At 42.3% G+C, this 144,179-nt stretch overlaps 3 protein-coding genes across 8 annotated transcripts; 1 reads left to right on the top strand and 2 right to left on the bottom strand.

Moving 5' to 3' along the window:
* Window positions 1-915: 915 nt before the first annotated feature.
* ucmaa (upper zone of growth plate and cartilage matrix associated a) lies at window positions 916-11,148 on the top strand. Its single transcript, XM_073066994.1, has 5 exons — window positions 916-1,070; window positions 1,990-2,055; window positions 3,162-3,251; window positions 5,427-5,525; window positions 9,811-11,148. Exons 1-5 carry the CDS (start codon window positions 1,013-1,015, stop codon window positions 9,906-9,908), a joined length of 411 nt encoding a protein of 136 aa, XP_072923095.1. The 5' UTR covers window positions 916-1,012; the 3' UTR covers window positions 9,909-11,148.
* A 16,754-nt stretch (window positions 11,149-27,902) lies between these two features.
* On the bottom strand, window positions 27,903-99,341 carry mcm10 (minichromosome maintenance 10 replication initiation factor). 3 transcript variants are annotated; one of them, XM_073066571.1, is made up of 20 exons: window positions 98,962-99,341; window positions 95,357-95,406; window positions 94,886-95,206; window positions 90,115-90,258; window positions 88,113-88,253; window positions 85,327-85,498; window positions 83,745-83,910; window positions 81,255-81,419; window positions 79,754-79,870; window positions 75,967-76,163; window positions 69,962-70,059; window positions 66,463-66,579; window positions 62,452-62,578; window positions 60,540-60,768; window positions 54,641-54,776; window positions 42,506-42,618; window positions 37,546-37,659; window positions 31,164-31,309; window positions 30,061-30,103; window positions 27,903-28,499 (listed from the first exon to the last, which is right to left on the bottom strand). In XM_073066571.1, exons 2-20 carry the CDS (start codon window positions 95,361-95,363, stop codon window positions 28,416-28,418), a joined length of 2,637 nt encoding a protein of 878 aa, XP_072922672.1. In that variant the 5' UTR covers window positions 95,364-95,406; window positions 98,962-99,341; the 3' UTR covers window positions 27,903-28,415. The 3 variants fall into 3 exon arrangements, with proteins under 3 accessions (XP_072922672.1, XP_072922671.1, XP_072922673.1); XM_073066570.1 differs by lacking the exon at window positions 98,962-99,341 and adding an exon at window positions 97,871-97,906; XM_073066572.1 differs by lacking the exons at window positions 27,903-28,499; window positions 30,061-30,103; window positions 31,164-31,309; ... (1 more) ...; window positions 42,506-42,618; window positions 98,962-99,341 and adding exons at window positions 50,620-52,158; window positions 97,871-97,906.
* A 1,620-nt stretch (window positions 99,342-100,961) lies between these two features.
* Window positions 100,962-143,455, bottom strand: optn (optineurin). Of its 4 annotated transcripts, none has more exons than XM_073066566.1 (15): window positions 143,342-143,455; window positions 142,600-142,758; window positions 139,932-140,122; window positions 132,943-133,134; window positions 127,873-127,943; window positions 124,059-124,190; window positions 120,404-120,587; window positions 119,282-119,397; window positions 118,711-118,881; window positions 116,772-116,865; window positions 114,732-114,866; window positions 111,718-111,870; window positions 107,295-107,437; window positions 105,993-106,084; window positions 100,962-102,494 (listed from the first exon to the last, which is right to left on the bottom strand). In XM_073066566.1, exons 2-15 carry the CDS (start codon window positions 142,739-142,741, stop codon window positions 102,373-102,375), a joined length of 1,938 nt encoding a protein of 645 aa, XP_072922667.1. In that variant the 5' UTR covers window positions 142,742-142,758; window positions 143,342-143,455; the 3' UTR covers window positions 100,962-102,372. The 4 variants fall into 4 exon arrangements, with proteins under 4 accessions (XP_072922667.1, XP_072922670.1, XP_072922669.1 ...); XM_073066569.1 differs by having other exon boundaries at window positions 105,993-106,081; XM_073066568.1 differs by lacking the exon at window positions 143,342-143,455 and adding an exon at window positions 143,221-143,239.
* Between the last annotated feature and the right edge of the window lie 724 nt (window positions 143,456-144,179).

Raw genomic sequence — 144,179 nt, 5'->3', positions numbered from 1 at the left:
GAACCCAACAGACCCAGAGACCCCAAACCGAACAGACACAGAGACCCCGAACCCAACAGACCCAGAGATCCCGAACCCAACAGACCCAGAGACCCCGAACCCAACAGACCCACAGAGACCCCGAACCCAACAGACCCACAGAGACCCCGAACAGAACAGACCCACAGAGACCCCGAACAGAACAGACCCACAGAGACCCTGAACCCAACAGACCCACAGAGACCCCGAACAGAACAGACCCACAGAGACCCTGAACCCAACAGACCCAGAGACCCCGAACCCAACAGACACAGAGACCCCGAACCCAACAGACCCACAGAGACCCCGAACCCAACAGACACAGAGAGACCCCGATCCCAACAGACCCAGAGACCCCGAACCCAACAGACCCAGAGACCCCGAACCCAACAGACCCACAGAGACCCCGAACCCAACAGACCCAGAGACCCCGAACCCAACAGACCCACAGAGACCCCGAACCCAACAGACCCAGTGACCCCGAACCCAACAGACCCACAGAGACCCCGAACCCAACAGACCCACAGAGACCCCGAACCCAACAGACCCAGCACACCGGACTCCGCCGAACACATACTGTTGATTTGCCGAACCCCATCTTCTCCAACCACCAGCGGCATCTTCTTCCCCTCACCTCCTTGAGGGGAAAAAAATCACTAAAACTTCCCAGGGCGCAAAGTGCCCGCTGCCAGCGAAAGCCTTTCGCCTCCAAGTTCCGCTAAAGGATAGTGTCGTGCACCCAGGGTCCTGGGAGCCGATTGCCCCTGTGCTAAACCCCTTGTTTAGTTTCACCGGGAGTACTGGGTGCGGGGCGAAGGTCCCGTCACTGCCCCCCTGGACGGCGGCGGGGCGGTTCTGGGTCAACCGCGGTCCCGCCCCTCTCGGAGTCAGCAAGCCGCCAGTCCCAGTCCGTCTCAGACAGCCGAGGTGCGAAGAGCATCTGAAGAAACCTGTCCGCTCCGCCACTGTGCCAGAAACGGAGAACCCCGCCGCCATGGAGTGGAAACGACTGGCGTTGCTGTGCTGTGCCGCCACCGGCGTCCTGTTGGCGGGTAGGTGGACACTCTTACCCCTTCCTGCCCTTCAGTGGGGTATCAGAGCTCCCTCTGCAATGTTCTTCCAAATGAGTAACCCTCCAACCTAACTCTCCCAACTCCCTCTGGGAGTATCTCACTCCTCAACCCGAGATGGTGCCGACTCGCTGAGTTTATCCGGCACCTACAGGCTCTTGTGTCTCCGTCCACCCTCCACTTCAACCCCTCAACTTCCCTCTTTCTATCTTGCTCCGTTAACGATCAATCCTCTCCCCATTCCTTCATCTGTCTCAGCTGACCTCTCCATCCACCTCTCCCTTTTCCTCCACACACCTTCTCCCTGCCTCCCTACTTCCCTACCCATCTCCCTCTCTCTGCTTCCCTCCCCACTTCCCCTTCCCTCTTTTGCTCCCCTCCTCTCTTTTCCTCTTCCCCTTCCCTCCTCCCTTCTTCCCTCTTCCCCTCCTTCCTTCCCCTCTCACTTTCCCTCCTTCTTCCCTTTCTCCCACTTCCCCTTCCACACCCTCCAGCCATCCCCCTTCCTCCCTCTTTCCCATCCCCTCTCCCACCCCCTCTCACTTCCCCTTCCCCTCCCTTCCTCCCCATCCTATCCCTCCCTTGTGTTTCTCTGCCTCAGGACAGGACAACAGATTTTTAACCCAAAACCTCAACAATCCCTCTTCCATCCCCCCCCCCCCCCCACCCAATCACCACTGCTCCAACACACTGGAGCACATAATCTGCATTGTCTGCAATCTCTTGTTTTATTGTAGTTGGGATATTCCGTGGAGAAACACCCCTCCTCTCCCCTGTTTCCAATCTGTGAGCTGACGGTCATTTCAGTGGGAAAGGGAGAGGAAGATCTACACCCCAGTGATTCACACTGTGCTCTCGCCCACCCCGCTCTCTGTTTCACTCTGCCTTGTTTCTCTCGCAGTTCTGAGCCAGGCGGAGGGAGCCACGGTCCGGGTGGAGAAAGATGGCGAGCCCCATGATACAGAAAGTAAGGAGTGTCCCAGTGTAATCTACCATTCATCCCATATTTGCCAGCAAATAGACATCTCTCCCACTCTGTCTCTCTCCCTCTCTGTCTCACTCTCTCTGTCTTGCACCTTTCTCCCCCCGTACTCTTCTCTACCTGTACCTCTCCCCCTCTAACTTTCCCCATGTCTCCCCATCTCTCCCTCATATGTCTCTCTTTCTCTCTCCCCATCTGTCTCTCCCCCTCCCCCGTCTGTCTGTCTCTCTCTTTCTCTCTCACCCCCACCTTCCCGTCCACCTGTCTCTCTCTCCCTGTCTGTCTTTCTCTCTCTCCTCATCCATCTGTCTGTCTCTTCCCCGTCTGTCTCTCTCTCCCACATCTGTCTGTGTCTCTCTCCCCCCCCGTATATCTGTCTGTCTCTCTCTCTCCCCATCTGTCTCTCTCTCTCCCCCCATCTGTCTCTGTCTCACTCTCTCTCCCCATCTGTCTGTCTCACTCTCTCTCCCCATCTGTCTGTATCTCTCCCCCATCTGTCTGTCTCTCTCCCCGTCTCTCTCTCTCTCTCCCCGTCTCTGTCTCTCTCTCCCCATCTCTCTCTCTCTCCCCATCTCTCTCTCTCCCCGTCTCTCTCTCTCCCTTCCCTGTCTCTCTCTCCCCGTCTGTCTCTCTCTCTCTCCCCGTCTGTCTCTCTCTCCCCTCCCCGTCTGTCTCTTTCTCCCTCCCCGTCTGTCTCTCTCTCTCTCCCCGTCTGTCTCTCTCTCCCCTCCCCGTCTGTCTCTTTCTCCCTCCCCGTCTGTCTCTCTCTCTCTCCCTGTCTGTCTTTCCCTCTGTCTATCTCTCCCACTTTGCCCTTCTCTCCCTCCCTCCCTCTGTCTCTCCTTCTGATTCTCTCTCTCTCCCTCTCCCTCTGTTCCCCTCTCTCTCTCAGTCTCCCGTGTCTTCCTCTGCCCATCTCTCTTGCTCTGACTGTCACGCTGTCTAATTTTACACCTGTCTCTCTGTTTGATCTATCTGTTTCTCTCAGTCTGTGTCTCTTTTTTTTCTGTCTGTCAGTCTTGCATTCTCACTCACTCTCTCTCTGCATGTCTGTCCCTCTCTCTCACGCTCTGTCTTCCTTAACCTCACAGGCAGCAAGAAGCGTGTTTTCATGTCCGAGCCAGCTGCTTCGACCTTTCTGAAACGGCGAACCAGGCGATCGACCATGGCTGAGTTGGCGGGTGAGCAGCCGGGGGGAGAGGGAGCGAATGAGGGGGAGGAGGGAGAAACCAGGGGCGGTGTACAGGTGATCCTTTACCTCTGAGTGTTAGTAGGTGGAGGGAGGGAGAACAAATTAAAAAGATCGAGGCAGAGACGGGGATAAAGGAGGTGGAGGGAGAAAAGGAGTGGAAGGGAGAGAGGCAGGCAGTAGAAAATATAAAAGACTGGGAGGGAAAATGAGGGAGACATAGAGGAAGGAATTGAGAATAGTGGGAACAGATAAATAAGGAGAGGAAGAGATAGATAGATCGAGGTAGAGAGGGAAAGGTAGATGGGGACACAAGAGTCTGCAGTTGTGGAGAATCCCACTGGGGCTGGCTGCATCAGTGGGGTGAGAGAGAAATTGTTGATGTTTTGGGTCGAGTAGTGAGGTACTCCCAGCGAGGGAGATAGGAGAGTTACACTAAGAGAAGGGGATACTTGGCCTGTTCTCTGCACACGTCACATCTTTTAAAACCTGTTAGCCATCGAGTTTCCAGGAATTTGTGTCGCTTACAAGGCTGAAGGTGTTATATTTGAATGTACATTGAAAAAAGTAGATAATTTTGTAACGCAACTAGAGATTAGTAGGTCTGATATGAGGGCATCATAGAGTTGTGGCTGAAAGCAGGTCATAGTTGGGAGCTTTACATCCAAGGGTACCCATTGTATCGAAAGGTCAGGCAGGTAGGCAGAGGGGATAGGGTGGCTCTGTGGTAAAAAATGAAATCAAATCCTTAGAAAGAGATGACATAGAATCAGAAGATGTAGAATCCCTGTGATTAGGCTCAATAAGGATGATGGAGAAAGCCTCTTCACATCAACTACTGATGGATGGGGATTTAAATATTGGACCAAGAGACAATGTGAGGAAAATCTTCACTCAGATTAGTTCTGATCTGGAATTCACTGCTGTAACTGGAGGGAAAAAGTTGACGTTTTTGATAATCGTAGTTTTTTTACTAGAGGGCATAGTTTTAAGGTGAGATGGGTGAAAGTTTGAAGGAGATACACTGGGTAATTTTGTTTTAGACAGAGTGTATTAAGTACTTGGAATCTGCTGCTGATGGGAGATGGTGGAAGGAGACACTGCAGTGGCAGTTAGAAGTTAGTTCGACAGATCCATGGTCATATAGGGAATGGAGGGATGTGGATACGGTACAGTGAGATGGGATTGGTTTAATCTGGCATCATCGTTGGCACAGACATTGTGGGCCACAGGGCCTGTTCCTGCGCTGTACTAGGGGAGCTTACGAGAAATAACTTGCAAGCTGTGGGGATGCAACAGGATTGCTGTACTAGACACAGTGGGCCAAATGGCCTCTTTCTGTGTCCTTACAGTCCAGCAATTCCGTATGTTTTGCCATCCACTTTCAGCATTAGCTGGAAGTGCAAAGTGCAGGTCTCTTGGCATCCACATTGCCAGGATCGATCAGCGAGGCTGGGAACTTGTTTTGGGGGACTTTGAGGTTCATGTTGCGTGTGTTCCTGGAATCTGGTTACCCTGTCTCTATGCTGTTTTTGACCGGTTTGATTGGGACGATCAATGTGGACTGGGGCACTTCAGTGAAGAATGGCCCTGATTGGCTAGTGATGCTGAACTGAACTGAAGTGAATACTTCTGGACTGCTGGTTTGATGTCTGATAGTCTACGTGCTGTTCACTTTGCTTTTTGCCATTTGCTCAATTTGTTCTTTATTTCTTGCACGTTAAGTGTTTTATGTTTTCTTGAACGTGTTTCCTTGTGGCTGCCTACAGGAGGATGAATCTGTATTCTGTACACATACTTTGATAAGAAATATACTTTGGATCTATGAACACAATAGGATCAATGAAAAACCACACACAACAAAGACACACAAAAACCAATGAGCAAACGACATCAAACTTTGCAAATGCAAAAAGCAAAAGAAATAAAATAATAACAATAAATAAGCAATAAGCACAGAGAACAGGAGTTGAAAAGTCCTTGAAAGTGGCCACAGGTCTATGGTTTGTGGGATCATTGTTGGGGTGATTGAAGTTGAGTTGAGGCATTTCTGATGATGGGTGTTTGAATTGTCGCTCTTATTCTCCGCAGATGCTGCCTAACTTGATGAGCAGTTCCGTTTTCAAATCATATTTTGTATTTATTGTTAAAATAATCTTTCCCGCAGCGGAAAACCAACAGAGGCTCGCTGCTGATGAGCGAAGGAAGGAATACCATGAGGAACAGTTGAACGAATGGGAGAATTATGTGGAGGAGGTGCAGGATGGTAAGAAGTCAAAGTCTCTGCAGGTGATACGTGAAGCTGGAAAACAGTCTAGAAGACAGAACGTTACAACACACTACAGGCACTTTGATCCATGATGCTGTGCTGACCTTTTAACCTACTTTACAAGCAATCTGACCCTTCCCTCTCATTATAGCCCTCAATTTTTCTATCATCTTTGTGTTTATCTAAGAGCATCTTAAATGTCCCTAATGTATTTGCCTCTACCACCACCCCTGGCAATGCGTTGAGAGCATAAATTGGGAGCAGATGTTCTCAGGTAATGTACAGTGAAAATATGAGGGTTGTTTAGGAGCACTTACATGGGGTTCTGGATAGGTTTGTCCCATTGAGGCAGGGAAAAAATGTAAGGGTGAAGGAACCATGGTTGACAAGAGAAGTGGAGCATTTGGTCAAGAGGAAGGAGGAAACTTACTTAAGGTTTAGGAAGCAAGAATCAGACAGAGATCTCGAGAGTTATAAGGTAGTCATGAAGGAGTTTAAGGGACTTAGGAGAGCCTGAAGGGGATCATGAGAAGGCCTTGGTGAGTAGGATTATGGAAAACCTCAAGGCGAAGAACAGAGGGATGACTAGAGTGAGGGTAGGACAAATCAGGGATAAAAGAAGAACAAGCATGGAGTCGGAGGAGAAAGGGGAATGTTCTTAACAAATACTTTACTTAAGCATTCATTAGTGAGAGGGACCTTGACAAATGTGAAAACAGCGTAGAACAGGCTAATTGCTGAAACGTCATTATTATGAAAGAGGATGTGCTGCAACTTTTGACAAACTTTAGAATTGCTATGTTCCTGGAACATATTGGATAACCCTGGGAATTATAGCCCAATGACTCTTGCATCAGCAGTGAGCAAACTATTGGAGCAAGTTCACAGAGACAGGATTTATGAGCATTTGGAGAAGCATAGTCTCATTAGAGATAGTGAACATGGCTTTGTCAGGGGGAAGTCATACCTCACGAGAGGTGTTTGTGGATTTTTAGTAAGATGTTCGATTATGTTTCCCATGGTAGACTCACTCGGAAACTCAGGAGGCACGTGAACCAAGCTTGCCCACAAAAGGAAAAGAATGGTAGTAGATGAAGTATATTCTGCCTGGAGGTCAGTGACAAGTAGGTTTCCATTTGGTTCTGTTCTGAGATCCTCCTCTTCTGATTTTTAAAATGACTTGGATAAGGAAGTGGATGGTGGAGATGACACGAAGGTTGGTGGTATTGTGGGTTGAATAGGTTATTGTAGGTTACAATGGGACTTTAACAGAATGTAGAGTTGGGTTAAGAAGTGGAAGATGGAGTTCGATCCGGAAAAGCATGAAGTGCACATTTTGGTAGGTCGAACTCAAAGGCAGAGTTCCAAAGTTAATGTCAGGATTCTTAGTGGGATATTGAAGTCCAGATCCAAAAATTCCTCGAAGCTTCTGCATAAGTTGTTAAGGTAATTACGAAGGTGTATGGTGAGTTGGTCTTCATTAATCCAGAGACTGAGTTCAAGAGCCTCGAGGTAATGTTGCAACTTTAAGTCAGGTTAGCCACATTTGGAGTATTGTGTTCAGTTCTGGTTGCCTCATTATAGGAAGGATGTGAAAGTTTTAGAGAGGGTGCAGAGGAGATTTACTAGAATGCTGCACGGATCAGAGAGCAGGTCGTATGAGGAGAGGTTGGGTGAGTTAGGGCTTTTCTCTTTGGAGCGAAGGAGGATGAGAGGTGACTTGTTAGAGGTGTACCAGATAAGAGGCATAGATAGAGTGGACAGCCTGCACCCTTTTTCCAGGATGTAAATGGCTAATGTGACAGGGCATAATTTTAAGGTGTTTGGTTGAAAGCGTGGGAGGGTGGTGGATGTCAGAGGCAGTTTTTTCACTCAATGACTGGTAAGTGCATGGGATGCTGGGCCAGGGGTGGCGGTAGAAGCTTACAGGGACATTTAAGAGGCAGTACTGTACTGTATTGTTCTATGTTCTGGAGTGCTTAGAATTAAGGTGAGAGACATTAATTGGTAAAATAAAAACTGGTGTATTCTTGTCACAGGTACCAAGTGAAAAACTTGTGTTGCATACCATGTATACAGATTAATTCACTACAGCAGTCCATCGAGGTTGAGCAAGTCAGTGCAGGCAGACAATAAGGTGACCACGGGGTAGGAGCTGTCCTGGAGCCTGGTGATACGTGCTTTCAGAGCTCGTTGGGAGGGGTGGCTGGAGATTATCTGGGTCGGGTGGAGTCTTTGATTTTGCTGGTGCTTACTAAGGCAGTGAGAAGTGTAGACAGGGTTCACAGAGGGTAGGCTGGTTCCACAGTGTGTTGAGCAGTGTCCACAACTCTGCAGTTTCTTGTGGTCATGGTCAGAGCAGTCGCCATACCAATTTGCGATGCATCCAGATAGGACGCTTCCTTGGTGCAGCAATAAAAATTTGTAAGATCAAAGGGGACATGCTAAATTTCTTTATCCTCCTGGGGAAGTTTTCTGGCCGTGACATCAACGTGGTTGGATCAGGACCGGCTGCTGGTGATGTTCATTCATAGGTACTTGGAGCTCTCAGTCCTGACGACCTGAGCATCGACGATGTAAGACAGGATCCGGCGCACCGCTCCCTTCCTGGAGTCAGTGACCAGCTCTTTTGCTTTACTAACATTACGGGAAAGGTTGTTGTCATTACACCATGTTGCTTCTCCTTCCTCAGACTCATTGTTATTTGAGATATGGCCCACTACGGTTCATGGCCGACAAAAGGAGCAGGATCAGGCCATTCGGCCCATCGAGACTGCTCCACCATTCCATCAGGCCTGATTTATTATCCCTCTCAATCCCATTCTCCTGATTTCTCCCTGTAGCCTTTGACACCCTGATTAATCAAGAACCTATCGACCTCTGCTTTAAATATACCCAGTCACTTGGCCTCCACAGATTCACCACCCTCTGGCTTAAGAAATTCCTTCATCTCTGTCTTAAATGTGAAATTTCTTAGGAACACATCTATCATGTTACAGCAGAACTACCTGTAGTTCCAATTTCCAGGCAACCAGCAATGCAAAAATACACCTGAGTTCAAAGAATTATACCAAACAGAAACAGGCCCTTTGGCCCAACTGGCCTGTGCTGACCAAGATGCCCCATCCAAGTTAGGCCCATTTGCCAGTCTTTGGTACAGTACATATCTCTCTAAACATATCTATGTACGTGTCCAAATGTCTTTTAAAAGTTGCTATTTTGTACCTGCCTCAACCACTTCCTTTGGCAGCACATCCTTTGTGGTCAAGGAATACCCCACAAGTTCCTATTAAATCTTTCCCTTCTCGCCTTAAACCTTTTCCCTCTAGTTCTTGATTCCCCGGTCTTGGGAAGAAGACTGAGTGCTTTCAACCTATCTATGCCCTAATGATTTTAAACATCTGTGACACAGACATCCCACCCTGCAAAAATTCATTTCAGGGAGGTAGCGCCATCAATTTGGGGGAGACTCCCAGGAGAGGTGGGATGTCTGTAATAGAGTGGCTCCTTTGCAGCTAGACAGCTAGTTTAAATAACATTAGCTATGCTAATGAATGAATGACACCTGTTAAACTCACCTCTCCTTCCCCTCCCTCTCCCAAAAATCGATTTCCGGGATGTTGTATATCATTTACGGGTGTCAGGGAGCCGCTATCAGTTTGCGGGAGACTCCCGGAACTTCCAGGAGAGGAGGGATGTCCGCCTGTGGGACCTACGCTTTAAGTTAAAAAGTTCTAGTCCGTCCAACCTCTCACCGTGACTGAGTCCCTCAAACCTTAAAAACGTTCTTGTAAATCTTTTCACACTCCTTCCAGTTTAATATAGTTTCTTATAGCAAGGTGACCAAAACTGAACGCAATATTTCCAGCATCTGCAGATTTTCTGGTGTTTGCAATATTTCAGGTGAGGTCTCACCAGTGTCTTGCACGTCTGCACATGACCTCCCAATCTGTACACTCAGTGCCCTGGCTGATAAAGGCCAAAGTTTCAAAAGCCTCCGTCACCACTCTGTCTACCTGTGACCCCACCTTCGGTGAGCCATGTAGTCGTACTGCAATCACTCTGTCCTGCAGTGCTTCTCAGGGCCCTGCCAGTTACTGAGGAAATCCCATGTGGATTTGACTTTCCAGAATGCAACATCTCAGACTCCATTTGCCATTCCTCGGCCCACCTACCCAGCTGACCATTATATCATTTGTGTAAAGTTAGTCTCAGTCATCCTCACGGGGACCTAGCTAACAATTTCTATTTGACTTATTTTCTTTTCTCAATCATTCCACAGAGCAATACGAAAGGAATCGTGAAAGGGTTGAATCATGGCGTCAGTGGCATTATGATGGTGTTTATCCTCCCTATCAATACAACCATTACTATTATTAAAAGAAAGTCACAACCTAGCTCCTTGGAGTGAAGGTGTGTGTTACGGTTTAAGCAAAGTGATGTCGAACTAACGGATGTGTTTTACAGTAAAGTAGGAGAACAACCAAAAATTATATTTCAGTTTTAATGCAATTGCTTTTAGAAGATAAACAAAGCTTTGGTAAACACAGTATCTTTACATTTTCAATAAGTTCAGAAATATTAAATATTTTATTAAGAAAGTCAATGTTTTATGAAAAAACATGATATATGATAAATAGCGATATTTGTAGAGTCATAGAACATTACAGAACAGAAACAGGTTCTTCGGCCCATCTACTCCATGCCGAACTATTGTGCTTCCTAGTTCCATGCATCTGCACCTGTACCATAGCCCCCCCATATCCCTCCCATCCATCTAAACTTCTCTTAAATGTTGAAATCAAACCTCTTCCACTGGCAGCTCATTCCACACTCTCACCACCCTCTGAGTGAAGAAGGTTCCCCTTATGTTCCTCTTAAACATTTCACCTTTCACATTTAACCCATGACCTCCAGTTCTAGTCCCACCCAACCTTATGGGTAAAAGCCGGTTTGCATTTACCCTATCTATACCCCTCATAATTTTGTATTCCTCTATCAAATCTCCCCTCATTCTCCTATGATCCAGGGAATAAATTCCTAACCAATTCAACCTTTCCCTACAACTCAGCTCCTCAAGTCCTGGCATCAGCCTTGTAAATTTTATCTGTACTCTTCAAATCCTATTGATACCTTTCCTGTAGGTAGATGATCGAAACTGTTCACAATACTTCAAATTAGGCCTTGCCAATGTCTTATTCCATGAATAATACGAGTTTACAAGGGAACTATCAATATCATCCTGTTGAAATATTTTCTCTTGGGTTAGATTTAAACCAAATCCATTTTAAAGGCCGTATCAAGCTTGAAACACTGCCAATTTGTCTTGAAATATTTGAGCTGTTTATTTTCCTTTTTATAGTATTTTTTTTTGTGTGTTTAACCTGTACCACAATTGCATGTAAAATAGAATAATGTAGCAGAATAAGTATTAACCCCATTGTTTTTGTTGGTTTTGACTTTATCATAAGTTTAACATGAATTATTATGGTGGGTTCAGTGTGCTGTAGTGATAATTAAAAATAATGTTGGTCATTCTGTTAATCTATGGAACTTAAAACATTTTGTAGTCAGGTCTACACAGACAAAAGTGCAATAAATTGTAATGATGTCAATGTCTCATGGTGGTACTCTGTTGTCATTCAGTTGTGCTCTCTCACTATTAAAGACAAGGTTAACATTCATTTCGAGAGGTCTAGAATACAAAAGCAAGAATGTAATGCTGAAGCTTTAGACCGCACTTGGGATCTGGTGAACACTTATCAGCCGCTTCTCTAAGAAAGGATGTGCTGGCATTGGAGAGGGTCCAGAGGAGGTTCACAACAATGATTCTGGGAATGAAAGGGTTAACATATGAAGTGCATTTGACTCTGGGCCTGTACTCACTGGAGTTTAGGAGGCTGAGAGGGGTATCTCATTGAAACCTATCAAATATTAAAAATATCTGGATAGAGTGGATGTGGAGAGGATATTTCCTATAGTGGGCAGTCTAGCAACAGAGGGCACAGACTCAGAATGGAGGAACGTCCATTTAAAACAGAGACAAGGAAGAATTTCTTTAGCCAGATGGTAGTGAACCTGTGGAATTCACTGCCGTAGACTTCTGTGGAGGCCAAGTCATTGGGTGTATTTAAAGCGGAGGTTGATAGATTCTTGATTAGTAAAGGTGTCAAAGGTTACAGGGAGAAGGCAAGAAAATGGGGTTGAGAAGGATACTAAATCAGCTGTGATGGGATAGCAGAGCAGACTCTATGGGCTGACCAGCCCAATTCTGCTCTTCTATCTTATGGTCTTAAGCATGGACATTCAATCTAGGCTGCTCGCCCTCCACTTACCTCCAGTTCTGTCCCATGGGTGCCATGCTGGTTCATGGGGAACAACAACTCTTCCACAAATGGGACTGGTAATCTATGATGTGGTCTGCTCCTACTATTGATAATGCTAGGTCTCTGTCCAATCCTGATCAGAATTCACAATGCCACATTGAATGCTCCCTCTTCAGTTGGATCAGTCATGGTCCAGAGATTACTGGAGCCACAGGAAGGAATCGTGCATTTCTTCCAAGAAAGCTTTGTGAACATCCTTGGATTTTTTCTTCTATGCACATGGTAACCTCTTCCCATGACAGAGCTGGTAGTAGTGCTTGATGTTGGATATGAGAGCGGATTGCACACACAGGTCACCCCAGGCCTTCACAGCCAATTTTGGTTCTACCTGCCATTCCCTCTTTCCTAATGGCCCCATTCTCACTTCCTTTACTTATCAGTGTCCAGCACTGGTAACATTTTGTGTTCCTGCTCATCTCCCTCCTGTCTCCACCCTCACTCTCACCTCCTCCCTGCTGATGGAGGGTCTCAGCCTGCGACCTTGGCTCAGGTCCAATCGCACACCTTGTCTTCTCTCTACCCTGACTCTGTCAAATGTGCCGATGGAAGACAGATGGCATCGAGAGGGCAATGGGCTGTAGACTGGTGGGCACATCTACACCAATGGGATGGCTGTGGGATTGTGAAATCTCACCGTGACGCCAAACTCGAGCTGACAGGAAGACTGTGCTCTTGTGCTCTGGCATTCCCTCAGGAGAGAAAACACGCCTTTTGCTCTTCTCCAATTTTCACCCTCTGCACAGAGATGCTCAAGTTTCACAGAGCTGGGGAACAATATAGTGTTTTTACCATTTGAACTTCCTCTGTTGCACATTCCAATTACATTTTCTGCAGAAAATATTTGCTAAAACAACTAACTCAAAAGAACTTATTGAATATTGATATAGATACAGAGCCAACACCTGCATGAGTCGAGCAAAGCTGCTGGAGATACAGCCACAATAATGCTGGATCTGATACTTAGCTCTTCCGTTTATTCCCAGGAGTTGTCCGCAGCTCCTCAGTGGTTCAGATCTGACTGAAAAGAGCATTATTATGACACTAAAATGATGAATCCGTTACCAGATGTTCTGAGTATGTGTCTTATCCACAAACAAAACATCTTGAGTTCATCTAAGGAGATCAGCCTGTAGGAAACACTAACTCAGTCTATCTTGGACTAAATCATTAATGATATTCCAGCCAAATTAAATATTCTGCACTTGCATCAATACTCTAACTGGAAATCTCTAAGGGACAACATTATGAGGACATGGCTGATAAATACTTAAAAGACTATTTCTAAAATTATTTTTTTCTTAGAAATGAAAATCTTTCCATCTAGGATAATGATGCACTATCAATAACTCACTCTGAGACGTAAGAAGCGAGATATCGGCTTTTATTGACTGGAAGAATGAATAACACTACATCCTGGAGAATGAGGCCGGGCATCAGGCCTCAGTCGCCTTTATACAGGGGTCTGTGGGAGGAGCCACAGGAGCAGTCCAGACAGGTATATGTAGTTCACCACAGATACCCACCATTTGAGGCAAACAACTGGAGGTGAAAGGTCATTCTAAAACCCCAGTTTTCTACCACAACTTTAGTCTGAGATTATAACCAATTGATATTTTAAGAACATAGAACAGTACAGAGCATTTGGCCCACAATTTTGTGCCGACCTTTTAATGTGCTCCAAAATCATTCTAACATTTCCCTCCCACGTAGCCCTACATCCACGTGCCTATCTAAGAGTCTCTTAAACGTCCCTAATGTATCTGTCTCTACCATCACCCCTGGTAATGTGCTTCATGCATCCACCACTCTGTGTAAAAAATCTACCTCTGACATCCCCCTATACTGTCCTCCAATCACCTTAAAAGTATGTAATCTTGTAGTAGCCATAGCAGCATTGGCAAAAGGCACTGACTGTCCACACTGTCTATGCCTCTTATCATCTTACACACCACCATCAAGTCACTTCACATCTCCCTAGCTTGCTCAGCCCTTCCTCATAAGACATGCTCTCTAATCCGGGTAAATACTCTTTGCATCCTCCTTAGACCTTCTGCATCCTTCCTGTGATGAGGCAACCAGAACTGAACATCATACCCCAAGTGTAGACTATCCATCGTTCTATAGAGCTGCAGCACTACCCTGTGACTCTTGAACTCAATCCCTTAACTAATGAAGGCCAGCACACCATATATCTCTTAACCACCAAATCAACTTATCTGTCAACTTTGAGGGATCTATGGACTTGGATTCCAAGATCTCTCTGTTCTTCCACACTGCTAAGAACCCTACCATTAATCTTGCACTCTGCCTCCAAGTTTGACCTTTTGAAGTGCATCACTTCACTTCACTTTTAACGGATTGAACTTGATACGCCATTTCTTAGCCCAGCTCTACATTCTGTAACTGTCCTGTTGTAACCTACGGCAACCTTCTACACTACGCACACCACCACCAACATTCATGTCATCTGCAAACTTACTAACCCACCCATCCACTTCCTCATCTGTCATTAATAAAAATAACTAAGACGAGGGGATCCAGAACAGAACGCTGGAGACACAGCACTAGTCACTGATCTCCAGACGGAATATGCTCCATCTCAGAATCAGGTTTAATATCACTGGCATAGGTCATGAAATTTATTGTTTTGCGGTAGCAGTACTTTGCAATGCAAATAAATGCATAATAAAAAAACTATAAATTAAGTAGGTAGTGCAAAAAAGGAAAATAAAATATACTGAGCTAGTGTTCATTGGTTCATTGTCCATTCAGAAATCTAATGGTGGAGGGGAAGAAACTGTTCCTAAAAAATTGAGTGTGTGTCTTCAGGCTCCTGTACTACCTACTTGATGGTAGCAATGAGAAGAAGGCATGTCCTGGGTGATGGATGCCACCTTTTTGAGGCATCTCCTTCTGAAGGTGTCCTGGATGCTGGGGAGGCCAGTGCTCATGATGGAGCTGGCAGTGCTTTTGACTTGTGCAGCGGCCCCTCCATACCAGACGGTGATGGAACCAGTTAGAATGCCTCCCATGGTATATCTGTAGAAATTTGCAAGTGGTAGACCCTCCATTGATGAGGATGCTATGCAAGCCGGGGCACTTCAACATGGAGAGCAAGCTGTTGCCCAAGCAGTAGCCTTCCCCCCTCCACTCAACTGATGAATCCAAAGGAATGGCAAAGACCAGCGGAATCGCAGGAGTTGCCAGTCAGCTGAGAACTCAATGCCGGTTTGCCTTAGGGACTCCAGCTCCAGATTTTTCCTCAAGGTTTACTCACAAGGCCTTTCCCATGAGTCGATATAGCCTCAAAGCAGAGGAGGTTAAAATCAGAGCTTTCCTTCTCCTAGGTGAGCTGCCAACCACAGCTGATGGGCCCCATCTGCCCAAGGCAACTGGTTTTAAGGTGTCAGTAACCTGCATTTGCCCTTTCTCTGGTCAGTCGAAATGGTTCCATCGGGCTTACTGGCTAAGGCACACGTGAAGGCCAGGAGCTGGACTCGGTTGTCAGAAGCTATTTGAGACAGACCCATGCCATTGGCAGCATTTAATAGGTTATAGCTTATCCCTACTACCCCTCCCCCCCAGTTATGACAACCTTAAGGAACTGGTAACATACCAATTCTCCTCAATCTCATAATGAAATATAGCCATTGTTGTGCCTTCTTTGTAATTGCATCAATATGTTGGGCCCAGGGTAAATCCGCAGAGATGTTGACATCCAAGAACTTGAAGCTACTCAACCTTTCCACTTCTGATCCCTTATTGAAGACTGGTGTGTGTTCCCTTGACTTCCCCTTCTTGAAGTCCACAATCGATTCCCTGATCTTACTGACGTTGACTGCAAGCTTGTCAGTGCGACACCACTCAACCAGCTGATCTATCTTGCTCCTGTACACCTACTCTTCCCCATCTGAAATTCTGCCAACAATAGCTGCGTTGTCAGCAAAGTTATAGATGGTGTTTGAGCTGTGCCTAGCCACATAATTGTGGGCGTAGGGAGAGTAGATAAGCATGCATCCCTGAGGTGCGTCAGTGTTGATCGTTAGTGAGGAGATATTATTACCAATCCACACAGACTGTGATCTCCAGATGAGGAAGTCAAGGATCCAGTTGCAGAGGGAGGTACGGAGGCCCAGGGTTTGGAGCTTGTTGATTGGACTTGAGGGTATGATTGTGTTGAACACTGTGCCTGACATAAGCATTGCCATTGTCCAGGTGATCCAAGGCCAAGTGGAGAGTCATTGAGATTGCATCCACTGTCGACCTATTGTGGCAATAGGCAAATTGTAGCCGGTCCAACCCCTTGCTCAGACAGCAGTTGGTTCTAGCCATGGCCAGCCTCTCAAAGCACTTCATTGGAGTAGATGTGAGCGTCACTGGGCAATAGTAATTGAGGCAGCTCACCCTGCTCTTCTTGGGCACTGGTATGATTGTCGTCCTTTTGAAACAGGTAGGAACCTCTGATTACAACAGTGAGAGACTGAAGACGTCCTTGAACACTCCTGCCAGTTGGTTGGCGGGGGGTTTTCAGAGCCCCACCAGGTACACTACCTTGCGAGGGTTCACCCTCTTGAAAGATGTTCTAGCGTCGGCCTTCGAGACGGAGATCACAGGATTACCAGATGCTGCAGGGATTTGCACAGGTGTAGCTTTATCCTCCCTTTCAAAGCGTGCATTAAAGACATTGGTCTCATCTGAGAGTGAAGAATCACAGACATTCATGGTGTTAGGCTTTGCTTTGTAGGAAGTGATAACTCACAAAACCGGCCAGAGTTTATGTGCATTTGATTCTGTCCCTAAACTCAAATGGAATTGATTTTTTGCCCTATCTATTACCGTCCTCTACCTTCTGCATGAAAGTCGATTCGGAATCCATGCAGCCAATTTTCCCTGGATCCCATGCCTCCTGACTTTTTCAAAGACCCTACCATGGGGGAACTTTGTCAGACTACTAAAATCCATATAAACCACATCCAACACTCTACCTTCATCAATTTATTTTGCCACATCCTCAAAATAAATCAGGTTCGTGAGGCATGACCTGCTCCTCACAAAGCCATGCTGACTAGTCCTAATCAGTCTATGATTCTCAACTGTTTGAAACTGCAGGTTGGGATAAAATGATGTAAAATCACCAACAGCACACACATCTTGCCAGCATGTGATGGAGGATACAGTGAGATTGCCACATACATTTCCAGCACCCAATTTTTCTCCATCACTTCACTCTTGCATGCAGTGACATCCTTTTCCTTATTTAATTTCTCCCATCTTCCACCTCCCAGCATGGTAACACAATGGTTAGCGTAATGCTTTGCAGTGCGAACTGTAAGATCGGGGTTCAATTCCTGCCGCTGTATGTAAGCAGTTTGTATGTTCTCCCTGTGAGCGCATAGGTTTCCTCTCTGTGCTCCAATTTGCTCCCACATTCCAAAGATGTATGGTTAAGGTTAGTGAGTTGTGGGCATGCTATGTTGGTTCCAGAAGTGTGGCGACACTTGTGGGCTGCTTCACTGATTTAATTTGACGCAAATGACACATTTTGCTGTGTGTTTCGACCTACGTGTGACAAATAAATCTAATCCTTAGGTCTTCCTTTTGGAACTTATCTCAGCTAACTCTGCACCCGGTTGGAAGCTGACAGATCTAAGATTTTTCATTTCTAATCAAAGGTGTTGAACCAAATCAACCAGGTTTCTCCCTCCACAGACGCTGAACAAATTGTTGCATAGCCATCTCCTTTCATTATAGCTTTAGAAATTTGACACGTACTATAACATGGGAAGAAACTTGCAGAAGGATGGAGGTCTCATTGTCAGTAGACAAAGAAGATATTAAACTGTTAATATCGCTAATATCATTTTGTAATTGTATGTGCTGGATGGTACCTGGATGTGTTGTGTGTGACTATATGTACTGTGTTTTGCACCTTGGCCCCAGAACAATGTTTTGGTTAGCTGGAAACACCAATGCCCTTGAATAGGAAAGCTTAAAAAAGGTAGTAAATGCAGCCCAGTCCAGCGCAGGTAAAGCCTTACCCCATTGAGCACATCGACAAGGAGCACTGTCACAGGAAAGCAGCATCCATTATCAAGGATACCCACCATATGGGCCGTGCTCTCTTCTCGCTGCTGCCATCAGGAAGGAGGTACAGGAGCCTTAGGTCCCACACCACCAGGTTCAGGAACAGCTATTACCCCTCAACCATCAGGCTCCTGATCCAGAGTGGATTAACTGCACTCACTTTCAATAACTCTACAGCTCCCATTCCCAATATTACTTATTACTTATTTATCTATTATTAATATTCTTATTATGCTGTTTTTATTTTTGTATTGGTGCAATTTGTTGTCTTTTGCATATTGGTTGTTTGTCCATCTTTGTGTGTAGTTTTTCATTGATTCTGTCATCTTTCTTTATATTTATTGTGAATGCCCACAAGAAAATTAATCTCAGGGTAGTATATGGTGACATGTACTTTGATAATAAATTTACTTGGAACTTTATATACATATGTATACTTGAATGACAATAAAATTGAATTTGAATTTGAAGACATTTTAGATTCTGGGAAGTAGATTAAAACACATCTGGTGGAACCATAGCACTAAAGTTAAATACATATTTTGCCAAGTTTGTAGAACAGGAATGAGAAGACACTGTCATTTTCCCTTAATCTGCAGCCAGCCAAAATTTAACTTTTATTTCATGCCATTGCGGTAGCGCAGATGGTTCTCCCACTTGGGCAGTGAATGTTCTGGCAATGGACAGACATATCTCCATTTGGGTTGGAAGAATTGTTGTTACTCCCTCTCACAAAAGTATTCAAGCAATTTTGCGAGGAACATTGCAGGCTACTGAGTAAAAGTGTACTTGTTTTTAAGCAATAATTGCACATGTGACAGTGCAGCACAGGAACAGGATGATCAGTCCACGATGTCTGTGCTAAACATGATATGCTAAATTAAGCCAAATCACTTCAGCCTACACCTGATCTTTATCCTTCCATTCACTACATATTCATATGCCTGTCTAAAGTCTCTTAAACACCACCAAATCTGCTTATACCACTAGCCCTGGCAGTATGTTTCAGAAAAACATGTCCAGCACACCTTTAAACTCCCCCCCCCCATTCACTTAATTGCATGCCCTCTAGTATTTAATATTTCTGCCCTAGGGAAAAACATTTTCTCTATGTCTGTCATAATTTTATAAACTTCCATTATGTCACCTCCTCAGCCTCCAAAGCTCCAGAGAGGAAAAAAAAGACAAGTTCGTCCAACCTCTCCTTATAGTTCATGCTTTTTAATCCAGACAACATCCTGGTAAACTTATTCTGAAATATATAAGTCCTTTATTGACCCCGAGTGGGAAATTCTTTTGTTCAGCAGCAACACTTAAAAACACACTTAGCAGTGTGTAAACTTAACTAATAAAGTACAGAATAATAACAAATACAATAATAATTTACCAATATTTAATAATAATGTACAAAATAATAAAGCGGAGACTACTGTACTATGATGTGTATTCTGTTGCAAGAGATGAACTGTTGTACATGCTCATTGCACTTGGTAGGAAAGATTTTCTGTAGCAATCCTTGTGACAGCAGAGCTGAATGAGTCTGTTCGAAAGGGTTCTCTGCTGCTTATTCAGTAGGTCATGTAGAGGATGTGCCTGATGGTCCATAATGGTTAACAGTTTGTTTAGTGACTTCCTCTCCACCACTAACCCAAAAGAGTCAGGGTTGTAGCCAAGGACAGATCCAGCTCTTCTGATGAGTTTATTTAGTCTTTTTGCATCACCAGCTCCAATGCTGCTCCGCCAACTTAAAGCCGCAAAGAAGACTGCACTCACTACAAAAGATCTCCAACATCCTGCTGCACACATTGAAGGATCTCAGCTTCCTTAGAAAATAGAGTCTGCTCATCCCCTTCTTGTAAACAGCCTTGGTGTTGGTTTTTCAGTCAAGTCTGTTGTTGAGGTGAACACACAAGTATTTGTATTCCTCCTCCACCGCAACCTTTTCTCTCAGAATGTATACAGAACTCATCACAGTCCTCTTCCTCCTAAAATCACCAGCTTCCTGGTTTTGGCCACATTCAGAAGCAGGAAATTCCTCCCGCACCACTCCACCAGTCCTCTGTACCCTGACTCCTGCCCATCTCCAATACACCCAACCACTACAGTTATCAAAGCCTTATGAAGAAAAGCAGGTAAAAGTGCCCATATCATTTAAGAAGCACTTTGATAGGCAGATGGAGGAGCAGGGCAAAGAGGGATATGGGCCGACCACAGTAAACTGGTATTAGCTGGGAAGGGCACTGTGGTCATCATGAATCGATTGGGCTGAGGGGCCTGTATCCATACTCTTTGGCTCTATGACTCCATGATTCTAATAATTCCTGTGTACACAATGCCACATTGAGGATTTTTATAGTCTTGCTTCAATTAAAATGAGGACAAAGAGGAACTGGCGAGGAAGATCCACCAGAATGGGGTAGTGGGGCTTCAGACTGAGTTCCGATGTGGGTGGAGGGACTCCCACCTAATTGTAATGAGGTAATTATATGCATGAGGAGAACGTTGATGAGAAAATGGGCCCAGGAGATGTACATAGCAACAATATCACAGTCTTATCACCTGCTGGTAAAATATAGGAATTGTGTATGGGTGTTATCATTTCAGAGAATCTGTCCTGGGTCCCACACTTAAGAGCCATTACCAAAAAAGCACTGCCATGCCTCTATTTTCTTAGAAGTTTGTGAAGATTTGCCATGTCATCTAAAACTCAAACTTCTATAGATGTGCAGTGGAGAGCACATTGACTGATTGCATCATGGTGTGGTATGGAAATACCGATGCCCTTGAATGGAAAAGCCTATAAGTAGATGGCTAGTAGTTTGTACAGCCCAGTCCATCACAGGTAAAGCCCTCTTCATCACTGAGCACATCTACATGGAAATGAATCTCAAGGTTGTGGTGACATATATCCACTTTGATAATAAACACACATTTTAACTTTGAACATCATTTTATGCAGTTTCAAACTTTGGAATGGGTTAATATATCATGGGCATAAAATCTCACTGAAACATTTCCAAACTTGGGGCAAAGATTGGAGCTTTACGCCTTCAGTGATTTGTCACAGATGGTACGTATCCCACATGGAAAGTTTCATTCCCAGACCAAAAGTTGTTTTAAAATAATATTTTAAGTATTAATCAGCCATGTCCTTAAATTGTTGCCTCGAAGAGATTTTCAGTTAGTTTATTGATGTAAGTGCAGAATATTGAATTTGGCTGGAAAACCATTAATGATTTAGTCCAAGATGGGCTGTTGGTATTTCATCTCTCCTTAGGTGAACTCGAGATTTTTTGTTTGTAAACAAGCCCGTTGCAATACACAGGTCAGCAATATGCTGGTGGTAAAATAACATGGTATGTGAAGATTTGCTCTGTTTTAGATTTGGCATTGAATCCACCAACAGAACAGGAAAAGTCGACAGAAACAGATGGATGCCGGTCCAATCCATCGCCGGTGAACCCCTCCCCACTATTAAGTACTTTTACAAGGAGTGCTGCCACAAGACAACAGCATTCATCATCAAAGACCCTCCATCATCCGGGCCATGCTCTCTTGCTACCACCATCGGGCAGGAGTAACAAGAGTCTTAAGTCCCACACCATCAAGTTCAGGAACAGTTATTACCCTACAACCTGAACCAGCGTGGATAAATTCACTTCGCTGAACGGATTCTACAATATAACAGACTTGCTTTTAAGTAAGGACTCCTTACAACTCATGTTCTCAGTATTTTCATTTGCAGACTGGTGTTTGTCAGTCTTCATCCGTTTACATATAATTTCTCATAAAATTCTATTGTACAAACCCCATTTCCAGAAAAGTTGGGATATTTTCCAAAATGCAATAAAAACAAAAAACTGTGATATGTTAATTCACGTGAACCCTTATTTAACTGACAAAAGTACAAAGAAAAGATTTTCAATAGTTTTACTGACCAAATTAATTGTATTTTGTAAATATACACAAATTTAGAATTTGATGGCTGCAACATACTCAACAAAAGTTGGGACAGAGTTAAAATAAGATTGAAAAGTGCACAGAATATTCAAGTAACACCGGTTTGGAAGACTCCACATTAAGCAGGCTAATTGGTAGCAGGTGAGGTATCATGACTGGGTATAAAAGTAGCGTCCATCAAAGGCTCAGTCTTTGCAAGCAAGGATGGGTCGTGGCTCACCCCTTTGTGCCAAAATTCGTGAGAGAATTGTTAGTCAGTTCAAAAGGAACATTTCCCAATGCAAGATTGCAGAGAATTTAGGTCTTTCAATATCTACAGTACATAATATTGTGAAAAGATTCAGAGAATTCAGAGACATCTCAGTGCGTAAAGGGCAAGGTTGGAAACCACTGTTGAATGCGCGTGATCTTTGAGCCCTCAGGCAGCGCTGCCTAAGAAACCGTCATGCTACTGTGACAATTATAGCCACCTGGGCTCAGGAGTACTTCGGAAAACCATTGTCACTTAACACAGTCCGTCGCTGCATCCAGAAATGCAACTTGAAACTGTATTACGCAAGGAGAAAGCCATATATCAACTCTATGAAGAAACGCCGGCGAGTTCTCTGGGCCCGAGCTCATCTCAGATGGACTGAAAGACTGTGGAACTGTGTGCTGTGGTCAGATGAGTCCACATTTCAGCTAGTTTTCGGAAAAAATGGGCGTCAAGTTCTCAGATGAAAACGATGAAATGCTTTCAAAGATGAAAACGACCATCCTGATTGTTAACAGCGAAAGGTGCAAAAGCAAGCATCTGTGATGGTATGGGGGTGCATCAGTGCCCATGGCATGGGTGAGTTGCATGTATGTGAAGGTACCATTGACTCTGAGGCGTCTATTAGGATTTCAGAGAGACATATGTTGCCATCAAGGCGACGTCTCTTCCCGGGACGTCCATGCTTATTTCAGCAGGACAATGCCAGACCACATTCTGCACGGGCTACAACAGCGTGGCTTTGTAGACACAGAGTGCGTGTGCTTGACTGGCCTGCTGCCAGTCCAGATCTATCTCCTATTGAAAATGTATGGCGCATCATGAAGAGGAGAATCAGACAATGGAGACCATGGACTGTTGAGCAGCTGAAGTCTTATATCAAGAAAGAATGGACAAAATTTCCAATTGCAAATCTACTACAATTAGTATCCTCAGTTCCAAAACGATTAAAAAGTGTTATTAAAAGTTAAGGTGATGTAACACAATGGTAAACATGCCTCTGTCCTAACTTTTGTTGAGTGTGTTGCAGCCATCAAATTGTAAATTTGTGTATATTTACAAAATACAATTAAGTTGGTCAGTAAAACTATTGAAAATCTTTTCTTTGTACTTTTGTCAGTTAAATAAAGGTTCATGTGAATTAACATATCACAGATTTTTGTTTTTATTGAATTTTGGAAAATATCCCAACTTTTCTGGAAATGGGGTTTGTAGTTTTTCCTGTAAATGCCTGAAAGAAAATGAACCTCAAGGTAGTATAGGGTGACATATGTAATTTGATAATAAATCTATTTTGAACTTTGAAATATTCTGAATCAGGAGGCTGGAAATTGGGGTGGAAAGTCATTCATTTGGGATTCCGGACCTTCACTAAAATGTAAACTTTCAATAAACTTGTTCCATTTTAAAATTCAAATACATAAATTGACAAGGAGTTTCTAAATGCCTCTGATGGAACATTAGTTTCCAGGGTCTCAGGTTCCATCTCCCAGGACCTAATCACCACTCACCCCCAGCACTGGTTCACAGGACAGGTGTGGAGTGGAGTTCTTCAGTACACTGGATCTTGCGAGTCCTACAGCAATATGTGCTGATGATGAGGTGGACTGAGTATGATCCAGCCCGACCTTTTTCAGATGTGGGGGAGATTAATATCTGGGGCCAGAAGTTTGCAATAAATCTAACAAGACTCCAGGAGTGAGGAACTCCTTCATATAGGAATAGGTAAAGTGTGTAGAATGGATAGTTTTAAGGGTAAGGTAGATACATATTAATTCAAAACACTCACAAAATGCTGGAGTAACTCAGCAAGCCAGGCAGAAAGCATCTATGGAAAAGAGTAGTTAACGTTTCAGGCTGCCTGGCCTGCTGAGTTCCTCCAGCATTTTATGTGTGTTGCTTGAATTTCCAGCATCTGCAGATTTTCTCGTTACTAATTCAAAGTAATTTTATTACCAGAGTACATAAATGACACCATATGCTATCATTTTCTTGCAGGCATTCACAGTAAATACAATAAACACAATTGAATCAGTGAAAAACTGCACACACCAATTGCAAAAGGCACTAAACCGAGCAAATAAAAAAAATATATATTGAGAACATGAGTTGTAGAGTCATTAAAATAAGTCCATTTGTTGTGGAATCAGTTCAGAGGTAATGGGTGCAGGAGCTTGGTTGTGGGGGTAACAATTGTTCCGGAACCTGGTGGTGTTGGATCTAAGGCTCCTGTACATCGTACCTCAATGGCAGGGAGCACAAGAAAAAGGGAACGTTATATTGTTAAGAGATAGATGCACAGGGTGGCTGCAGGTTCCAATGGCCTAAACTATGTGAACAAGTCACTGGTGTCAGTGATGGAACTACATCAGGCTGCCAGGCAGTACTTCCTCTGCCCATCAGTTCCTACATCTTCCTGATCGCTGCTGTTTACATCTCCTGCCAGACTCCTCGCTCTAGAGCCAATTCACTCGCCTTTTTTACCTCACCTGCTAGACTGGTTTGTTCTCTAAGTCAATGGCAGAGTCACAGAGTACTACAGCACAGAAACAGCCCATCTAGTCTGTGCCAACCTGGTCTGCCCAGTCCCATCTACCTGCAACTGGACCAATACCCCTCTCATCTACGTACTGTACCTATCCAAACTTGTCTTAAGTGTCACAAATCGACTACTTCCACACTGCACATTCCAGAGTGAAAATGTTCCTTCTCAGATTTCCCTTAAAAATTTCACCTTTCATCCTATATCTGACCCATAGTTCTAGTCTCACCCAACATGACAGGAAAAAACCCCTGCTTCTATAACCTATTCCCTTATAATATACCTCATATTTTTGTATACATTTTTAAGAACTCCCCTCATTCTCCTATGCTCCACAAAAGAACGTCCTAACGTATTCAACCTTTCCTTATTACTCAGGTACTGACATCTTTGTAACCTTTCCCTGCTTAATCTCATTGACCTGACCATAGTCCTTTATAGCCCTCTCATCCAAGTACTTATCCAAACTTCTCTTAAATGCTATGATCGAGCATACATCCACCACTTCTGCTGGCAGTGCATCCACATGTGCACCACCCTCTGAGTGAAGAAACTTCCCCCCACGTTCCCCTTAAATATTTCACCCTTAACCTATGACCTCTTAAGTTCTAGGCCCACCCAGCCACAGTGGAAAAAGCCTGCTTGCATTTACCTTATCTACATATGATCCTAACTTTGTATACCTCTATCAAATCTCCCCCCATTCTCCTACACTCCAGGAAATAAAGTCCCGACCTATTCAACATTTCCCTTTTACTCAGGTCCTGTAACATTAATCAAGATGCAATGAAAAGCTTTTGCTTACATTCCATCCAGACAGATTATAATTCTAAAAACTTATTACTGTTTAATCTGATTGATATAACTGCATGTAAATTTAACTCTTAAAATAAATGAAAATAATCTAATTTTTAATTTATTAGCATTTACCTCTGAGAAACAGGACAATTACAATCCCATTTCTTCATTTATACAATAATTCTGAGTTATAAAGTACATTTTCAATTTACAATTTTTCACAATAATGCCAATCATTAAGTTATGTTGCTATATCTGATGGAATGTTTTGCAGTCTTTTCAGTTTATTAAATCTTGCTCAACATTTTCCAGAAATGTATCCCTTTAGTAAGTTGTGGAGTGGTTGTACTTGGGATCTGGCTGTTGCTGGCAAGTCTAGTATAAACTGCTCATTTCTAATCATCCTTGGAAGGTTGTATTGAGCATCATCTTGGACTGCTGCAGTGAGATGTGGAAATATTCCTCCAGAGCTGTTTATCTAGGAAGTTGACACCACGGGAAGACAGGAACAGTAATATACTCTCAGTGGCCACTTTATTAGGTACAACTGCTCATTAATGCAAATATCCAATCAGCCAATCATTGGATAAAAGCATGCAGAGGTTCATTTTTTTTTTATTCAGTCCAAATATCAGGATGGGAAAGAAATGTGACCTAAGTGACTTTGACCATGGAATAGTTGCTGTTGCCAGGCTGGGTGGTTTGGGTATCTCAGAAACTGTTCATTTCCTGGGATTTTCTTGCACAACAGTCTCTAAAGTTTCTATAAAATGGTGCAAAAAAACAACCAGCAGTTCTATAGGCGAAAGCACCTTGCTAATGAGAGGTCAGATGAAAATGGCCAGACTGGTTCAAGCTAAGAGGAAGGTGACAGTAACTCAAATAACCACACGTTACACCAGTACAGGAGGTACCTAAAGAAGTGGCCACTGAGTGTATTTCCCAGTCAGGATGGTGTCCAGCCCAGAGGTGGAATTGGAAAATAATATTCCTTTCAGAGTCATTCTGCTACTGCAAATGCTAGTAATATGCTCATGGAACAAGTTTCACATATTAGATGGTCCAGGTTCGTCCAATGAAACAATGACGAAGGGTCTCGGCCCAAAACGTCGACTGTGCTTCTTCCTATAGATGCTGCCTGGCCTGCTGCGTTCCACCAGCATTTTGTGTGTGTTGCAACATTTAAAAGACATTTCAATAATTACATTTGGATAGGAATCATTTAGAGTGATACAGCCAAACACGGTCAGCATGGATGAGTTGCTCTATTACTCTAAGATGCTAATCAGCCTTTCAATACTTAGCTCATAATGGCTACTTGTTAGAAACATTTAATGTACAATTCTTACTTGCTGTGTTCATCTAGTAAATGTGATATAATTTAAAAAATATTCTTTTTAACCTTACTAACGCCAAGTTCACCCAACACTGGTCCTACCATTAATAAATCTGGAGAGACTGCCAGTTTAATGATCCTCCCCACCCTCATTACCTGTGGAAATTACTGGAAAAGCTAGTGTTTATTGCCCACTCCAAAAGCACCCTTAAACTGAGAAGCTTGCCATTTCAAACATTTTTCTGTGGGTCTGGATGAACAAACAAATCAGGAAAAGATGAGACTTCACATCCTAATATCAATGGTGAAGCAAATGGCTTCAACCACAATCAGGAAAGTTCATTGTCATTATTACAAATATCCCACTATCCTTTATTACAGAGTTAATTAATTACCAGAATTTAAATTTCCCAAAGTGAGATTTACACTCGTCTTAGATTACAATTAAGACCCTAAGACATTGGAGTAGAATTTAACCATTTGGCTCATCAAAACTGCTGTAGCATTCCATCATGGCTGATTTATAATTCCTCTTAACCCCATTCTCCCCATAACTTTTGACACCTTTATTAATCAAAACTCTATCAATCTCCACTTTAAACATACTCAATGACACGGCCTCCACAGCTGCCTGTTGCAATGAATTCCATAGATTCATCACCATCTGGGTTGTCCTTCTATTTTGAGGCTGCGCCCCCGGTCTAGACTCTCCCACTATAGGAAACATTCTCTCCATGTCCACTCTAGGCATTTCACCATTCAATAGATTTTAATGAGATATCCCGCCCTCATTTTCCTAAGCTCCAGTGAATACAGGCCCAGAGCTATCAAATGCTCCTCATACGTTAACCCCTTTATTCCTGGGATCACTCTCACAAACCTCCTCTGCACCTAGTAAGAAAACCATCAATTAGGTACCTATACTGGAGTGAGTGGCAGCTGCAAGACAAATTAAGATGAAGCAAAAGGCTCCTGCAAATTTAGTAACAGGCAAGAAATATATTTAAAAATACATAAGAACTTCTGGAAAAATATTTACTCAGAAATAACAAGCCGCCTCTGTAAAGCTGAACAGAACCAGTGGCAGATTTGAGGTGCAAACCAGTTACCACCTGAATCTGAGGTTAACTGCAACTTCTTCACACCAACACATTCCCCTTATTTATTTGCCAAGTAATCCCCCCATTGTGGGTTCACTGGGTTAGTTTCACCGAATTGGAAGAGAACCCACAGGTCCAGTTACATTTTGGTAATTTTAAAAAAAAGTTCAGCCACAATGCATCACTTATTAATGTCTGATATGGGATTAAAAATGTGTGCCTGTGTCTACACACAACTCCCACCATATATATTGTTGATCAAATGAAGAAATTAGGAAAACTGACATTTATTTTTAGTTTAAAAATGACACTGGGTTGAAATCTTTAGCACCAGAAAATAACATATCTCCTGTACTGCCACTGATGAACCTCAGATAGAGTCTATATAAAAATGTGATGTTTTACATCACGCTTCCTACAGATAGGATTCATTTTGAAGTACTTAAAAATCTGCCATGTTCTTCTCCTCTTGGTAGCAGCAGTTCTCCTCCAATTTTTGGACCTTTCCTCTCCTACAGAAATAGAAAGACAAGATCAAAATGTCAGTGGTTAGCTAAATATTTCAACAAGTTAATCCAACAACTTCCATTTATTATGCCCTATTAATGGATCAGCATACTTCAAAGCAATTCATGAGTGTGATTATCATATAAGGACATATTTGAGATAAAATCTTATGGATTTTAAAAGAGCTTCTTAAACGAGTATAGGGAGGACAAGAAAGGGAATTCTGGAGCTTAAGACCCCAGCAATCATTGGTTTAGGTCCTAATTTGGGGACTGCAAAGATCCCAAGGCTAGATAAGACTACAGCAATAAGGAGATAAGAGGCAATGAGTGAGAGAGCCCGTGTGAGAATTTTAGAACTCAAAGATATGGGTGCAGGTCTATGGGACTAGGCAGAAGAACAGTTCAGCACAGACTAGATAGACCAAAGAGTCCACTTAATGTGCTTTAGTGCTCTTTGTCTTTATGACAACAGTTTAAGTTTCTGATGGATAGTCATTGACCTGAAATGTTAACTCTACTTCTCTCCTTCCCAAACGGGGTTTCCAATATCTGCATAGTTTTTGGTTTTGCAAGGTTTTTCAACCTAAAATCCAAAACCACAAACACTGGCAAATTTTTGTTTTCTTCCCCGCAGTTAGAAAAATATAGTTACAAGCAAAAACTCATTAGAAGCTACCCTGTTAGATCTGTCAGGACCCTGTAAAATCCCTAGATCTTGTTAGATTTGGTCCAAGAAGTACCCTCACCAAAGAACACTAGAAAGATCTCAGCCTGTGAGCAGATATTAGTCAATAGTCTGATAGGTTCAATGTCACATAAAACCACAGCTTCAAATGGGTCAAACATAGGTCCGTGATGGAAAGTGACCAAGGTCCATAGTGGGCGTTCTAAGACAAACACGTGGCTTAAGATTCCAGACATCATTCACAAACCTAGATACCACTGGACATTTTCTAATAGAGTTTCCTACCAATGGTGACCGAGGTATCAATCTTGAATAAACGAATGGATGGAACTTTGAAAGAGGAGTATTTGTTAATAAAGCTGGTTTTGAAACCTGAAATCATATCCAAACACAGCTGAGTCAGTTATTTCCCACAAAGGAAAATGGCTTTCATCCACAGGAGGAAATGGTGCCTGGAAGCTCACATTTGTTTGAACAGTGATGTAAACATTTTTCATCATAGATTAATATGTTTGACACATCCAAAACTAGTTTTATGGTATTAATATTTCAAGGTCTGTATTTGGTATTTACACACTGAGCAACTTATTTATTACAGAACACATGACCTTCACTTAACTGAAGAGACATGATCTCTACACATCACAATCTCTCCATGAGATGATTTATTAATTTATCTTACTACCCCAAGGTTGAGATTGATCGAAAGGGGACAGTAATACCCATCTAATTATTGACCTTTACTCTGAAATTAATTCTTTAATTTTTGATTCCTGTAATAGATGAATGAATGAGTACGTATATTGTCAAATATTAGTTTTAGTTAAAAGACATTAGAGGTCCATACACTGAATACACCATAACCTTAGGAAAACCCACCTTCAACATTCCATCTCTCTCCCACTTATACAAGCCACAGTTGCTGAAAAGAAACACAAATAGTTACTACTGTGTTACATAAGAGATGGTGCGCGTTGCTCTCGATGTTAGAAAAATTTTTCATGCTATTGTAATTCATGAGAATATATTTATAAATACAGTAGATTCTGGTTAATTGGGACACATTGGGACTAGTACATTTTGGTCCAATTAAGCAGCTGCCCCAGTTGGCCAAAGTTTCATGGACATAGTAAAAAAAAAAGACAAATTACCATTTAACTGGGTAAAAAATTATGTATTTTAATGAAATACAGAACATGTTAGAACACTACCAATATTACTACAGTGCTATAAAACTGTGTATTAGCTCCTAATAGTTATCAATGGATGAATACATCCAATGTATATTGACGTGTTTTTTGATTGACTGTAAATGAAAAAATCAGTGCAGACAGCTAGTGCAGATAATGGACAGCCTTCAAACAATGTTTTTGATGAATGTATCTCCAAAGTCATCATTTTTATTGCAACATTCATGATGATTGTTGATGCCTTCAAATTCTTCATAGTTTCTAACTTGCTGAAGCAGTGAAATGATTTCATTTTTACTCTTGGCTGTTTCTGGCATCTCCAAGCCTGAATGCTTAAAACCACAGTGAGCTTCTAAATTGTCTTACTGCTTAATAGAAATGAGCTAACTGTCAGTGATAAAAATATCACTGCTTTTTGAACACACACGCAACAGACACTACATATTTAAACACTGTTTGCTCTAAGCACAGTGTTGCGTCAAACGGCCACACAAGTACACGTGACTGACACTGATTAGAAACTGCACGGCAACAGTCACCTGTCCCTATTAAGTGGCAGAGTGTCCCCAAATAAACAAAGAGAATCCTGGCCATTTTCTTGATTAGTTTTTGTTCTTTTAAGAATTGTCCCAAATAAGCGGCTGCCCCATTAACCGATGTCCCAATTAACCGGAATCCACTGTACTGAACTTGAAGGACAGGCTAATAATATCTGCATACTGAGAACATTTTAAAATAACTGAGTATTTCCACGTTTGGCCTTTCCCCATCAATAGCCCATCCCAGACATACTTGCAGCTCTTCTTTGGCAATCTTGTTAATGCTATTGCTCTGCTACCACAGGGGCACTTGAAGAAGCGCTTGACTGCATCATGCCAGTGATAGTCATGGTTTTCACTCACACACATCTCTAGTGGCTTGAAATATGTATATTTACACTGTTAAGAAAGTGAGAAAAATGTTAGGTATTATCACTACATAAACACAGAAACTATCACACAGTCTATTGCTCTGTAGATCATAAATCCATAAGACATAGGAGCAGAATTAGGCCATTTGGCCCATGTACTGTGGAAACAATTCAATTGAAGTGTGACAAGGCTGCATGATTGATGAAGATAATTTTACCAAAGTAAAATGCTTAATGATGTTATAATCATCTGTAAGGTTCATACTTGCATGTGTTATTTCAATAGTTCATAATTTTCGGTTTAAGTATGTTTGCCTTTATTAGTCGAGGCATTGAGTTGGAAGATGTTCCAGCTTTATAAAAGACTATTTAGGCTGTATCTGGAGTGCTGTGTTTAATTCTGGCCCCCCTTTACAGGGAAGATGTGAAGGCCTTGGAGAGGATGCAGATGATATTCACCAGGATGTTGCCAGGGCATACACTATAAGAGAGGCTGGACAAACTTGGGGTGTTTTCTCTGGAGTGGTGGAGGGTGAGGTTTATAAAATTATGAGAGGCATAGATAGACAGGTGGCATCTTTCTCCCAGGGTTGAAATGTCTTAACACCAGAGGGCATGCATTTAAGTTAAGAGGGGGAAGTTCAAAGAAAATGGCCAGGTCAAGTTTTTTTAAAACACAGAGGGTGGTCAAGGGTGGTGGTGGAGGCAAATATGATTGAAATGTTCAAGCAGTTCTTAGGCACATAAACGTACAAAGAATAGAAGGATATGGGCAAAAGGGATTAGCTGGCACTTAGTTACTGGTTTAATTAGTTCCACAGAAGATTGTGGGCCAAAATGTCTGTATTTGTATTCTACTGTTCTATGGAATATAAATTTCGATCAATAGTTCACCATTTAAAATAAAATCATTCTTGGGATGAAAGCAAGCCTAATGTTTATTGGCTTTCTCTTGCTATTCTGAAGTGGTATGTTTTTCCCTTGAAATACCTCTGCCCTTACTTTGAAAGTGCTCAAATTCTCCAGGTAGAGTTTCAGATTACCTCTGTGCATCTGCATGCTACACTATTTCGTTGCTAAAGGCCCAGTGCATGTAATGGCATCAAACTCCATCTATAATTGGTTATTCTGAAATATAGACCAACTTCAGGATATCTTCACTGTGGAAATCTTTACATTTTTGTAGGGGTGCTGTATGCTGCCTTTTCCTTTGCTATCATACGAAGTCTCTCAGATGGAGGTGAATTTAAACTATCCGCAACCCAGCCTCTCTACACAAATACACTGAAAACACTAGAAATTCTGCAGCTGCTAGAAATCCAAAGAAACACACAGCAAATGTGTCAAAAGTGGAATTTCCCAGAAGCCAACCATTTTAATTCCTATTCCCATTCTGACATGTCAGTCCATGGCCTCCTCTTGTACCATGATGAGGCCACTCTCAGGGTGAAGGAGCAACACCTCATATTACAGCTGGCTAGCCTCCAACCTAATGGCATGAACATTGATTTCTCCTCCCAGTAAAAAAATCTCCCCCCTTCCCTCTTCTTCTATTTCCCACTCTGGCCTCTTACCACCTGCCTATCACCTTCCCCTGGTGCCCCTCCTGATATCCTTTCTCCCATGGTCCACTCTCCTCCCCTATCAGATTCCTGCCTCTCCAGCCCTTTACCTTTCCCACCTACCTGGCTTCACCCATCACCTTCCAGCTATCCTCCTTACCTCCCCAACCTTTGCATTCTCCCTTCATTTCCAGTCCTGAAGAAGGGTCTCAGCTCGAAATGTCAACAGTATATTCATTTCCATAAATGATGCCTGACCTGCTGAGTTCCTCCAGCACTTTGTGTGTTACCCTGAAAACCTTAAGCTTTGATATAAAAAGTTTTGGAGTTTTAATTGTAATACTAAATTGACACTTGGAAACTACTGTTAAAAACATCAAAAATGCAAGCGATTCTTCAGAAGCTGGAAATTTAGAGCAACACACATAAAATGTTGGAGGAACTTAGCAGGCCCAAAACACCGACTCTTTATTCCTCTTCATATATTCTGCCTGACCTACAGAGTTCCCCCAGAAAAGCCATGTTAAAAGCCTCAACTTTATGTTTGTAGATTGTGCTTCTTTCACGTAACAACGTCAGAAATTATTAAAATTCTTATGATATTTGCCTTTCTACCTTTTCCTAATTCGCTGTGTGTGAATGTACTGTATGGTTGGTGCTCAGCCTGCTGTCAGGTTGGCTGCGGGAAGTCTGTTGAACTGATTGATAACTGATCAGAGCTAGTGCAATTTACAGGTATGCTGGAGGAGATTTGGAATTGCATATCAACGAGATGAGGTAACGCAAATTGTCTTCCTTCCAAATGAATCAATAAACTTTGAAGCCAACAGTCACTTTTGTATAATTCAGTCGGGATTGTACGATTTGTTCGGTTACTGAGGTAACCACTGCAGATCTCCTGGAATATTTCAATGGGCGTTTGAAACGACCACACTGTCAAGTTCCTTCTTCTACATCTCCAAAATTTAATATAAAAGCAAAGATGTAACGTTGAGACTTTATGAAGCACAGGTGAGTCCTCACTTCCAGTATTGTGAGCAATTTTGGGCCCCTTGTCTTAGAAAGGTTATGCTGAAACTGGAGAGGGTTCAGAGGAGGCTCATGAAAATGATTGCAGGATTAAACGGCTTGTCATATGAAGAGTGCTTGATGGCTCTGGTACTGTAATTACTGGAATTTAGAAGAATGAGGGGTGACCTAATTAAAATCTATCGAATGGCGAAAGGTCTTGATAGAGTATATGTGGAGGGGATGTTTCCTTTGGTGGGAGGACACAGCCTCAAAGTAGAGGGGTGCCCTTTTAGAACTGCAATGAAGAGGAATTTATTTAGCCAGTGGTAGACCTGTGGAATTTGTTGCCGGAGGCAACCAAGTCTTAATGTATATTTATGGCAGAGATGGATAGATTCTTGATTGGTCAGGGCATGAAGGGATATGGAGGGAAGGTAGGAGATAGAAGCTGAGAGGAAAAATGGATCAACCATGATGAGATGGTAGAGCAGACTCGATAGGCCAAATGGCCTAATTCTGCTGTTGCATCTTATGGTCTTATATGTCAGCAATATTAAGCCTGATTCTGATTGATACTTAAAACAAGCCATGGGACCAAATGCAAAGGCACCAAAACATTCGTTCATCATCCATGCCCTCATAAAGCAGAACAAAATCTGTCCAAATTCCATGAAACATTATTTACTGCACCAACAATTAAAGTGAACATGTACTACTTCTGCATAAAACACTTTGCAAAAAACAACTGCAGTGTGATTGCCTTAACATACAATACAATATGTTGCTTTTCCTGCCATCAGCATTCACAGTTCTGGCAATAATTTCCAGAAAATTAAGGCTAAACGCAAAACAGTCATTTTTTTTTAGACAAAAATAAACTTTCAGGTAAAAAATAGTTGTCAATGTCAAGTTAACTGTTGTTAAACCAAGCTTGATCAAAATCCCAAGTTTCAAATTGGTATGTTAAGTTTGGAGTTCCTATTTTGGCGTCCAGTGTGAAGGTGAATGGACATAGGATGTTACAGCACAGTAAGGCCCTTCGGCCCACATATGTGGAGGGGATGTTTCCTTTGGTGGGAGGACACAGCCTCAAAGTAGAGGGGTGCCCTTTTAGAACTGCAATGAAGAGGAATTTATTTAGCCAGTGGTAAACCTGTGGACTTCAGCTTCTATCTCCTACCTTCCCTCCATATCCCTTCATGCCCTGACCAATCAAGAATCTATCCATCTCTGCCATAAATATACATTAAGACTTGGTTGCCTCCGGCAACAAATTCCACAGGTTTACCACTGGCTAAATAAATTCCTCTTCATTGCAGTTCTAAAAGGGCACCCCTCTACTTTGAGAGCCTTTTAACTGACTCCAAGATCAAGGTAACCCTTCCCTTCCACAAAGCTCTCCATTTTTCTATCATCCACATGCCCATCTAAGAGTTTCCTTAATGTCTCTAACACCACCCTTGGCAGTATATTCCACCACTCTGTGTAAAAATCTTACTTCTGACATCCGCCCTATACTGTCTACCAATCACCTTAAAATTAACAGAGTCACACCTAAACATCTGCATTTTACATTTCAGTGATTACGAACAAAGTGCAAAGATAAATTGTAAACTTTAAGGTGTATGACCTGTTTATATGAACAGCTATTTACAAACCATGACCTTACATCAGATTTATTAGTTACATGTGCATCAAGACATACAGTGAAATGCTTTACCATAGTTTTATTTCAAAAGCTTGGCCCAATTGTTTTATATAGGGATTGAAACCTCTAGGGTGGTACAGTAGTGGAACCAATCTATCTGCCTCTCCGAAGCACCAGACTAGGGTTCAATCCTGACTTCAGGTGCTCCCTGTGTGTTGAGTTTGCATGTCCTCCCTTGTCCAACTGGGTTTCCCCTGGATGCACCAGTTTCCTCCCACATACTGAAGATAAGCAAGTTACTTGGCCACATAACATGCGTCTCATAGGTAGGTGAGCAGTAGAATCTGGGTGGACGAGATGGGAAGGTGGAGAGAATAAAACATAGGATTGATGTAGAATTAGCTTACATGTGGGCTGAAGGGCCCGTTCCCCTGCTTTATCTCTCCACACAGAGTCCTCTTTCATTTAGATATCCAGAACTTTAACTGCCACTTTTTATTAATTACTTTTCAAAATAATTTTGCATTTTAAGCTTGATCAGATGCCACATTGCTCCATATCTCCCTTCTTGAGTGTGCTATAGGGCTATTAAAACAAAACCAATTCATGCCATTTTAAACGTTTCTTCCCCCAGGCAGTTAATCTGATTAACCATTTTAGACTCCCACCCCACTCTACCTCTGATCTCAGTCAGTGCACTGCACTGTAAACTCAAAAACTATTTTTATATTGTAAATGCATGCTGATATTCACATACATTTTATTCCAAATCTGTACTTTAACCTCTGACTTTACTTTTATATAATTCTTTATTAACTGTTGAATGTTGTTTTATGTTGCATGTTGTGCCAACATGCCACAGCAAATTCTTAATACATATAAATGTATATGGCGAATAAAGTTGGTCATTTGGTCTGACACAACTGGAGTTAAACAGAAATTGCATGATTTACCCCAATTTGGTGGCATCACTAGAAGGCCTATTTTTTTTTCCGGACAGGATGTTATGTCATGCTGTGAGGATACATTCAGCTATGAATTATGCCACATTTTAACAATTGTTAGCTTGGCAAGATCTTTTTTTTCTCCCTTAGAATATATGAACCACCTCGTAGAAACAATGGAAAGAATCTTTAGCTAGATACAAAAGCGTGCAGATTTTACAACTGCTCTCAATTAGAATCGCATTCAGTCTGGCCAAAGCAACACTTTCATGAAGATTAGATGTGATGAATGCAGATGAAGGGTTTAAATGAATGTTTACACTGTAACTCTTAAAACAGTTTCCAATGACTTGCTCACCACCAAGGGAAAATTGAAAACTCATCACCATATATCCACCATTTCCTCCCTTGTTTCATTTAACACCCTTGGATATGTTCCACCTGGGACTGGGAATTATCTGTTTCAAAGATGCTGAACCCCATAATACCTAGTTTTCTATCCCGTAGAGCAATGCATATTTTTACCACAATATCAGCATTACCCCTCTCCATTTTGAATACAGTCTCAACATTTTTAATCAAGAACTGTGCCTTATCCTCTGTCGCCCAGGGTTACCTTTTTGCTCCTTAATAGATCTTGTTCTTTTGTTAGTTTTTCTTTCTTTATGTACTTCTGAAACATCTTTGGATTTTCTTTAAATTGTTTGCCATTATTAGTTACCGTACAGAACTTCACAGCACATTACAGGCCCTTCGGCTGACAATGTTGTGCCGACCGAATAGTTCCTGATATCCCTTTTAATTTCACTAGTATACTTGCTATACTCTTCCAAGCTTTCTGTTTCACGTCCAACATTACCATGGGAGAAGATTGCAACCTTTTACTGTGCTAGCCTATGTAGCATTTCACATTTATTTGCCATAACCACAATATCAAAAAAATGGGTTTTAAGGAGGATCTTAAAGGAAGGAGAGTTACAGAGACAGGGAGGGGATTTCTAAATAAAGGTCTCTAACAGCCTCTAAGGAATTTTAGATTTGAAAAGAGGGCAATTGCACACAATGAAGGAGAATGTTTCCAACTAAATTAATTATTTACCATCTTGCAAGTGACAACTCTACACTTCATCTCACGGATGCTTTTCATTTTCTCTTCCATTTGTTCTTTCTTCAGAAGTGGCTCAAAATACTGCTCTTGAAGCTCTATTTCAGCCTGTTGAAACAAATAATATTTCTCAAAACTTATTAGCAAATCATATTTTGTACTTCTGGAAAGGTGACACACACACAGTGGCTAGTTTATTAAGACACCATTCTGATGGTTTGAACCAGTCTGGCCATTCTCCTCTGACTACTCCTATTAACAAGGTATTTTCATCCATAAAACTGCTGCTCACTGGATGTTCTTTGTTTTATACACCAATCTCTGTAAATTCCAGTGTGTGAAAATCACAGGAGCTCAGCAGTTTCTGAGATACTGAACTACCCTAACTGGCACCAACAATCATTCCACAGTCAAAGTCACTTATGGTTCATCGCCATTCTGATGTATGGTCTGAACTACAACTGAACCTCTTGACCATGTCTGCATGCTTTTATGCATTGAGTAGCTGCCATGTCAACGGCTGCTTTGACATTTGGATTAATGAGCAGGTGTACAGGTATACCTAATAAAGTGGCCACTGAGTGCATATAACCAAAAACAGATGAGCCAGATTTTGAGATTTGGCACTGTTTACTGCTAAAACACTATGAAACCAGTAGTTTCATCAGAATAACCACTTGGCCAGACAAGTGTAAACATCCATAAGTCACTGAGTGGTTCCTGCTCTTCTCTAGAGAAAGCTACATTAGTTTTCACTGGAAATCTGTGACTTAACCAGCACTCAACACACTGACATCTATTTTAACTGGGGAACAGAATACTGAAAATGGCAAGCTATGTTGAGTGAATTTTTAACAATATTTTTAATAGCTTAGCTATCTCTCTTGTGCAAAAATATAACTGTTGTTTCTTTAAGTATTAAGTACTGTAGTCAATATATTTTATATATATTTTAGTCTCTACCTTAAACTCAACACTGTGAAAGGAGATTTGATATGTCACCACTCTTACAAATTTCTATGTATGTAAAGTGGAGAGCATTCTGACTGGTATGGAGCTTCCAAAGCACAGGATCACAAGAGGCTGCAGAGGGTTGTAGACTCAGCCAGCTCCTTCGTGGGCATAAGCATCGAGGACATCTTCCAGCAGCACTGCCTAAAGTGGGCAGCATTTATCACTAAGGACTTCTTCTCATTACTACTATCAGGGAAGAGGTATAGGAGCCTAAAAACCCATACTCTTTAAGTCAGGGACAACTTCTTCTCCTCTGCCATCAGATTACTGAATGATCCATGAATCCATTAACATTACCTCATTATTCCTTTTTTGCACAATTTATTTGGTAACATAGCAATTTTTATGCCTTTGCACTGTACTACTGCCACAAAACCAACAGATTTCATTATCATAAGTCAGTGATAATAAACCTACCAATGATTCTGAACAAGCACCCTTTTCTAAGCTCCATCACAGAAAATGATTAGCAGGTGGACAGAGGAAACAATTTGTGGATCTTCTCTTTGAAAAAGTGCAACATGCCCATCATTTTGGGGGAATCCCTGACCCACATCCACTCAGTAAATGAAATGCAGAATCTGTCAAGCTATCTACCTCCTGTCCCCACTGTGGCAAGTATACAAATCTCATATCGGTCTGTAGAGCAGACCATTGCACAGCCTATAGCACCATAGTGAAAGCAAAGAAACCTCAACTTTGAGGGACTGCCGAGGAAGTTATTATTTTCAAATCTATTCACATTACTATTCTATCACAATTAAAAAACCTTGCAAGCTTACAAGACGTTAAGCTAAATAGCGGAGCAGTTTAAAGTGGTGTTGTTAATGAATATTGTTGGATAGTAATCAGTAACACAGAAATCATTATATATTTTGAGGCAGAGTCATAGAGCAATACAGTACGGTTACAGGTTCTTCAGCCCATCAGTCCATGTTAACCATGGTGCCTACACAGTTAGTCCCAATTTTCTGCATTCGGCTAATATCCCTCCAAGTCCCACCCCTCTATGTACGTATCAAAGTGCTTCTTAAATGATACTCAGAATCTGAATTATCATCATCGGCATGTGTGGTGAAATTTGTTAACCCAGTAGCAGCAGTACAATGCAATACATGATAATATATTTTTTAAAATATGTAAATCAATTACAGTAAGCAATATAAATATTTTTTAAAAAGTGAGGTAGTGTTCATGGATTCAATGTCCATCTAGGAATCGTATGGCAGTGGGAAAGAAGCTGAATCACTGAGACTGTGCCTTCAGGCTTCAGTATCTCCTTCCTGACGATAACAATGAGAAGAGGGCATGCCCTGGGTGATTGGGGTCCTTAATAATGGACGTTGCCTTTCTGAGGCACTGCTCCTTGAAGATGTCTTGGATACTACAGAGGCTAGTACCCAAAATGGAACTGACTACGGTAATTTTACAACTTTCTATAGTCTCTTCTGGTCCTCTGCGGTAGTTCTTCCATACCAGATAGTGATGAAGCCTGTCAGAATGCCCTCTATGTTACATATATAGAAGTTTTCTGAGTGTTTTAGGTCAAATCTCTTCAAACTCCTAATGAAATATAGCCGCTCTTACAGCTGCATTGATATGCTGAGACCAGGTTAGCTCCTAACGATCTTGACAGCCAGGAACTTGAAATTGCTCACTCCTTCCATTCCTGATCCCTCTCTGAGAATTGGTTTGGGTTTCCTCATCTTACCCTTCCTGAAGTTCACAACGAGCTCTTACATTTTACTGACATTGAGTGCAAGGTTGTTACTGCGACACCACTCAACTAGCTGGTATATCTCATAAGAACATAAGAAATAGAAGCAGGAGTAGGCCATCTGGCCCGTTGAGCCTGCTCTGCCATTCAATAAGATCATGGCTGATCTGGCTGTGGACTCATCTCCACCTATCTGCCTTTTCCCCATAACCCTTAATTCCCCAACTATGCAAAAATCTATTCAACCTTGTCTTAAATATATTTACTGAGGTAGCCTCCACTGCTTCATTGGGCAGAGAATTCCACAGATTCACCACTCTCTGGGAAAAACAGCTCCTCCTCATCTCTGTCCTAAATCTACTCCCCCGAATCTTGAGGCTATGTCCCCCTAGTTCTAGTCTCATCTACCAGTGGAAACAACTTTCCTGCCTCTATCTTATCTATCTCTTTCATAATTTTATATGTGTCTATAAGATTTCCTCTCATTCTTCTGAATTCCAGCGAGGGCAGGCCCAGGCAACTCAACCTGTCCTCATAGTCTAAACCACTCATCTCTGGAATCAACCTGGTGAACCTCCAAAGCCAGTATACCCGTTCTCAAGTAAGGAGACCAGAGCTGAACACAGTACTCCAGGTGCGGCCTCACCAGAGTAGATGACCTCGTATTTAACAACATCTTGCTCCTGTAAGCCCGCTTATCTCCATTGGAGATTCTACCAACAATGGTTGTGTCATCAGCAAATGTATAGATGGTGCTTAAGCTATACGTAGCCACACAGTCATGGGTATAGAGGGAGTACAGCAGTGGGCTAAGCACACACCCAAGGTGCACCAGTGTTGATCATTAGTGAGGAGGAGATGTAATCACCATTCCACACAGATTGTGGTCTTCTGGTTAGGAGGTCAAGGATCCAACTGCAGAGGGAGGTAGAGAGGCCCAGGTTCTGTAGGTTATCGATCAGGAATGTGGGAATGATGGTGTTAAACGCTGAACTATAGTCAATGAATAGCATCCTTGCATTGGTGTTTGTATTGCCCTGATGATCTAAGGCCATGTGAAGAGCCATTGAGATTGAGTCTGCCATAGACCTATTGTGGCGATAGGTAAGTTGCAGTGGGTCCAGGTTCTTGCTGAGGCAGGAGTTCATTCTAGCCAGGACCAACCTCTCAAAGCATTTCATCACTGTAGATGTGAGTGCTACTGGGCGATAGTCATTAGGGTAGCTCACACTACTCTTCTTAGGCATTGGTATAATTCTTTTTTTTTTGAAGCAGGTGGGAATTTCTGATTGTAGCAGTAAGAGGATGAAAATGTCTTTGAATACTCCTGCCAGTTGTTCAGCACAAGTTTTCAGAGGCTAACCAGGTACTCCATCCTGCTGCCTTGAGGTTTATCCTCCTTAAAAACAGGCTAACATCGACCTCCGAGACAGAGATCACAGGGTTACCAGGTGCAGCCGGGATCTCTAGGGAGCTGTAGTTATGTTCTCCCTTTCAAAGCAGCAGGTTTCGTGCAGAAGGTGTTGAACTCATCTGATACAGTTACACCTGCTTCAATTACTTCCTCTGGCAGCTTGTTCCATCTTCTCACCACCTTGTGCATGAAACAAGTTGCCCCTTCAATCCCTTTTAAATCTTTCCACAAAATCTATGTCTCCCCATTTAGTTTTCCCCACTGTGGAAAAAGACTTATCCATCTTATAAACAGATTCACCTTATCTATGCTACTTTAATTTTTTTCAATAAGGTCACCTTCATTTTCTACAATTAAACATTTCATGATATTTCACATAAAATATCTACAACTATTCAACTTATAATAGGAATCTTATAAAATTGGTCTATTTTTCTTTCCTTCCTTAAACTAATATTATTGATTTCTTATGAAGATTCAAAAGCTTGTGATTTATGAGAAAGAACACATTAATGATTGACAAACATGAGGTCTGCATATTGTCAAGAATTCAGGGAAAAATATGGAGATTTCATAATCTGTACGAACCAAGTTAGCTGGTGTTTCAGAGCGAGATTTTAAGTTCCTCGGAGCAAAAGCAAATATGAAGTTCCATATACCCATTGAGTGCAACATGGATTGCTGTTATATGATTATTCAGTGCAGTTTTGACGGGAAAATTATGGACTGAAGGTAAACCACAACTGGCTGCATTCCATTCTTTACAATGCTGCAGTTAGAGAAGCAAGACAAAGAGTGACTGGTTGTACCTCTTGGACTGTGCCAACGTGTCTTGATTTTGCTTTTAGTATTTTCCGAAACTCTTCTGAGTCCAGGTACTCCAGCTGGACACGGTGCTTCTTTAACATTGGTTCATCGTTTCCTTGATGGAAGCAGAATTTAAAAGATTGGACAGGTGACATGAATGCCAACTATCTTTGCAAGCAAATAGGAAATAGCAGAATAAGGCAGTGTTATTTGTTAACAAAGTAAATCAAGGTTTGCATTGTACAGCTAATAGACTTTAAACCTGTGTTCTCTTGGTGGAAGACAAGCTGGATTGCGTTCGTCTGTGGCTGCACTGATGCGTGATGAAGACTGCTGTGTGCTTGTTCTTGCAAAAACATGGCTCCAGGACGACATCCCATGCACCATCCATCAATCTACAGGCATGACACTCAGGGGCTTGGGCTATATTATTTTTGTGACTGTATGTTTTATTGCTTTTGTAATTATATATGCTCTGTGTACCTTGTGTTGTGTGTGACTGCTGATACTCTGTTTTGCACCTCGACCCTAGAGGCACGCTGCTTAATTTAACCATATTCCTGTGTATGATTGAATGACAATTAAACTTGAACTTGAATTTAAACAAGTTTGTCAATATAAATTCCAAAGGCCTGAAATGAATTATATGATATAAGCACAAGAGATTCTGCAGATTCTTGAAATCCAGAGTGATCCACACAAAACACTTGAGTAACTCAGCAGGTCAGGTTGCATTGACAGAGGGGCAAAAACCCTTCATTACAGAGGTTCCCAACCTGGGGTCCATGGACCTCTTGGTTAATGCTAGGGGTGTTTGGCATTAAAAAGGTTGAGATCCCCTGCTTCTTGGCCAATAAGGTTGACTGTTTATTCACCTCTATAGATGCTGCCTGATCTACTGAATTTCTCTGGCATTTTGCATACTTTTATAATCTAAAGTTACCACTGTCAATGGATATGCCAGAGGTTCAATTTCTTTTCACAATTATATTCTCAACAATATTGGAATCTTTAATTAACGCCAGCCAAGGCTCAAGTGGGTCAGATTCTTGCCTGACTCGTTTATGTGTTCAAGACCACTCCAAGAAGCTTGGAGCCTGCTGCTCCAAGTCAGTACTGGATGAGTGTTGCATTGTTGTTGCTGCTGTCTTGTGCATGGGAGGTTATACTGAGGCCTCTGCCCGTGAGTGCTCTTTCAGTGATCCTATATCTCAGGTTCTGAGCAACATCTATCAACCTGCTGAAGGGTCTCAGCTGGAAACATAGTGTTCACTAATTTTCATAAATGCTGCCAGGCCTGCTGAGTCCCTCCAGCATTTTGTGTGTGTTTATCTATCCACCTATCCGTGCATATTAATTATTCTTTTATCTGCATAGTTCCTTCTTTTCCACATTGGTTGTTTGTCAGTCTTTATGTGTAGTACTTCATTGGTTCTATTGTATTTCTTTGTTCTGTTGAGAAGGCTTTCAGGAAAATGAATCTAAAGGTAATACACGGTGATAACAAATTTACTCAGAACTTTGAATGCAAAACATCCTACAATTTATGTTGAAAAAAAGATAAAGAATGTGATCGACATTATTAAACACTGTTGTGCATGACGTGTTTGCCACATATCCTCCTTTACCACAGGGACTCCGCTTCAAAAGCACTTACTGTAATTGATTGTGTCATCTTGTCAAAACTCAAGGAGGTTAAAGGTACTATTGAATTTCAATGCTTTCTTGCTACTTTCTATGACTCTGTGGGTTATTTCCCATTTGTGCAGTTAGGAATGTATTGCATGTGCCATTCTTTACAGCCAGTTATTTAACAGAGCAGGGGAAATGTGCAAAGGGTTGTGATGATGAATTTGTTGCCTGACATTTTAAGTATATTTATAATACTCATGCCTAGCTCCACTTATACTTTAACCAGCATTATCACCTTTATCTGCACATCTGGTATGTACAAAAATTACAATGTGACCTCTGATGTTAAAAAAGACATCACCATTATAGAACATAGAACATTACAGCAGAGTGCAGGCTCTTCGGCCCACAATGTTATGTCAACCTTTTAACCTATTTTAGTATCACTCTAACCCTTCCCTCATACATACCCTCCATTTTTCTATCATCCATGTGTCTAAGAGTTTCTTAAATGTCCCTAATGCATCTGCCACCACTGTTCCACATACCCACCACTTTCCACCACCTTACACTCCCCCCATACTTTTCTCTAATCACCTTAAAATTATGCACATTAAACATTAATGTCTAGTTATAGTCTTCCCTTTTTCTCCAATTCCGCCTTGGCCACCTGTCCTAGTTAAAATTGACGTTGATTTTTTTACCCTAAAATCCAGATTTAAGATGAAAACCTCTTAAGTACCAAGTTCTTCCTTTCCTTTCATAGCTTACTCTTTACCTTACCATTCCCTCCAAAACCATTTAGTATCCTCAATGCTCTCCTCAACTCTCTCCTTTTTTTTTCAATCTCACAAATCTATGCCCTTCTATCCCATGTTCATTTCCCTGATGACTGGTTCACACAATTCTCCACAGATGCATTTAGAACACAAATCAGAATCAGGTCTAATATCACTGGCATATGCCATGAAATTTGGTGTTTAGGGGCAGCAAAATATAATAATAAAAACTGTAAATTTGCAAAAATTTATTTTAAAAAATCAAATTAAGTAAGTAGTGCAAAAAAAACAGAGGGAGAAAAGTGAGATAGTGCTCATGGGTTCATAGTCCATTAAGAAATCTGATGACAGAGGGGAAGAAGCTGTTCCTGAAATGTTGATGTGTGTCTTTAGGCTCCTGTACCTCCTCCTTGATAGTAGCAATGAGAAGAGTGCATGTCCTGAGTGATGGGGGTCCTTAATGATGGATGCTGCCTTTTGAAGCCATTCTCGATGCTGGGGAGATTAGTGCCCATGATGAAGAGTCTTGGTCCAAAAAGTCAACTGTACTCTTTTCCATAGAAAGGTTCTTAGCCTGAAACATCGACTGTACTCTTTTCCATAGAAAAGGTCTCAGCCCGAAATGTCAACTGTATTCAGGTTCTCGACCCGAAACATACTCTCTTCCATAGAAAGGGTCTCGGCCTGAAATGTCGACTGCACGGTTTTCCATAGATGCTGCTTGGCCTGCTGAATCCCTCCAGCATTTTGTGCCCCACTGAGGAGCACCAGGCCATTGTCTCCCACATCACCACTAACTTTATTAACTCTGGAGATCGTCCATCCATTGTCACCAACCCCATAGTTCCCTCACCCCACACCTCCCAATTCTACCTCCTTCCCAAGATCCATAAACTTGCTTGTCCAGGTAGACCCACTGTTTCTGCTTGTTCCTACCCTATTGAACTTATATCAGTTTTATCTCCCCCCCCCCCCCACCCCCCCGGTTCAGCTCCTTCCTACCTACATTCAGGAGACTTCAACACTCTTGATGTTTTCAATGATTTCAAGTTCCCTGGCCCCAATCATTTTATTTTCACTATGGATGTCCAGTCTCTATACACCTCCATCCCCCACCAGGAAGGCCTCAAAGCTCTCCATTTCTTTCTGGACACCGGATCCAACCAGTTCCCCTCCACCACCACCCTCCTCTGTCTGGCGGAACTCACCCTCACTCTTAATAATTTCTCTTCTGAGTCCTCCCACTCCCTTCAAACAAGAAGAGTAGCCTGTTTGTCAGCTGCATAGAACAGTCTATGTTCCAAGCCTACAATGGAATCACTCTCCAACTTTTCCTATACCACGTCAACAACTGCACTGGTGTTGCTTCCTGCAACCATGTAGAGCTCATTGACTTCATCAACTTTGCCTCCAACTTCCACCCTGCCTTCACATTTACCTGGTCCATTTCCGACTCTTCTTTCCCCTTTCTCAATCTCTGGAGACAGCTTATCTACTGATATCTATTATAAACCTACTGACTCTAACAGCTACCTGGACTACACTTCTTTGCACCGTTACTTATAAAAACACATCCTCTACTCTCAATTCCTCCATCCCCGCTGCATCTGCTCTCAGGATGAGGCTTTTCAATCCAGAACTAAGATGCCCTCCTTCTTCAAAGAAAGGGGCTTCTCTTCCTCCTCCATTGGTGTTGCCCTCAACCACATCTCTTCCATTTTGTACACGTCTGCCCTCACCCTACCATGGATAGGGTTCGTCTTGTCCTCACCTACCACCCCACCAGCCTCCGCATCCAGTTCATAATTCTCCATAACTTCCGTCATCTCCAGTGGGATTCCACCATCTCCAGTTCCCAACTTTCTGCAGGGAATGTTCCCTACACAACTCCCTTGTCCAGTCATCCCTCCCCATTGATCTCTCTCCTAACCCTTATCCTTGCAAGCAGAACAAGTGCTACATCTGCCACTACAACTCCTCCCTCACTGCCATTCAGGACCCCAAACAATCCTTACCGGTGATACTTGTGAGTTTGTTGGGATTATCAACTGTATCTGGTGCTCCAGACTGGGAGACTGCTATGCTGATCACCCTCGTTCCGTCCACCACAAAAAATGGGATCTCCCAGTGGCCACCTACTTTAATTCCACCTCCCATTCCCATATGCCAGTCCATGGTCTCCTCTACTGTTGCGATGAGGCCATAAACAGATTGGAGAGCAACACTTCATATTCTGTCTGGGTAGTCTCATCTAGACCTTCCAGTAATGGTCCCCACTCTCCTTCACCACTCCCCATTCCCATTTCACTTTCTCACTTTATCTCCTTACCTGTCCATCATCTTCCTCTTATGCTCCTCCCTCTCCTTTCAGATTCCCTCTTCTCCAGCCCTATATCACTTTCACCAATCAATTTCCCAGCTCTTTACTTCATTCCACCTCCCCATCACCTTGTGGTTCATCCTCCCCTTCCCCCACTTTCTTACTCTGACTCCTCATCTTTTATTCCAGTCCTGATGAAAGGTCGAATGTACTCTTTTCCATAGATGCTGCATGGCCTTTTGAGTCCCTCCAGCATTTTGCGTGTTGTTTATAACTTCCCAGCCTTTTCTGAACCTGTGCAGTGGTCCCTCCACACCAGATGGTGATGCAGTTAGAATGCTCTCCACAGCGCATTGGTAGAAATTTGCAAGCATCTTTGGTAACATATCAAGTCTCTTCAAACTCCTAATGAAATATAGTCACTGTCATTTCTTTGTAATTGCATCAATATGTTGGTCTCAATAGATCTTCAGAGATATTGACATCTAGAAACTTGAAACTGCTCACCCTTTCCACTACTGATCCCTTGATGAGGACTAGTGTGTGTTCCCTCATTCCCCTTCTTGAAGTCCATAGTTAATTCCTTGGTCTTACTGACATAGAGTGAAAAGTTGTTCCTGTGACACCACTCAACCAACTGATCTATCTTGTACCTGTATACCTCCTTGTTATCATCTGAAATTCTGTCAACAGTAGTTTAGTTGTTGGCAAATTTATAGATGGTGTTTGAGCTACAATAAATCTATAGTGAATGTAACTTGACTGGCTCTCCACTCGGCCTTGTATTGCCTGGACAGCTACAACAGGCTGCTGTTTATTGATTCCAGCTCAACGCTCAACACAATCGTACCCTCACTTCTACTCAATCAAGCTACAAAACCTGGACCTCTATACCTTCCTCTGCAACTGGATCCTTGACTTCCTCACCGAGAGATTACAGCCTGTGTGGATCAGAAGTAACATCTCCTCCTTGCTGACAATCAGCACATTTACAGATCTAACCCTTGCTTTCTCTCTCCTTCACTCTCATTCCCTCTTGGTAGCTTCTGCAGCCTAAAACACTCAGTAAAAATACTTCAAAATTGAGCATGGTTTCCTTGTCTTCATTCCACTTCTACTGGCAGCATCACCTGCAACTTTGACCTCTCGTTACTTTACTTCCAACTTTAAAAACTTTCCGGCAAAGTTATGTTTCACCTCTTCACTTACAACTCTCCTGATACAACCACAACAACAATAATAAAATCATCAATAGAAACACACACAAAATGTTGAAAGAACTCAGCATCTATAGAGTAAGAAACACAATGTTTCTGCCTAGATCAACATTATAAATGTTCATTGTGGGCTTCTAAGATCATCCAGCATCACTCTCTATGAGGATAAGTGAAGGAAAGCTTGACCCTCTCCAGCTTTAGCAAGACCACTACCTCACCAATCTATGGATTACACCAATTTCTTTTGTAAAAGTAAAAGAGGAGGGGAGCTGTTATTTTCATTGCTTTAATAAACACTTGTTTATCAAAGCAATGAAAAGTAGTTAACACTGATGGAATTTTCAAACAGCTCTGAACACCTCTGCCAGTTCTATCAAGGACACTAGCTGCCCCAACATCAAGGGACCACTTATTTTCTCGTTATATGTAAATGACAGAATTGATGGTTTTGTGGATGATATGAAGATAGCTGGAGGGGCAGGGGTAGTCTTGAGAAAGCAGAGAGTCTGCAGGACTTGGATAGATTGGAAAAATGGACAAAGAAGTGGCAGATAGAATATATTGTAGTGAAGGGAACTGTATGGTCATGCACTTTAGTAGAAGGAATAAAAACAGATTATTTTCTAAATGGGGAGAAAATTCAAAGATCATAGGAGAAATGGATGCTGGGAATCCTCCTGCAAGATTCCCTAAAGGTTAACTTGCAGATTGAGTTGGTGGTAAGGATGGCAAATGCGTTCATTTTGAGAGGACTAGAATATAAGAGCAAGATGTAATGCTGAGGTTCTATAAGGCATTGGTCAGACCTCACTTGGTTTATTGTGAGCAGGTTTGGGCCCATTATCTAAAAAAAGATGTGCTGGCATTGGGAGAAGGTCCAGAGGAGGTTCATGTGAATGATTTTGGGAATGAAAGGATTAACATGTGATGATGGCGCTGGTCAAGTACTCACTGAAGTTTAGAGGAATGGGGGGGGGGGGGGGGGGGATCTCATTGAAACCTATCGAATATTGAAAGGTCGGCATAGACTGAATGTGAGGAAAATGTTTCCTATAGTGGGTGAGTCTAGTAGCAGAGGGCACAGCCTCAGACTACAGGGATGTTCGTTCAGAACAGACGTGAGGAGAAATTTCTTTAGCCAGAAGACATGAATCTGTGGAATTCACTGCCAGAGGCGGCTGTGGATGCCAAGTCATTAAGTATATTTAAAGCGAAGGTCAATAGGCTCTTTATTAGTCAAAGGTCACAGGAAGAAAGCAGAACGGGGTTGAGAGGGGTAATAAATCAGCCATGATGGAATGGTGCAGCAGACTTGCTGGGCTGAATGGCCTAATTCTGCTTCTATGTCTTATTGTATAATAGTCAGCACCTCATGAAGGCGCCATCCATCATTAAGAATTTTCATCATTCATGCCCTCGTCTCATTACTACCATCAGTGAGGAGGCACAGGAACCTGAAGGCATACACTCAATGTTTTAGGAACACTTTCTTCCCCTCCATCTTCAGATTTCTTAATGGTCTGTGAACACTACTTCATTTTTTGCTTCGGGTTTCAGGTGACGCTGGTGAAGCACAGCAGGAACGTGCTGGCAGCAAACAAAACTACTAATTACTTATTAATCACACTTTTTCTGGAAAACACTCACTGCAAACAATAGCCTGTAACTTCCCTTTCAGTGTTGAGCTTTTGAACAGCCTCTACAACCTGGCATTTTTACAGTGTGAACTGAAGTTTAGAAGGCACAGGAAGGTTGTGGTGTGGTGTGCACGGGTCAAATCAAGGCAGCAGGGCCCTGGCCTGAGAACAGGGAATGAGCCTCTTTGGCTGCCGGGGTGGACTTGGGAGGCGATTTGAAATGGTAGAACCGAGGCAAGGTAGAGTCGAGGTGACAGAGCCCAGGCCTGAAAGCCAGGAACAAGTTGATGCTTGACTGATTTAATTGCCAGACCAGATTGGAAAGGTCAGTCATGGGCCAAATCGGGCCAGAGAGCGTACTGAAGTAGCCGATTCTGATCAGCACAGGCCTGTAGCCATGCAGATAGCTGACTGTTGTGACGATATAGACAATGGGATATTACAAACATATTGATCTAAAGATAAGATGATGAGAAATGGGAACACATGATGACTCTCTAGTTGACAGAGAAGCTTTAAGTAATATTTACTTCAGTGGTTTTCATTCAGTAAGAGCATAGTGCTGTTAATGTAGCTCTGTACTTGTGGTTAGCAGTATTACACATGTGGTGAGCCAATATGGCTTCCCACAGAACTTATGTGGTCCAGGCAAGGCCAAAAATAACCAGGAGTCTAATTTATTTTTACTTCTCTCTATCCCTAAAGAGGAGAAAACAAATTTGTATTTCTCTTTACACATATCACTTTTCTTTATGTTTCAATGTTTACCTATTTTAAATATATTTTCCACATACACAACATTTTCATACCAAAAGCATGCTGCATAGGAATATAAATATGCTTCTATATGCCTTAAAGTTCAAATTCAGGTTTACTGCCATTTAACTGTACATATATACAATCAAACGAAACAACATTTCTCTGGACCACGGTTCACCCACAAAACACAGGACATAAAATATTGGCACAAATATGTTAATAAAATATAATTGAAAGTGCATGCAGTATACAGCATTAGTAAACAGTTCAATGGTCTAGTGATGACAGCTTGGTGGTGGCTGGGTATTGATTAGTCTCACAGCCTGAGGGAAGAAGCTGTTATCCAGTCTGGCAGTCCTAGTCCTGATGCTTCTGTACCTCCCTCCTGACCATAGTGGGTCAAAGAGTTTGACTCACAGAGATTAAACCAGACAGAATAAGATTACCTGGCTTACAGAATTTTTCTCAGTCTTTGAACAAAAACCACCCATCTCATACAACAGCAAGGACATATTTGTAATGGGCAGCATCACAGAGAAAGTACAAGAGATTTTCAATACTGCACAGTAATGCAGAAGATTATAATGATGCACTTGCAGAATTTTGATTACGATCTTTGTTCATGATTTCTGCTGTGGGCTCAGTCAGAGATAATAAGGCTCTGAAATCTCAGTGGTGAGCATTTGTGCCAATTTCTAAGTTCTATGACTGATGAAAATGTTCTGTTTTGATTAATAGGATTTGGAAGGCTCTGTGAGACAGGGTTTAAGGTAAGTTACAGCAAACAATAATAGCTGGGAAAAGCGATCTGATGAGACAACAATTGCAAGGTTGCCCTGGGAAGACCACTCAAACTGGTGGGAGTTGTGATGGCACTTTTGGTCCCACGTCAGTTTTTCCACTCAGTGGCAATGCCGTTTACTTTAGTGTGATGGTGTTTGCTTTTTGCTCTGCTTGCTAAAATACACAGAAATGTTTCCAACTGCCGCACCACTGGTTCCAGTATAAGCTTTTAGACGCTGATCATCATGCAACAGTTTTCAGGACAACTACTATCCACTTTCTCTGATCCGCTACTCATTTGCAATCACTGAACAGAGGACAGTACAAATGGAGCATGGTGGTGGTGGCTGGGTATTGATTAGTCTCACAGCCTGAGGGAAGAGGCTGTTATCCAGTCTGGCAGTCCTAGTCCTGATGTTCCTGTACCTCCCTCTTGACAATAGCAGTTCTGCATGGAGGTCGGTGACCAGTGGTGTGCCTCAGGGATCTGTTCTAGGACCCTTCCTCTTTGTGACTTTTATAAATGACCTGGATGAGGAAATGGAGGGATGAGTTAGTAAGCTTGCTGATGACACAAAGGTTGGAGGTGTTGTTGAGAGTGTGAAGGGCTGTCAGAGGTTACAGTGGGACTTTGATAGGATGCAAAACTGGGCTGAGAAGTGACAGGTGGAGTTCAACCCAGATAAGTGTGAGGTGGTTCATTTTGGTAGGTCAAATATGATGGCAGAATATAGTATTAATGGTAAGACTCTTGGCAGTGTGGAGGATCAGAGGGATCTTGGGGTCCAAATCCATAGGATGCTCAAAGCAGCTGCGCAGGTTGACTCTGTGGTTAAGAAACTGTATGATTTATTGGCCTTCATCAACCGTGGAATTGAACTTAGGAGCCGAGAGGTAATGTTGCAGCTACATAGGACCCTGGTCAGACCCCACTTAGAGTACTGTGCTCAATTCTGGTCGCCTCACTACTGGAAGGATGTGGAAGCCATAGAAAGGGTGCAGAGGAGATTTACAAGGATGTTGCCTGGATTGGGGAGCATGTCTTATGAAGACAGGTTGAGTGAACTCAGCCTGTTCTCCTTGGAGTGACAGAGGATGAGAGGTGACCTGATAGAGGTGTATAAGATGATGAGAGGCATTTATCGTGTGGATAGTCAGAGGCTTTTTCCCAGGGCTGAAATGGCTGCCACAAGAGGGCACAGTTTTATGGTGCTTGGGAGCACCATACAGAGGAGATGCCAGGGGTAAGTTTTTTTTTTACACAGAGAGTGGTGAGTGCATGGAATGGGCTGCCGGCAATAGAAAAATAGAGGGCTATGGGTAACCTTAGGTAATTTCTAAGGTAGGGACATGTTCAGCACAACTTTGTGGGCCGAAGGGCCTGTATTGTGCTGTAGGTTTTCTGTGTTTCTAAATCTGCAGTGAAATACAGAATACAGTGAAATGTGTCATTTGTGTTAACAACCAACACACTCGAGGGCATGCTGGGGCCACCTACAAGCGACACCACACATTCTGTCACCATCATAGCACGCCCACAACACAAAGCACAACAAACAAGAGCAAAAAAAGCCCCACTCTCCCTCCCACCCATACACCTGCATATAGTCCCCCAACCCCCTTAAAAGCATGTCCTCTGGTGTTTGACATTTCTTGCCTGGGGAAAAGACTGAACTCCACCATGGATGGTCCCAAGACCAGGTGCGAAAGGTTGGCTGGGCATGGGGCTAGCAAAACCAGAGCTACAAAAACACCAACAGAAGCTCCAAAGACCTCACCCTGGAAGAGGAAGGATTTTCACCAAGAAGTTGTGTGATGGAATTAGAAGCCACAAGGATCAACCTTTGGCTCAGGACAGAGGACTCCGGCGAGCTGCTGTCAGCAGCCTATGCCCCAGAAAGGGGCAATGGGCTTAAGAAGAAGAAAAGATTCAGACTGTCTACCCTTTCTTATTCACAACAAAGCCAGTCTATCAGCCCTTTATGCCAATGCTAGTGAAAAGCGGGCTATTCAGTTTAATCCCAGCTCACAGACCAACTTTGTAAGGTAGAATCTTCAAGTGCTCCTTCCATTACTTCTCTATTGCTTTACATTTCTTTATTCTTTACAATTGTTGAATGTTAGTCACACTAATGCACAACAGTAAATTCCTGACACATGTCAATGTATATGGCAAATAAAGTTGATCCTTCTTCTCCTCTTCATAACTATAGCTTGTTGGACCCAGTTAAATTCTTGCACTCTCAACAGCATTTGAGAACAGCCAGGATTAAAAAACTTTCTAGCCTCATTCACCATGACTATTTATTCACTGGCTCCTGCTAACAAGAATAACAACTCAAATAAAGTAACAAGAGGGAAGGGAAAAGAAAAACTTCTTTAAGAATGTATAACTGTAGTCAAGAATATAAAGCTCACTATATTCTCCTATTTATTACAGGAGACGTATAACATTAGAAGTTAACCAGGCTACATTTACACAACAGAGATTATTCAGTTAGACTCAGAAAACTCTTCCAAGCCAGTTAAATCAACAATCCGATCACCTGACAACTTCATGAAAGTTTCCATTCAAATAAGTTCATGACTTAAAAAATACTTAAGGAAGAGGAGTAAAGTTAGAAAGTTAGATCATAAATACTGAAAAAATACAATGGAATTAAAATGAAGAAATAAAAACTGAAAATTTTGGTAAAACTTTGAACAGACCTAACAAGCAATTTCAAGTATTTTATACATTTATTTCAGATGTCCAGCATCTGCAGTACTTTGCCTTTCTATAAAATGAAAATGTTTTGTTTTCTGAGTGGCACATACAAATTGCTGAAGGAGCTCAGCAGGTCAGGTAGCACCTGTGGAAAGGGTGACCCTTCATCTGGATTTCCAGCATCTTCAGGATCTCATTTTATTTTTCATTTTCACATTGGCAATGATATGAAAAAGAGTAAAAGCCTAGTTTCCTGCAGGATAATGTATGACACATGCTGCCTATTCCTCAGAAGCAACTTACCATCTGGGGAAGAATGGTTTTTCTCGATACGCTCCAACAACTTCTCACTTGCGTCTGGCAGTTTTTGCTTTATGCTGTTGGGGTCCTCCTTTGCAAGAACTGCACCTTTTTTACGGAGCTTCATAATGGCAGCCATCTGGAAAAATTATGAGAAGCTGCATTCAGTTTATTGAGTCTACTCTGCCAATCCTTTGTGGCTGATTTATTTACCCTTACATTCTCCCCATAATCTCTGATGCCTTGATTAATCAAGAACCTATCAACCTCCGCTTTAAATACACCCAGTGACTTGGCCTCCACAGTCGTCTGTGTCAATAAAACCCATAGATTCACCACCCTCTGATAAAGAAATCCCTCCTCAGCCTTATGCTGAAGGGACGTCCCTCTATTCTGAGGCTGTAGTCCTACCACACTATAGGAAACATCCTCTTCACATCCACTCTATCTAGGCTTATCAGTATTTGATATGTTTCAATGGGACCTTGCCTCCCAATTCTTCTAAACCCTGGTGACTACCATTCCAGAGCCATTAAAAGCTTCTGTTGCTAACCCTTTCAATCCTGGAATAATTCTCATGAACCTCCTCTAGACCCTTAACCAGTCTATGCAAACCATAGTGCCCATCCACTCAGTTCCAATCTCCTGTGTTTGGCCCCTATATCTCTAAGTCCCACCCTCCATATATGTATTCGCGTGCTTCTTAAATGATACTATTGGAGCGGTGTGCTACACGCAGCGCTGAAATAACGACACGGAGTCGGTAAACTGCAGTTACAAAAAGATTTTATTCAAACTTCGCAGCCTCGCTTTAAAGCCTTCCTGATCCCGCCCTCCCTGGGCGCGGATGCTGTAGGGGGCACGTATTCACAGTCCCGCGCGGGCTTTTCCCCTTGCTGGTGAAGCAGACTTGGCGCCCTTTTGGGACTGGCCTTTATGCCGGCGTGCTGGCTATTTGTGAGACGGTTCGAGTGCGCTAGGAAGTGGGTCGCCACATAACCCCCCCCCCCCCCAAGAACCGGCGATACACCCCCCAATGTCCACAGTCTGGGCCGGACCCTGTTTGGGAGGTCTGCCTCTGAGCCGCGATGCCGGAATCTCGACCGGCTGCACCAAGTCCACATGGGCTGGTTTGAGTCGGTCCACCGTGAAAACCTCCTCTCTCTCCCCAATGTCCAGCACGAACGTGGACCCGTTGTTCCTGATCACCGTAAACGGCCCCTTGTAGGGCCGCTGTAGCGGTGGCCGATGCCCGCCCCTTCGTACAAACACAAACTTACAGTTCTGCAGGTCTGGTTCTGCCCATGCTGCGAAGTGGGTATGGGGGCCAGGTTGCCGAGCCTCTCGCGTAGTCTGCCCAGGACTGCTGCGGGTTCGTCCTCTCGCCCCCTTGGGGCTGGTATGAACTCCCCGGGAACGACCAGGGGTGCCCCGTACACCAACTCGGCCGACGAAGCGTGCAGATCGTCTTTGGGCGCTGTGCAGATGCCGAGTAGGACCCAGGGAAGTTCGTCTGCCCAGTTAGCTCCTCGCAGGCGGGCCATGAGAGCCGACTTCAGGTGACGGTGGAAACGCTCCACCAGGCCGTTCAACTGTGGGTGTTAGGCAGTTGTGTGGTGCAGCTGTGTCCCCAAAAGGCTGGCCATAGCGGACCACAGGCCGGAGGTGAACTGGGCGCCTCTGTCGGAGGTAATGTGGGCCGGTACACCAAAGCGGGATACCCAGGTGGCGATCAGTGCCCGGGCGCAAGATTCGGAGGTGGTGTTGGTGAGCAGGATTACCTCTGGCCATCTGGTGAACTGGTCCACGATAGTGAGGAGGTGCCGCGCTCCACATGACACTGGCAAGGGGCCCACGATATCCACGTGAATGTGGTCGAAACGCTGGCGGGTGGGGTGGAACTGCTGCGGCAGGGCTTTGGTGTGCCGCTGCACCTTGGCCGTCTGGCAGTGCATGCACGTTTTGGCCCATTCACTGACTTGCTTGCGGAGTCCGTGCCAAACGAACCTGTTGGAGACCATTCGGACGGTTGTCCTGATGGAGGGGTGCGCTAAGTTATGAATGGAGTCGAAAATGCGCCGCCGCCAGGGTGCCAGGACGACGGGACCGGGTTGGCCAGTGGTGACGTCACAGAGTAGGGTCCTCTCACCTGGGCCTACGGGGAGGTCCTGGAGCTGCAAACCGGAGACTGCGGTTCTGTAACTAGGGATCTCCTCGTCTGCCTGCTGCATGTCTGCCAGCGCCTCAAAGTCTACCCCTTGGGAAAGGGCATGAATGTTAGGGCGAGAGAGCGCGTCCGCCACGACATTGTCCTTTCCCGAGACGTGCCGGACATCCATCGTGTATTCAGAGATGTAGGACAGATGGCGCTGCTGGCAGGACGACCAGGGATCGGACACCTTCGTGAACGTAAAGGTAAGCGGCTTGTGGTCCGTGAACACGGTGAAGGGCCTACCTTCTAAGAAGTACCTGAAATGCCAGATTGCCAGGTATAGCGCCAACAGTTCCCGGTCGAAAGCACTGTATTTGAACTCGGGTGGTCGCAGGTGTTTGCTGAAAAGGTTTGCGACCCTTGATGAGTTGCTCCAGTACCCCACCGACTGCCGTGTTAGATGCGTCCACTGTGAGGGCGGTAGGGACGTCCATTCTGGGGTGCACTAGCATCGCGGCGTTTGCCAAGGCTTCTTTCGTTTTAATGAAAGCGGCGGTGGACTCCTCGTCCCAGGTAATGTCCTTGCCCGGACCCGACATCAGGGCGAACAGGGGGCGCATGATTCGGGCAGCTGAAGGGAGGAATCGGTGGTAGAAATTTACCATACCCATGAATTCCTGAAGGCCTTTGATTGTTGTGGGTCGGGGGAAATGGCAGACTGCGTCTACCTTAGCGGGCAGAGGTCTGTAGTGATCCTGTGGCCCAGGAAGTCGATGGTGTCGAGCCCAAACTGGCATTTGACCGGGTTGATTGTCAGGCCATATTCACTCAGCCGGGCGTAGAGTTGATGGAGGTGGGACAGATGCTCCTGACGACTGCTGCTTGCTATGAAGATGTCGTCCAAATAGATGAAAGCGAAGTCCAGGTCGCGTCCCACCGCATCCATTAACCGCTGAAACGTCTGTGTGGCATTCTTCAGGCCTAACGGCATGCGGAGGAACTCAAAAAGGCCGAACGGGGTAATGAGAGCCGTTTTGGGGACGTCGTCCGGATGCATCAGGATTTGATGGTATCCCCGGACGAGGTCTACCTTGGAGAAGATCCATGCGCCGTGCAGGTTTGCTGCAAAGTCCTGAATGTGCGGCACAGGGTAGCGGTCCGGTGTGGTAGCCTCGTTCAGCCTGCGGTAGTCGCCGCATGGTCTCCAGCCCCCTGTTGCTTTGGGCACCATGTGCAGGGGGGAGGCCATGGGCTGTCGGACCGCCGTATGATCCCCAATTCCTCCATCCTCTTGAACTCCTCCTTCGCCAGTCGGAGCTTGTCAGGGGGGAGCCTTCATGCGCGGGCGTGGAGGGTTGGTCCCTGGGTCGGGATGTGGTGCTGTACGCCGTGTCTGGGCATGGCTGCCGTGAACTCCGGTGCCAGAACCGATGGGAAATCCGCCAGGACTCTGGTGAAGTCGTTGTCGGACAGCGTGATGGAGTCGAGGTGTGGGCCTGGCAACTGGGCTTCACCCAGGGAGAACGTCTGAAAGGTCTCGGCGTGGACCAGTCTCTGCCTCGGCAGGTCGACCAGTAGGCTGTGAGACTGCAAAAAATCCGCACCCAGAAGCGGTTGGGCTACAGCGGCCAGTGTGAAGTCCCACGTGAACCGGCTGGAGCCGAACTGTAGCTGCACCGTACGGGTGCCGTAGGTCCTTACTGTGCTGCCGTTTGCGGCCCTCAGGTGGGACCCGGTGACCTGTTGCGGGTGTCGTAATTCGACGGAGGTAAGACGCTAATCTTGGCACCGGTGTCGACCAAAAAACGGCGTCCCAACCGCTTGTCCCACATACAGGAGGCTATCCCGATGGCCAGCCGCCTTAGCCATCAGCGGCGGCTGACCCTGGCGTTTCCCGGGAACTTGCAGGGCGGGCGACAGTGGCGGGCTTCTGCGCCCCACCGCTGGTGGTAGAAGCACCATTGTTTGTTGGTCTCCTCACCCCTGCCTCTGGGGTTAGTGGGCTCTGTGGCCGGGCCTGGTCTGGTTTGCTGCTGGGAGCATGGCCTGGTGATCTGTGCGACGGACGCCCCACTTCCCTTTTTGGCGTTCCACAGCAAGTCCGCCCGGGCTGCCACCTTCCAGGGGTCGCTGAAATCAGCGTCGGACAGCAGCAGACGTATGTCCTGGGGCAGCTGCTCGAGGAATGCCTGCTCTAACATGAGGCAGGGCTTGTGTCCTCCGGCCAGAGACAACATCTCATTCATTAAAGCTGATTGAGGTCTGTCTCCCAAACCATCCAGGTGCAGCAAGCAGGCAGCCTGCTCACGCCGTGAGAGTCCGTAAGTCCTTATGATCAGGACTTTGAATTCCGTGTATTTGCTGTTCGCTGGGGGAGACTGTATGAACTCCTCAACCTGGGCCGCTGTGTCCTGGTCGAGGGAGCTCACCATGTAGTAGTAACGTGTGTCCTCCGAGGTTATCTGCCGAACGTGGAATTGGGCTTCTGCTTGCTGGAACCATAGGTGAGGTCGCAGCGTCCAGAAGCTTGGCAGTTTCAACGAAACTGCATGAACAGATGCGACGTCGGTCATCTTTGGCCCAAATATCGTTTGGGCCGTCAGGGTCACCAATTGTAGCGGTGTGCTACACGCAGCGCTGAAATAACGACACGGAGTCAGTAAACTGCAGTTACAAAAAGATTTTATTCGAAATTCGTGTCCTCGCTTTAAAGCCTCCCTGATCCCGCCCTCCCCGGGCGCGGATGCTGTAGGGGGCATGTATTCACAGACCTGTCCCGCGCGCGGATGCTGTAGGGGGCACGTATTCACAGTCCCGCGTGGGCTTTTCCCCTTGCTAGTGAAGCAGACTTGGCGCCCTTTTGGGACTGGCCTTTATGCCGGCGCACTGGCTATTTGTGAGCTGGTTCGAGTGCACTAGGAAGTGGGTCACCACACTATTATACTTGCCTCAACCACTTCTTCTGGCAGCTCATTCTATATATTCACCACTTTGCAGGAAAGGCTGTCCCTCATAATTCTTAAGTCTTCCCCAAAATCTATGCCCCTCAGTTTGGTCTCTCCTACGCTGGGGAAAAGACTGTTATAATCCACCTCATCCATGACTCTCATAATTGTTAACATTTCTCTAAAGTTGCGCTTCATTCTGCTGTGTTCCCAGGAATAAATATCTAGCCTGGCTTCCCTTTCCCTATACTCAGGTCCTCTAGTTGTGACAACGTCCTCATAAATCTTTTCTGAACTCTTTCTAGCTTACCCACATCTTCTCTATAACAGGATGACTAATGTACACAGTACTCCAAATGCAGCCTCTCAACTCTATAGAGCTTTAACAGCTACCTCAACCTGGAAACCTCCAAAATTCAGAAACTTTGGTCTAATTAAAATTTAAGTCATTCAAGTCAGGCACGTTGACATATCCCTACAATGAGAGCCAAGGAGGAAATTAGAAAAGCAAATGCATTGAGCATCCTAAAGCAAGTCTTCCGAAAACTATTCAGATCTTCAATGGCAAGTTTTTCTCAAATTATACTTCTACAACTCTTATTTACTGGATATGGTTATAATGTGAATATTTTATAATCAATTCCTTGAACTCCAATGATGAAAAATTTTAGTAGTCAACTATTTGAAACAAATGTAAATTTTTCTCTCAAGTTACCAACCAGCATTTTTTCTCAAAAATTTTGGTATAAGGAATGCTAACGGTGGGAATGAAACATACCTAACTGCAAAGATTGATGAAATTTACCTTCTTTGTATCCGCATAATGGTTCAGCTTTGAGGTTGATGGTGGAGATGTATCAAAAAAGAGAATATCTTCTCCTTGGGAAAGGCCTCCTCCCAGTTTAGGTGTCTGTGGTGTGGCAACCAATTTTTGTACCTTGGGAAATTCTGCTCCAACCTTGGGTGATGTCTGAGTTGACAGTCCTCCTGCTCCTAACGTGTGGCCGCTGTGTACAACTTTACTCTGCAAAAAGCTGCAGAAGGTTGGACAGCCGAGCATTAGTTAATGAATCAATGCTAATCATAGAATCATAGAGAACTACAACACCAAAACAGGCCCTTCAGCCTATTTAGTCCATACTGGCCTGGTTTATTATCTTGTCCCATTTTCCTGCACCCAGACCATAGTCCTCTATATTGATCCCATCCAAGTACCTACCCAAACTTTATTTATTTAGAAATAAGCATGGAATGTGTTGGCGCGTGTCCTAGCGGACAAGGCATCGGACTAATAACCTGAAGGTCACTGGTTCGAGCCTCAGCTGACGCAGCGTGTTTGTGTCCTTGAGCAAGGCACATTGCTCTGCGATGACACCGGTGCCAAGTTGCATGGGTCCTAGTGCCCTTCCCTTGGACAACATCGGCGGCGTGGAGAGGGGAAGGCTTGCAGCTTGGGCAACTGCCGGTCTCCCATACAACCCTGCCCAGGCCTGTGCCCTGGAAAAACCTTCCAAGGTGCAAATCCATGGTCTCATGAGACTAATGGATGCCTATATAAGCATGGAATAGACTATTCCGGTTCAAGCCATGCTGTCAACAACCCACTGATTTAGCCCTAGCCTAAATATGGGACAATTTATAATGACCAATTAATCTACTCACTAACCAGTACGTCTTTCAAATATGGGAGGAAGCTGGAGTACGCAGAGGAACACCACGCATTCCATGGGAAGGACATACAATCTCCTTACAGAGGACGCCGGGATTGAACTCCGAAGTCCAATACCCTGAGCTGCAATAGCATTGCACTAATCCCTATGCTACTGTGCTGCTTAAATATTACAACTGAGCCTGTATCTATCAATTCCACTCATTCCACACTCGTACCACATTCTGAGTGAAGAAGCTCCCCCACAATGTTTCACCTTTCATCCTAAACATATGACCTCCAGTTCTAGTCTCACCAACCTGAGGGGAAAAAGCCCATATGATTGACACCATTTTACAAAATGTTGATATTTTGATTTGACCAATTACCAAATTTTATAAATAAATCCTTGCTGGATGTGGAAAACATTCTGACTGGTTATATCACAGCTTGGTATGGAAACTCCTATAAAGAGGAAAGCAAGAGGATACAATGAGAAGTGGACTCAGCCAGTTCCACTACATTCTATTCCAAGCCCTGATGAAGATCCCGGCCTTAAGCATCAATTGTTTACTCCTTTCCATAGGTTTTGACTGACCTGCTGAGTTCCTCCAGCATTTTGTGTATGTTATTTTGGATTTCCAGCATCTGGAGAATCTCTCGTATTTATGACTTATTCTCTCAGACTCTTATTTCCCTCAGTTTGCACTAATGTCATTATGTTTATTATTTTTGTTCTGCAAATTTATAATTCATGTGTGCAATGTTTGTAAAATAGTATGCTGCTACTGCAAATAGCTAATTTTCATGGCATATATACGCTGGGTAGATATGGCCATGATAGTAAATTTGAACTTGATAGATTTATGAAACAATCCACTATTATTTTCATTACAGATTAGTTACTTAATTTAATCTAAATTTTCAGCTACTATACTGGGACTTTAACACTGGATACCCCAATGCTATCATCCCTAATAAATGAACTATACCTTCAGAAACTCTTGCATATACCTTCCAATGAATGTAAAAATTTTACTCAGGTGAGAACCTGAGCAATCTGGATTACCTCCTCTGTAGCTCTTCAGCTTTCCTCTTGCGTGTTTCCAGCATTCTTTGCTTCTGCTGCTTTAATAGTTCAGAGGCAGATAATGATAGGATAGCAGGTCCTGGCTGTGCATTGTTAACCGACCAACCTGAAAAATTAAAGAGCAATAAATAGCAACCAAGTCAATGGTACAAAGGTTTATGAGTTCAATAATATAAATCATCTTCCACAGACAGAAACACATTAATTAATGTGCAGAAATTTTAAATATGTGTGGATCATATTAACCCTACACATCCATCATCCTGTGATCACTGAGTGACCTGGGCTCCCTGGACCTCATTCAATAAATGATTTAAATAATTCTGGTCCGGTCTTCAAATACCTCCATTGCCTCACTCTTTCTCACGTCATCTCCTCCAGTCTTAAAACCCTCCAAGAAACCCACGTTTTCCCTTGATCGAGGCTGATCATTTAATCATTTTAATTGCTCTGCCATCTCAGCCCTTAGTTGCCAAGGGGTTAAATCTCAGAGTATGCTACTGCACTGTGAGGCGGTACAGTAATAGAGCAGCTAGTGCAATCGCTTTACAGTGCCAGTGATCACCGATCAGGTTTCAATCCTGCTGCTGCTCGTAAGGGAGCTTGTATGTCATATGTTGTCCCCATGACTGTATGGTTTCCTCAGTTTCCTCACACATTTGAAAGACATACAGTTAGGATTATGGTTAGCGAGTTGTGGGCATGCTATGTTGGTGCTGGAAGCACGGTGACACTTGAAGGCTGCCCCCAACACAATCCTTGGTTGTTAACATGAATTAAGTATTTCAATGTATGTTTTGATGTATATGTGACAAATAAGGCTAATCTTTATTTTAATTGCTCCACCATCTGGAGTGTTCAGCTGCCAAGGATTTAAATCTCTGCTGCAGCTTCCCTTGAAATCTATTCTATACATTTTTAATTCAAGACTGTTTAATGACAATCCAGCATAAAGGAGAACAAAATAATTATTACTCTGGATCGTACGCAGCACAAAAAACACATTAAGATAAAGAAGATATATTTTTAAAATCACAATAAGTATAAATATGTAAGATAACTTATATACATAGATCAATTGTACAGGTGTCCCCTGCTTTACAAATGATTTTACGCCACTTCGCTTTTACAAAAGACCTACATTAGTAACCTGTTTTCGCAATTCAAAGAGGATTTTTGCCTTTACGAAAATTTTTCCCATATAAATTAATGGTTCTTCACTTTACACCATTTCGGCTGAAGAAAGGTTTCATAGGAACACTCTACCTTTGACACCTTACTGCCCTTTTGTCTTGTTTACTATTTATTGTAATGCCTACACTGTTTTGTGCACTTTATGCAGTCCTGGGTAGGTCTGTAGTCTAGTGTAGTTTCTTTTCTGTGTTGTTTTTTACATAGTTCAGTCTAGTTTTTGTACTGTGTCATGTAACACCATGGTCCTGAAAAAACGTTGTCTCATTTTTACTACGTACTGTAACAGCAGTTATGGTTGAAATGACAATAAAAGTGACTTGACACCTGTATGTCCATAAAGTGACACTAGGCAAAGTAGTGACTTGTACATAAGGTGACTCACAGGAAATTAAATAAAGTAATGGTGGTTGGGGTGGGTTAGCGGGTGGAAGTGTTGATCGTCCTTACGGCTTGGGAAAAATAACTGTTTTTGAATCTGGTTGTCCTAGACGGCAGTGGGACAAACTGTCCATGAGCAGGCTGGGTGGACTCTTTCATGATGTTACTGGCTCTTTTCAGGCACCTTTCTGTGTACATGTCCTTGATGAAGGTTAGGCTGGTGCTGGTGAATTTCCTGACCGTCTGGAGGTGTTATAGAAACGTACTGTACGCTGTTGTTGCCTTCATAGAAGGCACTTGGATTTATGAACAACTCCACAGACACTTTGTCCACCAACTACTTCTCATTCCAGGGGTTTGGCTGACATTACACTGCACATTCCTCTGGCTCTCCTGTTGGTTGTTGACTGAGCTGCGATTTACGCCCATTGTGTTTCCTTTTGTTGGTCAAAGACAAAGTACCATGTCTTATACAGCAAATATAAGAATGTAGTACAATGCTGCTTATTCTGATTTTGTTTCCCATTTTGCTTTTTAAAATCATTTTATCAATGTGGCTCCTGATACTGTTACTGCTTTAGGGAAAGCACAGATGTACTGAATACACACAATGAAGTCTTGGCTGATTAAGACAACATGAATTAAAACCACATAACAGTGCTTTGACAAGCTATGATTATTGGAATCTAGTTTTCACACAGGAATTATATCTGAACAGTTAAACCCTTATTTTTTATTTAGAGATTCAATACCGTACCAGGTCCTATCAGCACAATGACCCTGCACCACCCAGTTACACTCACGTGACCAATTAACCTACTAACATGTACATTTTTGGAATGTGCAGGAAACCAACCCCAGGAAAACCATGTGGTCACAGAGAGAACGTACGAACTCCTTACAGACAGTGGCAGAAATTGAACCCTGATCAATGGTGCTGTAATAGTGTTATGCTAATCATTATACTACCATGCTGCCTTCTTCCCCAGTTTGTGGAGTGGTACCTGCCCCACAGTCTTGCAGGCTGAGTCAATAATCAAAAAGGTACAAACTCCTTACAGACAATGGCAAAATTGAACCCATGTCACTTGCACCACATGAGGGGAATATCAGAGGTAAGCTTTTTACATGGAGAGTGGTGAGTGTATGGAACACGCTGCCAGGGGTGATGGTTGAGGCAGATATATTAGGGACATTTAAGAGACTCTTATACAGTTAGATGGATGAAAAACGGAGGACTAAGTGGGAGGGAGGAGCTAGATTGATCTTAAAGTAAGTAAAAAAAGAAAGTCAACATAACATCGTGGGCTGAAGGGTCAATGGTGTGCTATTATGCTCTGCGCTGTGGATAGCGAGGAACATCATCCAAGGCTTCAGCAGAATGTGGTTCAGACGGAAAGTTGAAGAAAAAGCTGGTTGGGTTTGAGGGGTGTGTGTGCGTGCGCAAGAGAGGGAGACAGGGAGGTAGGTAGGTATCAGGGGGTTGCTTTGCTGTTGGTGTCTGTGTTGTTCTGTTGAACATTGTGGGCATGCTATATTGGCTCTGAAATGTGTGGCAACATTGGATAGATAAACTGAATCCAAAAGTATTTAGACAACAGCTGAATAGTGAACTATCATAAATCTGAAGTTGTGAAATTTAATTTTGTTTAAGTAGTAACTGCCAGCACATCAGAAAGATAAATAGTTGGGGTTCATGGAGCTGTAAGCTCAAATACATGTTTGTGTGCAGAAATGTAAGTTCATTACTGGTCTGGTAAACTTTAGAGGTCTTTCAATATTATAAATGCCAACCATAGCAACATCTGCAGATGTAAAAGACATTGCAGGCAGGAGCCAAATTTTTAAAGAGAAATTTCACAATCAATAAATTCAAAAAGTTAACAAACTGATTTTTATAATGAACCACATATTTTCAGATTCAAAATTTTAAGTTCATTTTCTAAAATGTACCAAATGCACACAGAGCTGCTTTCACTAGTCAACATACAAACTCCCAGAACAGCAAGTTTGTCTGAGGATGTGATCCACCCACAAACGTGGAAACTTGGATAAGACCATTAGACCACAAGAGCTGAACTTTTTGAGACAGAGCGGACAGTTCAATTTTATGAATTTAGCTAATGGAAATTTAACGTACTGTACAAATCTAACTAAACTAAAATGGACTTTTGTTGTAATTGTGTTTTTCTGTAAAGATTGTGTATATTTTGTTTAATTTATATTTTTCTTGTGAATGCTGCTTATCTGATACAATGAGAATGTGACAGTGTTGCAAATAAAATTTTCATTGTTTCTGTGTATACACAGACTTGCACGCACGACAATAAACTTGACTTTTGACTTTCACTTTACACTATAGTTGTCTAGCCAGATTATTGATAGCTATGGCAAAAAGGGTACAAGTTGCACACTGACCTTTGATGGGTGCCTTCGTTAAGTGTTTCTTGAGATTACGTGCTCCAAAAGTAGGCAATTGCATTAAATCCTTAAATTCCTCTGAGCACGCTGTCAAATTCTTCCCACTTGTTAATGCTGGAGTTACACGAAATGTCTATTGTTAGTGACTGGCAACAATGTTCAAAGTAAAATTTAATATTGAAGTACATATATGTCTCCATATACAACCCTGAGATTCATTTCCTTGTGGGCATACACAATAAATCCATAATAGAATAATAACCATAATAGAATCAATGAAAGACCAGTGTGTAAAAGACAACAAACTGCGAGTACAAAATAAAAAAAAGAAATAATACTACTACCAATAATTAAACAATAAATGTTGAGAACATGAGATTAAGAGCTTTGAAAGTAAGCCCATAGATTGTGGGAACAATTCAATGATGAAGCAAGTGAAGTTATCTCCTCTGGTTCAAGAGTCTCATGGTTGAGGGTTATTCACTGTTCCTGAACTTGTTGGTATGAGTCCTGAGGCTCTTGCACCTTCTTTGATAACAGCAGTGAAAAGAATGAATGAACTGGGTAGTGGGGGTCCCTGATGATGGATGCTGCTTTTTTGCGACAACGCTCTGTGTAAATGTGCTCAATGGTGGGGAGGGCTTTACCCATGATGAACTGTGCCATATCCACTACTTTTTGTAGGATTTTTCATTCAAGGGCATTGGTGTTTCCATACCAGACTATGATGCAACCAATCAATACCCTCTCCATCAGACATCTATGGAAGATTACCAAAGTTTTACACGTCATGCCAAATCTTTGAAAACTTTTGAGGAAGAGGAGATGCAGCCGCGCTATCTCCGCATGCTGGGTTCAGGACAGCGCCTCTGAAATGATAACACCAAGGAATATAAAATTGCTGGCCCTCTCCACTCTGATCCTCTGAGGAAGACTAACTCATGGACCTCTGGTTTCCTTCTCCTGAAGTCAATAATCAGCTCCTTGGTCTTGTGGGACCTTGCAAAGACTTTAGTAAAGTCCATGTAAATCACATCTACCACCCTGCCCTCATTAATACTCTCCAAAAAAATTAAACGAAGTTGATCAGACAGATCTGCCTGAAACAAAGCTGGCTATCACTGATTGGTCCTTGCCTTTCCAAGTGATCATTAATCCATTTTCTTCTAGCATTTTCCCTACCAGTTATGGTAGGCTCTCCGGTCTAGAATTGCCAGGTTTTCCTCACTTCCTTTCTTGAAAAGCGGAGCTCATGATTATTGTCTGGCCATCTTGTAAGTTAGGTGGTGGGTGGAGATACATCTCTACCAAAGGAGGTGTAAGACTCTCTCTCCCTCCACGAGCCTGCAAGTCACCACTGGGCAAAGTGTAACATCTGCTTAGCCCTCACACCCCACACCCGCACCAAATCAGGGTAATGCTATGTCATGGGAGCAGATGGTGGGTGGTTGCACGAGCAGCTGGTGCATATCACAAGTTCTGGTTATGCAATCACTGTGGCCAGACGGACAATCCCTGAAGAGTATTGATAATGGCTGGGATCATGCGTCTTGTTAAGACACCGTCTAGAAGGCGGCAATGGCAAACAACTTCTGTAGAAAAATTTCCAAGAATAATCATAGTCATGAGACCATGAATGCATGTCATTGACACGGGACATAATGATCATGATGAGAACACCAGGTAGATCTTTATAGAAATGTGTTTTTCCTCTTTTACTACTAGGCGAAGCAAACCTAGGGAAGAAAGGGAGATGGCAAAAAATTGAATTAAAATGTATTCTAAGATATGGCAAGGCAGACAACGTGTTGTAGCTATTGTATGTTGGATTGATCCAAACTATTAGGGTAAACGGCTCTATTGATGAATATTGACCAATAGCTTAGGAACTGCTAAACACTGAGGAAGGGGAAAATTACTAGACAAAACGGTGCAGAGAGCAGGCACACCTTTAAGATTTGGACAGTCAAGAGGGTGCAACACCAAGTGAAACAGGATGGGGATCCAGGATCTGTAGCCCCTGACTGACACACTAAAACCGAGTGCAACTCTTCATGCGTGGACTCACAAGTCTTCTATAATTGCAGTGAGACATCTTTTCTTATGTACTCAAAATGTCTTGCAATAAAGGCTGACATGCCTTCCTAATGGCCTGCTACAGCAGAATATTAGCAGAACAGTTTGTAAATGGTGTGAGTATGAAAGCTGCCTGTGTTCCGAAGAATCTGCGTGTCATTGTACATGAATCACTGAAAGTAGGTTCAACAAGCAATTATAGAGCAAATGTAAGAGGATTTCAAAGAATATATCTTCCTCCAATTATGTGCAGGTCTCTGAGATCACCTCTGGAATATTCTGCACAGGTCAGGGCTCCCTATCCAATGAAGGAAAAGCTTGCAAAAAATAGTGAGTTAACAGTGAGAAGAGATACAGTATGTATTCTTCTGAAGTAATCTCACTAAAAGGGTACAAAAATCATAAGGATTTTGATAGGGTAAATGCAGAGACAATGTTTTGCCCCTGAACCTGCGATCAGAACCAAATAAGGGATAAGCCACTCAGGAAAAAGATGAGGAAAACATTATTCTCATGGAAACAGTGAATTATTGGAACTTTCTACCCAAGGTGGCTGTGGGAGCTCGTTAATTGAATATGGGTGATATTAAGGAAATCAAGGGATAAGATTAATGGAGGAAAGCAGCACAGAGGTAAAAGACATCTCTATTGTCTATCAAAGCAAGCACAAATGCCTTCTCCTGCTTCTAATACTTCCTTCCTTTTCCAACTTCCAGTACACACCTTTCATAAGGAATGAAGAAATCAGATGAGGAGAGCTAGAATGAGCTAAGGTTTTTCTCTTTGAAGTAAAGAAGATTGAAAGGTGATTTGATAGAGGCGTATAAGATGGTAAGAGGCATAGCTAGAGTGGATAGTAACAGACTTTTTCCCAGGGCTAATATGAGAGAGCACAATTTTAATGTGATTGGGGGAAGGTATCAGTAGGATGTCAGAGGTAGGCTTTTTTAAAGAGATCAATCTAACCCTTCCTTCCCAAAGAGCCCCCCATTTCCTATCACCTATGTAAGATTCTTTGAAATGCCACTAATGTACCTGCCTCTACCATCACCCCGGCTAGCCCTTACATACACCCAACACACTGTGTAAAACACTTACCTCTTGACATCCCCCTTATTCTTTCCTCCAATCACCTTAAAATTATACCCCCATAATAAGGAAAGCATAGTTTCAATGTGCTTTCTTTATTATTATGCTCCTCCTTGCTTTTTCTCTGCTGGGACTGTAACCTTAATTTTATTCACTACATCGGTGAATATAATGTGATGTCCTCTGCCCTCTTGTCATACATTTGGAATAGAAATAGGTAATGGCTTTTTTTCTCTCTTTCTGGGAAGCAGACTTAAAGGACTCATTTTGCCACAATACAATGCCCTACTATAATCACTCCATATAACACCAATAGATTTTTCCACATTACCTATATTTTTCTTAGTTTCTCTAACAATATCATCAGCTCCTTTCACCACCATATGCGTCAAGGTCATCTGAACGCTTTTGCTAGGACCCGCAGTTTTACTGTGAAGGCAAAAAGAAAATTAATTAACATGCTGCTAGTGACTAACTTGAGATTAAAATCATAAAGAACATTGGTAACCTTATATTCCATTTAATCTTGCTCTACTTTATCTTGACCTATTACTGGAATTTGGTTGTGGCCTTATCTATGGTTTCACTCTATGATAATACATTGTCATAAGAATAATTAAATGCAAGTGAAAAGCCCCCACAGTGACTTACTGGATAAACACACCACCTAGTGACTGAAAAGCTCAAGCATCTCAAATTTAATCTGTAAGCAGTTCTTCATAGCTAAAGCAGCATATGGGACATTACAACCAGAATAATTAAAGCTAGAGTGCTTTGTCCGTGTTTTGATCGTATCCCTCTAAATCTTTCCTATCCACAAACATGTCTAAGTCTCTTTCTAATGTTGTAATTGTACCTGCCTCTAACACTTCCTCTGGCAGCTCATTCCATCTATCCACTGTCCTCTTGTGTGAAAACTTGCCGTTTAGGTTCCCATTAAATCTTTCTCCTCTTATCTAAGAGTAATCAGCACAGAAACAGGCCCTTTGGTCCAACTGGTCTATGCTGACCACTGCATTCCCCACAGTCCAAGTTGCCCATGTTCAGCCCATAATCCTCCAAGCACCTATGCATTCTAGTTTTAGACTTCCCTACCCTGGAAAAAGAGGTGGTGGTGGGGTGGTGGAATAAATGGAATGCCTATGATAGAATAAGTCAAAATGGTTTAACACATTCAGTTATTAACCTATCATCCAGCATACAGTACTAATTTCTCACATTTTTACAATTAAAGCTTTACCTATCTCTGGGAAAATCAATACATATGCGATATATAATTAATTAAGAGAGTCACCAAGCGATACAGAACAGCTAAAGGCCCTTTGCCCAATTAGTCCATGCCGACCAAAGTGTTCACCCAGCTAGTCCCAATCTCCTGCATCTGGACCATATTCCTCCAAATCCCACCCCTCCATGTACCTCTAATTGCTTCTGAAATTATATGTATATTGAATAGATTAAAAATTGTGCAAAACAATAATAACCGTATATTTTTAAAAAAGTGAGGTAGTGTTCACGGGTGTCACTTAGCCTGGTAGCTCGTTCCATATACTCTGTATGAAAAACCTGCCCCTCAGATCCCCTTTAAATCTTTCCCCTCTCACCCTAAACCTGTGCCTTTCAGTTTTGGAGTCCCTTACCCTGGAGTAAAAACAGAAGACAAAAGCCCATCCTTGCATAAGTTGAAACACTTCTACAGGTGGCCCCTCATTCTCCCTGGGAATAATGAAAGCGAGCATGGATTTGTCAAGGGCAAAAATTGCTAATTAAATTCATAGATTTTTTTGAGGAAGTAAGAGGGAAAAATGAAGTTGATGTGATAAATAGACTTCTGAAAAGCAGTTTAAAAAACTGGTTTCTAGTCAAATCCAAGGACCAAAGAAATTAATCAGCTAACTGGAAACAAAGCAGTAATGAAAGGTTGTTTCCCAGATACGAAAATATACAGGGTTGGGATTCTCAATGCAAATTAATGATGGACTAGAGCGCACGGAGCACAATTATGCAGGTAAGACAAAATTGGAGGTACAATTAATTGTGATGGTGTATATTGCCATAAGACATTGAAATAGAATTAATCCATTTGGCCTATCAAGTCTGCTCAACCATTCCATCATGGCTGATATATTTTCCCTCTCAATCCTGTTCTTCTGCCTTCTCCTGTAACCTTACTATTCAAGAACCTATCAAACTTTTCTTTAAATATAACCAATGACTTGGCCTCCACATCAGACTGTGGTGATGAATTCCACAGATAAACTACCGGTATCTGTTGCTTAAAGAAATTCCTTATTTCTGTTCTAAAAGGACATCCTTGTATTTTCAGGCCATGCCTTCTGGTTCTGGACTCTCCAACTATTGAAACATCCTCTCCATGTCCACTCTCTCTAGGCCTTTCAATATTCTGAGTTTCAATAAAACCTCCCCATATTCTTCTAAACTCCAGGGAATACAAACCCAGAGCCACCAAACAATCCTCATACTTTAACCTTTACATTCCTAGGATCATTCTTGTGAATCTCCTAAGTACCCTTTCTAATGCGAGATATCCCTTTTCAGATATGGGAACTAAAACTCCAAATATGATCTGATCAAAGCCTCATTTCAAGGAGATAGAAAACCTACAGCACAATACAGGCCCTTCAGCCCACAAAGTTGTGCCAAACATGTCCCTACCTTAGAAATTACTAGGCTTACTCATAGCCCTCTATTTTTCTAATCCAAAAGTCTCTTAAGAGACCCTATTGTATCCGCCTCCACCACCGTTGCCGGCAGCTCATTCTATGCACTCACCACTCTGCGTAAAAAACTTACCCATGACATCTCCTCTGTACCTACTCCCCAGCACCTTAAATAATCTGTGTCCTCTTGTGGCAACCATTTCAGCCCTAGGAAAAAGCCTCATAACTATCCACACGATCAATGCCTCTCAACATCTTATACACCTCCATCAGGTCACACCTTTCATCCTCCGTTGCTCCAACCTGTTTTCATAAGGCATGCTCCCCAATCCAGGCAACATCTATGTAAATCTCCTCTGCACCCTTTCTATGGCTTCCACATCCTTCCTGTAGTGAGGTGACAGAACTGAGCACAGTACTCCAAGTGGGGTCTGACCAGGGTCCTATATAGCTGGAACATTACCTCTCAGCTCCTAAATTCAATTCCACGATTGATGAAGGCCAATACACCGTACGCCTTCTTAACCACAGAGTCAACCTGTGCAGCTGCTTTGAGCGTCACATGGACTCGGACCCCAAGATCCCTCTGATCCTCCACATTGCCAAGAGTCTTATCATTAATACTATATTCTGCCATCATATTTGACCTACCAAAATAAACCACCTCACACTTACCTGGGTTGAACTCCATCTGCCACTTCTCAGCCCAGTTTTGCATCCTATCAATGTCTCACTGTAACCTCTGACAGTCCTCCACACTATCCACAACACCCCCAACCTTTGTGTCATCAGCAAACTTACTAACCCATTCCTCCACTTTCTTATCCAGGTCATTTATAAAAATCACGAGGAATAAGGGTCCCAGAACAGATCCCTGAGGCACTCCACTGGTGACTGACCTCCATGCTGAATATGACACCACTCTTTGCCTTCTGTGGGCAAGCCAGCTCTGGATCCACAAAGCAATGTCCCCTTGGATCCCATGCCTCCCTACTTTCTCAATAAGCCTTCGATGGGGTACCTTAACAAATGCCTTGTTGAAATCCATATACACTACATCCACTGCTCTTCCTTCATCAATGCATTTAGTCACATCCTCAAAAAATTCAATTAGGCTCGTAAGGCACAACCTGCCCTTGACAAAGCCATGCTGACTATTCCTTACCATATTGTACCTCTCCAAATATTCATAAATTCTGCCTGTCAGGATCTTCTCCATCAACTTACCAACCACTGAAGTAAGACTCACTGATCTATAATATCCTGGGCTATCTCTACTCCCTTTCTTGAATGAAGGAACAACATCCGCAACCCTCCAATCCCCCCAAACCTCTCCCATCCCCATTGCTGATTCAAAAATCATCGCCAGAGGCTCAGCAATCTCCACCCTCACTTCCCACGGTAGTCTGGGGTACATCTCATTCAGTCGCGGCGACTTAGTCAACTTGATGCTTTTCAAAAGGTCCAGTACATCCTCTTTCTTAATATCTACATGCTCAAGCTTTTCAGTCTGCTACAAGTCATCACTACAATCACCTAGATCCTTTTCCATAGTGAATACTGAAATATTCATTAAGTACCTCTGCTATTTCTTCCGGTTCCATACACACTTTCCCACTGTCACACTGGATAGGTCCTGTTCTTTAACGTCTTATCCTCTTGCTCTTCACAAACTTGTAGAATGCCTTGGGGTTTTCCTTAATTCTTCCTGCCAAGGCATTCTCATGACACCTTCTGGCTCTCCTAATTTCCTTTTTAAGTTCCTTCCTGTTAAGCCTTATAATCTAGATCTCTAACATTACCTAGCTCTCTCAACCTTTTGTAAGCTTTTCTTTTCTTCTTGACTAGATTTATTACAGCCCTTGTACACCACAATTCTTGTCCCTACCATAACTTCCCTGCCTCACTGGAAAGTACCTATGCAGAACTCCACACAAATATCCCCAGAACATTTGCCATATTTCTTCCATACTTTTCCCTGAGAACATCTGTTCCCAATTTAAGCTTCCAATTACCTGCCTGATAGCCTCATAATACCCCTTACTCCAATTAAATGCTTTTCTAACTTGTCTGTTCCTATCTCTCTCCAATGCTATTGTAAAGGAGATAGAATTATGATCACTATCTCCAAAATGCTCTCCCACTGAGAGTTCTGACGCCTGATCAGGTTCATTTCCCAATACCAAATCAAGTACAGTCTCTCCTCTTGTAGGCTTATCTACATATTGTGTCAAGAAACCTTCCTGAACACACCTAACAAACCCCACCCCATCTATACCCCTTGCTCTAGGGAGATGACAATCGATATTCGGGAAATTAAAATCTCCCATCACGACAACTCTGTTATTATTACACCCTTCCAGGATCTGTTTCCCTATCTGCTCCGCGATGTTCCTGTTACTACCGAGCAGCCTATAAAAAACACCCAGTAAAGTTATTGACCTCTTCCTGTTCCTAACTTCCACCCGCAGAGACTCCATAGACAATCCCTCCATGACGTCCACATTTTCTGCAGCCGTGACACTATCTCTGATCAACAGTGCCACATCCCCACCTCTTTTGCCTCCCTCCCTGTCCTTTCTGAAACATCTAAAACCTGGCACTTGAAGTAACCATTCCTGTCCCTGAGCCATCCAAGTCTCTGTCATGGCCACCTCATCATAGCTCCAAGTACTGATCCACGTTCTAAGCTCATCCGCTTTGTTCACAATACCCCTTGCATTAAAACAGACACATCTCAAACCGTCCATCTAAGCGCGTCCCTTCTCTGTCACCTGCCTATCCTCCCTCAAACACTGTCTCCAAGCTTTCTCTATTTGTGAGCCACTGCCTCTTCTCCAGTCTCTTTAGTTCAGTTCAAGATTATAGATGAACTGGAGACATTGGCAAACAGATGCAGGTGAAGAAATGTGAAGTTCTCTGTGAAATCCCTAGTTAAACTCCCATCTGAAATGTGGCACCTCTAACAGTGCAGACATCAGTTAAAATACACTGGTGAACTAGGCTAGGTATTTGAGTGGAAGTCTCTGCAGCAGGATTTCAACCACAAATGAGGCAGAATGAGATAGTTTCAATTAGCTTTTCTTAACCCTTTCATACTTCCAAATCCAAGAACGGCAATTTCCCTTTGGTTATTGAACCAATCGGCACTTGTGACGCTTCTGTAACTAAGTTTCTGTTGATATTTTTTCTCTTGTAAAAAATTGTATATAACTTAAGTTTTATTTATGTTTTCATCGTACTTTTGCACACAACAATAAACTCAACTTTGACAACCGTAATCATTGCAGGTTAGCAACACTACGACCATTTTGATCACTTTGTACTAAAATGGACTTTGATTTTCTTTGTTCTTACCGTACTTTCTTGGAAAAATTGGATATAATTTACACGTTTCTTTTGAATGATGCTTATATGATGCTGCTGCAAGTAAGTTCTTTGCTGCACCTGTGCGTACATGGACTTGTGCAGAATACAAAACTCCACTTTGACAAATCCACGCACTATGAACTTGCAAAATGCAAACTATGCACATTACAACTTCATACATTAGACACATAAATGTGCATTAAAAAATCATAAACAATATGTAGTTTAAGGTAAGATAAACAAATGTTCCATCTCATAAATAAATACTATACAATTAGTTTCTTACACTGAGGCTGCGTATGACGCTGACGAAACCCCTCCATAGTGGAATCCTTGCTGACACAGCCTTTCTTTCAGACTGCCATGCTTGCCGTTCATTCTGCTTGGAGCACGACCAGAGAAGCTGGACTGCAAATCAGCTCGCTTGGCACTAAGCTTTTTGTACTGGGCTTTGACATGGTACTCACAGTATTCGCACTCCATCTGGAATTGAAGGCAGGAAATCAGTCTTTGCAGATGAAGTGAAAGTTCAGTGTGTTCCAAGAGCAATGGCTGAATTAAGTGGTGATGAGAACTTGTAACTAGTAATTTCTTAATTCCAAAACTCCTTTGAAATAATTTAGTTTGAAATTATAGTTTCATCACAGTAGCATAGCGGTTAGCATAATGCTATTACAGGCCAGTGACCAGTTTCCTCCCATGTTCCAAAATGTAAGGGTTAATTGGTCACATTGGTGTAATTGGCTGGCACGGGCTTATTAGGCCAGAAGGGTCGGTGACCATCTTTACAAAAAAAAATGGGGAAAACCACTAATTCCATTCATATTACATCATTTATTTTCCAGCAAATTCAAATTCTTTCTCCATTTTTAAATTATATCTTCAACAAATCCTATAAGGTAATCCCATCAGCAGCTGGGAAATTTATTTTTAATTTTAGTAGAGATACAGCACGGTAGAAACCTACCAGCACATCAAGCCCATGCTGCCCAAATATACCCATGTGACTAATTAACCTACTAACCTTCAGCCTTTGGAATGTGGGAAGAAACTGGAGAACCCAGACGAAACCCACACTCATGAACAAAACATACAAACTCCTTGATCACAGGTGTAGTAAAGTGTTACACTAACTGCTACGCTACTATACTACCCAAATTTAAATTCAAGTATTTAACTAAATTAAGGGTAAAAAAAATTGTATCAGTAATGATTACCAAGAACCTACTGGGTTGTCTTAAAAATCCACCTGCTTCACTAATGTCATTTAAAGAGGGAAATTTGCCATTCCACGGAGTTGACTTTTAATCAGCTTCCTAAGTGGCCTCGAAAACCATATAGTTCAGGAAGCAATTAGGGAATGAATGTAGAGCTTGCTGTTGTGCACATCCTGAGAACAATAAAACTTGGCTGCACACGGTGACATCTCTACAGATACACTACAGGGCGGCATGGTAGCTTAGTGATTAGCATAATACTTTACAGTGCCAGCATTCAATTCCCTCCATTGTCTATAAGGAGTTTGTGTGTTCTCCCCACGACTATGTGAGTTTTCTCAGGTGCTCCGAACTCCACACACCTTCCAAAGATTTACAGACTAGGATTAGCGAGCTGTGGCATGCTATGTTGGCACCAATAAACAAGGCAATATTTGCATGCTGCTCTGCTCCCAGCACATCTTCGGACTGTGTTGGTCATTGATGCAAATGAATCATTTCACTGCATGTTTCGATGTACAAGTACTCTACACAGAGTGGAGATGAATAGGTAATTCCCATGTACAAAATCTACGCATCTCAAACTAATCAGCCACTGCATCTGTGAAAGGCAGCTCAGTAATCCATTAAACAATTTGACAAAATAAACACAATGTTTCATTACTGCTGCATATAAATATGATATCCTGCATACTGTAAAATAATTATAATGGAGGCAAACAGTGAAGACAAAGGAGCAGAATTGGGCAATTTTACCCTTTGGGTGTGCTCCATATTCCATCATGGCTGATTTCTATCCTTCACCTGCTTCTTCTCATCACCTTTGACAGCCTATCAATCAAGAACCTATCAACCTCTGCTTTAAATATACCCAATGACTTGGCCTCCAAATCCACCTATGGCAATAAATTACACAGATTCATTACCCTCTGGCTAAAGAAATTTCTCCCCATCTCTGTTCTATATGGTTGTCCCTCTATTCTGAGGTTGTGCAGTCTAGTCCTAGACTTGCCCACTTGAGGAAACATTCTCCCCACATCCACTCTAACTAGGCTTTTCAGTACTCCATAGGTTTCAATGAGACAGAGTATGTATGTTAGGGAGATTGGTTTCCATGATGTTCTGAACTGTGTACACAAATTTCTGTCATTTCTTGCAATCACTGGTAGAACAGCAGCCATACCAAGTTATTATACATCCAGACAGTATGCTTTCTGTGATGTATTGATAAAAATTAGTGAAGGTCAAAGAGACAGTCATTTTTTTTTCTCTCCTGAGGAAGTAGAGACACTGGTGACCTTTCTTGGCTATGGCGTCTACATGGTCAGGCCAGGATAGGCTACTGGTGATATTCACTCCTAAGAACTTGAAGTTTTCAATCCTTTCAAACTTAGCAATGTTGATGTAGACAGGAGCGTGTGCACCACCCTTTCAATAAATCACTACAGCACTACAGTGTTCTGCTTCCTCCTAGCACTAGACAGTGTCCAGAGAAGGTTCACCAGAATGGTCCCAGGAATAAAAGGGTTAATGTATGAGGAGCGTTTGATGCCTCTAGTCCTGTACTCACTGAAGGTTAGAAGAATGAGGAGGGATCTCAATGACACCTATTGAATATTGAAAGGCCTATAGAGAGTGGATGTTGAAAGGATGTTTCCAATAGTGGGAGAGTCTAGGACCAGAGGGCACAGCCTCAGAATACAAGGACATTCCTTTAAAACATATACGAGGAGGAATTTATTTAGCCAGAGGGTAGTGAATCTGTGGAAGTCATTGCCACAAATGGCTGTGAAGGACAAGTTACTGGGTATATTTAAAGCAGAGTTTGATTATGTTCTGGATTAGCAAGGGTGTCAAAGGTTAAGGGGAGAAGGCAGGGAAATGGGGTTGAGGGTGATAAAAAAAAATCAGCCATGATTGAATAGCAGAGCAAACTCAATGGGGCAAATAACCTAACTTTGCTCCTATGTCTTAAAGTTTATGTAGTGTCTGAGTTTATGAAATGTAGGAGCATAACTGAACAATTCCACAATCCACCATGGAAAACCCATTCACCGATTAGGTCAGGTGGATCAACCACATGATCTGAGCATACAGTCAAAGCTGAGATATTCTTATTATCTCTCAGTCCTAAGGATGCTGGATTCAAGTGTAGGATTTTTATTTTTCTTGTAGTTTAACTTTCCTATTGCTTATAACTTCTATATAATCACCTACAAAGGTGTAATTGTTCAGAAAATTTTCTAGCAATTGTAGTATAGCTGATTCCATATTTTCCAGAAGCTTCTTAGTTTTTCTGTAGCAGGTATCACACCACTTGAATTTGGCTATTTCATAGATAATGTTGTTATCTCTTGTCTGAGTATGAGGCGACTATGAATTTTTTCTCTTTTTCCTTTCTTTGGTCTTTGTTCCTTCGAACACTTAATAGAAAAGCTATAACCACCAAGCTTTATTCCTCATTTTTGACTTCCGAGTAACCTTTGTGTCAATATTACCAGATCTAACATTTGTTGTTGGCAACACATACAAAACGCTCGAGGAACTCAGTGGATCAGTAAACATCTAGAGGGGAATGAGCACCTGGCGTTTTGGGTTGAGACCCTTCCTCAGGACATTTGTCAGATACCTATAGAATGAAAGGTAATTAAATGGACTTGGAAAAATATTATGGGGTTAAAGGGACTAAAGAAGAGAGTGGAATAATTGGAAACTTATGCTGAAAAGCAGGCCCCATCATGACAGGGTGACTGGATACCTTGCACTTTCGGAAGACCCGAGGAACTGGACTGACATGAAAAATGGCTGTAATATAATCTACTGGCTAAACAATTTCTCTTACTGAAATGGACTCACCAAGTTCACTATCTGAGTACAGGGATCTCCATTCTTCTTTTTAGCACGGCATGTTCCCATGTCCAAGGCTTCACCCATGACCAGGATTTTCTGTGGGTGGTCAACAGATAAACAAACCTACAACAGAAAACAACCAGTGAAATAAATGAAGTGAAATGAATTTAAGTACAGCAAACTCAAACTACATAAGTTAGAGAACCACTCACAAACTACTGATCCTGAGATCCCTGATGCCCTGACCAAATAAACCATGACAGAGACATTGAAAATTTTAGAAAGTAAAAGTCATAACTGCCACATTTCCTTTAGTGTTTGGGTTAGTATCAATCTCAGTACTACACAGAAAAACAGTTTGGCACAGACTAGATGGGCTGAAAGGACTACTTCTGTGCTGTAGTTCTGTATGACTAAGGCCAACAGATAACTTAGAAATGAATACCAAAAGATACTGAAATGATGGAAAAAGATTTATCACCAAAATAGGCCATTTAGCCCATCGAGTCCATGCCAAACAAGCACCAATTTTACACTAATCCTATCCTAACCTACACAAAATGTGGAGTCACTCAGCATGTCAGGCACCATCTGTGGCGGGGAATAAATAGTCATGTTTTGGGCTGATGCCCTTCATCAGTCCTCCATAGACACTGCCTGACTTGAGTTCTTTTTGAATGTGTTTCACAACTGGCAGAATCTCTTGTGTTTATTCCTATTCTAACCCATTTTTTTTATTCTGCCCACTTTACCACCAGAGCCAAATTACAGTGGTCAATTAATTTACAAATTATTTAAAGCGGACATTGATAGGTGTCAAAGGTTTTGGGTAGAAGACAGAAGAATGAGGTTGAGAGTGATAATAAATTAATGATGATGGAATGGTGGATTAAACTCGATAAGCAAAATGGCCTAACTCTGCTTCGAAGTCATATGGTCTTATGTTTTTGGAATGAAGAACGAAATCGGAGCCCCCAGCGGAAAGCCATGTAGTCATTGGCAGAATGTGCAAACTCGACAGCACCAGAAGCCAGCACTGAACCTATGGGTTGAACAACTGAAACCCTATCAGTAGTTCCACTGTGCCACCCTGGTCAAAAGATAGTATTTTTTTTAAGCATTAAGGTTACTTTACTGAGGCATCATGGCCAAGGGAGGAGGACTGGTGAGCTCCTGGGCTGGCTTCACTCGCTTCGGCGCTGAACGAACCCAGCCATCGGGCAGCTCCTTCCCTCGCCTCAGTGCTGACCTAGCTTGTGGTTGTAGACTCACTTTCAGGGGCTCTGTGGTTCATGTTCTGTGTATTATTTGCTTATGTTTTCATTGTCTGCACAGTTTTTTTTCTCACATTGGATGTTTGTTGGTCTTTATTGTGTGGGGGTTCTCGTGGATTCTATTGTGTTTCTTTGTTTTCTGGCTGCCTGCAAGATGAATCTCAAGGTCGTATACGGTATACATACTGCGATAATATATTGTATTTTAAACTTTGAAATCTCTAATTACCTACCTCATCCGCTCCATCCCTGGATTTCATCGGATTGGCATTCAGAAGCCCAATGACAGTTCCTGTGTCTGTTTTCCAGAGCTCTTTGTGGACATTTCCAAAGAGAAAGAGAGACAATTTCAAGTTGCTCCGCAGATCACTTAGATTCCATATACTGAAAGTTTTACCCTGAAAAAAAGATTCTATTTCAACTTTTGAAGATAAAAATTAGCTTTATTTGTCACATGTACATTGAAACATACAGTGAGAGGCATTGTTTGCGTCACATGACCAGATCAGCCCAAGGATGTGCTGGGGAAAGTAAGTGTTGCCATGCTTCCAGTGCCAAAATAGCATGCCCACAACTTACTAACTTTAACTTGTACATCTTTCAAAAGTGTGAGAAAACCAGAGCACCCAGGGAAAACTCATGCGGTCATGGGAAAGCTTACAAACGCTTTACAGTGGTAGGAATCGCTATTGCTGGCATCATAGGGCATTACACTAAATGCTATACTACTGTACCACACACATTATTGCTATACAAAAAGTACTCTGAGTGGTATAGTGATTTAAACTTTAACTGATGTTTGGCTGCCTCAACTGGGATTTTCCTGGGTATGAGACCCATCAAAAAATGAAAATCAATTGGTAACTTCATTGTGATGACTGGATTAAATTGATAAATTGGTTTACCCTCCCAGACATTCTCTAATTCCCCCCTCCCATTAGGCAGAAGATATAAAAGCACAAAGGCTCAAGGAGATTCTATTCGCTATTGAGACTATCAAACAGTCCCTTAATACAATAACATGGAATCTTGACTTCACAATCGACCTTGTCATGGCTTTGCACTTTTTTGTCTGCCTGAACTTTCTCTGTAACCATAACACTTTGTTCTGCCTTCTGTTATTGTTTTCTCTTATATTGTCTCAGTGCACTGACGTAATGAAATGATCTGTACAGATGGCTTTTCATTGTACTTCAGTGCACGTGACAATAGGATCAAAATCAGAATCAGGTTTATTATCACTGACATTTCCTGTGAAATTTGTTGTTTGGTTACAACAGTTCAGTACAATAAATAAAATATACCATAAATTACAATAGGTAATACATATAAAAATAAATAAGCAGGGCATAAAGAGAGCAAAAATAGTGAGGTAGTGTTCTTTGGCTCATTGTCCATTGAGATATCTGATGCTGGAGGGGGATGAAATGGTTCCTAAAGCATTAAGTGCGTGTCTTGAGGTTCCTGTACCTCTCATCTGATGATAGTAACGAGAAGAGGGCATGTCCTGGGTGGTGGGGATCATTAATAATGGAGGCCACATTCTTAAGGCAACACCTTTTGAAGATGTTGAAGAAATTTGAAAGCTGAAGAAATTTGGCCTGTTCCCTAAAACCCTCACTAATTTTTATAGATGCACCATAGAAAGCGTTCTTCTAGGGTGCATCACAACCTGGTATTGAAGTTGTCCCATCCAAGACCGGAAGAAGCTGCAGAAGATCGTGAACACAGCCCAGCACATCACACAAACCAATCTTCCATCCTTGGACTCACTTTACACCACACACTGTCGGAGCAGTGCTGCCAGGATAATCAAGGACACAACCCACCCAGCCAACACACATTTTGTCCCTCTTCCCTCCGGGAGAAGGTTCAGGAGCTTGAAGATTCGTATGGCCAGATTTGGGAACAGCTTCTTTCCAACTGTGATAAGACTGCTGAACGGATCCTGATCCGGATCTGGGCCGTACCTTCCAAATATCTGGACCTGACTTGCACTACCTTACTTTCCCTTTTCTAATTATGATTTATAATTTAAATTTTTATTATATTTACTTCGATTTGTATTTCAGGGAGCGCGAAGCGCAGAATCAAATATCACTGTGACGATTGTACGCTCTAGTATCAATTGTTTGGTGACAATAAAGTAAAGATGCCGTTAACTGTGGGAGGCTTGTGCCCATGATGGAGCTGGCTGAGCTTACAACCCTCTGCAGCTTTTTCCCGATCCTGTGCAGTATCCCCTTCAATAATAAACCGATTTATCAATATGATATGGTAACTTATGTTTGTGGTGCCCGGCTTCTAAAGCTGATTCCCTGAAATGGCCATTTATACACATGATCTATATACAGGTGTCCCCCACTTTACAAATGTACGCTTTACGCCACTTCGCTTTTACAAAAGACCTACATTAGTAACCTGTTCTCGCATTACAAAAATGACTTTCGCTTTTACCATAATTCTTCCCATATAAATTAATGGTTCTTCGCTTTACGCCATTTCGGCTTAAGAAAGGTTTCATAGGAACACTCTACCTTTGTAAGGGGCGGGGGGGGGGGGCACCTGTATCTAGCAGAAACAAGAAAATAAATTTCTATCCCCAAGAGTCAGGAATTTTCAACTTCTACAACAATTAAAATTTGAATAAAAGAATAATATTTAACATATACCATCAACATTTATTGCCACATTACAGAATCACCTTCAAATATTGAACATACATTATTGGAACTCTGTGGTGTGATTTTCTTGATGATAACCCCAAATGTCACCCAGTCCACGTCCTCAAGCTTTTCATTTGCAAGCTTTGAGCAGAGCTGGGAGAACCTGATCAGCTTTCGTCCATGCATCTTTCTCTCCATCTCTGTTGACGAAACAATTGGATTTCTATTGGGAGAGAGGCATTTGAAACTTGTAAGACAGTATTTCTCAAGAGCTAAATGTAAAAGGTTAATATTAAAAGAAAATGAATCGCGTTATTAAGTTACAGTAACTTTTCAGAAAAGTTAGAATTTTGACTTGATACAGTTATGCAACATGGAAACAGACTCTTTGGCCCAACTGGTCCATGCTGACCAAGATGCCCATCCAAGCTAGTTCTATTTGCCCGCGTTTGCTCCATAACCTCCTAAACCTTTCCAATCCATTTATTATTTTTAGGTTTATTTTCCTTTTTGCATTTACTAACTTTGTTGTCTTTTGCACATTGGTTGCATATTTACTGTGAATGCCTATAAGAAAATGAATCTCACAGTAGTACATTGGTGACATATATGTTCGAAGTAATAAATTTACTTCGAAGCTTGAGATCTCACTGGCCTCCTTCCACAATGCTAACCACATCAAAACAAATTTATTGAAGATGAAACACGATGCATCATTAACTGGATGCTATAAATGCATGATCTTTGTTCACAGTGCTCCATCTAGTGAGTTCATGAAGAACTGACATTACTTATTTAATCATACTCTAAATGCAAATTAACACAAAATCACCTGCTTTTGGGATCAAAAACAAATTCTTATGAGAAATTTTTGAGATTGCTGACTGCCCTCATTATATCCTTGGATGTGTGTTTTTAATGGAAATGACACATTTTACTATATGCTCCAATGTACGTAATAAATAAATCTGAATCTGAGTTGTGATCTTCCCAAAGACCTAGTGATTGTCAAATGACAAGGTGTATGATGTAGGACTGGGCCACTACACTCAGTCAGGAGCTCAGCTAGCTTATTTAAGTTACCCGAGTGGAAAATGCCAGAATTACACGAGTAGCAGATAGATGCTGTATTGAGTGATCCAGCTCTTAACTGCACTTTGGAATTCAACAAATAGGTAATAAATATTACTAAAGAACTGCATGATACTATTGGCTAAAGGCAGCACGGTAGCACAGAGCTATTACAGTGCCAGCAACTCGGCTTCAATTCCACAGCTGTCCGTAATCCCTTTGTATATTCTTCTCGTGACCACATGGGCTCCCTCCGGGTGCTATGCTTTTCTCCCACATTTCAAAGATGTACAGGTTAGCAGGTTAATTCATCATGAGTATAATGGGCAGCGTGGGCTCATTAGGCAAGAAGGGCCTGTTACTGTGCTGTATTTTTAAATGAATAAACAGACTGAAAGTAAATACTGTGATTTGTTAACAAGGCAGATTATTAGATATGTTAATTGGCAATTTCTAAAGACTTAAAAGGTAAACACAATATGCTGATAGACTGGAGCAACTTTCCAACATAGAAGGAACACTTTTGAGTTGAACAGAAGACAATTAGCAGAGCACTCAATTACAGTACCTTAATCTCAAGCCAGAGAATTTATCCACAGATACATCAGTATTTGCTGCTCGTGACGTTCCTGGGCTTCCATAAGCTCGCGAAGTTGTGGGCAAGTTTTGATGATTTGCATTGTGTTTTTTCTGATGCTGACGTGGCTGCTCATTTCCAGGTGGAGTTGGAGGACTTCTCTCTGTCCAGGAAATTAAGAAACACATTTCACAAAGTTTTATTGATCACTCAAAAAGAAGGCACTAAAGCGGCTCTACTTAATTAGGAGTTTGAGAAGATGAGGGATGTTATCACAATTGTACAGAGAAATTGACTGGGTGCATCATAGCCTGGTATATAGCCTCCAATACACAGGATCACAAGAGGCTGCAAGGGTTGCATCTTAGGCACAACCCACCCCGCCATTAAGGACATCGTCAAGTGCCTCAAGAAGCTGACATCTATCATTAAGGACCCTCACTATCCACGACATGCTATCTTTGCATTACTAACAAGCAGGAGGAAGACCCACATTCAATATTTTAAGAAGAGTTACTTTCACTCAATTATTAGATTTTTTGAATGGTCCATGGCGCTCGGCAGAGGATGGCACTCGGGAGGCTGCATCGGAGGGGCTGGTCGGAGGCTCGAAATTTTCGGACAGACTCAGAGTCTGCTGTCGTCGGGTGCTTCCGAGGCATTAATTGTCAGTGCCTGGAAGTTTATGGCAGGGAGAGTTTCTCCCTTTTTGCTGCCTGATATCGGGACTATCGGAGTCGATCGGGACTTGAGACTTTTTTTTACCGTGCCCATGGACTGTTCTTTATCAAATTATGGTATTGCTTTGCACTGCTGTAACTATATGTTATAATTATGTGGTTTTGTCAGTGTTAGTCTTTGGTTTGTCCTTTTTTTTGTGTTATCAATCTGGAGGAACATTGTATCATTTCTTAATGCATGCATGCATTTCTAAATGACAATAAACAAGGACTGAGTGTCCTCATAATCTAATCTAATGAACTCTACCCCGTTGTTCGTCTTTTGTGCTGTCATTGTAACTTACGATAACTTTTTACGTTTTGCATTGTATGCTGCCGCAAAGCAACAAATGTCACAACATTTGATATGAAAATGATAACAGAGATTCTGATTTGCTTCTTGCTTACAAAGTAGTAATTGCAAATTATTGCTTTTGAAATGCATTGTTCTCAGATCTAAAGCTAACATATTGCTAACATTACTGAAGCAGCTTAATGCTCCTACCAGTACAATGGGAATTCCTACATATATAGAAGCAAAAGGTCATTGGTGCCTTGAGTTGCTTCACTTCCTTTATCCAGAATGTTCACTTTGTGCCTTCCAACAGTGTGCACATCCCACAATCTGCCCCATTGGGTTGTTTTTCCCCAGTAAGAGGATATTTCCCATGTTTTTCTTATTCCACTACACCATCCCCCTCATTTCCCAAAAATTTTGAAGAAATTCTTGTTTCCTCTGCATGCTTCCCCATTCTCAAGAGGTAAGACTCATCTCCTGCAACCAACCCACTCCCCCTAGCAGTCTTTCCCAAATAAGACTGGCATTTCTGCATCCCTACTTCTGCAGCTGAAAAAGATCAGAACGTCCCTGGAGTCAAATATAAAAACAATGGACAGACTTTAACTACATTGTTACGCTTAAATAATTTACTAATTTTACACTGGTGAATTTATTGTACTGTATAAGTTCTACAGCTTCTATTAGACAAATAAGTATACCACAAAGCATTAATTATCATAGCTAATGTTACAGATGCAGTTTCAACTGCTCTAGTTACGTACAATGTTACATTAAATACATCAATACAGGAAAGATTTTTTGTTTTAGAATTCCAGCATCAGCAATTCTTTTGACTTTCACGCTTTATCTTCATTCATAGAATAAACACTCAGTGGCCACTTTATTAGGTACACCTGCTCATTAATGTGAATATTTTATCAGCCAATTATGTGGCGGCAACTCAATGCCTTGAAGCATACAGACATGGTCAATGGGTTCAATTGTTGTTCAGACCAAATGGGGAAAAAATGATTTTGGCCATGGAATGATTGTTGGTGCCAAACGGGGTGGTTGAATACATCAGATACAATTCTCCTTGGATTTTCATGCACAACAGTGTTTAGTTAGAGCTTAAATGGTGCAAAAAACAAAACAACATCAAGTGATGCCAGTTCTGTGGGCGAAAACACCTTGTTAATGAGAGAAGCCCAGAGGAGAATGGACAGACTGGGTCAAGCTGACAGGAAGGTGCCAGTAACTAAAATAACCACGCGTTACAACAGTGGTGTGCAGGAGAGCATCTGTGAACACACAACACAGTGGACAGGCCACTGAATGTATTCATACACTCACGTCACTAAATGTGTCTAAGCAACTGTTATAAAGCAAAGTTTTCACCTTGCTTGATAAGTAATTTCTGGCATTTTCTATTTTAGATTTCCAGCATCATCAGTTCTGTTGACTTCCACAACTTTTTCTTTTTTTCATTCAAAGAACATAGAACATTACAGCACCGTACAGGCTCTTTGTCCCACAATGTGGTGCAGACCTTTTAACCAACTCTATGGGTTAGATTGATTTTACAGTAAGTTAACATGTTGGCACAACATCAAAATGAAAGAAATGGGTCTAAATTTTAGACCATACCCCATAATCCTAGCCTCTCAATCAGTTACAAACATCACAGCTCTATTAAGCAAATGTGACAGATCTTCACCTGACATTTCCACATCTGTAAGCAAACATGTTCAACATGCGAGCAGCAATCTATTCATTACCTTTTGGTGACTTCGTAGGCTCTGGGGCTTTATGTGACTTGCTTTTCAAAAGATCATGCTGAACACTAGAGGATGACCTACATCGATCTTGCTGAAAAGAATTGTTTTTCTTGATGTTTTGTGAAGTACACATCCCTTGACCTGTTGAAACATAAGGTTGAACCAAATACTTAAAGGAAACAAGAAGCAATTACTGGTACCAAAAGGAAGATCAGATCTGCTGAAACAACACACTATTTTTATTTTGCTTTATATTAGGATTAAAGTCAAACAAATAAATATAGATGTCGGGTACATCTAATCCAGGTGAAAGCTGTAACATTCCTACCATAAAACTCCATCCCTGAGATTTCTAAGATTTGACACCAAATATCAAAAGGCAAAAATACTGGGCAAGTATCCCAGAGATATTGTCTAGTGACATGGAGATATGTGCTCAAATAACACTATGTAAGATAGTGAACTTTAAATCTGGTTAACAAAAATAAATGAGCAATAAAAAACTAGCATCAGCAATAATGACCATGAAACTACAATAAAAACCAACAACAATGGGCTTCACCGTTGTTCATATGGAAGGACATTTGCCATCACTATCCAGCCTATTCTATGCATGACTCTCATTTCCTCTCTGAAAAAGTTTAGGTTGATCATAACTGATACACATTGTAGAAGCTCACATGTATTGTTCCAGGAGACTTCATATCTTATGAGCATAGGTAGAGTGAGTTAGGGTTTTCCTCTTTGGAGAGAAGGAGAAAGAGAAGTGACTTGATATTGGTCTACAAGATGATGAAGCATAGATAAAGTGGGCAGTCAAAAACATTTCCCAGGGTGGAAACGGAATAATTTTAAGCAGACTGGCAGAAAGAATAGGGGGGATGTCAGAGGCAAGTTTTGGGTGTGTGGAATGCACTACCGGGGTGGCGGTAGAGCCAGCGAAGATTAGGGACATTTAAAAAACTCATAGATAGACACATGGATTATAGAAAACTGGAGGGCTATGAGAGAGAGAAGTGGAATTGATCTTGGAGAAGGTTAAAAAGCTGGTACAACAATGTGGGCCAAAAGCCCAGTGCTATTCTATGTTGTTCTGTCAGCTTACTAAGGGCAGTAATGATGGGTTATAAATACTTGCTTCAGTTTCTTGCCAATGAATAATAAAAATCAAATTTCAAACATCAGATAAAAAGGTACTGCAAAAGAGCAGATCATGAGAAAATAAAACAAAGCATGCCAACTTCGGGACTACAGATACACCAGATGTCCAGAGTTTTGAATAATACAGCCCATTTCATACATGGTCAAGCTCTGTGTCCACTTGATAAATCAGTGATCAGTTCTGAAAGTCCACCGGGGAAGTCAGAGGACAGTTATCCGCAAGCCCTCTGGAGGCTGGAGTTGGAGGACTGACTGTGAGTATGAGCGGGTGGGAGGAAGGGGGAAAGGAGCTTGTTTTGATGTTGTTATTTTACTTTTTGTTGTGTTCTGTTTATTCGAATCCTTCTGTCAAACAGTAAGGCTGATCAACACCTCCACCCACTAACACACCCAATCACCAGTACTTTATTATTTCCTGTCAGTCACCCTAAATACCGACACTCCTGTGCCTAGCATCACTTTACGGGCATACAATCAATCTATGTATGTACGCTATATTATGTATTTACATTTATTGTGTTTTATTTATTACCATGTTCTTTATCTTTTGTGTTTTTTTTGTGCTGCATTGGATCCACAGTAACAATTATTTCATTCTCCTTTATACTTGTTTAGAGGAAATTACATTAAACAGTCTTGAATCTTTTGCTGTGTTCTATATTGTTCTGCTGAACATAGTGGGCATGCTATATTGGTGCTGGAATATGTGGTGACACTTGGAGGCTGTCCCCAGTTTATCCTTAGGTTGTCCTGGTTATTAACAAAACCAACACATTTCACTGTATGTTTCAATGTACATGTGATAAATAAATGAATTTGAATCTGATTGTTTTGTTCTCACCGAGAAATTGCTTCATACCCTGCACCTTCAGCTTGTTGTCAGGTGAGTCCTTTCTAGAACTTGCAATGCAACTCCGTCCATCTGCAACTTTTGTCAACCGCTGCTGTAATTTTTCCATCTGCTCCTTCATCCTTTCAAGTTCCTCTATCGAGAAAGAATACAAGGATTTTGAAGTCAGCATTAAATCCCAAACTATAAAAGTTTAAACATGACAGAAGCTAGAGGAACTCAGCAGGTCAAGCAGCAGCTATATGCAGATGACATTTCATGCTGAGATTCTTAACAGGACCCATATCATTACATCTCTCAGCTTCTTGCTTCATCCCAATCTTCTACCTCCCTCACTCAAATGCCATCACCCTCCTCACCTGGAATCACCAATCACGTGCCAGCTTTCGTTCCATCCATTACCCTCGCAGTTTTATACTGGCTATCCCTTTCTTTTCAGTCCAGATAGCAAGCCCAAATGTCAACTATCAATTTCCCTCCATAGATGCTACCTGACCTACTGAGTTCCTGCAGCATTTTGTGTTGCTCCAGACTTCTGCACCTTCAGTCTCTTGGGTCTCCACATAAATTTAAAATAGGTGCTTATCTGCAAAAATTTTAAAACATATGGGCTCATCTGCTTCATCTCAAAGAAACACATGATGCATGTAAAAGTAATAAACACAAGAGATTCTGAGGATCCTGGAGACCCTGAGCAACAGACACAAAATAATGGAAGAACTCAGTAGGTCAGTTAGCATCTAGGGAGAGGAGTAAACAGTTGATATGTCAGGCTGAGACCCTTCATCAGGTCTGGGCTGATGAAGCCCAGATTATGCAGATTAACTGGATAATTGCCCAGTCCTGATTCAGATTCAGATTCACTTTATTGTCATTTAAAAACCACAAATGCAATGCAGTTAAAAAAATGAGACAACGTTCCTCCAGAATGATATCAACAAAGCACATGACAAAATAGACTACACCAGAAAATCCAGATAACGTTTGGCAATCCCCAATCCAGAGTCCAGAGAGGCTGCTGCGTATTAATATCGCGCTACCATCTTAGCGCGTTCCCCGGAAAGGTGCTCCAAATCCACCAGACAAAACAAGACCAAAAACTAAAGCTACAAGACCTGCACAAAACCACATAGTTACAACAGAACAAACAATACCATAATTTGATTAAAAATTAGACCATGGGCACGGTAAAAAATAGTCCAAAGATGTTAAAAGACTATAAGTTCGTAAGAAACCACCACAGTTTCCACAAGTCCTCAGGGTCCCAATAGACTCGTCATCCCACACCGGCAGCAGAAGGGAATAACCCAGCTATGGACTTCCATGGAGCCGCCCGACTCAGCCTCGCAGACGCAGCACACAATGAAAGCTCCATCGAACCCAGCCTTGCAGACACAGCACACACTGAAAGCGACCTGACCGCAGCGGACTCCAAGTCCGTCGAACCTCCGACCATCCCCTCCGGCACAGCTTCTCTGAGCACCATCCTCTGCCGAGTGTATTAAGACAACCCCGCCAATGGCCACCGGCAACATGACCCCGAGGACTGGGGGCCTGTTCTTCTCAGCAGAGACCCGGACCTCACAGCAGCAGCAGCAACGAAGAGGGCCTTCCTTGAGATTTCCAGATGTTCCTCCGTGCTCCGACGTCCATTTTTCATTAGATTAGGATTGCGCACAACACCCCTGCTTAACAAATAACATTTCAGCTCCGGAGTGGCCGCTGCAAGCTGCGTCGCGCTGCCATCTTGTTCTTGATGAAGGCTCTTAGCCCGAAATATTGTTTATTCCTCTCCATAGATGCTGTCTGACCTGCTGATTTCTTCAAGCACTTGTGTTTGATGCATCTAAAAGGCTTTTAAATCCTTTGGGCATCTTAGCTGCTTCACAACCAAAGACAATTTGCCCATGACAAATTTCAAAAATTGGCACTATCATGATATATAATCAACGCCCGTGATGTTGGGATAAACAATTGCAGAGCACCCAAATCCTCAACCACTGTAACCACAGTCAACATTTATTGATCATCTGTAACAGTGACTAGTGATAAATTTCCTTTCTGAAGCACTGTAGTCCCTCCTCCATAGTGCTATTGGTTAGGAAATTCTGAATTTTGACCCTTACTCATGTGGGCAATGATACATTTCCAAATGCTTTTCAGTGCAGAGGAACTTGCATGTGATAAGTGTTCCTAGTTTTCTTCTTTCCTCATCTTTCTGGTGATAAGATGCTATGAAACAAGTTTTTCACTATATCTCAGCACATGTGACAATAATAAACCAATCCCAATACATGACTTCCTGAATTGAGAATTCAAAGAATTGACAGCATTTCCTGTTTTTACTACACCATATTAGATGAGTCATTTCCAGATTAATGAGCCTCATTGCTACAACAACAGAAGACTGCAGATCTTTGATTGAGCATTTGACCATTTAGAAAAGAAACCAACTTACTGATTAGCATTACACAAATTCATATTATTCAGCCCTTCAAACCAGCTCCATTATTCAAAAGTATCATATTGATTGCCTACTCCACAACATATCCTTGGCCTTTCTTCATATGCCTGGATTTTTTCTGAAAGTGGCTGGATTCATTTTTCCGGAGTAAACCTTGGCCTGCCTCGTTAATCCTCAGTACCATCTTCAGCAGTGGAAAATGTCAATGATGGAACGGGTGAGCAGCTCCAAGCTCTTGGACAGCCACACCTCGGAGGCTCAGTTTATCTCTACATCGCAGCTTGACTAACTGGGTATTTCCTACAGCTCTGCATTTTACATGTTTTTTTTTTATCATTTTTACTTAGAGATACAGCACAGAACAGGCCCTTCCAGTCCTTCGAGCTGATTCACCCAGCAACTCCCCCAGTTTAACCCTAGCCTAATCAGGGGACAATTTTCGATGACCAATTAACCGGTACAGCTTTGGACTGTGGGAGGAAACCAAAGAAAACTCACACATTTCATGGAAAGGACATCTAGACTCCTTACAAATGAAGTCGAAACTGAAATCCGAATTCCAATGTCCCAAGTTGTAGTAGCGTCACATGAACTGCTACCTTGCCGTAGCAGAACAAAGAACAGTACAGGCCCCTCAGCCCACAATATTGTGCCACATTTTAACCTACTCTAAGATCAATTAACCCTTCCCCACTGCATGGCCCTCCATTTTCCTTTCATCCATGCTCCTTTGTTTGTTTTCTCTTTCACCATCAGAACTCATTAAACTAACAGCAAAATAGTTTAATCAACATCTTTTCACCAAGGTAATACTGGCCTCACACATTCCACTTGTCCTATTTATCAGATCAATACCCTCGTTTCAACTTATTTCATGTCTTTTCCACTTGAAAAAATTGTATTCAAACTGAAATGTTAACTTCTTTTCTCTGAGTTCTATATCCACTAACCCTTAATCTGGAACAGATGCTCTAATGGAATACAAAAATAATTGTTCTTCATTAGGTACTGCAAATGGTTACGAGGAGGTGTATGGGATTGAGATAAATCAGCTGTTTGAGTGGTACTGCAACAATGACCTTGTACTCTACATCAGCAAGACCAAGGAACTGAGGTGGAGTTCAGGAAGGGGAAGTTGGGAAAACACACACCAGTCCTCATCAAGGAATCAGCAGTAGAAAAGGTGAGCAGCTCCAAGTTCCAAGGTGTCAATGTCTCCAAAGATCTGAACTGGATGCAACTTATTGATGAAAATACGAAAAAGGCTACACTTCATTAGCAGTTTGAGGAGATTTGGTATGTCAAATTTCCACAGATGTACCGTGGAGAGCATTCTACCTGGCTGCACCACCATCTGGTATGGAGGTGCCATTGCACAGGATCGGAAAAAGCTGCAGAGGATTGTAAATTCAGCCAGCTCCATCATTAAAACCCCGCACCACCAGGTACATGCTCTCAGAAAGTACGTACAGGGAGCCTGAAGACACACACTCTAAGTTTTAGGAAAATCTGCTTCCCCTGCACTATCAGATTTCTGAACGGACAATGAACCCACGTACACTACCTCACTATTTTAGCTCTTTTCTCACTATTTGATTTATTTTTTGTATACGAGGGGTGATTGATAAGTTTGTGTCCTAAAGTCAATTTTAGAAAACCTAGCACATTTATTTTTCCTACATTTACACACTTAGTCCAGCGGTTGTGGAGCATACGGATCCTTCTTTGTAGAAGTTGGCATCTTGGACCTCCAGAAGTGGTCCACAGCATGGGGTGATTAATAAGTTTGTGGCCTAAAGTAGAAGACGAGTTATTAACTTCCAACTTTCTGCAGTTTCACTCCAAGAGTTGAACTGTACATGCATGTAACGAGAGATGCATAACTCATCTCCTTTCACCTTAGGCCACAAACTTATCAATCACCCCATACTGTGGACCACCTGGAGGTCCAAGATGCTCTCATTAGATGCACATGCAGTTCAACTCTTTGAGTGATTATGCAGAAAGTTTGAAGTTAATAACTCATCTCCTTCTACCTTAGGCCACAAACTTATCAATCACTCCTCGTATATTTATTGCAATTTATAGTTTTTTTTATAAATTGCACTGTACTACTGCTGCTAAACAACAATTTCATGAAATAGGTTGGTGATATTAAACCTGATTCCAACAACTAGGATTTTTTGAGCACCAATCAGAACATGAAAAGACCAGCAGCCAATGCTCTTGTAAATACCAGTTCTCATCAGTACATCTGACTGTCCTCCCATTTCTCTGATAAATTAAACAAGACAATACCTTCTAATTCCAGCTTGGATTTTTCAGATTTCTTCTGACCAGGAATGGAAGATGTATGTTCATTTATTTCTGTTGCATCTGTAATACTCCTGCTCTCCCCTTCCTCTTCTTCCAAATCGTCCACATCCCCAAAGAGAGCACTGAGTTCTTTAGCATGGGCGTCATCCTCCTCCTCCTCCTTGTCGAACAGTTCATCCCACTCATCAGCCTCAAATGATCCCTCCACACTCTGTTCATCCTGTGAACATCCTGCTTCAGCAACAGTCTCTTCCTCCTCATTTTCATCCAAAAGAGATGCTAATAAATCCAGATCATCATTGTCTGTTGACAATAAAAACATTAGTCAGAATGTACAATGTCAGTACTTCAAAATAATCTTGCTTAAAGCATGATAGTTTTCAATAAAGATTTAAAAATTAAATTTATTTTAAAAGAATCAGAATTTTTTCAATGCTATTGAAATTCTCCTACCTTCCATGGCATAAGAATATGGTTAATGAGGTTTCAGAAAACGCCAAGCACTGAAAAATGAAATGAATGAAATTTTATTTCGGTCAGTAAAATCATAACAAAAAGCATCATTTTCAACGATGATTTCATAAGACAAAATTTTTTTTTAAATCTTTAAAACAGACATAAAGGGTGTAGGCTGAGGCTACAGATTATTACGCCTACCCCTCTTACTTATACAAACACATATTTGGTGTCAATCATCACATCAAAACATAAAATTTCATAATCTTTTAACACAAAATCCAATTCCGTATCATTTATTTACATTACTCCCATTCATTTTAAATCATGTATTTTATATTTCATTAAATTATTTTAAAATAATTTTTTAAACTAGTTAAGTGTGGTGCATGTTTTTAAATTCTCACTACAACTGTTCCATAGATTCACCCCTCTGACTGAAATACAATGAATTTTTACATTTGTTCTTATCCTTTGTTTTTGAAATATACATGTTCCTCTCAGATCATGCTGGCTTTCTTTCATTTTAAACAATCTTTGGCTACTTTGTGGTAACTGTCCATTTTTTTTTACTTTATACATAATTTGTATTATTTTAAAATCTACAAAATCTCTGAATTTTAAAGTGGTTAGTTGAATAAATAGTGGATTGGATGGCTCATAATAACTTGACTTATTTACAATTCATATGGCTTTCTTTTGAAGTAGAAAAATTGAATTTGTATATGTTTAGTATGTATTTCCCCATACCTCTACACAGTAAGTCATGTATGGGACTATAAGTGAACAGTATAATGTATACAAAGATTCCTGATTTAAGAAATTTTGCGCATTGTACAGTATTGCAATAGATTTAGACATTTTTGCTTTGACATAATTTATATGTTGTTTCCAGCTTAATTTATTATCTGTTACCACTCCTAAAAATTTTGTTTCAGATACCTTATCAACTTCAACATAATTTATTCTGTTTACTATATGAGTTTGGTACACGGTTTCCAAATATTATGGTTCAGTTTTACTTAGATTCAGTGATAACTTGTTAGTATCAAACCATTTCTTTATAACTTTTAGTTCTTTCCCTACTGTATCCAAAAGTTGTTTCAGATGTTCCCCACTACAAAATATAGTTGTATCGTCAACAAATAATATACATTTTAGTGTCTGAGAAACCATACATATATCGTTTATATACAAAATGAACAGCAATGGACCAAGCACTGAACCTTGTGGAACCCCACAAGTTACCCTCAAAAGTTTTGAATTCGAGTTGTTTATATGTACATACTGATACCTGTCTTCCAAATAACTACTTAACCAGGCATGTGCCACCCCTCTAATACCATATCTTTCTAATTTTGTTAATAATGGTGTCAAATGCTTTTTTTAGATCAAGGAATATTCCCACTGTGTATTCATTTCTTTTACAGAATCTATTAATGCTATTGTAGTGGTTGTTTTTTTCTGAAACCACATTGCTGTTCACAGAGTATACTATGTTTTGTTATAAAATCACTTAACCTTCTTACAAATATTTTTCCAATATTTTGGAAAACTGTGAGAGCAAAGAAACTGGCCTATAATTTGAAAATACATGTTTATCTCCTGCTTTGTATATTGGAATGACCTTGGCTATTTTCAATTTATTGGAAATTTTTCCAGCAATCAAAGACTGATTAGATATGAGTCAGTGGTTTCACAACACAATGTTTTTAATTAAATACATATCATATCCATTCCAATCTGTTGATTTACTCTTTGATTTATATACTATATTATTTATTTTTCCTCAGTTGCTCTAATAAACATAGAGTAAGTGGTTGAGTCATGTACGCTAACAACATTTAAGACACTTGGAAACGTTCATGGACCAGAAAGTGATGTGGGCCAAACATAAGCGAATGGGGTTAGTTTGGATGGGCATGCTGGTCTGCATGCAACAGGTGGGCTGAAAGGCCAGATTCCCTGCCGTGTAACCAGAGTCTGTGCCTGTCCCCTCCTTTTACCATCTGCAGGTTGTGCGTGTGAGTGTTTGCACTCCCATTCCCTTCCAGGGCATTACACAGCTGTGTTACACTACACCCCACACTATGTTATTCTACACTGCATCTCACCCTGTTATACACCACACACCCTATTACACCCCACTGCGCTGCATCCCCCACATGACACTAGCTGTACCCTGTTATGCCCACGCACTCACTACACTAATACCGCACTACAGCAACTGAGCTGTTACACTACACATACCACATTCACTGTAACACGTCATTAGACTGACTGCACAGAAATGACCACTTAAACCCTTTTCTTCCCCACCCCACCAGAGAAAGCGAACCAAAAACAAGAGGGCACAGGCTTAAGTGAAGAGGGCGAATATTTAAAAGGAACCGAAGCAGCAATTTTTTAACCCCCCCCCCCGCTGTACTGTGTTACACACTGTATCATCACCATTCACTCACTGTACCATGTTACAGACACATTATATAAACCCCGCGCTGACAACTTTACCTCCGTCCCTCCTCTCTCGAGCTCCAATCTGCCGCCAAACCTGCCAGGACCCGCTGACCTCATACCTCCCGCCTTCGCAGCTCGCCTGAACGAAAAAGTGTGGTCGAACCGCTTTCCAAACCATTCTCAAGGCAAGTGGATGGAAAATAATATTTTAAAAAATTAATAATCGTGATTTCCAATTCCTCCCACTGCTGTCGGCAATCAGTGGGACAGCCGAACGGGGTCCTGGTTTCGGGCGGCGAGTCTAACAACATGGCGAAGAGCGGGGGCGGTAAACTTTGTCACAGTTTTCTTTGGCAAATCTCACCAAACTACTTAGACATAAGAGATTCTGCTGGTGCTGGAAATCCAGAGCAGCACACACAACATGCTGGATGAATTTAGTGGCCAGGCAACATCTCTGGAGAAAGGGTGAGCCCAGAACGTCAACCATCTATTTCTCTCCTCAAGTCGTCACTTTTCAAGTCAAGTGACTTGACTTGTCTGTTTCCCTTCCCAAATGCTACCCGAATTCATTGACTTCCACCAGCATTTTGTGTGCATTGCACCGAACTATGTAGCAGGCATTGAAGCAGAATAGAACAGTAAAACGTTCACTGTTCTGATGCAAGTTGTCCACCTGTAAAATTGTTTTTTTCTCTCATCATAACCAAGACCATAAAACATAGGAGCAAAATTAGGCCATCTGCCCCATCGAGTCTGATCCGCCATTTAATCTGGCTGATCCTTTTATTACTGCCTGACCTGCTGGGTATTTCAAGCACTCTAATTTTCAGCCACTTCTGTTTTCTACATTCCAGTGCGCTCTTTTTGTTAACTGCATATATTTCTCTGTTAATTAAGACAGCTTCTGAAGCATTGAGGGGATACAGGAGTCTGAGAACTCACACTCAACGTTTTAGGAACAGCTTCCTCCCTTCCAACATCAGATTTCTGAACGGTCCATGAACAATACCCGCACTATTTCTCTTTCACTCTTTATTTATTTACTTTTTGTAAGTTACAGTAATTTTTGTCTGGGCACAGTACCACTGCCAAATGGTCGAGCAATAATTTCCTAAAACTGAATGAATTTAAAACTGAAATACTTTTGGTTCACCCCGAAAGCCAAATGAGATAAGCTTCTTGAGACCCTTCATCAGGATTCAGCCCAACAGCTTCTTTTATCCACTTTCTCCAGTTAGTCTGATTGAACAGCTGTCATTTCTAGCGCTGACTTTATTTCAGACTCATAGGCACGTAGATAGTTGTTTTTCAACAATGTATTTGTACACTGAAGCAGAGCTTTATTTATCCTCATGCGGCAGGCCTGAAACATCAAAACCTTTCCTTGCTTCACTGGTATTGCATGAGCTGCGGAGTATTTTCATTTCAGCATTCCCCGTCTTTATTTACACCTCTGCTCCGTCTGCAAAACCCTTTCCCATTCTGACGTGTTGGTCCACGGCTGCCTCTACTGCCAATCTCAGGGTGGAGGAGCAATACCTCATTCTAGTTAGGTAGCCTCGAACTAGTTGGTATGAACATTAATTTTTCCAACCTCCAATAATTTCCCCCTCCCCTTTCCTCTTCAATTCCTCAATCTGGCCTCTTTTACCTCTTCTCCTCACCTATCACCTCCCCCCACCCTTTCTCCCATGGTCCGCTATCAAATTCTGAGTTCCTTCAGCATTTTATATGGGTTCCTCTAGATTCTCTTGGGTTTGCATAATTTTAAAAATGTTGATACCAACCTTTGATTTTGGACACCAATTTCTGCCAGTAGTTGCCTATTTTCATTGTGCCAGTATATTGACTGGTTGCATCACAGCCTCAGATGAAAACTACAATGCTCTTGAAAAGAAAGTAGAGGATACAGTCCTGTCCGACCAACTTCATTTGCACTGAACCGTTCCCATAACCTATGGACTCAGTTTCAAGGATCCTTCATCTCCCCATCCAGCTAGGCCAGTGGATAGCTGGTATCGCATTGTTTGGTATATTGAAACAAAATGCCTCACTAGTTGTGTTTAGGTTAGATCATAATTGGAAATAAACATGCAGTTTTGAATTTCCATATCCAGGTAGATATATCTTATGATGCAAATGTAGTGTCTACATGCCATGGAGTGGTGTTCAAAGTTCAAACCCCAGCTACACAGTCATGAGTGCAAAGAGAGTAAAGCAGTGGACTAAGCACACATCCAACAATGATCTTACGTGATTATCAGTAAGAAGTTACTTCCTCTCTGAAATGACTGCCCTCTCAATGAGGAAGTCAATTCAGTCGCACAAAGTACAGAGGCTCAGGCTTTGAAGCTTATTGATTATATTCTATCCATTATAAGACTAGTGAACAAACGCCAGTATGACAAGATGGATTTTTGACTTCAATTTACCTTATCTTGCACCTTGTTTACATGCACTCTCTATTCTACATTGTTACTGTTTTCCATTTTACTACTTCAAGGCACTGACCTGTATGGACAGTATGCGAGACAAGTTTTGCACTGTACTTCAGTACATGACAATAAATCAATTTACTAATGTAGTCCAAACATTATCAATGGTCTTAAATATTCCATAACTTTCATAGCTCTGAGAAGTACAGAACTCCAAACATTCAAGAAAAATCATTCGTCTGAATAGGGGAAGCCGCTATTCTGAAACTGTAAACTCAAGAAATTTTGCAGATGCTTGATATCCTGGAGGAACTCAACAGGTCAAGCAGCATCTATGTAGAGGAATACGCATCCTGATGAAGGGTCTCAGCCCAAAACATTTATTCCTCTCTAGTTGCTGCCTAACCTGCTATGTGCCTCTAGCATTGTATGTATATTGCTCTGAACTATGTCTAGTTTGCAAGTTCTCCATGAAAGGTAACATTCTCAGAACTTCCCTTATTGCACATCAGTTTCACACTAAATACATGCTGTGCCCCATTCTTTCATTTTGTTCTCTCCACAGTCATTCCACTACATTCTTGTTCCTTGACCAGCTGCTAAGGTAATCAAAGAGACAAGGAACAACATTTTATACAGATGGCAAAACTGTTTATATTCAAGTAAGCTGTGTTGGTGGAGCACACATGAATAACATCTGCTGGACATAGTTTTTTTAAATCTCATTTATTTGAAAACATTCCCTAATAGTCAAACACAATTCCAAAACATGTAATTGTGCACAATTTTTGTTCAATCATGTTCTAAGTACATGCTCCTCTGCTCTGCATAGTCTTCAAGTTGCAAGGCTTACCACAGCAAAAACACCCCAATGTGGCCAATGGCTTGGCAATGACATCTGGAAAAATGTGGCAGCAATAACACGCAGTAAAGCAAAGCCAGTCGAGAAGAGATCCGACAGCTATATAAAATCATGGCAGATTAAATGGCTGCTGTTCTCTTTTGTGATTGATTCAATTAGACAAGAGGTTCAAGTGATGGTGAAAGGAGACAAAGACCGAAGAAAATCATTTTATACAGCGCAACAATGACATGGAGAATTCTGTCTGCAAGCACAGTGGAGGTAATCCATGCTTTCTAAAGCAGATCAGATAGATTGTTGAAAAAACAGCATTCATATCGGAGAAGAGCAAAGAAATAGAACTGGTATCGACTTGAAAGGACAAATAGATTGAAGAGACTTTAGAAGGAATGTGGATATTGTCTAGGCAGAAGGGATTAGATTAATTAGGCATTTAAACTACTTTTTAAAATTAGTTTGGCACAACATTGTGGTCTGAAGGGCTGTTCCCACACTGTCCTAGGCTACTCCATCAAAATGGAATAACTTAATTAACACAAAAGAGTACAGCAGAGGAACAGTTCTTTTAGTCTACCATGCCTGTACTGAGCATGATGCCAATCTAAAATAAATCCTTCTGCCTGGTCATGTATCTAAATGCCTCAAATGTTGCTACTGCATCTTTGTACTCGCTTTAACCTTCACTGATTATAGCATACATCTGTACTTGTACCGTTGGTGGTGAGATTGTCCAATCAGAATCAGCCTCACAAAGCCAATCTCTAATCCTCTTTAAGTCATCTACTTATTTTACTTGTAGCCCTAAATATTCAGGAAAATATATTTTCTATTTTCCCAATTGTTATAAGTAAACATAAGAAATAGGAGCAGGAGTAGGTCATCTGGCCCATCAAGCCTGCTCCGCCATTCAATAAGATCACGGCTGATCTGGCCATGGACTCATCTCCACCAACCTGCCTTTTCCCAATATCCTCAATTCCTCTATTATAAAAGCACTTTCTGGCAGATTTGTTAATGTGCAATCTCCCGATGTAAACAATACTCCATTCCACTAGTACATTTCCTTACAGACCCCAAAACAAATGTACAGCATATATTAAAATAGCATTATACAAGAACTTTCACATTTACTAATCTGAAAATATATTTAATAAAAATATTAATTAATCCTTGACCACCTCTTCTCACACTCCATCAGCCAAATAATGAAAAGTTGTTTATGCATAGTGATAACAGTCTCGTAAAAGAGAACATGCTTAAATGATGCAGTCCATGACATGGATCTGTAAGGTATCGATATCAGGGAGGACGATCCCACACTTTGGGCAAGCGTGATCTGGCAGAATACCTTGTTGCTCCCAACCGGGGCTTCTGGGTTCTGTAAGCAAAAGTTAAATTTATTAATTCTTTATATACATGTTTGAGACCAGAACATATTTGCCTAATATTTATTTTAAACATATTTACTTGGATCATTAGTGTTTGATTTTGCTCACCTCATTATACGAAGGATGTGGAAGCTTTAGAGAGGGTGCAAAGCAGATTTACCAGGATGCTGCCTGGATTGGAGAGCAAGTCTTATGAGGACAGGTTCAGCAAGCTAGGGTTTTTATTTTATTTAGTTAGAGAAGGTTCCTTAAGGTTGTTATATCTGGGGGTGGTAGTGGGGATAAGTTCCCACTACCACTAAATGCCTCCAATGGTGTGCATCTCAAATAGCTCCTGTCATCAAGACCATCTCCTGGCATTCACATGTGGTTTAGCTATTAAGCCCAGTGAAAGTGTTTTTTGACAGAAGGGGCAACGGTAGGTTGCTTCAGGCAGATGGGGCTATGTGGCTGGCAGCTCACCTAGGAAAGAGCAACTTGATCTCAAACCTCTGCTGCCTTGTGGCTCTATCTACTCATGGGGAAGTAAACCCCCGAGGAAAAATCCTAAGACAGTCCTCAGTGCTTGCTGATGGGGACAACTCCTGCAACGCCATTGGTGCCAAACCATCATTCTCGGCCATTTCTTTGAACTCATCAGCTGCGTGGAGAGGGAGAGCTTGCTCCATGGGTCTCCATATTGTAATGCCCTGGCTTGCGTATCATGGTCACCCAACCTCCATGGTCAAACCTGACTAATGGAAGCACCACCCCCCCCCCCCCCCCCCAGTTAGAGATATAACGTAGAACAGGTCCTTCTGGCCCAATGAGCTGTTCCAGCCAGCAACTCACCGATTTAACCCTAGACTAATCACAGGGCAACCTAACCTACTAATAGGTATGTCTTTCGACTGTAGGAGGAAACTGGAGCAGGCAGAGGAAACAGACTTGCACACAGGAAGAACGTACAAATATTCTTGCAGAGGACACTGAACTCAGAACTCCAATGTCCTGAGCTGTAATAATGTCACGCTAACCTCTACACAATGTGGTGCCCTCTTTTCTCTTTGGAGTAAAGAAGGATAAAAGATCTTGACAGAGGTACAGGTAGATAGAACAGCCAAAGACTCTCCCCCCCCCTCCCCCCAGGGTGGAAGTAGCTAACACAAGGGAGGCATAATTTAAGGTGTTGAGGAAAATATTGGAAGGTGGGGAGCTGGGGGGAAATGTCAGGAGGTAGGTTTTTCTTTTCACAGAGAATGATAGGTGTGTGGAACACGCTTCTAGTGGTGTGGTGGAGACAGATACATTATGGACATTTAAGAAAGACAGAAAGATGATAGAAAAATGGTCTATGAGGAAGAGAAGAGTTAGATTAATTTTGGATTTGGTTAAAGGGTCAGCACAACATCATGGGCAAAAGGGCTGTAATATTCTATGGTCTAAATCAGAAATGTCAAGGCAAAGCCATTGGGCAAGACAGCATCAAATCCCCCATAAACTAGGACAAGGACAACACGAATAGGGGCAACTTGACACTTGCAAGTTCCTCATCAATCAAAAATACTTCTGAATGACAGTTTTCATTACCTCACCCACCAAAGGAACACCTTAATCACACTGGCACTAACTAGAACTTCAGGCTCCTGCCTAGCCATGTCTTTGTGTAGCTGATGAGTGACTGAACTCTGGGTTGTAATGCTCACTGGAGTGGACTCCCAATGTACTGCAGTAATATGATGGATATGACCTTCAGCAGAGGAGGTCCTGGGAATGGAAGGATTAACATATGAGGAGGGTCTGATGACTTTGACCAAGTACGTGGATTGAAAGGGTACAAGATACAAGAAGTATTCAATGACTCTGAGCCTATACTTGCTAAAACTTAGAAGAATGAGGGGGAGATCTCATGGAAACCTATTGGCTATCAAAAAGCTTAAATAGAGTGGATGTGGAGAGGACGTTTAAAAAAAAAATGGGGGAGGTCTAGGACCAGAGGGCACAGTCTCAGAATATGACATCCCTTTAGAATAGAGATGAGGAAGAATTTACTTTGCCAGAGGGCAGTTAAGCTGTGGAATCCATTGCCAATGATGGCAGTGGAGGCCAAGTTATTTGATATATTTAAAGTGGAGGTGGATTAGTTCTTGATTAGTCAGGACAGCAAAGGTTACGAGGAGAAAACAGGAGAATGCTGTAGACCTGATGGGATGAATGCCCTAATTGTGTTCATATGTTTTATGGCCTTCTGTTCTGACTACTTGTCACCTTACATTAGTAGTTGCCAACCTGTCGATCGCAATCGACTGGTCGATCTTTGAGACTTCCCCAGTAGATCCCGGAAAAAAATGAAAAATAAATACACAAATACTGTTGAGAGATTGTTTCCGGGTTGCGGGGTTTTAGTTCCGTTCTTTCTGCCCAGTGTGAATGCATGTAGCTCCCCTGAACTACACAGTGTAATTCAGTGGTCCCCAACCACCGGGTCACGAGGAAACGATATGAGTCAGCGGCACCTTTCCTCATTCCCTGCCACGCCCACTGTCGAACTTGAACGCACACGAGGTCATCAGTCGCCTCGCGCCAGGGATCACTGGTTGGCCTCGCGCGGCCGGCGGGAAGTGCCGTTGGTACCGGCCTGGAGCATGGACAGATGGGCACTGCCTCCAAACCTGTTTAGTACACCAAATGTTCATGGGGAACCGGGTGCTAAAATATTCGCAGACGACCTAATTCGGGCTCGGTTTCGTAAGTAGCAGAGCAGCTACCGCGCTGCGATCTACTGAAACAAACTTTTGTCGGCTGATAGGTCCTACAAGGGGGGGGGCGGGCGCACACCCTGTCGCACTCCTCACTCGCTCTCTCTCTGGACTGCAACCGCCGCAGCCCCGGCACGGGGACCTCTGGCCCTGACCTTGTACTCTCACCCTACCCAAGACCAGCCGCACCCGGCCAAGGCGGCTGGCGGGCGGGAGGCTGCAGTTTGGGCTGGGAGGCTGTCTAATGAGGCAATGAAGCCCTCAAAACTGCTTCAGTACCCTGAGTCCAAGCACCCTGCACTTAAAGACAAACCCGCTGAGTTTTGAGAGTGGAAAAAACGTGAGCAGCGCGGGACAGCAGCTAAGTGCCGAGAGCTGCGAAAACTAAATTGCAAAATAGACTGGACATAGGGAACCTGCTTCGAGTATCGCTGTATTCTCGTTGTGTTTAACACCCCCATCAGCCGGTCTGCAAGAATATTGTCAATATTAAACTGGCCCGCGGTGCAAAGAACGGTGGGTACCCCTGATGTTTATGCATTTTTCTACTTCCGGGTTGCGGGGTTTTACCTCTGGTCTTTTCTGCCCCGGTGCGCATGCATGTAACTAATTGATCTGGGGTCGATCTTGCCTTTCACTAAGGCCGAGGTAGGGGATCTTGGGCTTAAAAAGGATGGTGACCACTACCTTACATCAATATAGTTAGTTAGTAGTACGAAGAAGCACATTTAGAATATGCAAAGCTTTTACCTCGCACTCCCTGCTGCTGTAATGCATCATCATCCTCAGTCATTGGCCCACAACTTCCATGCCGGCGCTGAAGTTCTGCTAAAGACTGCCTGCTAATTCAACAGAACATACACAGGATCAAATTTCCCCACTTCCCAGCTCTTGGTCTATAGCATCATAAGTTACAGTTCTTTGAAAGATTTACTAGGACGCTGCCTGGATTAGAGGGCTTGCCTTATGAGGATAGGCTGAGCAAGCTGGAGCTTTTCACTGTGGAGCAAAGGAGGATGACAAGGTAACTTGAGGTGTATAAGATGAGGAAGCATAGATTGAGTGGACAGCCAGAGATTTTATCCCCTAGGGCAGAAACGGTTAACACAAGGATTGTAATTTTAAGGTGACTGGAAGAAAGTACAAGTAGATGTCAGAGATAGCTTCAGTTTTTTTTTTTAAAAAACAGAGTGGTGGTTGAGTGGAATGTCTAGCCTAGGTTGGTGGTATAGGCAGGGGTATTCAGGGCATTTAAGATTTTTAAGATAGGCACATGGATGAAAGAAGAATAGAAGCTTGTGTGGAAAAGGTTATTTTGATTGTGGAGTGGACTGAGAGTCAGCGCAACATGATTGGCCAGAGAGCCTGTACTGTGCTGTACTCTTCTATGTTAATATTTCACGAGAGTAAAGGTTGGGTTGTTAGATGCTCAAAGATTTACAGCAAAAAATGATTAGTTTTCTCCCACAGCAAACCAAGGTATATTATTAAGATAGCTTTAACAGTTAACTACATTTAATGTTTATAAACCCTGAACTAATTGAAAAATAGGAAAATAATTTAATCCTCCACGAGATTCCGGAGGTAGCTGGTCATGGGTTGGAGGACCGTCTGTGTAAGTCGGTGGATGGGAGGGTGGAAAAGGGGTTTTGGTGGCCTGAAAGGTCTCAGCCCAAATTGTCAACTCTTAATTCCTTTCCATAGATGCTACCTGACCTGCTCTGCTCCTCCAGCATTTTGTGTGCGTTGCTCTGGATTTCGAGCACCTGCAGATTCTCTTGTTTTGTTTGTGTTGTTCTGTTGTAATGGTTGGCACACTAAGTTGGTGTTGGAGTTGGAAATGGAAATATGTAGCACACTTGCGAGCTGCCCCCAACACATAGTTGGGTGTGTTGGCTGTTAATGTAAACAATGCATTTCACTGTATGTTTTGCTCTACATACGATGAAACTGAAACAGAAATAATCATAAAACTGGGAGAAAAGGCCTAAAAGACAAAATGTCCTCAAAATATTTGGCTTGTGTTTACTGGGATGTGGTTTAAATCAATACCTGCCAAGTGTGTCCAGTTCTTCCTTCAGTTGTGTGTTTTCTTTCATCAGCCGGTCCAGCCTTTCAGCCATGGCCTCCTTTTCTGCATGAATTGTCTCTCGAGCTGCTCTCTCAGCATGGAAATCTGCGCTGTACACTTCAGCCTACAGAAAGGTGGACATTTCAGATGCATTTCTTCTGCAACTATTAAGTATTGCAACACAAGCCCAACACTGCTTTCCTGGTGGCCACCCTTTTTAATTTACATCCTATTACAATGTGTCGGCCCACGTCCTCCTCTACTGCTGGAAGGCCACTCTCAGGTTGGAAAAGCAACACTTCCCAAGCCAGCTTAGGTAGCCTCTAGTGTGACAGGATAAACGTCAATTTCTTTAACTTCTGGTAATTTCTCCCCTTCCCTCCTTTTTCCATTCTCGTTCTGGCTCCCCTCTTACCACTTCTCTTCTACTCACTTGTCCCTCTGGTGTTCCTGCTCCTCTTCCCCCCCCCCCCCCCCCCCACAGTCCACTCTATCAGATTCCTTCTTCTTCAGCACTTTAAGCTTTTCTATCCATCACCTCCCAGCTTCATGTTTCATTCCGCTACCCCCACCCACCTTACCCCTCAAACTGGTCTCACTTATCATCTGCCAGCTTGTAATATTTACCCCACCCCCTACCTTATTTTGACCTGCTCCCTTCCTTTCCAGTCCCGAAGGGCCTTAGCCCAAAATAACTACTATTTATTCCCATTCAAAGATGCTGCCTGACCTGCAAACACGTTATTTTTTTTAAGCCAACTAATATTTTCTCCTAAACAATCTGGGTTTTGTCAATGAGGGAGCATTGCTTGCCAATGTCAAATTGGCTTGCTGTCTGTTCTAGAGCACAGTAAAAAGTTGTTCAGATTGCTGTGTACCAGAGTTGGATACAAGTCAGCAAGGATCATCCTTCATCAATTCACGTGGACCAAAAAGATTTTTACAACCACCTGATAGGTTCATAGTCACCATCTTGTCTCAGATGGTGACGAGGCAGCATACAGGACATAGACTGGCTGGTTGAGTGGTGTCGCAACAACAACCTTGCACTCAATATCAGCAAGACCGAGGAACTGATTGTAAACATCAGGAAGGGGCAATCAAGAGAATATTGTCAAGGGATCATGAAATGTTTCAAGAGGCTCGTCATGAGGCACATCAAGACCCTGCTACCCCCCTCACTGGACCCCCTGCAGTTCACGTATTATCCCAACCGCTCAACAGAGGCCCCCATCTACATGGACAAAAAAAGACACATACGTTCAAATGCTGTTCCTAGACTTCAGCTCAGCATTCAACACAATCATTCCTCAGCACCTGATTGGAAAGCTGAAACTGCTGGGCCTGAACACCTCCCTCTGCAACTGGATCCTAGATTCCCTGATTGGAGACCTTAGTCAGTCCGGATCGGGAGCAGCATCTCCAACAGCATCACACTGAGCACGGGAGCACCCCAGGGCTGTGTGCTCAGTCCACTGCTGTTCACTCTGCTGACCCATGACTGTGATACAACACACAGCTCAAACCACATCATCAAGTTCACTGATGACACGACCGTGGTGGGTCTCATCAGCAAGAACGATGAGTCAGCATTCAGAGAAGAGGTGCATTGGCTAATGGATTGGTGCAGAGCCAACAATCTGTATCTGAATGTGAACAAAACAAAAGAGATGGTTGTTGACTTCAGGAGAGCAGAGTGACCACCCTCTGCTGAATATTGACGGCTCCTCCGTTGAGATAGTTAAGAGCACCATATTTTTTGGTGTTCACCTGGCAGAGAATCTCACCTGGTCCCTCAACACCAGCTCCATAGCCAAGAAAGCCCAGCAGCGTCTCTACTTTCTGTGAAGGCTGAGAAAAGTCCATCTCCCACCCCCCACCCTCATCACATTCTACAGCGGTTGTATCGAGATCATCCTGAACAGCTGCATCACTGCCTGGTTTGCACAGTCTCAGGTCGCAAGACTCTGCAGCAGAGAGTGAGGTCAGCTGAGATGATCATCCAGGCCTCTCTTCCCGCCATTACACCACACGCTGCACCCGCAAAGCTAACAGCATTGTGAAGGACCCCACGCACCCCTCATACAAACTCTTCTCCCTCCTGCCATCTAGCAAAAGGTACCGAAGCATTCAGGCTCTCACAACCAGACTGTGCAACAGTTTCTTCCCCCAAGCCATCAGACTCCTCAATACCTAGAGTCCAGACTGACATCTACATTGTTTATTATTATATTGAAATTTGTCCTCTACTGTGCCTACTGTCTTGTTTATTATTTATTGTACTGCCCTGCACTGTTTTGTGCACTTTATGTAGTCCTGTGTAGATCTGTAGTCTAGTGTAGTTTTTGTGTTGTTTTACATAGTCTAGTGTAGCCTTGAGTTGTCTCACAAAGCCTAGTGTAGTTTTGTGTTGTTTCATGTAGCACCACGGCCCTGGAGAGACGTTGTTTCATTTTTACTGTGGACTGTACCAGCAGTTTATGGTCGAAATAACAATAAAAAGTGACTTGACTTGGAAAGGGTGAGCAGCTTCAAGTTCATGGGTGTCAACATCTCTGAAGATCTATCCAACATATTGATGCAATTATGAAGGCACAACAGCTGCTAAATTTCATTACGAGTTTGAGGACATCTGATGTGTCACCAAAGAGCTTAACAAATTGCTGTACATGTAATGCATTCTGACTGGTTGCATCACAGTCCAATACCGAGGTTCCAATGAACAAGATCATACAAAGCTGCAGTGGGTTGTAAACTCAGCCAAGCTTCACCAGGCGCACTAGCCTCCCCACCCGGTGTTCCAGGAGGAACACCAAAGGACACCGTCAATAGGTGATGTCTCAGAAAGCCGGTATCCATCTTTAAGGACCCACACAATCAAGGATATACCCTCTTCTTATTGCTACCAGAGAGGAGGGACAGGAGGCTGAAGACACTTAATATTTTAGGAACAGCGTCTTCCCCTCGGTAATAAATTTCTGAATGGACCATGAACATCTTAGTTTTTGTACTACTTAATATTGTGTATATTTCTTATTGTAACTTATAACATTGTTTATGCATTACACCATCGTCCAGATTCTGATCATTTTCAATAGCAAGTCATTCCATGATATTAACTTCCCCATGTTCAGATCCCACCTGGGCATTTCCCGATCAACTGGAGAATGGGACATTATGGTAGTATGGCAGTTAGGTTAACGGTATACAGCGCCAGCTAGTCTCATTCAATTCCACCGCAGTCTATAAGGAATCTGTATGTTCACCCTGGGACCATAAAAGTTTCCGTCGGTTGCTCCAGTTTCCTTTCACATTCCAAAGATGTACGGATTAGTGGGTTAACTTGTCACATGGATGAAACTGGATACAATAGTAACACTGAAGTACTTGGATAGATACAAGGGGTGTGGGTCCATTACAGGAAATTGGCACTGGATGGGTGGGCACCATGATTGGCATGGGCTAGTTGGGCTCAAGGGCTTGTTGCAGTACTGTATTGCTCTGTGACTATTATCCGCACGTTTGCTTTTACTAGATATTTGTATACACATTCTGTTTTCTAAAAGGTTAAGTGTCAACTGTTATCAAAGGTCTGCTTTGCTGTTGTATATTTTGCTTTATTTAGATTGTCAACCAAATTAGCATTTTGCATTCTGAATAAAACAAATATACACCAAAACAGATACTGAAAACGATTGACACTTAAACCATTAGAAATCTTGGACATTGAACGACTTGTCTTATCCCAGTATTTCCAAGACAGATATATCTGCACAACTCAGATCACTTCTGGCTTTTGCATTTTGTTGTTATCTTGCAACTTGCTGAACTGATTATGATTTTAAAAAAATGAGGAAGGCTTTAAACCTTTGGGAGTTGTTATTTACAGTCTGATTCATTTTAATATCAATTTCAAAATACAAACTGGAATATTTGAGCCTTCGGAATTTAGAATACTTCCATTAAGTTTGCACAGCATAAAAATTGAAACTTGCTTTAGAAAGTTTAAAATTTGAACCTGCAGAAATTTAAACAAAATCAGGAGATTGTTTTTCATTTAACACCTGACATACATGTGCTATTTTTGAAAACCCACTAAATACATTGAAAAATAGATTCTTCCAATATAATCATGAAATTAGCTGTATCGGGTTTCTGCTGAAGTGCAATTTTCATGTGAAAGTCCACTTGATTCATAGCTTAAATCATAATGTGCACATTCTGGCAACTGGTAGTTATTCTACTATACCAAACCAAGGATAATATGAGAACTTGAAACATTTCTACCAATCAATTACAGCAATTACTTGAAGCTAGATACGTTGATAATTCAAGCCTACACTTGGTCACATACAAGTGTACTCTGACATCAAGCAGTGTCTGATACCAAGATTTGCACTTCACCTGCGCTTTGAATACAGCCACGGTTTCCATTTCTTCTTCCTGTTTGATGATGGTCTGTTTCATTACATCAATCTTTTGTTGCTTTTCCACCAAGGCTTTCTCAGCCATTTCTAACTGAGCAGAGATGCCAACCAAAGTCGCATTCTGTTGCTTCTGAATAAAACAAAAATACACAACACAAAACAGATTTTCTGATAATGAATGACACAAACTTTTAGAAAATCCTCAACTTTAGAAAACCTGGAGATTCTCACTTCTCCTCCCTCTCCCATCAGGCAGAAGATACAAAAGCCTGAAAGCATGTACCACCAAGTGCTAAGACAGTTTCTATCCCACTATTAGGCTCCTGAACAGAACTCTTAGTTTCACAATCTACTTTGTTATAATCTTGCACTTTACCTGTGCAGTATGTTTTTCCAGTAGCTTTTAGACTTTATTCTACACTATTTTTTTTTACCATATTCTATCTCAATGCACTGTGCTATGATATTACAGTATGCAAGACAAGCTTTTCAACGGATTGAACTATTTCTTATACCCTTCACATACATGAGTAAAAATCTTTACATTATGTATCCATCTAAATGTGCAATGTGCAATCATAGTAATTTATAATAAATAGAACATTTGATGTAATATAGAGTTCACTCAAATCAGCATGAGTTCATCAGTCTGATGGCCTGGTGGAAGAAGCTGTCCCGGAGCCTGTTTGTCCTGGCTTTTTATGCTGCAGTACTGCTTCCTGGATGTAGCAGCTGGAATAGGTTCTATTTGGGGTGGCTCAGGTCCCCAATGATCCTACGGGCCCTTTTTACACACCTGTCCTTATAACGTTCCACAATCGTGGGAAGTTCACAACTACAGATGCGCTGGGCTGTCCACACCACTCTGCCGAGTCCTGCAATTAAGGGAGGTACAGTTCCCATACTAGGCAGTGTTACAGCCAGTCAGGATGCTCTCAATTGTGCCCCTGTAGAAAGTTCTTAGGATTTGGGGGCCCATACCAAACTTCAACTGTCTGAAGTGAAAGAGGCGCTGTTGTGCCTTTTTCACCACACAGCTGGAGTGCACAGACCATTGAGGTCCTCGGTGATGTGGATGCCAAGGAACTTGAAGCTGTTTACCCTCTCAACACCAGATCCATTGATGTCAATAGGGGTTAGCCGGTCTCCATTCCTCCTGTGATCCACAACCAGCTCCTTTGTTTGAGGGAGAGGTTGTTTTCTTGATAACACTGTGTCGGAGAGATGACTTCCCTGTAAGCCACCTCATTATTGTTTGAGATGTAGTGTCATCGGCAAATTTAATTAGCAGATTAGAGCTGTAGGTGGCGATACAGTCATGGGTATACAGGGGGTAAAGATGGAACTCAGTATGCAGCCCTGAGAGGCTCCTGTATTGAGAGTCAGAGGGTGGAGGTGAGGGAGCCCACGCTTACCACCTGCTGGCGATCTAACAGGAAGTCCAGGATCCCGCTGCACAAGGCAGGGTCAAGGCCAAGGTCTCTGAGCTTCTTGTGGAGCCTGGATGGAATTATGGTGGTGAATGCTGAACTGTAGTCCAAGATCAGCATTCTCACATAAGCATTCTTCTTCTCCAGGTACATAAGGACAGTGTGTAGAGCTGTGGCTATTGCATCATCTGTCGATCGGTTGTGTCGGTATGCGAATTGTGGGAAGTCCAGTTTGGGTGGTAGCAAGCTGCAGGTGTAATCCTTGACCAGCCTCTCAAAGCATTTGCTTATTATTGAGGTGAGTGCAACAGGGCGCCAGTCATTCAGACATGTTACCTTGGTCTTTTTTGGTGGAGGGACAATGGTGGATAATTTGAAGCAGGAGGGCACTCTACACTGGGAGAGGGAGAGATTAAAAATGTCTGTAAACACACCTGTTGGTTGTGCTGCGCAAATCCCAGGTACTCACCCTGGGATGCCGTCTGGTTCCGCAGCTTTGCGACTGTCCACTCGTTGGAAGCATCTGCTACCTCAGCCTCAGAGATGTCCAGGATGCAAGTTGTAGCGGTGGCTTTCCTCAGACGTTCAGAGTTAGCGACATTGAACCGAGCATAAAAGCGATTGAGATCATCTGGGAGAGAGGCAGCGATCTTGGCGGCAACACCATGTTTGGCTTTGAAGTATGCAATAGTATGCAGCCCTTGTCACAAGTCACGTGTGCTATTCGTTGTGAATCTTGACTCAATCTTCTACCTATATTGTTGTTTTGCAGCCTTGTTAGCTTTGCGCAGACTAGAGCTGCTTTTCTTGAGCTCTAGATGATTGCCAGCAATGTGAGCTTGATGTTGCGTGGTAAGTGCTACTCGCACAGAACTATTAATCCAGGGTTTCTGGTTTGGGAAGACCCTGACTGACTTCTGGGGAACAACATCGTCATTGATCTTCCAGAAGAAGCACGTGACTCCATCAGAGAACTTGGAGACATCCTCATCATGGAAGACATTTCAGTTGACATCATCGAAGCAGTCCTGAAGCACGGAGGCCGACTGGTTGGACCAACTGTGGACGGTTTTAACTATGGCCAGTTTCAGTTTTTGCATGTACATTGGCAGAAGCCGGATTGAAGAGTGATATGATTTTCCAAAAGCTGGCCGAAGGGTAGCTTTGTAAGTGTTGCAGAAGGGAGTGCAGCAGTGGACAAGTGTATTATCATGATAATAATAAACCAAAGCCAATACAAATACAGTTTAGTGACTACATATAAAACTAAACTCAATCTTCAAACACGTCTTATCATTCACTTGCTACAAACAGAACTACACTGCTATATTGGTTCCTGATTATTACTTTAACAACTACATATCCATCTCCGTGGGGTCCCTTGTTTCAATGGTAATAAACAAGCTGACCCTGGTCTGTGTGTACAATTAGCTTTATAGAGTTAGATAATCTGTTTAATTAACTGAAATCAGTGGCACTAGCAAACATTTGGTAGAGACAGAAATTTCAGTTAGTATTATTTAAAAAGGTACCAATGCAAAAGTTCAAATCTCAATCTAACCTGCACACTTAACTGCTCAGCTTGCTGGGCAACAGTTTGCTGCAGCTGATTAACTGTTTTCTGGTTCTCTTCCATCGTCCTTTTAGCAGCAGTCAGCTCAGCAGTAAGTCCAGACAGTGTTTCCTTCTGTTTACTCTGTCAAAAACATCAAAATGGATTTCAAATTTAACATATTATTGCTAAGTGCCAACAGAAAGACTTTCAGATTCCAGACTTAGATACCAAGTTAAATAGAATATTTAAGCAATGATTCAATACTCATTTTTGTGTATCGTTGGGTTAGTGAATTGTATTTATTTCAAAAATTAGATTGTGGTAATACTTTAAAACTTTATCAACTTTAAAGGCCTCTACTAGGTAACCCTTTTTCCATAAGGGTCCAGGGTCAAAAAATTGAATAATGTATAAATGAGTTGGCATGGGGATTGTGGCAGCCAATATGCAAATTATAAATGCCCACAAACAGTATCGCAAAAAACAGGTAATTTAACATCACAGGCTTCAGCCTTCCTTGATGGATTCTGTTATACTTCTCACTGCCTCAGTAAAGCATCCAGCATAATCAAAGACCCCACTCACCTGGACATTCTCTCTTATCCCACCCTCCCATCAGGCACAGCAGAATTAAAATCAAGGTTTGAAAGAAAAGCTATTCCTGAAATGTTCAAACCAGCTAAACATGTCCGATTTGTCAAGACATTTTTGCCATTCTTTAACTTGACATTCTTTTCTGCACTCCAACTTCTTAACAATCTCATTGCATAGCAAAACTGTTTGAGGACCAATAATTATAGCATAAATTCAACTCAAAACCACACCCCAAAATATCTGCAGAAATCCCAATAATCACTATAAAAATAAGTTGATGTCAATTATGAAATTGTTCAACATAAGAACGTAAGAAATAGGAGCAGGAGTAGGCCATCTGGCCCATCGAGCTCGCTTCGCCATTCATTAGTCATGGCTGATTTGGCCATGGACTCATCTCTCACCTACCTGCCTTTTCCCCATAACCCTCAATTCCCCTACTATGCAAGAATCTATCCAACCTTGTCTTAAATATATTTACTGAGGCCGTTTGCACTGCTTAATTGGGCAGAGAATTCCACAGATTCACCACTCTCTGGGAAAAGCAGTTCTCATCTCCATCCTAAATCTTAAGGCAGCATCCATGGAGAGGAACAAACAGCCGATGTTTTAGGTCAAGATCCTTCATCAGGAAGGTCTTGGCTTGAAACTTTAGCTTTTTATTCCTTTCCATAGGGGCTGCCTGAGCTCCTCCTTTGTGTCTGTTACAGTTACAAAGGAAGTGCAGTGCAAGTAGGCAATATAGTGCAAGGTCATGACAAGGTAGACAGAGGTCAAGAATCCTATTGTAGTGAGGAGACATTCAATAGTCTTACACAGCAGAATAGCTTTCCCTGAGCCCGGTGGTAGTACTTTTGAGAATGCACGAGGTGGGTGGAGTCTTTGATTACGCTGGCTGCTTTACCGAGTGGCAACCCCACACCCACCTGCCTCTGCCCAATTTCCTTCACTTGTGAAGTGTGAATCTGCTTGGCATTATACCTCAGAAGCAACTCTAAAATAATAACCACAATGAAATAAAGTTTGTCTAGCCAACGTACATCAGTGCTATCAGGTGACTTAACATTGTGCAGGAGTGCAGAAAGCTCCTATGTTTAGAACAGACAACTAGAGTTCTAATAGAAGTAAAATGAATCTTCTATAATGGAAAGTTAATCAGACTGAAGGTATTTCAGTGCAATTATATACCAGTGGAACCAAAAACCAACTATGCAAGATAGTTTATGTCAAATCTGTTAACTCTGTATGCAACTCATAAATAAATAAATTGCAAGTACAGAGCCACCATGCTACTTAAGTGTCAGGAACAAAAATAAACGTATGCCTGAAACCTAGAATTAGTGTACTTACTCCGGCTTATTTCTGTAAAATCATTGTGTAATATAGTGCTGTATATTTTACAGACCTACATAATGGTGAAAGTGAGAGCCATTTCCCAAACATTAAACATACCTCTCTAATTTTCATTTCTTCATCAGTCTTCAACAAATTGCCATAGTCTTTAAACAAAGTATCATAGGCAGCTTGCATTTGTGTAAGTTTTCTCCTATTTCAGAAGAACCAGAAGAAAGCATTACTCAAAATTAGCAATTTCAATCAGAACTAATTAAATGAAAACCTGTTTTACTCAAAATAATTCACACAGCAATCCTAATGAAAGGTCTTAGCTTGAAACGTCAACTGTTCATTCCTCTCTATAGATGCTGCCTGACCTGCTGAGCGCCTCTGGCATTTTGTGTGTTACTCTGTATTTCCAACATCTGAAGAATCTCTTGCATTTATAGCTCACATAGCAGCTTTGTTCTCCCTGTCTGCCTGACTTTTCAATTCTGAACATAGCACTTACCAATTGCAACTTATGCAAGTGCAATGGAGTCAGTTAACTGGGACATCAGTTAATTGCAGCTGCTTATTTGGGACAACTCTATATGACCACGAGCAAATTGAGAAGATAGCTGGGATTCCCTTTGTTTATTTGGAACAATATGCTGTTTAATCAGAGCAGGAGACTGTTGCTGAACATTTTCTAACTAGCATCAGTCACGTGTACGTTGTGTGGGCATTAGACACTACACCGTGCTTAGAGTAGTTTAAGTAGCATCAGTTGTGTGTGTTTGTGTTCAAAAAGCAGTGATTTTTGTCACTGACAGTTGGCGAGAACAGTAAGACAATACAGAATAGTTTTGCTCATTGCAGTTTCAAGGATTCAGACTTGTAAATGGCAGAAACAGCTGGGAGTGAAAATAAAACAATTTTACTATTTCAACATGTTAGGAACTATGAAGAATTTGAGGGTATCGACAACCACTGTGAATGTTACCTTTGGTCTCCATCAGAGACTCAGCTGTCACCCATGGTTCCAAATACCTGCTTGCATGTGACAGCGGCCATATCCCAGTAGATTACTTCAACATTCAGGCTAAACCAGGTGAGGTTAGCTGGCGGATCTCATACCCCAGTAAGACAGGGACATACCCGGCCTAGCAAGCGCAGTCAGCTCCAGCAGACAGGCTGGATAAGATCTACAGTGAGATCCAATGGCCAGGAAGGCAGTCCTGCAGTGCTACGTGGTGAGTGAAGGGCATGACAACGCACAGTCATCCACTGCAACCAGGAAAGACCCTAGTTGTGACATCTACTCATCCCAATGGACCTGGACTTCCAAGGTCGAGACAATGGAACTGCCCCAGTGCAACAGCCTTTTCACTTTAAAAGCTTTCCTGCACAGGTTTCCTGTCATCGTCAGATCCATCAGACAATCACCAGTAGAACTGATAGTGTTCTAAATTGTTCTGTACTTCATTTAAATACATAATCTGTTATTCAGTTAAGCAGTAATTTGTCTTTCTTTTCTATCTTTTTAACTATTTCTATGAAACCAGCTAATTGAGGCAGCTGCTTAATTGGGCCAAAATGTGCTGGCCCCAATTTGTCCCAATTAATCGAAATCCACAGTATTTTTCACAATTTGTGTTACTTCAAGCACTTAGCACTCTCACCATATGAAGGCAGTGTATTCAAGACCAGGTCAGAGTTTGCAAGCAAGCCATTCCCCCACAATTGTACTCAGAGTACTGCAGTACAGGCAGACAATAAGGTACAAGGTCATAGCAAGGTAGATTGTGAAGTCAAAACAGGATAGGACAGGCTTTGAGGAATATGGGTCAAATGGGACAAGCTTAGATGGGCATTTTTGTCAGCAGAGACCAATTGGGATGAAGAGTCGTCCAACACAGAAACAAGCCGTAATCATGGCTAACAATGGAATATAACAGTAGAGCCAAATCAAAACTCAATCCAGAGTCATCAAGTGTTCCTTCAACAATGGACGAATTCAAGATCAGCTTAAACCCCATTACAGTTTATTGGAGTAAACCACACACAAACTCACTTTTCCTCTGCCAGTGCCACTTTTTCATCGAATAACTTTGACTGCAAAATTTTTTCTTCAGACTGTAAGCTTTCCACTTGCAGTTTCAATTTTTCATTGGAATAATTAAGTTGCTTCACATCCTCCATAACTACCTGATTGCTAGCCAGCTTTTGTTCCAGTTCCAGACATCTGAAAGAGAAATGATTAAAGTTTTGTTAACTTACTGATTAATTGTATTAAACTTAAAAAAAACCAACATATTACAAGAATGCAAAACTTTTATTAAAACTCAAGCTGGATAACCAGGTGTTATTCTGGTGAACAGTGTGGGTATGCAATGTTGGCACAGCACATTCTTAGATTGTTAATGCAAATAACACATTCCGTTGAATGCTTCAATGTACACATGAAAATAAATTAATCTGAATCAGCAGATAATCAGTAAGCTATATTAAGCAAGTGGATTTGCAACACAGCTCAGACTAAACATTCTGACAACCTCAGTCATAACTCCACTATTAAGCAAAAACTTTTAAAAACTGAAATTCTCCATAATCTATTTATCCATGAACAAAGTATATTTTTTAACCTTGCTTGAAGAGACTTCTTCATGTCTTCAGCTTCATCCAGTTTGCTCTGGACTTCCTGCAAGTCTTTTACTAATGACATCACTTGTGACTTCAATACTTCAACCTCATTTGGATTCTGTACATGGAGATAAACAATTTAAAAATAATTGTTAACTTTATGCAATTATCAAACTGCTATAATGTCAGAGGTATTAACTCTATTAGCAGTTTACTCCGAGGAACAGTTCAATGCACATTATGGAGGTTACAATTTGACCATTACAATGTTGTACATGCCAGTCACTGCTTCCACAATGAAAGACATCACTCAATACAGGTTAATGTTCTAGTTTCAAATTCACCAGCAAAAATAGTGTCAGTTTTTACAAAAATTCCTCATGTGAAATCATGACATGGGTATTTATCATCTACTGGCAGATTAAGGCATTACTTAATCTCTTTACCGAAGAATTGTTAAATTCTTAAAAAGAATTACAGCTGGGGAAATTGAAGATTTGCTATGTAAGCAAGTAGTAGGTATGTATGTATCACCTGCCAGTTTATATTCCTTACTTCCCCACACCTTCTTCATCGTACTTATTCTCCCTTCCTTTCTAGCCCTGAAGGGTCTTGTTAAATGTTAATATATTTAACAGTATACTGGATCAGAGCCCAAGAACAACAAAGCACAATACTTAGCTTGCCTGAGGGAAAATTGTGACCTGGGATATTTCTACTGGATGTAGTTGTCTCTCTTTTGAAATATATGCCTTTAGAAACAAGTCCCAATCTAGAGAATAAGGTGCAAATTCTAGGCCAGCACCTCGTATAGCAAAGGAAACCTTGCAAAATCAAAGACGAAATGCTATTGACCTGACTTGCCGAATACTTCCAAATGTCCATCACCTACTGTATTTTGCTTTATTACCAACTGAAGTTTTTGCTTCCATCAGTGTAACTTTCATTACTCCATGTTTAGGTCAAGGCTGATCTCTAGGACTAGTGGGTAACTTAACAATATATCATACAGCTATGATCATAGCAGATGGATCTCCTCTGGTTTTGTTAGGAATTCAGTGAATTAATCACTTCCACGCCGACTGAGCAATCTGCTTTTACAAATTTTAATAGAAAGTACTTACTTGGTTTGCAGCATTTGATTCCTTTGCTGGAGCAGCAATTTCAGAATTCTCTTCTTTAATGTCAACAAGCACAATTTCCGATGCAGATCCCTGGTCAGCATCAGATGAAGATTGTGCTTCTGCATTTTCTTCAGTCTGTGTTGCACTGTCAACTCTTTCAACATCTTTGGAGAGTTCTGAATTCCTGCAAAATATTGGAGGTTGCACTATTGACATTAATATCAAATGAAGAAAAACAGAACTTAATCACCACCCAGATGTCCAACGCAGCCCCTCAATGACTTATCCACAGCCAGGACTTTCAAGCTCCAGAATCAGGCCCCAAGGTGGCAGAGTGTGCTCTGATAAGGTCTTGCTAGTGGGCCACACTGAGAGGAGGCTTTGCATCCTGTTAAACTATATGTCACTTAGAAAGTAAGATCAGCTTGTCAATGACCAACACAGTCAGAGGGTGTGCTGGGGACAGTCCACAACAGTTGCGTTGCTTCCAGCACCAACATCGGAAGCTTACAACTTACTATTCCTAGCTCTCACGTCTTTGGAATGTGGGACCCAGAGGAAACCCATGTAGTCACATGGAGAATGTACAAACTCCTTACAGACGGTGGTGAATCCAGGTTGCTGGTGTTGCAAAGCATTATAATTGCTATACTACCACTCTGTGCATATAGATGCGTAAATTTTAAAATTTGAAAATTTGAAACCCAAAATAAAAATCTGGAACTGATTTTTCTTCTTTTAAGCAGATCAGGAAACCCCTTCAAAGGAATGGGACTTCTGATCGTACTCCAAGCCTGTCTACTGTAAGCCTGCATTGTCCAGTATAATGCTGGGGAATCCCAGGGTCACTGGGTTATACTGCTGGACTTTGGGATTTATTCAACTCCAAGTGTCCCAAAATCTGTAATTTCTTTCATAATCATCGCTTAAGATAGTTCAATTTGATCAGTGCCTGGGTGCTTTCATGTACAAAGCCCAAAGATCTTAAAACACCAAATTCTTCACAATTTTTCTCACCTCAATGAGATCTATATATTTTTCTAATATATGGAGCATACAGTCTCAGGTTCTAATAGGTCAGATTTTTAATCGCAGGGATCTTCAATCTGAACACCAGAGATTCTGTAGATGTTTGAAATCCAGAGCAACACAAAGTACTGGAGGAACTCAACAGGTCAGGCAGCATCTGTGGAAGGGAATAAACAGTCGACTTTTCAGGAGAAGACCCTTCATTCATGTTGTGATGAAGGTTCTTGGCCTGAAACGTCCACAGAATTTCCCAGTGGCCAACCATTTTAATTCCAATCCCCATTCCAGCATGTCGGGCCATGGCCTCCTCTACCACCACCAAGAGGCCACTTTCAGGGAAAGGCATAACACCTCATTAAGAACGTAATATCAGGAGCAGAATTAGGCCATTTGGCCCATCAATCTGCTGCGCACAATCACCTTCACCCTGGTAATGGCAATTACACTCACTTCTGCCCCAACACACTTGAACTTCTGACATATTCTGACAGAGTGAAGACTGATGAAAAATATTTATTCAGTTCATCTTCCATTTCCTTGTTCCCTATTACTACTGCTCCAGCATCATTTTCCAGTGGCCCAATATCTCTTCTCGCCTCTTTTACTCTTTATATATCTGAAAACAACTTTGATATCTTTGTAATATTATTGTCTAGCTTACCTTCGATTTCCATCTTTTCCTTTATGATTTTGTTGGTTGCCCTCTGTTGGTTTTTAAAAAGTTTCCTAATCCTGTAACTTCCCACTAATTTTTGCTGTATTATATGCTCTAACTTTTATGTTGGCTTTGACTTCCTTGGTCACCGCAGTTTTATCAACCTGCCTTTAGAATACTAAAACTTCTTTGGGATGTATCTATCCTGCGCCTTCCAAAAAGCTCCCAGAAATTCCAGCCATCGTGCTCTGCCGTCATCCCTGCTAGTGTCTTCTTCCAATAAACTTCGGCCAATTCCTCTCTCATGTCGTGGTAATTCTCTTTACTCCACTACAATACTGATACATCTGACTTCAGCTTCTCCCTCTCATATTGCAGGGTGAATTCTATCAAATTATGATCACACATTCCCCTAAGGTTTCTTTTACCTTAAGCTCTCTAATCAATTACAGTCCATTGCATAACACCTAATCCAGAATATCTGATCCCCTTGAGAGGCTAAACTACAAGCTGCTCTAAAAAGCCATCTTGAAGGCATTCTACGAATTCCCCCTTGAGATCTGGCACCAACCTGATTTTCCCAATCTACCTGAATAATGAAATCCCCCATGACTTTGTATCCCACATCTTTGCTACTATTCAGAAGCCTGTATACAACTCACACCAGGATCTTTTAACTATAACAGTTTCTTAGGTCTACTCACAAGGATTCTACACCTTATGATTCTATGTCACCTTTTCCTAAGGATTTGATTATAGTTTTTTTTAAAACCAACAGGGCCACTCCACCCCTTCTGCCTATCTGCCTGCCCTTTCGATACAATGTGTATCCTTGGATGTTAAGGTCCCAGCTGTGACCGCCGTGGCCCCGGTACGGAGACCTCCGGCCCTGACCTTGTCCTCTCACCTCACCCACAACCAGCCGCACCTGGCCAAGGCGTCTGGCGGGAGGCTGAAGTCGGGCCCGGAGGCTGTCTAACGAGGCAATGTCTCAAAACTGCTTCAGTACCCTGAGTCCAAGCACACAGCACTTAAAGACGAACCTGCTGAGTTTTCTCAGTGCAAAAAATGTGAGCAAACGGGACAAAAGCAGAGAGCCGTGAAAACTAGAATAGACTGGACATAAGGAACCTGCTTTGAGTATCGCTGTATTCCGGTCATGTTTAACACCCCCCCTCCCCCCCAATCGGCCGGTCCGCAAGAATATTATCAATATTAAACCGGTCCGCAGTGCATAAAAAAAAAAGGGTGGGTACCCCCATTGTTTATATATTATCTCTACTTCCGGGTTGCAGGGTTTTATTTCCGGTCTTTTCTGCCCTGGTGCACATGCACGTAACTAATTGATGTGGGGTCGATCTTGCCTTTTACTGAGGCCGAGGTAGGGGATCTTGGGCTTAAAAAGGTTGGTGACCACTTCTCTGAAGTCTGGTAATTCTCCCTCCCCCCTTTAATTCACCACTTTGACACCTCTTAACCTCTTGCCTTCTCACCTGCCCATCACCTCCCCTGGTGCTCCTCTGCTTTCGTTTTTGCCCATGGTCCTCACCTATCAAATTCGCTCTTCTCCAGCTTGTCCACCTATCACCTCCCAGCTTCTTACTTCATTCCCTCTCCCCCTGCCCACCTGGCTTCAACTATCACCTTTAACCTTATACTCTTTCCCCACCCCCACTTCCTTATTCTGGCCTCTTCTCCCCCCCCACCCCCTTGTTTTTCAGTCCCGAGAAGGGGTCTCGGCACGAAATGTAAACTATTCTTTTCCACAGATGCTGCTTGACCTGCCGAGCTCCTCCAGCACTTGTACATGTTGCTTTGCTAATTGTTTGTTGTAAGTCACATTAAGTTTCAGCGATTTGTGTACAAGTACACTCATGCCCCTCAAGGCTGCTGTGGAAATTGATCGTATGCTCATACTTCTCACTTTTTTTGCGCTTAATTTCTTGGTTACACGCACACTTGAAACATTACCTTTCCTTCCAAGACTGAAATTCATGTTCGAGGTTTTCCAACTTCACAGTCTTGTCCCTTAGCATATGAAGTAGTTGTCTGACTGTTAGCTCCTCTGACAAACATTTTTCACTATTGTCATGAGATTTTGACCTGTTTCAAAGTAAAAAAAACACTGTTTAAAACCTTCCTTTCACATTACGTATAACGTTCACTTTATTTTTCCACAGGCAGTGAATTACTCAAGTATAATTTGAGCTCACGTATTCCAAACAAAAGCCCAACCCACTGGAGATTAATCCAGTGGTTTAGACACTCATTAGAAGGTGGCCCCCTATTGTAGATGCCTAGCACAATGCACTACAGTGCTAGCTGTGAGATAGCTGTTTGATTTCCGCTGTTAAGGTGTTTGTGTGTTCTCTCCTTGACTGTGTGGGTTTCCTCAAAGTGCTTCACTTTCCTCCCACATTCCAAAACATACAAAGCTCTGCACGTTATGTTGGTGTTGGAAATGTGGCGACACTTGCAGCTCCTAAGCACTGTCCCCTCTGATTTAATTTGAAGCAAATGATGCATTTCAATGTGTTTCAATATATGTGACATAGAAAGCTAATCATTAAAATCTTTATCTTCAGAGGGAAGTCTCTAAAAGAGAAGCATTGGTTAGCACACAGCTAGTTAATGAGATAGATCTGATTCCACTACAACACTGAGTGGGTGTTGCTCTTTCGCACCTGGGGAGGGGTCCCCGTCTGCCCTCGCAGGTTGACCTGACAGGTCAGGTGGCAATTGTAGAGCAGTGCACTTCGCCCTGGTCTCAACTCCACCAAAAGATGTGCTGGCATCATTGAGGGTTCAGAGGCTCACAAGGATGATTCCAAGAATGAAAGAGTTATCAAACAGGGAATGTTTGATAGATCCGAAACTGTACTCACTGGAATTTAGAAGGATGAGGGAAGATCTCGTTGAAAAATTTAAGGTTGAAGGGCCTTGACAGAGTAGATGTGTAAAGGATGCTTCCCATGGTGAGGGAGTTTAAGACAAGAGGGCACAGCCTCAGGATAGCGGGGCATCCATTTAAAAAAAGATGCGGACACATTTCTTTATCCAGAGGGTGGCAAATTTGTGGAATACCACAGACAACTGTGGAGGACAGGTCGTTGGATGTACTTAAGCCAGAGATTCATAGGTTCTTGATTGGACACGACATCAAAGGTTATGGGGTTATGGGACATCAAAGGCCGGGGAGTGGGGATGTGGAGGGGGAAATGGATCAGCCATGATTGAATGGTGGAACAGACTAGATGGGCTAAATGGCCTAATTCTGCTCTTATGTCTTATGGTCTTAAATCAGACTGCCTATTATGCTGACATTTGTGGGATCATTTCTGGCAGCCACATTTTGTACATCATAACAGATACAATGCTGGTGTTGAAGAGGCTGTTAGATAAACACACGAATATACAGAGAATGGAGGGATATGAATCATGTGCAATAAATAAGCGATCTACTTTAATATGCCATCATGATCAGCACAGATATTGTTGGCCGAAGGGCCTGTTCCTGTGCTGTACTGTTCTATGTAACTTTCTAAACAAAAATAGAACTTTGGTAAGAATTTTATATTAATTTTGTTTTCATTCTCCCTCCCTCCCAACTGCTGCCTCTCCTATGAGTGGAGGCTTCAGTAGTTCAGAATCAGCTCCATGTAGGGTCAAAATATCAATTCCAAAAACAGTTTCAGGCCAGGGTCAAAAAATAAAGATCCATGGATTCTCATCTTAAATCAGTTTACCATGACATAGGAGCAGAATTAGACCATTTGGCCCATCAAGTCTGTTGCGCCATTCCATCATGGTTGACTTGTATCTCTCTCAACCCCATTTCTGACCGAAACCTCTGACACCCTTACTACGCTACCGTGGGGTGCCACAGAGTAGCTAGAACAGTGTTGCATTAACTGCTCAGGGCAGAGTTTGGAGTTCAATTCTGACACTGTCTGCAACTTTATACGTTCTTTTTGTGAACACAGATTTCTTCCAGGTGCTCTGGTTTCTTCACACAGTCCAAAGTCACACCTGTTATAGGTTGGTTGGTCATTGCAAATTGTCCTATGATTACGGTAGGGTTAAATAGGTGGGTTGCTGGGTGGGGTTAGGCCTGTAGCGCCTGTGCTGTGTTTCTAAATAAATAAAGAACCTATCAACTTCCACTTTAAATATACCTAGCCATTTGGCCTCCACAGCCTCTGTGGCAATGAATTTCACACATTCACCACCCTCCGGCTAAAGAAATTCCTCCTCATCTCTGTTCTAATAGGACACCATTGTTTTCTGAGGCAATGGCCTTTGATTTCTCCAGTACTGGAAACATCCTCCCCACATCCACTCTATCTAAACATTTTAATATTCAGTGAGATCCCATCCTTCATTCTGCTAAACTCCAGCAAGTACAGGCCCAGAGCCATTAAAGTACCTCATAGGTTAACCTTTTCATTCACCTGATCATCTTCGTGAACCAGGGACCACCAGAACTATGAACGAAATTACATACTGGCATCAGAACAAACCAGTCAGATTGTAAGTAATTTAATTATTTCCACAGCGAAACCCCACAAACATCCACTAGTTTAATTCCAGAGAGGCACTCTTGTAAATGTAGTACACAAGGTGACAAGTCTCATTTTGGCTGTATTTTCCCCTTTCTGCCAATGTTGGTCCAAGTAACCCAGCTATGCTACAAGATTTAGCTTGCATTTAAGGCCAGTTGTATCAGGTATCAGCATTAGGTATCTTTGAGTTTAGGTAAAACTTCAGTTGATGATTCTATGGAAATTTCACTTGGCTCTTGTTAAGAACTGGGATTTATTACTTGAATAGTCTGGAAGATGCTTTGCTGCTGCCTTCCTGACATAACGATAAATGAACCAAGAGCATGAATTTCTTTGGCTTCAATATACATGTTGATGAACACTGATTCTTGGCCTGTTTTTCAGTGAGTAGCGGGATCGTACAATTTACATAAGAATTCCTTTCTCCAGTCCACATTCTCAAATCTCTTTCAGGCCTCCGTCTCTACCTAAATGCACTGTATTTCACAGACCTGGGTAGGTGTTTTTTTTTACTCCCTGTGTAGGTTACAGTATCCACGTTCTACTCAGTACTTGCACTTGGTAAGTTAGGAGAAGATAAAAGTAAATTCAATAGTATACTTAAAATGACATCTTTCAAAAGATATATTTGAACAACTTCAATCGACGGCAGATGGCAGAGGTTGATTGGTTCATATCATAGAGGAGTAAGGGTGTTAAAGGTTATGGAAAGAAGGCAGAACCACGGGGAAAGGTATCAGCTTGAACAGACTCAATGTGCTGAATGGCTTAATTCAGCACCCATGTCTTGTAGTATTAATGGTGCAGACTGCAATATAAGCTAAAGAGTAGCAAAATTGTAATTAACAGAAAACATTCCTTCAAATCCAAGTCAGCGTCCTACAGCATAGAAACAAGCACTTTCAACCCACCAAATCCATGGCAACCATCAAGCACTGATTCAGATTAATCTGTTTTACCAATTGTCCCCCTCAGATTCCGCCACTCACCTGCACGCTAGGGCTAATTTATGTGGACAAATTCAAGTTCAATTGTCATTCAACCACACACACGTATACAGCTAAACGAAACAACATTCTTCTGGGGACGTGGAAGGAAACCCACAGGTGGAGAAAATGGAAATCAGGATTGAACTCGGGTCACTAGAGCTGTGAAGTAGCAGCTCTACGAGCTGTACCACAGTGCCGTCTGACTACATCTGTAATCTGCAACAAGTAACTTGCATTTTTAGAGGACTGTCCGAATCCTTGCACTCCAATTCCTTTGATTTTAACTCAGCATCATCCATAGCTTCCTGCAGAACAGAAAACCAATGAGAGGGACATTAATGTCATGGGAAAAATAAACCAAAACATTTAAACATGAAACTGTGGCGACCCACTTCCTAGCGCACTCGAACCGGCTCACAAATAGCCAGCGCGCAGGCACAAAGGCCAGGTCCGCAACAAAGGCAAAAAGCCTGCGGGGGTTTGTGAGTACGTGTCCCTTAGAGCATCCGCGTCCGGGGAGGGCGGGATGAGGGAGGCTTTAAAGCAAGGCTGTGAAGTTCGAATAAAATTATCTTTGATTGCAGTTTACTGACTCCGTGTCATAATTTTAGCGCTGCGTGTAGCACACCGCTACAAAAACATTCATTACGAGTCTTTTCTAGAACTGAAATCAAACAAAAAAAAACCTGACATTAACATTTTCAAAAACTCTAACTTTATAACAGCTTAGAAATATCAGGCCAGACAGCACTTAAACCAACTCAGGACCTCAATACTTTTGCCATGGTCACATTTGGTATTCATGGTCTGTAGTAATAACCAGAACCTAGCTGTCAGAATCACCCTGGAAAGCAGAATAGTCCACATGGGCTGAATGGATCTCAGGCAACAGACCAATGCCTCAGCACTAGAACACACCAAAGAATGGTCTTTTGACAACTCATGGCCAGAGACCCCAAAGTTCCTTTAAAAGTTGCTAGATGTCAACAGATTTTAAGAGCAGTTCAAAGAATGTCAGTGAAAATATTTTTTTTTAAAAAATGCTGAAATAATTTAAATTACTAGAAGCAATGTATTATTACTTTTAAATCCTCCCTTCAGGATGTTTGTGCTCTGCCCCTGGACTCAGTGCTGGTTCAATGGTAGAGTAGACAGGTGGGTATGTCGGTAGCCGACCTCCAAGGCACAGGCACTAAACCCATGAACAGAGTTGATCAATGTGCTAAGGTTAGATTGTGTTTTTTTTTAATTTCTAGTACTCCTTTCTGGTCCCAAACTGTTTTCAATTAGTCCAACTGAAGAAACAACAGGTAGCTTTGAATGAACAACATTCAAAGATGGGTCTCGGTCCGAACCTGACTTGCTGAGTTCCTCCAGCATTTTGTTTGTGTCACTTCTGATTTCTAGATTCTGCAGACTTTCTCATGTTTATACTCTCCTTTCTTAATAGCTATTTGCATTAAACACCTTTCTAAAATAAGCAAAATGTAAAAATAACCTGGGTTGGTCCCAGGTCTGGCTTTCCACACTTCATAAACCTGTTACACTGGCATTATTCAACATCTATAATTACAGTGAAATGACAGACTCAGCTCAAATTGAATAAGACCCAAATATAAACTATTTTGCATCCATCCAGTTCTAGTATCAGTGAAGGAAATAGACTCCAAGGGGATATACAGTACTGTATATATGAAGATACTTTCAAAAATAAGGAAAAGTTTCTAAATATCAAAAATACTATAAAGAGCCGTAAACAGTAACAGAAACCTAATTCAAATCAGCTGGTAGGTTTTTCCAAATATTTTGGAAAACCCGCCAGAGTTCTTCCGCAAACTTTGGCTGCCTCGCTTGCTTGTCTCTCCAGGTAATCCCAGAGAACCCTGATCATGTTGAGATCAGAGTTCATGACATCTGTTGCAGAGCCCCTTGTTCTCACTAAAAATAGTTCTTTATGACCTTGGCCTTGTGTTTGGGGTCATTGTCCTTCTGCAGAATGAAGCTGGGACCGACCACGTCTCCCTGATGGTACTGTGCACAGGATGAGAATCTGCTTGTACTTCTCAGCATTGAGGATTCCATAAATTCCAACCAGATCATCATTTGCAGAAACGCAGCCCCAAACCGTTGTGTCACTCTTAGCTGCAGGCACTCATCCACATCGCACTCTCCAGCTCTTCTACGGACAAAACTGCCTCCTGTTGGAGCCAAAAAATTCAAATTTTGACTCGTCAGTCTACAGCACTTGGTGCCGTTGCTCAGCATCCTAGTCCTTGTACCTTTGGGAGTAGGTGACTCTTTTGGCTTTGTTTCCACTTTGGAGGGATAGTTTTTTTGGCAGCAACCCTTCCACGAAGGCCATTTTTGATAAGACTTCTCTGGACTGTAGAGGTGTGTACTTGGCTTCCAGTGGTTTCTGTGAATTTAAAGCTAATAGCATGCTGGACTTCTTCCAATTTAGAAGGGACATCAATTTGCTGTATCTTGTCAGCTTCCTTGGCCGACCATTGTGTTTCTGGTCCACACACTTGCCTGTTTCTTTATGCCTCTTAAGAAGAGTTTGTCCAGCATATCTTGAAGATGTCTGCTGCAAAATGTCTGCTTGGGAGACATCTTGCTAATACAGCAAGACTGCCTTGTGTCTTGTTGCAATGCTCACTCCTGCTATGGTGTAAGAATTCATGATTTAAAGGATAAACTGTCATATCTGCCATAACCTCACCTTTTAGTCTGGTTGGCCTTTGCCTAGTTTGATTCCTTCTACACCCATTCCTGTTTTAGTTAATCAGTTTAGTTCATTTAACTCATTACATCATTGATCTACATACTTACAAAGTAATCACATTTGTATTTGATAAGTGGTCTGTTACTTAATACGTTACTTTAACAAAATACAAAAATTACTCTAACATTTAATTTTTTGGAAAATAAATATTTGGAAATCTAAAACCTGCTCTTTTATACTTCCTCACTAATGCAGAAGACAAAAAATAAACAACTAAAACAAACTTTATATGAAAAATCTAGGATGCTTAAGACTTTTGCACAGTACTGTAGAACATACTGTACAATGTCCTGTGTATGTTACTAAAAAGGGCTTCTTTGGTTTGTTACGAGTAGGAATGCTTCTTTGTCTGTTAAAAGTTTCTCTCGCCGTTGTTTCGCTTTAGAATGGCTGATATGGTAATTGTATTCATTTGTTAATCAATGGGGAATGTTATTGTGTTTTGTGAGGCTGGGAACTTGGGGGAGGGGTTGCGCGGGCTTGGGATGTGAGGGGAGTCCGGAGGGAGACGCCGAGGAAGGAGGACGTGCGCTTGGACGACCACCGGGGAGTCCGAAGTGGAAGTCGGGAGGACGACCACCGAGGAGTCGAAGGGTTCGCTGGATGAGCTCCACCGAGTGCACTAAACCGACTGAACTTTGATAAGTTGGCGCCTTTTGTTTTTTTCTTGTGTGTGTGTGTCTATATATATATATATATATATATATATAGTATTGCCTAATACTCTTTTAATCTTAGTAAACTCTTTAAAGTGTATTTCATACCGGTATTTGTTGTGGGTTTGATACTGTTGGCGGGCACAAGGCATAAACGCGATTATCACAGCACCTGCGTGTACGGGAGGTGGGTTGGTGTGTGGCTGGATCTCCTTTTCCCCTAGACATATACCAGCCTGTTGGGTAAGTGTTACAATACTATATATGCCCTTCAATCTGTGCTGTTGTGCCGATCTTTTAATCTACTCTAAGGTCAATCTAACCCTTCCTCCTTACACTTTTCTATGATCTGTGTGCCTAAGAGTTTATTAAATCTTCCTGATATGTCTGCCTCTACCACCACCTCTGACAGGGGGCTGCACGCACCAATTACTTTCTGTATACAGAACTTACTTCTGACATGCCCCCTATACTTTCCTCCAATCACCTTAAAATTATGCCGCCTCATATTAGCCACTTCCACCCTGTGAAAAAGTCTCTGGCTATCTACTTGATCTATGCTTTTTCTCTTATACACCTCAAATCACCTCTCATCTTCCTTCGCTCCCCCAGCTTGCTCATCCTATACTCGTAAGACATGGTCACTAATCCAGGGAGCATCCTGGAAAACTTCCTCTGCACTCTCTCTAAAGCTTCCACATCCTTCCTTTAATGAGCCAACTGGAATTGAACATGATACTCCAGGTGTGGTCTAACCAAGGTTTTCATAGAGCTGCAACAATACCTCATAGTTCTTGAACTCAAAAATATAGAGAGTTGTGAATTTTACAATCCTCTATCCCAGAGAGTTAAAAAAAAAAGTTGTGTAATCACTGAAAATACAAATTGTGACTGACAGACCACTTTACCTTCAATGTTTGCAATGGAATTGGGAAGAGTGAGAAAGCACAGTTCAGGCAATTGGATCAACCATCATCTTATTGAATGGTAGTTCAGGCTTTAAGGGCCCACAAGCTGATTCTTGTTCCTGTTCCTTATACATTTTAACATGTTCTGTCTGAACCCCCTTTATACCAGGCATTTCTGGAAACACAGATCATTAGCCCCTCACTGACAGCCACTGGACTCAACAGTGAGAAAAACCACCTTTTTCAGACTCTGTACTTCTACGGCCAGTATGATTTGGGTCCCACCAAAACCGGGAAGTTGGGGAAGTCTCGCCCACCCAAACCCTGATCTGTGTGAATACTATTACTGCTCTCATCAGCAAGAAATATCTGATTATACACTGCATACAATGATAAATAAAGATATATTTACAAATGTCTAACAGTTAATAGGAAAAAAAATTAAGGCCCATTACAGTTAACCCAGTCCAAACGTGCACACAAGTTGGAGCTCAAATTGAAGTTGTCTTTAACCCACAATCTAGACTCTTGGTCTGTGTGAAAGCTCACACCTTCCGAATGTCGCTCAAAATATATCTCAAACAAATGGGCTCCCCCATGGGTGTATTGGTCCTTCCTTCTTGAAGCCATTCATCTGCACAAAGCACCCTGTGCAACAACTTTCCCTCCTGTTTTCTATCAGCTCCCGCCTAAAAGACCTCGACCCACACCAGAGTCTGTCACAAAAACCTCTCCGCCCAGCGCTCTCTAGAACCTTCACCCAATTCCACCATTTTGATTGGCTGATACAACATTCCTAAGTTGAACAAAACCATTTATCTTAGCCCAAACCCAAGCAAACTGAAAGCAGAATGGACTGCTCTTTCAGAACTGCCAAAATGAAATACCTAAGGCACGGAAGTAAAATTCTTAACCAGAGTGTTACATGTATTTCCAGACAAGTTTTTCCACATACCACCATTCGAATTTCAACAAATGAATCTTCTGACGAAGCAGTACCCAGCTTCACAAGGAGTTCTGAATTCATGGCTACCAAATCAGCTTTCTCTGTCTGCAGTCTGCGAATCTGTGCTTTCAGATGTTGAACATCCTGTTCCACCAGATTAGAACTCATACTTTTATTGAGCAAGTCATCTTTGGATATTCCCTGGAAGATTAAAAATGTACATTTTTAAATTAAAATCTGACACATTTCAAGTTATTAGAATTATCTAATTGGAAGGAATTGAGTTCAAAGTCCAATCATTCCAAAAGGCCATGTAAAATATTACTCCACTATCAATTATTGAAGAACCCTGGATGCCAAAGCATAGAGTTTTAGATAGAAAGCACATTTCGAGTCAGAGCACTCAAGTACTGAAATAGGCCCTTCAACCCATCTAGTCCATGCCAAACTATAATCCTCATTGGCACTCAACACCCCTCTCTGTAACAGGATCTTGGACTTATTGGAGGGAAGATCTCAATGAATCCAAGTTGGCAGCAATCCATCATGCTGAGCACTGGTGCCCCTGCCCCAGGACTGTGTGCTTGGCCACTGTCGACTCATAACTGCATTGCCAGATCTAGCATAAACCACATCATCAAATTCACTCTTGAATAAACAGCAGTTATACAACAACAGCATTTACTGGGGACACTGAACATAAAGGGCCCAAAGCACTGAAGATCCCTACCGTCCATCCCATGATCTCTGTGATTCACTACTGTCATGAAAGAGATACAGAGGCATCAGGACTAGGACTGCCAAACTGGGTAACATCATCTTCTCCCAAGACAGCTTGCTGTTTACTTGTGCTGCACACTTCACATTCATTTTTAATTATAATTTATTAAGTTGCTTGAAGTAATATTTTGTTGTTTGTGCTGTGTGTGATATATGCATTGTGTATGCACCATGGTCCGGAGGAATGTTGTTTCTCAGGAAAATGAATCTCAGGGTGACATATATGCACTTTGATGATAAATTTACTTTGAACTTTGAATTAATATTGCAAGGTAGTGGTCGCCAACCGGTTGATCTTTGAGACTTTCCCAGTAAATCCTGAAAAAAAAATGAGAAATGCGCTCCGGGCAGAAAAGACCGGGAAACAAAACCCCGCAACCCGGAAACAACCTCTCCCCAGAAACAGCTCTCCGCAGCGGGAGCACAGCTACATCACCATTACCCTAATCGGCATCAACCTATCTTTATAATGCTCACATTACAACACTTCTCCCCCTTTAAATTCCAACATTCCCCAAATGTAAAAGAACTGGGAAACAAAAAACAGTGGTATCATTAGCTTGCGTACCTCTGAAACTTATACTAGTGCCTCAATAACAGTTTACCAATACAAAACACCTGAAAAACGTTGCAGGTTCAACATTCAGTCCAACAAAGGAAACTGCCCATTCAAATATTCAGTCTGTCAGAAGGTTTGCGAGGGTACTGTGCTGCAACAGATGAAAATTATTAAATCTAAGTACAGGAGCTGTCTTACTGACAGACACCTCACATACAGTCTCAAACTGGCTGTCTGTAGTTATGAGCCAAATTTCAGGGAACTAGCAGAAAGTATTCAGCCCCAGTCATCACACTGAGTGCAACAATCAATTTTTATTCATTTTTCGTGTTGAAATAAAATTAAATAATGAAACAGAATTTAAGGTGTTGTAATGTGAGTGTTATAAAAATAAGTAATACCAATTAAGATAATGGTAACATAGCAACATTCCCGCTATGAAAAGCCGCCTGCAAAGAGAGACTGCTTCCAGGGGGTGCGCATGTGTGTATCTGAACGATTTAGGAGGACTATATTAACTTTTGTGTGGATGCAGTTGTCCCTGTTAGAACTGTTCGCTGCTATCCCAATAATAAGCCCTGGATCACTAGTCACATCAAAGGCCTCCTAAACCAGAAGAAGAGGGCCTTTAAAGATGGTGATCGGTTGGAGCTTAAAAGAGTTCAGAAGGAACTCAGAGTACAGATAAGGGGGGCAAAGGAGCAGTATAGGAGGAAGCTAGAACAAAAGCTGCAGAAAAAAAGCATGAAGGAGGTGTGGGATGGGATGAAGATCATCACCGGATGCGGTGCAAAGCGGGGGGCGAACATAAGTGGAGATGTGGAGAAAGCGAACCAGCTGAACAACTTCTTCAACAGGTTTGACAGCTCAATCTCATCCTCACCGCAGAAATCCACACCAGGCTTACTTCCCTCACAGGAAAATAGCCACTCACAGGAGACCTTGCCCACACCCAGGATTACGGCTGCACAGGTGGAAGGTCAACTGAGGAAGATCTGTACCAGCAAGGCGGCTGGACCGGATGGAGTTTCCCCACGATTACTGAGGGCCTGTGCGACTGAGCTGGGAGAACCACTACAGCGCATCTTCAACATGAGCCTGGAGCAGAGAAGAGTACCCAGACAGTGGAAAACATCCTGTATTGTCCCGGTACCGAAGAAACCACAACCAAAGGAGTTGAATGACTTCAGACCTGTTGCCTTGACGTCGCACGTGATGAAGACCATGGAGCGGCTGATAATACAGTATCTGAGGCCACAAACCAGGCACGCCCAGGATCCTCTTCAGTTTGCGTATAAGGAGAAGGTGGGAGTGGAGGATGCTATCACGTATTTGCTGCACAAATCACTCTCTCACCTAGATGGGGTCAGTTGTGCTGTGAGGATTACATTCCTTGACTTCTCTAGTGCCTTTAACACCATCCAGCCCAAGATCTTAAGGCACAAACTAACTGAGATGGGAGTAGACTCTCACATGGTGGATTGGATAGTGGACTACTTGACAGATAGACCTCAGTATGTGCGGTTGGGAGACTGTAGGTCTGACACGGTGGTCAGCAGCACAGGAGCGCCGCAGGGAACCGTACTCTCTCCGGTCCTGTTCACCCTGTACACATCAGACTTCCAATATAACTCGGAGTCCTGCCATGTGCAGAAGTTCGCTGATGACACGGCCATAGTGGGGTGTGTCAGGAATGGACAGGAGGAGGAGTATAGGAAACTGATACAGGACTTTGTGATATGGTGCAACTCAAACTACCTGCGTCTCAATATCACCAAGACCAAGGAGATGGTGGTGGACTTTAGGAGATCTAGGCCTCATATGGAGCCCGTGATCATTAATGGAGAATGTGTGGAGCAGGTTAAGACCTACAAGTATCTGGGAGTACAGTTAGACGAGAAGCTAGACTGGACTGCCAACACAGATGCCTTGTGCAGGAAGGCACAGAGTCGACTGTACTTCCTAAGAAGGTTGGCGTCATTCAATGTCTGTAGCGAGATGCTGAAGATGTTCTATAGGTCAGTTGTGGAGAGCGCCCTCTTCTTTGTGGTGGCGTGTTGGGGAGGAAGCATTAAGAAGAGGGACGCCTCACGTCTTAATAAGCTGGTAAGGAAGGCGGACTCTGTCGTGGGCAAAGTACTGGAGAGTTTAACATCGGTAGCTGAGCGAAGGGCGCTGAGTAGGCTACGGTCAATTATGGATAACTCTGAACATCCTCTACATAGCACCATCCAGAGACAGAGAAGCAGTTTCAGCGACAGGTTACTATCGATGCAATGCTCCTCAGACAGGATGAAGAGGTCAATACTCCCCAATGCCATTAGGCTTTACAATTCTACCGCCAGGACTTAAGAACTTTTTAAAAGCTATTATTAATGCTTTTTGAGATAGTGATTTAGATGCATATCATATTTTTTTACTGACTTAAGTATTGTATGTAATTAGTTTTGCTACAACAAGTGTATGGGACATTGGAAAAAAGTTGAAATTCCCCATGATCCTATCTATCTATCTATCTTTCACTAAGGCCGAGGTAGGGGATCTTGGGCTTAAAAAGGTTGGCGACCACTACTGCAAGGTAATTCTCATAAAATAATGCTTGAAGTAGTTATTTTTGCTTACAAAAGGTTCAAAAGACAAAGATCTAGAAAATTATACCGCTAGCAGTAATGAGCCTAAGAATGAAATTAGGAGGGCCAGAAGGGGCCATGAAAGGGCCTTGGTGAGCAGGATTAAGGAAAACCCCAAGGCATTCTACAAGTATATGAAGAGCAAGAGGATAAGACATGGGAGAACAGGACCAGTCGAGTGCGAATGGAGGAGGTAGCGGGAGTACTTAATTAATACTTTGCTCCAGTATTCACTACAGAAAAGGACCTTGGCAATTATAAGGATGACTTACAACAGACTGAAAAGCTTGAGCATATAGACATTAAGAGTATGTGCTGGACGTTCTGGAAAACATCAAGTTTAATAAGTCACCGGGATAGGACAAGATGTACTTCAGGCTACCGTGGGAGGTGAGGGAGGAGATTGCTGAGCCTCTGGCGATGATATTTGCATCAACAATGGGAATGGGAGAAGCTCTGGAGGATCAGAGGTTTGGGATATTGTTCCCTTATTCAAGAAAGGGAGTAGAGATAGCCCAGGTACTCATAGTCCAGTGAGTCTTACTTCAGTGGTTGGTAAGTTGATGGAGAAGATTCTGAGAGGCAGGATTTATGAACATTTGGAGAAGCATAATATGATTAGGAATAGGAAGCATGACTTTGTCAAAGGCAGGTCGTGCCTTAATAGCCTGATTGAATTTTTTGAGGATGTGACTAAACACATTGATGAAGGTAGAGCAGTAGATGTATTGTATATGGATTTCAGCAAGGCATTTGATAAGGTACTCTGTGCAAGTAAGGAAGCATGGGATCCAAGGGGACCTTGCTTTGTAGATCCAGAATTGGCTTGCCCACAGAAGGCAAAGAGTGGTTGTAGACAGGTCATAATCTGCATGGAGGTCAGTGACCAGTGGTGTGCCTCAGGGATTTGTTCTGGCACCCCTTCTCTTCGTGATGTTTATAAATGACCTGGATGAAGAAGTGGAGGAATGGTTTAGTAAATTTGCTGATGACACAAAGGTTGGGTGTGTTGTGGATAGTGTGGAGGGCTGTCAGAGGTTACAGTGGGACATTGATAGGATGTAAATCTGGGCTGGGAAGTGGCAGATGGAGTTCAATCCAGATAAGTGTGAAGTGGTTCATTTTGGTAGATCAAATAGGATGGCAGAATATAGTATTAATGGTAAAACTCTTTGCAGTGTGGAATATCAGAGGATCTTGGGGTCCAAGTCCAGAGGACACGAAAAGCTGCTGCGCAGGTTGACTGTGGGTATTGGCCTTCGTCAACCGTGGGATTGAGTTCAAGAGCCAAAGGGTAATGTTATAGCTGTATAGGACTCTGGAGTACTTGCTCAGTTCTGGTCACCTCACTACAGGAAGGATGTGGAAACCATATAAAAGGTGCAGAAGAGATTTACAAGGATGTTGCCTGGATTGGGGAGCATGCCTTATGAGAATAGGTTGCGTGAACTTGGCCTTTTCTCCTTGGAGCGATGGAGGATGAGATGTGACCTGATAGAGGTGTATAAGATGATGAGAGGCATTGATCCTGTGGATTGTCAGAGGCTTTTTCCCCAGGGCTGAAATGGCTAACATGAGAGGGCACAGTTTTAAGGTGCTTGGAAGTAGGTAGAGAGGAGATGCAAGGGGCAAGTTTGTTTGTTTTTATTGTTTTTTTAAAAACGCAGAGAGTGGTGAGTGCATGGAATGGGCTGCTAGCAACGGTGGTGGAGGTGGATATGGATATGATAGGGTCTTTTAAGAGACTCGTGGTTGGGTACATGGAGCTTGAAAACAAGGCACAAGCTTGAAAATAGGTACATGAAAAATAGAGGCTGTGGGTAACCCTAGGTAATTTCTAAAGTACATGTTCAACACAGCATTGTGGGCCGAAGGGCCTGTATTGCGCTGTAGGTTTTCTATGTTTCACTGATTCTGCTTGACCTGCCTATGATTTCCAGCATTGAAGTAAATCTTATGCACCTTACTTGTTAACTTGTGGTAATGTTACTTCATTTGTTATGTTTGAGTTATATGCCATGTGTTGTGCACCTTGACCTAGAGGAACATTATTCCATTTGGCAGTACAGTCAGCCCTCCTTATCCGCGAGGGATTGGTTCCGGGACCCCTCACGGATACCAAAATTCACGGATGCTCAAGTCCCTTATTCAACCTGTCTCAATGAGGTGGATCTTAGGACCCAGCAGAACCCAAGACCTTATTTAACCTGTCTCAGTGCGGTAGACATTAGGACCCAGCAGCAGAGATCTGAATCCGCAGTGTTTCTGTTCACGAAAATAATCATGATAATGATTGAAAATAAAGTGGAAATAATAAAGCGATCGGAAAGAGGTGAAACGCCATCGGTCATTGGAAAAGCGTTAGGCTACATCGGTCAACGATCAGAACAATTTTAAAGGATAAAGTGAGAAAGGCTGTGCCCCGATGAAAGCTACAATTATTACTAAGCAACGCAGTGATTTAATTATTGGATTTTGGGTTTTTGATCCTCCACAGCAACCTGGCACGGTGGAGAGTGCACTTGGGAGCGATCTGTCACTAGATCGAACTCAGGAACTTCCGTTCCCGAGCCTGGCGCTGAGACATACGTTTTAAAGTGTTTAATCTGCATAGAAAGGTAAATATACTATATACAAAGACAAGCATTTGACTAACTGACGCTAAATAATACTGGATGTACCTTTTCCGACTTACTTAGTAAGAGAACTTCCGATTTTTTTCAATCCCGATCCACGATAACCCACGCACATCCTCCCATATACTTTAAATCATCTCTAGATTACTTATAATACCTAATACAATGTAAATGCTATGTAAATAGTTGTTATACTGCATTGTTTAGGGAATAATGACAAGAAAACAAGTCTGTACGTGCTCGAACAACAAATGCTGGAAGAGCACTTCCGGGTTTTTGCGATTCGCGGTTAGTTGAATTCGCGGATAAGGAGGGCCGACTGTATTCCATTCGGCAGAATATATGTAAACGATTTAAATGACAATAAGCCTGAACAATAGCCATTCTACATACCTGTGAACTGTCTACATTTTGTGCTTGAGATTTCTTCAAGGCTTCATTCTCTTCAGTCAAGATAGTTAATTTTTGTTTAGCCTCCTCAAACTTTTGCAGGACACACTCCCGTTCTACCTTCTGTTTCTCACACCAATTTGTAAGTTCTTCATAGCGTTCCTTCATGGTGTGGTTTGTTTGTTTAATGGCTTCTGCAGGACATAAATTAGTAATTTAATTAAACAGCATTTATTGAATGTAATTGGAAAGATATTTCTGCAAACTTGTGGAAAGTAAGCCACAGATTTGCAAAACCCTGATTCGTAAAAAATTAGTTTAGAGCAGGGTTTCCCAACCTGGGATTCACAAAGCACTCCGTTAATAGTAGGGATTCAGGGCATTAAAAGGGTTGGGAACCCCGACTTAGAGGGTTCCCTGATGTTGTAAAATAGTAACAAAATAAAACTATCAAATGAAAAGGTACTGATTCCATCACCCACAAATTCCTCTGAAATCCACTTCAACTTTTGCATAAATGCAAACTTATGAAGTTTTATAATGCTGTACAAATGCCAGATCAAAATCGATACAGAACTAAACCATATTCTGGTGTGTACACACGTTCAAAAAGCTACCCAGTTACCTAAACTTTGAAACCAGATTTTGGGGTGGAGAGTGATTAAAACATTGACTGTTTATTCCCTCCATATAGCCTTTTCACCATGACCCAATGAGTTCTTCCAACATTTTGCGTGTTGCTCTACATTTCCAGCATCTACAAAACCTCGTGTTAAACGATAGTTTTCTCATACATGTTGTCTGAACCAAGTACTTCCAAAGTATTATTTTTGTATAGAACTGTAAAGCAAACTGATGATTTTATCATCTTTTCAAAGCAAAAAGTTCTACAGAGCAATAGCTGATAGTCATTTGAACAGTATTTTTTCAGGGTCAAGTAAACAAGCAACCTTGTGACTGATGCCCAACTAATTTGATAATAAAGGAACAGAAATTCTTGAAGGATAATGGCCATTATATTTTAAGATTATCACATAAGATTAGCTTTATTTGCCACTATATGTACATCAAAACACATTGTGAAATGTGTCATATTTAAAATCAAATCAGCAAGTTTTTGCAAGAGACATCCCGTAAATGTCATCATGCTTCTGACTCCAACACAGTATGCTCACAACTTACTAACCCTTTGGAAATGGAGCACCTGGACCATGTGGTCATAGGGTAAATACAGACAGCAGCAGGAGTCAAATCCTGAGGATGATCACTGGTGCTGTAAAGTGATTGTGCTAACTACTACACTATTAAATCCACTCCTCCTTCCCCCTCCCCCTATAACAATAACTTCACCCAGTCTATTCACTTGCAGATTTATGTATATTAGCTTAGGCCATCCACCAGGATTCCACATCAAAACCACTGCACTCACCTTTATCAACTGAGGATTTCAGCTTCTGTTTAACCAGCAGTTATAACCACACAATGTATAAAGACTTCCATTCTAAAACTACTTTAGATGCTTATGCTCTATTAAAAACAACTTAAAACATTGAATTAACAATAATTGAAATAGCCATGGCCGATACAATCGCCATCTTGTTCAGAGGTACAACACGGAACAAGCCCTTCTGATCCGATGAGTCACACCACCCAGCAACTTAACCCATTTAACCCTAGCCTAATCACAGAACAATTTACAACGACCAATTAATCTACTAACTGGTTCATCTTTGGGATGTGGGAGGAAACTGGAAACCCACATGCTCATGGGAAGGAAGCATAAACTTCGTATAAACGCCGTTGGAATTGAAATCCACACACCAAGGTAATGCCGCAAGACATAACAACATTGCGTTAACTGCTATACTACCTTGGCGCCCATGAAATCATTGTTTCACCGACTCAATATCCCACAGCTCTATGGTGAAATAATCCTCCTAAATGTGCACACAGCTGATGCAAACATACATTGGATAATTACTATAGTTAAACTGCCCAAGAGCAACAATGACTTCTATTAAAAATAAATGAGTCTGACATTACTTGTTTCAGCTCTTCGATAAACAGAAGGTTTTCTGCAGCCTTTACGCAGATGAAAATTTAAACTACACTAAAAGTTTTATTTTTAAAAAGTACAGATACAATTCAGAGCATGCCCATCCAGCCCAGCAAGCTGCACCACCCAGCAACCCACTGATTTAACAGGACAATTTACAATAAATAATTAACCTGCCAACCAGTATGTTTTTGAACTGTGGGACCAAACCAGGTGCACAGGGGAATGAAATGTACAAACTTCTTACAGAGAACACTGGAATTAAACTCTGATGACCCGAGCAGTGATCATCAGCAATTTTCACAATACATGCCAGACTTGCCAAGTTCCCATTAACCCACTGCTGGCCTGTGGGCTCCCTCAAATATTATTTGAGACATTAACCTGACAGTCCCTTGGAAGTGAAACACTAAATAACTGAGTTTTAATCTGTGTATGGTAAACGACCAAACTGAGAAATAAAGTTAGAATAGCACATTCATTACCAGAATAGCAGAACAAAAGTCAGTAAGTCTTCCAATAAATATCATCTTAAATTTTATAATCCAATTAGCCTTCAGCATCAAGATCAGAAACGTGTCTGCAAATAAAAGGCAAGTCATAACAACAGAGCACCTTTTAACTCATTGTTCTCTTTAATCAGTTCGTCCATCAACCTCAGCGTTTCTTCCGGGGTGCAGGTATCCAAAGAATGGGGACCATTGATGTTCGCGGTACCGTTCACAGCCTGAAGGCTGCCGCTGTGGTTAGTAGTCATCGTCGCTTTGCTCTACTCTGAAAGGAACGTTCAAAAATAGAAAAGTGACTCCACTGAATCGTAAATAAGTAAGGACTGACAGGCAGCACAAGACCGACAAGGCAATGACGCAGCAGAGTTTCCAAACAGACGCAACATGAACTCCAGCTGAACCAACCTTCCCCACCAAACCAGCAGTCACACTGTACAGTAAGGCAGGCGCTAAACGTCCGTATAAAACAGTTTTATTTTTAGGATTGTCACACAAGAGGAGAGCAGAGAGGGAAGAGAGTTCCCGGCCAAGTTACCGAGGCAGTTGAAGTTTCAGCCCGAGCAGCCACTTTCACTTTCTGTTTCTTATTACGCAACGACACTCCGGCGACCGGGGAAGGGGCAGAGGCCGTACTTTACACCCACCCCCGCCCCGCAAACCGGGCCGCACCCGCACCCCCACCCGTCCCGCAATGTCGCTCCCTCAACCGGGGGACAGGAGGACGAACCCCAAACGCCACTCCCGGGGGTGGGGGTGGGGGGCGGAGGGAGCGAGGAGGACCCCGGCCACCAAACACCTCCGCTGTGACCCGAGCCAGGCCCGCCCGGCACCGACACCGTGTCGCTCACCCGCCGCTCCGGCCGTCCACCGAGCCAACGACCCGAACCCGTCCCTCCGCGCACGCGCACACTCACACAAACACACGTGACGCCGCCCGACCGCCGGTCACGTGCCGGGGGGGGGGGCGCGGTCTCGCTCTTCACCGCAGCGGCATCCGGGACGGAAGCGGAGTAGTTTTGCAACTTTCCGCAGTTTGCGTCGACCCCCCAATCCCCCCCGGTGGTGCAGCCAGTAAGATTGTTCTCCATGCACTCTGAAAAAGTTTTAGGGTGTTTTTGGTGACATACCAAATCTCCCCAGATTCCCAGGGAAATATAGCCACCGTCTTATCTTCTTTATAGCTGCATCGATATGTTAGGACCAGGTTAGATCCTCAGAGATGTTAACACCAAGGAAATTTGAAATTGCTCACTCTGATCTTTCTAGGAGGATTGGTGTTTGTTCCTTTCTGAAGTCCACAATCAGCTCTGAGGTCTTACTGACATTGAGTACAAGGTTGTTGCTTCAACACCACTCAATTAGCTGGTACATCCCTCTCCTGTTTGCCATCTGAGATTCTGCCAACAATGGCTGTATCATCAGCAAACTTATAGATGGCATTTGAGCTAGGTATACAAGATACTAAGAGGAACAGATAGAGTGGACAGCCAGTGCTTTAAGATAAGGGGTGGTGTGGTGAACTACATATACCAGTCTGGACACGCCCCCTCTGCTGACTGCTCCTGTGGCTCCTCCCACAGACCCCTGTATAAAGGCGATTGGAGGCACTGCTCCTCCCTCAGTCTCCAGTATGTTGTATGGTGATTTCTTGCTGCTGACTGCTCTCTTCCAGTGAATGAAAGCCTT

The sequence above is a fragment of the Hemitrygon akajei genome, chromosome 14 (assembly GCF_048418815.1).
Source record: "Hemitrygon akajei chromosome 14, sHemAka1.3, whole genome shotgun sequence".
Taxonomy (NCBI): Eukaryota; Metazoa; Chordata; class Chondrichthyes; order Myliobatiformes; family Dasyatidae; genus Hemitrygon; species Hemitrygon akajei.
Note: the sequence above shows the minus strand (reverse complement) of the source record. Positions and strands in the feature narration are given on the sequence as shown.

What these genes read in the sequence shown, in the direction of transcription:
- mcm10 (XM_073066571.1), bottom strand. An exon ending in GCGTCATACGCAGCCTCAGT is followed by an intron (nt 70,060 to 75,966) that starts GTAAGAAACTAA and finishes TTGCCTTCACAG; the next exon opens with TAAAACTGCGGGTCCTAGCA. An exon ending in GCTGAAGAGCTACAGAGGAG is followed by an intron (nt 60,769 to 62,451) that starts GTAATCCAGATT and finishes AACCTTCTGCAG; the next exon opens with CTTTTTGCAGAGTAAAGTTG.
- ucmaa (XM_073066994.1), top strand. Translation starts at nt 1,013, where the DNA reads ATGGAGTGGAAACGACTGGCGTTGCTGTGCTGTGCCGCCACCGGCGTC. An exon ending in CGAGCCCCATGATACAGAAA is followed by an intron (nt 2,056 to 3,161) that starts GTAAGGAGTGTC and finishes TTAACCTCACAG; the next exon opens with GCAGCAAGAAGCGTGTTTTC. An exon ending in TGTGGAGGAGGTGCAGGATG is followed by an intron (nt 5,526 to 9,810) that starts GTAAGAAGTCAA and finishes ATCATTCCACAG; the next exon opens with AGCAATACGAAAGGAATCGT.
- optn (XM_073066566.1), bottom strand. Translation starts at nt 142,741, where the DNA reads ATGACTACTAACCACAGCGGCAGCCTTCAGGCTGTGAACGGTACCGCG. An exon ending in CTGAGCAGTTAAGTGTGCAG is followed by an intron (nt 111,871 to 114,731) that starts GTTAGATTGAGA and finishes TGTTTTATTCAG; the next exon opens with AAGCAACAGAATGCGACTTT. An exon ending in GAACTGGACACACTTGGCAG is followed by an intron (nt 106,085 to 107,294) that starts GTATTGATTTAA and finishes CTGTTGAATTAG; the next exon opens with CAGGCAGTCTTTAGCAGAAC.